The sequence below is a fragment of the Equus asinus genome, chromosome 3 (assembly GCF_041296235.1).
Source record: "Equus asinus isolate D_3611 breed Donkey chromosome 3, EquAss-T2T_v2, whole genome shotgun sequence".
NCBI lineage: Eukaryota > Metazoa > Chordata > Mammalia > Perissodactyla > Equidae > Equus > Equus asinus.
The window spans coordinates 41,683,736-41,827,914 of NC_091792.1; the positions used below are offsets into that span (position 1 = coordinate 41,683,736).

Genomic DNA, 144,179 nt, shown 5'->3' on the forward strand with positions numbered 1-144,179 from the left:
CACCTCTTCAATATTACCAACACTTAATATAGAATAAGTATGTGTTTCCAATTTTCTATTGATTATATATGTGAAAGTGAGCACACAGGACATAAGCTGGTTGGCAAGTAAAATGGTCACTGAATCAGTTTTTTAAAGCTAACTAGGTAATTCCTATCAACCATTTTAAAGATCCTTGGGGAAGTAGCATCTAAGCCCAAGCACAATGTCCTGCATGTAGAAAGACCTCATTAGCATATATTGAACTATATCAATTCATTCAATGAGTGTTAATTATTTATTGAAAGTCTATCTGACCTACTCAGGGTTACTCAGCACTTACTAATTCATTTATTCCTCATTACAACCTTCTTTTGAAGGAATTTTTGCTTTTCAAGTGTCTGGTAAAATATTTTTATAGTTTTTTAAACATTAAGATTAGTATCTGGTACAGTCACTATGGAAAACAGTATGGAGATTTCTCAAAAAATTAAAAATGGAAATACTGTATGACCCAACTATCCCACTGCTGGGTATTTATTCAAAGAATGTGAAATCAACAATACAAAGAGACTTATTTACCCCTATGTTCATTGCCGTATTATTCACAACAGCCAAGATGTGGAAGCAACCCAAGTGCTCATTGACTGATGATTGGATAAAGAAGATGGGGTGTATATATATATATATAATGGAATACTACTCAGCCATGAAAAAGACAAAATCGTTCTATTTACAACCACGTGGACGGAACTTGAGGGTATTATGTTAAGTGAAATAAGCCAGACAGAGACAGACAAACACCATATGATTTCACTTATTTGTGGAACATAAACAAACTTACAGACAAAGAGAACAGTTTAGTGGTTACCAGGGGGAATGGGGGTGGGAGGTGGGCACAAGGGGTGAAGAGGCACTTTGATATAGTGTCTGACAAATAAGAATGTACAACTGAAATTTCACAATGTAATAACCTATTATGACCACACACACAAAAAAGATTAGTATCTCAATTCTTCATTATCTGAGGTTTGGTGTTCTGTTTTTGTAAATAAATTTTTGATCCTACTCACAATCTCCCTCTGCAACTGGGTGTCCCTCTCTTGCGTTATTTCTTTTTGCAGAGTTGGACGCTGATGCCTCTAAGGTATAAGGGGATGTGTGGTGCACGTGGATTTTGGGCTTTGTCCTGATCTAGCACTGAAGTGCCTAAAGCAATTCAACTTTAAATAACACGAAGCAATCTTGGCCAACATCTCCTCCTTCTTTGAGCTCCTCAAGGACCTTATATTATTCTCTTGTCGCACATTGCCCTGGATTGTTATGGAAGATTGCTATATATCCTGCACAGCAGGGCAGAAATATTTTTCCAGTTATTCAAGAAATGAATGAAAGAAGACTGGGGAGAATTTTTCATCACCTGAAGTTCATGAGCAGACTTTTCTTTTTGAATATAATTGCAATAATTATAAAAGTGTGATTAATAACAGTTCTCATATAATTTTGGATCTCCTCATTAAGCCCACTTTCCACCTAGTTATATGTACAAGGAAAAAAATGAGTCAATTTTATAGTAATAGTCATCAACTTACAAAGGAAATAGTAACCTAGGGCAAGTTCTCTTATTTAAAGTAATCTTTGCTTGAAATAACACGTTTCGAAATTGCTCTTAAACATGACCTTTCTTCATTTGAATAATAATGAATATATTTAAGACTATGTAAAATTGGTAGCTGAAATTGCACAGTGGAAAAAAAATAAAAGGCCAGTTGTTTCCCTTCGTTGAAGGTAAAAAGAGGGAAAAAAAAATCCTTCTTAATAACAGTCTTATGATTAACACATTATATGCTGCAGGTAGACATCAACACAAAATGAAAAAAATTGTTTTAAAGACATTGATGATGAAGGTGTCTTCTGTCCATCTTAACGCTAAAGCAAATGTTGAATGTGTAAATTCTTATATTGGTGCCTGTGCATCAATCAGGATAGTTATTCTACTTCCATAATAATTTTATTGTTTTATACATCCCCGCATAGTTTCAAGCATTTGTTTCCATGTTCTTATTCAAAAATTAACAATAACAATGTTTAAAATAGCATAAGTAAAGGAAAATATTTTGTTACTAGATGGCAGTGTATCTACACTACATCCAAGCAATTCAACTACCTTTCCCTTTTCATTTAATTTTCCCATTTCTGTGTCTACCCCCTTTGCAGATACACATCATGGTCACAATGCCCTGTTTCACACTGCCTTGGACAGTGTTGATCTTCTCTGAACTATTTCCACGCATGTGCACATACACATAAACATAAATATACACATATATGAAAAAGTCTGTTAGTACATACTGTTAATATATATGTGTGTGTGTTTGTATACGTAAGTATTTTTCCTATGATCTAAGTGCAATGAACACTGGACAGAAGACACAATATAACTTTGCCTCGTGGTCATTAGTAAGTCTTCCCTGTGAATACTCTTCTGAAGTGTGTATTGAGATATTCTAACCTCAGCACATACTTCGTGGTATATGGTTTAGTCCGTGGTCAAAGGCTAATACTTGAACCTTGAAGGCAAGAAGTTTTAGAGGAAAAAAACATGTCCTGATACCAGTCTCATGATTAACACGATATATGTTATGTATAGACTTCTTGTTTTCTACCACCAATTTTGTGTCCTGGCAAACAGTTTTGAATTCTAAGGCTGACAGCAGTATGCTAGCACTAGTGCTGAAACTGTAGCAAAGAGACTGGAAAGATGTTCCTGTCTGTTCAAATGCAAGTTTTACCATGGTATAAGTCTTCTTCAAACTAATTTTCAGTGAAACAATGGGCAAAAATCAAGTTAGGATTGATGGAAGACTATTGCTGATCTGAAGGGCATCATTACCATGGCTGACACTTGGGAGGACTGACCAGTAATAGTAAGAATGGTGGCTGGAAGAAACTATGCCTAGACTCTAATCAGAGCTTTAGTTAGAGGGATTGCTGATATACAGCAATAGACATGCACGTCCATAAGGCCCACACTACACCTATCCTGCATAATGCTCTTCAGTTAAAGCTGCCGTTGTTGAGGACATGCTCTTTACCTTCCATCCGGGATGTGTGTGTGTGTGTGTGCGCGTGTGTGTGTACTTAAAATGCCTTCCAACTCTAGAAGGACCACTTTGGGGTTAGATTGGAGGAATCAGGATGAACTCATGGTTTTTAGTATATAAAGATGGACAGGAAAATAGATATAGATTACAACATGTATGTGCCCATATAAATGCATGCATGTGCATGTACAGCTATTTCCTCCTTTCTGCTGAGAGGGCCTAGAAGCAGTGACAGTCTAGTAGCAATGAACATACCAAGTGTCCAGATTTTTATCTCTAAATACCATTCAACACTAGAAGGAACAAGGGCTGTGTGGAGAAATGATTTATTGTAGGATTGGGGTGGAAGAGAAAAAGATGAGCGTGGAACATCTTGTGGTAGCAGAAAGTAGAGAAATGCTCAAAGAATGATAGAGACAAATCAAAAGAATACACAAGCCAGGCTGACGGAGCTCACACAAGACAAACTTGGAATAATTTGACCATGAAAATAAATAAAACATTAATGGATTGTAATCCATTGAATAAAATAACAATACAGTGAAGTCCAAAATAATAAGTAGGGGAGAATGGAAAGCATTTCCTTATGATAGAAATCTAACTCCTTTCTGTAGAAAGAATGATGAAAATAGGAAAATTACCATTTGGTAATATTTTGGGTTCCTGGGCTCACTTTCAACATGGTGGTGGTGGTGGGGTCCCACACCACCAAGAATTCTCTGGACACTAACTGGGTGTCCTAAAATTCAACTCCATTCTGACACTATCTACCTGGATATAGCATCAGATCCCACAGGTTAAGGGATCAGTGCTATAGGACTGTCCGCCTCATCACCACTTCAGACACCATTTGCAAGCCCAGGTTGTTACCTGTGCTTTTGACCTACCAACTACAAATTGGAGGTTCCCACCACCCTCTCATTGTACTTCAGACTCCAGTCACAAGTCCAGATTGTTACCTGTACTTCTGACAACAGGCTATAAATCATAGGTTCCCATAACCCTCTCTTTGAGTTTGATTAATTTGCTAAAGTAGCTCATAGAACTCAGGAAACCTATTTACTCACTAGATTACTGATTTATTATAAAAGAATATAACTCAGGAACAGCCAGGTGGAAGAGATACATGCATAAGTCAAGGTATGTGGGAAGGGGCACAGAGCTTCCATGACCTCTCCAGGCACGCCATCTCCCCACATCTCCACGTGTTCACCAACCCAGAAGCTCTCCAAACCCTGTCCATTTGGGTTTTTAAGGAGACTTCATTACATAGGCATGATTGATTAAATCATGGGCCATTGGCGATTGATTCAACTTCCAGCTCCTCACCTCTCTGGTACTGAAAGTTCCAACCCTCTAATCATATGCTTGGTTCCTCTGGTGACCAGCCCCCATCCTTAGGTGAGGTAGGGGCAAGCCAAAAGTTGCCTCATTAAGGTAACAAAAGACATTTATTGCTGTCATCACTTAGGAAATTTCAAGGGTTTTAAGAGTTTTGTGCTAGAAACAGGACAAAGACCAAATACATGTATTTCTTATTATAAATTGCAATATCACAGGCAACTATCTTAGTAATAACTGATTCAGGCAAGAATCATCAATGGATGCTCAAACTATGGTAGAAAGTTGGAGATTACCAGGATATATACGTAATCTCAAAGTGTCACCCCATAAGATATATATTAATTACAAAAGGAAAATAGCAACTTTACAATGGGTAAATCTGGCATACGTAGTTGACCAACTGATCAAAGTTATCCTCACAAGTATCAGTGCCTTGCAGGCTAAGACCACCAGGAATATGCCTGTACCTGAACAAGCTGAGTTTATTAATTGTTGCAATGAGGGAGAATGCACACCATGGGAAATCATGCGGTATCTCAGTAAAAGGGTGTTAGAAAGGAATTGCAGGATTTGGGTTTGTGTTAGGTAATTTTGGGGAGGGGTTAAGGCAGTGGTTCTGGATCGGAAGCTGCCAGGAAGTAGGGGCAATTTTATCATTGGGTATCTTATTAAATCTTACATGGAAGGAAGACTTGACTGACGGTAGAGCTGTAACTGGTGAAGAAGCCATAGGCATACATATGAGGATGTTTGGCCATTTGTGTGACGATGACAATATTCATTGTTTTGTCTGTGTTCACACATGATAATGGCAGGGTCTTGTCACAAGGTTACAGAGTGGCTTTGACTGATATTGGTGTTCTGGGAAATAGTTTATGTTCAACAGAAGAACACTAAGGCCTAGCTCTGAGTGCCAGCTCATCTCTTAGCAACACCAAGACCTAGCTAGTGGCATTCTCAGATCCCAGATGTCAGGGGCTGCTTTGCTCTTTCTCACTTGTAGTGGGACAAATCAACATCATGTGCCTTCTAATATGAAAATAACATCACTCTTGTGGCATTCCTGCCAAAAATGCATAACTTGAATCTAATCATGAAACATCAAACACAAACTGATGGATATGCTACAAAATAGCAGGCCTGAGTTCCTCAAAAATGTCAGTGTCATGAAGGAAGGAGACTGAGGAATTGTTCTAGATTAACGGAGACGAGCCAAACATAACAGATACCGCAGTGCATGATTTGGAATTTTCTTTTGCTATAACAGACATAACTGAGACAATTGGCAGATTCTAAATAAATCTGAAGATTAGATAATCGAAGCAATGTTAATTTCCTGATTTTGATAATTATACTGTGCTGTGTAAGCAAATATCTTTACTTTTAGGAAACACATTGAAGAATTTAGGGGTCATGGGTCATCATATCTGCAACTAATTCTCAGACACTTAAGAAAAAAGGTATATATATGTATATACATGTGTGTGCATGTGTGTGTGTACAGAGAAATAGAAAGAAAGGATAAAGGAAGATTTGGAAAATCTGGGTGAAAAATATATGGGAATTTTTTATGCAGTTTTTGCATCTTTTCTACAGTTGGTAATTATGTTAAAATTAAAAGAAAAAATGCCTTCCTCTTCCCATTTACCAAGTGCTTTTCTTTTTGGAGTAAAGATATCCTGGGTGGATTCAGCGTTGGTGTTTCACTCACAGCATTCTTGAGTAAAATATCACTTTAGGTTCATATTTACATCTAATCTCCTACCTTAATTTGTTATGGCTATCATAAGGCTTACTTGAGGGGTTTTCTTGGGAGGTAGATATTTCCTTTAGCAGTCTTGATATTTGGTAAAATTTGTTATCATTCATCTTTTCTTTTCTTAACTCCGTAGATATGAATTGCCAGGAACATATGCATTAAACTTTGTTTTGAAAAATTCCCTTGGTGGTGGAGGCATTGCCTCGCTGAGAAGTGATCCACAGCTGGGCATCTAAACATTGAATGCTTTCTCTTTTGTGTCTTTTTTCCATGTGTTGTTGAGATCAGCTTGTATCAACAACATTCTGTAAAACATAACATACACAGGAATACTACAGAGCTCTCACGTTCAGAATGAGAAGAAAATAGGAGTGAAGTCTTTTTGGATAACTTCTTAGTGAAACATGGTTATCTTCATTTTAATGAATGTTGCTTTAGAGGATTTGAAGATCATATAGCAAGAGAGAAAACTTAGTATCTTGACGCTTAAGAAAATAGTTCTTAATCTTGAATTTTGAATCTTGAAGCTAAAGAATATTTAGGGGCTGACCTGGTGGCATAGTGGTTAAGTTTACGTGCTGCGTCCCTGAGTTCACCAGTTCCAATCCTGGGCGCAGACCTACACACTGCTCAGCAAGCCGTGCTGTGGCAGCATCCCACATAGAAGAACTAGGACGACCTACAGCTAGGATATACAACTGTGTACTGGGGCTTTGGGGAGAAAATAAAAAGAGGAAGATTGGCAACAGATGTTAGCTCAGGGCCAATCTTCCTCACCAAAAAGCATTTAAAAAAAAGAAAAGAATATTTGATATTATCTATATTATGGACAGCCATTATTTGAGATAAAGTTATCTTATTATCATCGTCTCAAACTAGCTGAAGCCAGATGCTGTGGAATTGGCTTGAAATATGCCTGGGTCATCCTAGGAAGGAACTAAAATCAGAAACTGTAGCCCAGTCCAGTGTATCACTTAGCCTTAAAATTTGCCTATTATTTTGAAACTTTTCTATGTTTAGATCTTCTTAATGATAATTGACAACTGGTGGTGCTATGTAATTTTTAATGAATGTGTTGTTACAGTATCTTGTTTAGTGGGAGTTTCTCTTAGGTTCCCACGTTTAAGTGTGTGGGTTGCCTCACCATGAGGACTCCACTATCAACCTCACTCAGCCCCGTTACCTTTTGGCAGTGACCTGAGGTTTGGGAGAATTGTAAGGAAGAAGAACAAGCTCCAGTAACAGCGGTTCTGAAGGTGTGAGGGCCATCTGCCTCAGAATCACCTGGGCTGCTCGTTAGAATGAAGATCCCTGCCTCCGCCTCAGACCTACTGAGTTGGAGGCTCTTGATATGAGGCGCAGGAATCTGTCTATAAATAGGCTCCAGAAGGGGATTCTTAGGCATCTAATGTAGGAAAAACATTCTCCGTAAAACTTGACTGAAAGCAAATTCTTAAGAGTGAATGTACTTTGCACTCTTCCATATCTCTTTCAAATTTCTTTCCACATCACACACTTAATCAGTTTCTCAAGTTAAATACATAAAAAGCCATAGAAATAACGTTATTCAATCCAAATCTTCAAAGGCTGGAACTACATAAATTATCCTTGGCTCAGCTTCTCTATTTCTGCTGTCTTTCAACCCATCGTTCGAATTATCTGAAGCTCGTGAAGTCATTCTAAGCTGTCGTTATTGGATAAAGGAAAGGAATGTAAAGTTGATCAAAACCACTCACATCTTCAGCTATGCTTCTTGTCTAAGCCAATAACTTGCAGGCACCATTGACGAAATTAAAATACTTGTAGTCATATGGTGAATGACTAGCAGAAAGAACATATTATTTCAGCTTCTTTATATGTTCAGTATCCTAAGATATTTATCTGTTTGTTGTGCTCTGTATATGATTCTTATTTTCCTCTTAAAATTTTTCTTCTCTTCTATTTTCCAGCAACGAGTACATTCCCATGTAAACGCTGAGAGTTTCTAATTCAGGAACTGTCTCTCCTTTGCACACACTAAACTCTATTTTTTTCTTCACATAGAATTAACCTATCAAATAATAAATTTTACTTTTAACTGTGTTCCCTTAGTATGTGTTTTTGAAATGTCTTAATTGTTATTATATCAAATGAAATCTTATTTACCCAAATCATTTAAATAGAAGCCACTTTTTCAAAATGTGTGACGTGAGAATTAATAACTGTAATAGAATCCTCTAAACAGTCAGTGATTTTCTCTTTGTCTTGTTCAACAGGGCAAAGAACTTGGACAAATGGTACTGGACTTACAGATAAAAAATGTTCCTCATTTAAAGTCATTAGTAGGTGAATAAAAGAGCTTCAGCTTCGGGAAACTTCATATTTCTTAATGCAAAATTGAATCCGAGGTAAAAGAAAATAGAAAATATGCACTATAAGTCAACACTAGCTTGGCTTGAATATCAGCATTAACAATGTGGTCACTGAGGGTGGAAGAGAGTTGGTGATTTTTAGCTAACATAGAACTGTAAATGCCAAAGATAAAACATAAGAGACAAGAAGGCTGGTAGATATCATGTAGGCATTTGATGAAGATGTTCTTTTTTTCTGAAAGCTTATACTTTAAAACCTTGGTAAACTATGACTTGTTTAAGAATATATTCACTTTTAGGCTGTCTCTCTCTCTCTAAAACCCAAGTCCAAGCTTGGTGAATCTTGTTGTCGTTTGTTTGAAGAGTATCTTACTTTAAACATCATATTACCTATTCTAAACAATCTTCGTGCCTAAGCGTACAGATTAAGTTCAGGTTCAAAGAAGCAGTCTATCAATTACTTATACAATTTTAACACATTTATAGTATTCTCATACTGAATTTGGAAAAATAGAAAATATCTGAATATTTTATCCTTCTCAATAGGAAAGAGTTTGAGAAATTAATGGTACAGTGGCCTAATACTTTGAGCTCAAATTAAGTTCAAGGTTTGCTATAAAACTATCTTTGCATTTTAGTCCAGGGGACAACATACAACCACCTTTAATTCACTGTAAATATTTTCTGTTCTATAGTAAATAGTATAGTAATGATATCGCAGTGATTTGATATAATAAAAATATGATTAAGAATTTTAATGAATTCCCCTGATAAGCCTGATTTTCCCTAGTGTCTATCCTTAGTATGATTCCCTCATCAGCACCCCACTACACCCCTAATTTAATACTAGAGATGGACATCACTAAGGGAGAGCCTATTTTTACTTGACAAGTGAGGAGAAAAAAGATCAAGCTCCTGGGAACGTGCATGTGAAATACTATGAATAAATGCTCTGAATAGGAATGGAATTCAAAACTCTCTCATTTTTCGTTAAGATTTATAACAAAAGCAAATGACCTACTGTCACTTTGTCAATTTGGCAAGCATCAATAAACTTGCATGAATTTCGTGGTTGCATCAAATCTTGAGGCATCTATGTGAACTTTGTCAACTGGGTAGGTTTGGGAGTTTTCTTCTTTGGAGTCTATGGTACAAACTAAAGTGAGTGGGTAAAGGCAGTACAGTCCTTTTGACGTCCACTTCCAGACATTTCTAGAGCTACATTTCATATCTCCTTCCTCCTTTCTTGTCTCAGAGGAACGAAAGTCCTTACTCATCACCAGCTCTAACTCCCCCACCTGTGGTTTTGATCCCATCTCTTCCCACCTCCTCTGGGCCTGACTTCCGTCAGTTACCCTATTTTTCTTTGCTATCTGTTTTTCCTCTACCCTGGTTTCCCTCCTATTTATGTACAAATAGCCTCATGTGTTCCCTGTTTAAAACGAACTCACAAAAAGCAAATAAACAACAAACAGCTTTCTATTTGATCCTCTATTTATCCTTTCCTTTCCTGAAACACTGTTTGAAAGAATCGTCTCCATTTTTTGCCTGACCCTTCCCTTTGCCTAACTCTTACTCTCTCAACTCTCAGCAGCCTGGCTCTCTGAATTAATGTCTTCCTTGTTGCCTAATCTGGTGGTCTCTTGACCCCCTTGCTAGCTCTTCTGCATTTGACACTACTGATCATTCCCTGACTGTCTTCAGCCTTTCATTCCTTCTCAAGCACCTTGGCGACTTCTTAGTGCTTCTAAGTCCTTCTGTCCTGGCTGCCTTCTCATCCCATTCTGTGTGCTGTCCCTGGGCAGTTTCATCTACTTCGTAGGTTTGAACCACCACCCAGACACTTCTGACTCCCAAATCTCTATCCCTTGGCTAGACTGCTCTCCAGAGAATCTTGCTTTATCTATTTATCTGCCTATTTAACATCCCCACTTGAAAAGCCATAGACTTCTGAAACTCAACATATCCAAAATGGAACTCATTTTCTTCCTCCCAAAAACCCATTCCTACTCCTACCTCCCTCCTCTCAGTGAAGGGTTTCACTGTTTGTCTAGTCGCTCCGGCAAGAAACGTCAGAGTCATCTGCGGTCCCACTTTATTCCTCTTACAACTCCTACCACCACAACTACATCCAGGTCACCAAATCTTGTCAGTTTGTCTCAAGAAATATCTTTCAACTTTTCCATGCCCCTCCATCTCATTTTCCACCACCTTAGGCTAGCTCCTTCCCCTTAGTTTAGTCTTTTCCATGGACCACTAAGTGGCCTTCTAACTGGTCTCTGCTTCTAGCTTCTCTCCCTTCTCCCTCCAATCCATTCTCTACCCTGCCTCCAGAGTTACCGTGGACCAGATCATTCCCTTCTTGAAAACCCCTCATGGCTCTCTGTTGCCTATGAAATGAAGCCTGAGCTCCCAGCATGGCCCAGGAGCCTTCATAACCTGGCCCCTGCAAACCTCCCAGCTGGGGCTCTGACCTCAACTCTTAGGGAAGCATACACCTTATATTCTGGCTGAGCTGCACCACTGTTCTTTGCAAAATACACCGAACACTTTTTTAAAAATCTTGCCTTTATTCATGCTGCTCCTTTGTCCGGCCTCTCACCACCAACCTGCCTCCACATGTGTACCTAGCAAACTACAACCGCTCATGGTACAGCTTAGATGCTCCCCTCCTCTCACTTTCCTTGCCCCAGTTAGAGTTGATGCTCCTTCAGCAGTGTCCCAGCACCTTTAATGTGTGCCATCATTTCAGCACATCACACTGAATTGTAGAAGTTTTATTTAGGTCTATCTTCTCCCCACCAAGGTCTTTGTTCCATTAGGAAGGGGGCTGCATCCCATTCATCGCTGTATTTCTGAGTGCCCACACAGAGCCTAAGACTAAGTATTCAATAAATGCTTGTGGAAGTGGATTAGAGATTAGAATTCTCCCATCCCCATTTATAAACTTTCCTACTAGCATCTGGATCTTTGCTTTTTGTGCAAATTTACATGAGAGCTATGGACGATCAATAGATTGCTAAATGTGTTCCAGAATAAAAACTATTATGTAGCCATCATTTCTTGAGTTCTTACTAGATACTGCTCTTAAACAATATATGCATATTAAGTTTTTAATCCTTAGAAAAACCTTATGAGGTAGGCATCATCTTTATTATCATCCTCATTTTAAAGAGGAGGTAACTGAGATCAGAGGAGTTAAGTAACTTGCTCAAGGTCACAAAGCTAGGAGGTAGAAGAGCCAGGATTTGAACCTAGGCAGTTTGGTTGCAGAGCAGACACGTAGTGTGCTGACCCAGCCTACCCATTGGTCTTCACTTATTTGGGAGAAACAGACATGTGATTTCTCAGAAATGGGCAAGAACTAGGTACACTTCATCTAATTGGTTTGGCTATACAAGGAGGGGAATGTTTTATTGATATAAACAATTTTTGGATATATAATCTGTAATTTTAAAATAGTTAAATAAAATGTAAATTTTGCTAGTATTTTATTATTTTATGACTTCTTTTACAATTTTATGAATTTGACGTTTGGCTAATGAGTAAAATGTATTACTCTGCCTTTCTCAAAGAAGAATGGAATTTTAGAGACAAAGGGATTTTGAAAGTCACTCAGAAAGATCTTAACATACAATCTTAAACATAGGAAGAATTTTGAAATATTAGCCAATAGTTTGAAGATTCTTAACTAATTCAAATAAGTGTAACTTAAAATTGTAAATATAGTTGTTAGATAAAATTGTAAGTATAAGTTTTGTTGAATACCCACTGTAAAGTCAGAACAATTATTAATACGTTGTTTTAATCAAGGATGATGTATTTTTAGATAACATTGCTAAAATGAGTTTTAAAAAATCACATTTTTGGTCAAGTACATTGTTAAAATAGCTTATTGGCCATAAATCTTTCTTTGCAATATCAATAATTACTCTTTCTTTAGTTACTTATTCTTTCTGAATTTGGTATTCTGAAAAAAGAACAAACCTCTGCTAGATATTCTACATTGGAGGATTAAATAAGTAGAGAAAAATCTTCAAGATTTCTTCCATTTAATCTATAAAGCAAAATACTTGGTTAAATTATAATTAAGCCTCATTTTATTATTATTTTTTAAAGACAAAACAGAAATTGTTATTTGAAAACCAAATGGCACAGCCATAAAAGACATGTAAGAAAATCTGGTCCCTTTCAACAAAAGTGAAAACAAATGCAGGAGGGGCCATAGTTTAATGAAACAGAGAGAGAGTTTAGACTTTGTCTTCCTGTATTTGACTTAGCAGTGAGGCGTGCAGGATGATTGTCTATAGTTTTCACTAGATTGAATTCCAGAAAGTTCAGGAGGTGAAGAGATAATGAGAGTCATCAGCAGGGAAGGTCATGGACACTAGCACCCCTTCTGTAGATGAGTGGACAAGAGCATGACAAGTTTAACCAATTTGCTTAGAATCACAAAGGAGTTTGTGACAATATTCTGGGTGATGTTGGACTGAATGTAGGAAATCTAATAAGGATGTTGAGGATGTCTAAGTCTGGCTAAAACTTTGGGCCTGGCACCAGGGTTGCCCTCCAGTGGCTCCTTTTGGTAGGGCCTGCGACTCTGGCCTGGTTCACAGAGCGGCTGGTTTGGTTACTTACTTTTCTGTGGGAGGCACCTCCCTAGTGGATGAGATTAGTGATCTAAGAGCATGCAGGCCACCCTCATGCTGACCTTCAAGGCTGCGTTCCCAGGTTCCAGAATGTATTTAGGACTCTGATTTTCTGGATGCCATCTGGTCCGGAAGGACTAGAGCCAGTGGGAATGATACCCTTAGAGGAAAAATATCAGCTTCTTCCCTTCCAGACCCCCACCCCCCAGAATTAAATAAGAGAGATAAAAGAATGACAAAGGGGAAAAGAGAAAGTGTAATACATATGTGTTAGAACATGAAATAATTATGGCCAAAGGGCAAATAGCCTGGTTTATTCTTTTTAAAAGTTAAACTAATTGAACATTAAAATTATAGTGATTTCTGATTTAAAATCCTATATAGAGGAAAACAATTTCACAGATTTTTAATTCGTCTTTAAGGAAAAACTTACTGGATTTATTTTCTTTATTAATTCTGTGTGATCCAAATTCAGTTCCACTCACATTCCTTACATGTAAAGTCTAGGTGTAAATAAAATGAAAGTAACTTCATGTAATCCGACTTAAAAGCAAGTCACTGTAGAGGGCAACCAGGATAAAACTAAGCAGACTTAATTCAAGCACCAAGTTTTGTGTCTACAGAGAGGACCACAGACAGCCCAGCTCCCAAAGAGAGAGCTGCCCACTTGGAGTTCTCCCAGTGAAGAAGTCAGAGACCATTTTAAATCTAATTTCCCTGTTTTATAGCTACTTGAGCTGTTTAGGTATGAATCAGCTTTAGCGGAACTACACTGAATTTTGTTTTAGCGTGAGGTGGGATGAGAGTAAAGGTAGTTACAAAAATATCAGAATGATACACTTACTTCCCTTCAAATTAACTTTAGAAATTAAAGAAATGTTATTCTTTTCAAAAGACATATCAGTCATATATGTTGCTACAAAATATTGAGGAAGCAGGGTGATTATATCATTTGAAATTTCTGTAAGACTGAACATATGTTATCAAAAGAGCTATTAATTTCCAGCACCAACTGCTGCCAACCCCCTGCTCAGTCTTTTCTCTCTTTCTTATGTAATTACTGCTCACTGGAGTATGAGTGATTTCTTTCTTTTTTTTTTTTAAATTCAATGAAGCATTGCATTTTTCAAAGCAGTTATTGCGAATCCTATTAAGATTTTCTAAATACTGGGTGGTGATTTATTTTCTTTTTTCTGGTAATTAATCCCAGTGAAAACTCACCAGGAACAACAGTGAAGACTCTGAAGGGCCTAAGTAATTTGATTTTCATAGGCCCGTGGACCATTCACATCTGGAGGGGTTTCGAGAGCATCTCATTCCAATCCGGCTCGGGACACTTTACAGATGAGGCGTGTGAGGCCTCAAGAGTCTCAGTGATCTCCCACACCATCAGAAGTGAGTATCCTGGTATTAAGAAAGTTCTGCATTCAGTCACCTATCATTATATCCTTAGGATGTCTATGTATTTAGGAAGGATTTTTGAAATATAATTGATAACATGGCATTTATCATGTTGCTGGTACTTTGCATTACTGGTGATTGCCCGTGCTGTCCTGTTTGGGGGGGTAGCAAAACCTAGTTTCTCTGTACATTCCCTATATAAATGCAGTGGGGTTGTAATTGTCTTTTGAATGTGTAGCGAAAGGCTGTTGTCACATTCGCATTTTTTTTGTTTGTTTTTGAGGAAGATTAGCCCTGAGCTAACATCTGCCTCCAATCTGCCTCTTTTTGCTGAGGAAGACTGACCCTGAGCTAACATCTGTGCCCATCTTCCCCTACTTTATATGTTGGATGCCTGCCACAGCATGGCTTGATAAGCAGTGTGTAGGTCTGCACCAGGGATCCGAACCAGTGAACCCCCCTGGGTGGCTGAAGCAGAACGTGAGCACCTAACCACTGCAACCCCCAGGCTGGCCACTCACATTCACTTTTGTTAACAAGCTTGGGGCACGCAATATCCTTTATTATTGCCTCATAATGATAAATTAGAATTAAAAGGAAACAAGATAAATTTATAAGGTAGTTGCTATATCTGCTCCAATTATTAAGAAGTAACATGGCTTGCCGTTTATTATTTGTATTTTAAAGTGAAATGTGCTTTATATGTTGGGGACATCTCAAAAGTTTTAGTCATTCCTTGCTATTATGTCATGTTATCAGTTCTAGAAAGCACATTTGGGGTTTTTTTCTATCTTGTGAGAGGCAATTTCAAACAAAGGACAGATTTTTACCTTCGTTTTTGTGAATTATGAACGACTTCATTGGCAGTGAGCTGTCAAGGGAGGAGAACTCTGAGATTTCCGGAGTGTGCATCCGCTTGTGCGGGCTGCCCACTGTCTCTCTCCCGGTTGCACTCAACTCCGAAACACTTCTGTGCCTACTTTCTGCTCACCTTGCGGCTCTGTGCTGAGTCATGAGAAGGGGTCTGTGAGTAAAAGCATGCTCTTTGTCTACACTGCATTCTTGGATGTCTGGGCTGTCAAAGCAGAAAGGGAAAAGCACCTGGGCCTTACTTTGTTTCCCTGATGAATAATACAAATGATATTGCAGAAGACGTACCACATTCTGGATCTTCACACAATGTGCCATATATTTGATTCTGCTTAGCCCTCAAAACAACCCTCTAAAATATTACTCCCATTTTACAGAGAGGAAATTGAGGCTCATAGGTGGCAAATGACTCATCTGAGTTCATTTAGCTGTAAATGGCACCACAAGGCCAACTCAAGATTTCTGCCTCCTTCCTCTATGTCTTGGCTGCCTCAACCTGTTATTAATTTATATTAAGCTGTATTCAGTTGGGTCATGATTCTTCATAAAATTAAATGTAAATCCCTTGTTTTGTTCAATGTTCTTATTTTATGGTTGGCTAAAAAAAAAAAAAAACCCAACTGAATCCTGTCTGGCTGGAGCTGCTGCTGCCTTTAGTCTTTCTAAGGACAATAGGCAGGATTGAGGCCCTCCTCCTAAGGTGCCAGACAACCAGGAAGCAAGCTGGGGAAATCGTCCTCCCAGGAGGTAATTGATTCCTATTAGTCTAACACTCCAGGTAGCTCTGAGTTAAGAGGCTCCAAGAAAAGGTGTCTGCTCTTTTTTTCTGCCTCCAGAGGGAAGTTCACAAAAGCCTTTATTCTCCCCACCTCCTTAGAGTTAGGGAGTTGGGGCCTCTGTTTGTATCCATGGGGCCAGACCTGAGCATATATAAAGAAACTAAAGGTAGATGGGTAGCTCCGAAGAAAAACAAAGGTTAAGATTATCATTGTTTATGTGCCCAATGATTTAATAGTCTAAAGCAAACTAAGAAAAATAACAAAATAATCCTAAAGAAGGGCAATAATTTAAAAACATGAAGTTTAGAAAAGCAAATTTATCAGATGTAGGGCCCAGGGCAAAAAGGGTCTAAGATGTAAGAAGTCTGGGACATGGCTTAAGTTCTGTTTCTGACTCTGGCCCTTGGGCAAGATGCCTAACACCGACTCCCTGCCCCAACCCCCATTCCTGTGTCTAAGGAGGTTATAGGACTACCTGACCGCTCAAGGGCTGGGGCCTTCCTGGTGAGGACATACTATTAACCAGAACCTTAACCAGGTTAGCCAAACCTTTCTCACTATTGCAGTAAAATAACTGATGTTAAAAATTGGACCCTGTGGCACTAGAAAGTAGAAAAATGAAGTCTAAATTAGACAGAAAAGCTGTGGAATCTAAGTTTTGGGTTGGATATTTCATTGAACTTCCGGGGCTGGACACAATGCCTGGCATACTCAATAAATGAATGGATGGCAGGTGGATGAACTAATGGAAGGTCAGGCCTTCCCCAGTGGTGGTGGACCTGGGGGCAGAGAAACCTGATCTACACAGGTGACAGAGACAGCATTATAAGCATCAATTTCTCCTTTGCAAAATGGAGATGATACCTCAGGGGGTTCTGAGGATTAAATGAAAAATGTTTAGACCAGTGCCTAGCACATGGGAAGCACACAATATTGTGATCATATCCTCCACTCTGCAGACTTCTCTGAGGAACAAGGAAGCGCCAGAGGTAAGAAGTCTACAGGTAGGAAGTCCTTTAGCCTTCCAGGCTTCTGCTGTGTTCCTGAGAGTGGGACCTCTTTCTCCTGGGACCAGCGATAAGGTGGAGGGCCAGAGGATGAAGCCTGGAAGTTAGGTGGGCTCTGTGAGCCCCAATTTTAGCCTCCTTTTCACAGAGACCCAGTGGAGTCTTGGCCTGTGCAGCTGGGAGAAATGGACCCAGGCTTGAGACTGTAGCTGGGAGGGTGCAGGGCCCGGGCCAAACCGCAGGTGAGGTGAGGATGCTGTTGCTGTCATTGGTCTTTCCGCAGGAGAGTAGGGAAGCAGTGGCCGAGGGGAGAGTTGACTGTTCAGTGATGTCTATGTGTTGACCAGGAAAGCCTCAGCTCTTCCAGAATCCGCTGGCCTGACCTGGCGACCCATTCACATGCATTTAAGGCATTTGCACATTGCAACTTGTTGAATGTAACCACTTTTCATACCATCTGGGAAACAAGAGATCTTTCTAGGAACCTGGGGGGATTCTCTTCTCTCCAAATGACCTGTTCTGGTTTAGGAAGGAGATCTTTCTAACGTTAGGTTTCTCTTGGGCCTTTCCTTCTAACAGCAGTTGTCTTCCCATAGTTTGGGTAAAATTGATGCAGGCATGAAAGTATTAGTGGGAGTGTGAGCTTATTAGGGTATTTTTATGAAGTGTGCCTCTAGGGAGCGATCAAAAACTGGCCGCTCAGTCATAGAAATATATGCAACTCTGAGAATGCGGAGAAGTTGCGTTTTGCAAGGTAAGGTGACAAGGATTTGTTGCAGAATAGGGAAGGGGAGGGCTCATTGGACTCTGTATTTTCTCAGTTGAAAAGCAGTCTAATCCTCACTAACCCCTCCCTGCTTAAGAGGGCTGAGGAGACCTCAGAAACAGGGCAAACGAAGGTGTTCCACTGCCTCCATCCCCAGCACGAATGGCAGGGGCAGAGGTCTGCTTTCGGGCAATTTGATTGAGAAAAATAAATTTATTTAATGGCATAACATTCTAGCTTAAAAATAGGGAGTTATCGGAGGCAAAAAGAATAACCTTCAAGAAACATGGACCCTTCTCATTCCTTTCATTTCCAAACACAGCAGAACTCCATCATCTTGAGCAAACTACACCGATTCATGCTTTATAATGATCTTAGCTCCTTTTTAAAGTGACCCCTTTCCAGAGGCCGCAGCCAAAACATTCACCCCACTGGGAAAGAGAAAAAAGTCAAACTCAAATCAGCTTGGCACTGCCTGCCTCTCACAAAACGCCATGGAGATGCCGTTCTTGAGGGTCTATAGGTCATTTCTCCTTAATATTTTTTGCTCTACAAGAATCTTCTGCGGAGCAGGCAGGCAGTTCTCCGTGCTTTTTTCTCTCGCAAATTTCCCAGGTGGAGACAGTCGTAGGCATTAGGAGCAGGGTTAGTGACCGCAAAAGAGGGAAACCGCTAATTACCAAAGTCCCTTTTGATCTCTCCGGGCCATTTGGCCCTTGACGCTAGAGGCCCTGATATCGGCTCTTTCCCAGAACTGGACCCAACTAGCGCGTCCAGAGCCTTGAGAATCCAACGTTGGGTCTAAGTTAACGTGGACGCCGAGGTCTGGATCGTCAGACTTAAAAAATCTCCAAGGACTCCCCAGATTTTAACACCAGCAGCTGAGCTGGTGCTACTGGAAGCGAACGAACCGCCCGTATGCGGGGTGTTCGATTAGTTTCAGCAACTCGCTAGTACGGCGCTTTTCTCTAAATTTGGGAGGGAGACTGGGGAAATCGTGATTTTAAATTTCCACGTCCACTGCCTCTGTTTCTCCACCTTTTTCCTTGGATTCGTTTGTGGGGAATGGACTTTTCTTCTCTTTGCTGGGACCCTAATGTGATTCGGGATTGTTTGTGAAATGAACAAAAGTCGCCGACGCGTGGGACGACTGGGACAGAGCGCCGATGGCAGACCGGGGATGCCGGCAACGGCTGGGCCGCCGAGAATAATTGGGAGCCGGTCTCCTCCCCGCCTGGTCTCCATGGCCCCCTTCATCTTCCAGGTAAGATGAATGGCCCTTCATCCATCATCCGCAGCGAGCCCCCTCCCCCAGGCCAGCGGAGAATCTGCTCGCGGATGAAACCTATTAACCCCTAACTGCGCGGCTTTGTGGAGCCAACTGAGCCTCTCCATTGTGGCCTTTGTCCGCGGAATATAAGCCTTTACATAATGCAGTAGCGCGGGACTCTGCGCAGGGTCGGGGCACCGCGTGCCCAGCCTGGCGCTGACAGCGCGTCGGCAGCTCCCTCACCGCTGCGCCCGGGGACCACCCTCGCCGAGGCACCGCGCTCACCGCGGGCGCTCGGGCAAGGGGCGCAGCGCCTCGTCCTTCCCTGGCCACCTCCGGGTGGCTGCGCTTTAATAGAAAACGATGAAGTTTTGGAGAGTGAACTGAAGCTGTGTCCAGGTGACCCTGAAGCCGGACAAACAAACTTGACACTAATCCGGCTTTCCAGGCGGAGATTGGGGACCTCGCCGTTTTCCACGCTGACCGTTGGGAGCCGCGCGCTCAACGGTCACTGGGGCCTCGGAGCGCGGGGGCCTCGAGGGTTCCAATTGCTGCGCGCGGGGCCTGGATGCGCGGGTCGTTGCTCCACTCGCGCACCCGAAAGCAAGAGGGATTCGGGGGCATTTAAAGGGCAGGAGGATGCGCGAGGCGTACGGGATTGCGGCTCCAGGAAATTTGGGAAGGAATCCGCTGGCATTCGAGGCGCACGCACTTCGCACAGTAAATGCAAACACTTTAGTAAGCCGAGGTTTCTGGGCGTCCCATCCTTTAGAGGGAAGTGGTTCTGCTCAGAAACCCTAGCTGTAGGGGACTCTCCACCGATAACGCTCCCAAAGTTCCAGGAACGCGCCCCAATCCAGACAGGTGTAAGACCTTTCATGCGGCCACACCTCTACTCTCCAAAAACAGCCGCTTAAAGGCCAGAGAAGCTTAGGTCTCCAGCGCAAGAAGGAGCCACATCTGCAAGAGGTCGCCGAGCGGAATCCGGGAGCCCGGAGGCCCGCCTCCTTCCAAAGAGCGGCTGGTCCTGCAAGTACCCCGCTACAAGCGGGCTCGCCGCCGGCGCCCAATCAGCGCTCTCGTCGGGTCTGTGACGCCGTCGGCCCCGCCCCCTCGACGGCCTTAAAAGGCCTCGGCGAAGGCGGAGAGCAGGAGCACTGCGCGGTTCTGCGTCCCGCCACGGCCTCCAGGTGCGTTCCTTCGCCTGCTCCTCGCAGCGCCGGTCCAGCTGTCCCCGCGGTCCGCCGCCGCCAGTTCCTCATCCTCCTCAATCCCCAGGGCGGTGCGGCCAAGCCAATCTCCAGGCTTCTCCGCTTTTCTTTTTTCTCTCCCTCCCGCCTCGGCCACCCCGGTTCCCGCCGCCCTGGGCCGCTGGCCTGCAGGTGAGCAGCAGCGCCGCGCCCCGGTCCGGCGAGCTCACCTTGCCCTGCCTGGCCCGGCCCGGCCCGGCCCATGCCAGAGCGGCGGCGGTCCCCTCAAGACTCCCTTTTCCCTGCAGGATGAAGAACCCGATGCTGGAAGCGGTGTCTCTACTGCTGGAGAAGCTGCTCCTCATCTCCAACTTCAAGCTCTTCAGTTGGGCGGTCCAGGGAGAAGACGAGAAGAGGAACCGCATCTGTGAGATCAACTCTTTACTCCGCGGCGACGTGCTGGAAGTGCGCCGAACCCACGTGACCCACTTTGGTATCTACCTGGGCGACAACCGCGTCGCCCACATGATGCCCGACATCCTGTTGGCTCTGACCAACGACAAGGGTCTCACGCAGAAGGTGGTCTCCAACAAGCGTCTCCTCCTGGGCGTCATTTGCAGGGTGGCCAGCATCCGCGTGGACACAGTGGAGGACTTCGCCTACGGAGCCGACATCCTGGTCAATCACCTGGACAAGGCCCTCAAGAAAAAAGCGCTGCTCAACGAAGAGGTGGCTCAGAGGGCGGAGAAGCTGTTGGGCTTTACTCCCTACAGCCTCCTGTGGAACAACTGCGAACACTTCGTGACCTACTGCAGATTCGGCACCTCGATCAGCCCCCAGGCCGACAGGGTAAGACGTGTGACTCGCTGGTGGCTCGGTGGGGAAGCCTCCTCCCATCCCTAACCTTTTCTCTCTCCTAGGAGCAAAGATTGAGTTCTAGATTGAGTAACGAACGTTCCGATGTTCCTGAGGGAGGCCGAGTGAATAAATCAATGGCTATGTGCTTTGCAGGATATCTCGAAATGCGCTGTGAAAGAGTGTGGCAGTGCTGCTCCAGCGATTCCAGAGAGCTGCCCGTTAATGCTGCAGAAGTCGTAGGGTGTCCACACAGCGTAGCTGAAATGCCAAAGGGCGGGGTCACAGAAAATTTGTGGCCGTGTGCTTGCAACGTTTCCCAAGAATTGCAGTTGAAAGGGAGGTGTCCAGAGTGCATATATAATCCATGATACTATATACAAATTTTTGTGCCGTTAAAATAGGAAAGCATGCAGTTTTCTCCCTCTGTAAGCTGCGGAGAGTGAATTCCCTTTGCTTAATATAAATATCAAGATTCCTATTAAGAAGACCCCCCTAGTAGGTCACTTAAACCTGTGTCTGGGCTTCAGAGCAGTCTTTGGTAATCTGAATCCTTTCTGTGTTGGCTTTAATCCCCATCTACACTCCCTCAGTAGTTAAGCATCCTTTACTCATTAGCCCCAAAGGTGGCTTGGATTGTTTATGGGTTCTCCCGAGATTAAAACAATTGGTTTTGAAGAAGAGCCATTAAATGCTGGAAGGTAATTTTTATGAATACTTTAAAAAGCACAGTATTAGAATCGAACGTTAGCCACAAATCCAAAGGAAAAAAATGAATTTTTGCTTCCTTTTGAAACCTCTTGATTTTTAAAGATAGTTACCATTTTACGCCTGCAACTTCATTTGCAACTGGATGCTTTCTCAGCCTTCACTGCTACTGTTAAAAGAGGTATTGTTAATATTCACCATTCACAATGGAAACCTGGGTAATCACATAATGAGCTTCATGTTTTACTCTTCATGTTTAGGTATTTTTTGGACCAAATAAATCTGAGTCCATGTAATCAATTTTTTATTGCTCCACATCTTGATTAACTTTTTGACCCATATGGGAAAATCTTTCTCTCCTCTGTGGCAGAGCATGAAGGTATTATGCTTTTTCTACCTTGGTATATGCAACTTCTTGTAGATTACAGAGCCATAAGAGCACAATCTAGGAATTCTTTTCTAAATAAAATAAAAATACAGTTAGAGCACTGTGCAGTGATTCACGAACCACAGCTCCCGTCCAGGCCTGTTTAGAAATGAGCTTCACCACATTTACAAACACTGGCTCCAAAAGTGTACAAAAGGAAACACGTCAGATTTACTTAGGAACTAAGCAAATCATTTCTCTAAGGAAAAACAGTATTTCTGTTAATTAGGAGTTACTCTTTCATGGAACACACATAGCACTGTATTATATATTTCTGCGAGACAACAGTGCAAGTGCTTTTTCAAGGTAATAAAATATTTAATCTGCATAAGTAACTAGTTGGAGTAGTTTTTCATTTCTGGAAACTCTGTAAGGTTTTATAGAAGTACAGAAGTGTTTTAATTGCTGTTGCTGCATAGCACCTCTTGTGAAACTGAGTTTTTGTCTTCGCTTTGAATAGTCTAACAAACAATTTGGCCACCAAGTAGATTTCCTGGGAAAAAACTCGCCATCTCAAATTTTCTAATTCTAAGAACTGTTTTTTGAACATGCCCTGAGAGAAGTAGGTCATTGATCCTGAAGGAGGACTGGTTTCTACTTTTCAGAAACATAAGGAATTACTGGATTCTGGGTTGATTGTTGAGTTCTCCATCTATACAACTATTATCAGCTTAACATGAGAGTTGCAAAGTTGTCTCTTACTTAAATCTGAGTTTATAAAAACTCTCAAGAGCACTTTCCCTCATGAAAACACTGCAACTAATTTGAAAATGAACTGAACGAGAATCTTTTACTTCTCTGCATTGATGGTCTCTTTTTACAAGTTTAGAAATCGTAAAATTAAGACATTTTTATATTTCTGTCAAAAATTTCAGTGTTTTCGTAAACTATAAGTCCCTTTAATTAGTAACTACTTCTCTTCCTTTGCTTTTTCTACTATGTTTTTGTTTTTTATTTTGCTGATACTGCTTTTCATTGCCAAATATGAATGCAATAACCCCTTTTAATTTCTGGGGATTCAGTGCTCAAAAAGTACTTCTTAACATCTAGAAATTCAGGATATTTCCTACTGTTGAACACCCCTAGAGATGCCTCCTGGGCTCATGGCCAGGTGAACAGAAACAGGACACTAGAAATGAGATGCTCCTTGAGAAAATCTGCTTTGGGGGAAAGAGAGTCCACAGTGATTTCTCTGTTTGCTTTAATTAAAAATTATTGAGAAAAAGATACAAGAAGCCTAACTATCAAGACAACTTACTCATTTACCTAAATGTATGTCTTCCCATTATTGGCAAGCAACTTTTCTCATTGTCCTGAAAACTTCATTTAGTTTGGTTCTCACCACTTAAAGATTGTGTTTACTCAATGTCTTGTTAATTTAGTAAAAAGAGACAGATTGTATGTATGACATAAAGAGACTAACATCTGAATAATTAAGAGGAAGTTTTGAGTTTGTTTGGATATTGTATAAAAGTATGGATAGAGACAACCTTATAGTCAAGAGAGTATGTTAAAATACATTGAATTTGTGCCTTCTCTCCATTAAGAATTTGGATACTTAGCTGTCCAGCACTATATAAGCCACTGGAGGAGACCCTAAAAGCATATATGTACAATGTCATGTCTAGAAAATGAAGTTAAAACTAGTATGAGTAGCAAAACTCATACAGAATGGAACAGTGAATTGCTACATTCTGGCCCTGACAGTGATGAGGTAGAGATAATTGTCAGCAGATGCAGCAGTAATAATCTTTGTAATAGTTTACATTTAAAAAGTGTGTACAAGAGTGCAGAGTACTTTGGCATAAAAGATTTCATTTGATCCTCACAACAGCCTCAGTATTCCATGGAGGAGAAGAGGGTAGTCTGGACAGGTTCGGTGATGTGCTTGAGGTCACACAGCTATTAAGAGGTGGATCCATGATGCAAACACAGGCCGTCACTTCTGAGTAAAATTAGTTTTCTAAGAGAAAAATTAAGCATATGGGAAGAATACACTCTTCAGGGTTAGGGATCATATTTAATTTATTTCAGCAGCCAATTTTGTATTAAATAATTGTGAATTTGTTTATTTAGGCAGAGAATATGATATGACAAGAAAATTAGATTTTCAATGCCTTTAGATTTTGAGACATAAGTTATTGTTGGTATCACCAGTTTTAGAATGATGTATTGCAGGAATTGATTCACCAATAATAATAGGCTAAATTCTATTCACTTGAGATTAGAGATCTCTTTGCTCATCTAATTTTAGAATATGTTATTGTTATAGATAAGCAGTTTAGTCTTGATTTTAACTTTTAATCCTCAGTAAGTTTTGTGTAGTTACATTCTCTGTCGTTTTCCGTAACAGTTCTGTTTACAAAGGCAACTGCCATTATTAAGTTGCCTTAAATGTCATTTCAGGTCCTGGGAGATGTGGAATCAAGAAACTGAACTATTAACATCTTAAATTCTTTCCTAAGTCGTGAGAGAAACTCTAGTTCCTCTGGTAGACAGAAACTAGCTGGGAAAATTGTACTTTACTCTTTGGTATGTGTGATACTTCTTAGGTTTAGCCGCCTTTTCTAATATTCTTAAATTTTATTTTCCAGTTTTGTGAGACTGTGAAGATAATTATTCGTGATCAGAGGAGTGTTCTTGCCTCAGCAGTCTTGGGATTGGCGTCTGTAGTTTATCTGGGCTTGGCGTCATATACTGCCCTTCCTGCAATTTTTATTCCATTCTGCTTATGGATGGTTGGCTAACTGCATATCCCCGTGTTGATGTGTGTATTCTGTGTGTAAATATGTTTATAGAGCACAAATCAGTATAAGCATCGTCGAGAAAAATGTGACCTGTAACGCTGTGTTCTGGATAAAAATGTGATTAAGAATCACGCAAAGTGCTTACTGTGTAAGCCCAAGAACAAAGGCTTTCTGGATCTTCTCGGGCAGTTCCATTTGAAAACACTGCGCAAATCTTGGAAACATGACAAGCTGTGATAGAACTCATCATTACAAGAAAACCAGCCCTTAAGATGATGGCCATGGGAGATTATTTGTTTTACGTTTTTCTCCTGTAATCATTGGTCTTCTCTGTTAGGCCTGAATTTGAAGATTGGAAGTCTCGTTGAGTGAGGTCACTAACTTTACTATAAATTTATCCTGTTTCATTGAAAAACTTTTATTAAACTGAAAGAATTTCCTTTATATAGATGAAAACATGTTTGATGATTGGCCCCCCAAAATTCACAATCTGTTTTTCCTCATGTTTTATATATAATTTGCAGTAAGTCAACAATATTTTCATTACTTGAAATCATATTGGCAAAGTTAAAGTTTAATGATAAAGTAGCTGACCAGAACTACAGAAATTTGTGTTTTCCTGTAGAAATAGCTACGATAGCATCAGTTGAACAATTTGCTTTGGCTTTACTTAATAGGAAGCCTGGCATTCTTTTTTTTTTTTTTTTCCTTTTATGTGTCAAGTGGTTACTTTAAACCATTCTGAGAGGTAAATGGATATAGGATTGAAGTAATTTGGGTACTTGGAGTGTGTATGTGCCAATTAAATATGCAGGTATCCACATACACTCAAACTGAGAGAAAATTTATTTGTTCTTGGTTGCTTTATCATAACAGTGAGGTCATTATAGATCATCTGTAGAGGTGAATATAACAGCAAGTTTAATCCATTTTCTTATGCCCTAGCATTTGTGGTGTAACTTGCATATATGTCAGTGGATGGTTTATCTTTCAAAACACTTACTAAGGTACTGTATAATTAGTAAAAGCCCTCAGATTTGTTTTCTAGTCAGGTTTCTCCATTTCATTACTAAGTGTAGCTTACATCCTTAAGAAGTGTGCCACAGCAGTATATAAAACCCAATGAAGTAGGACCAAAGGAAATGACTGTTAGAAATAATTTTCAAGCATCTTAGTACTGCCAGGCAATAAATTGATATTACACTGAGGCTGTTTTAATATGAGTTGAGATGTAACAGTGTTAAAGCAAGCATTCGAGTCGTGTTCCAAAATTACTAAATTCTAAAAATTAAGCCACAAGCTAGACTTGCATTTCAAGTATTAAAATTGCTTTATAAACTATAAAGAATCACAAAATAATGTGTCACATAAAGAATGGTATGGGGAGGGTGGGGTCAGTCACTTAGTGATCCAATCAGAACAAATTTAAGAGTGGATTTTACTTATAACTGATGTTTCATCACCACTAATTTACCAAACAAATTCTGTTGGCGTTTAATAATAATGAAACTTTGTGTTTAATCATTTAAATGTTTTAAATAGTTAAAACATGAAATGGCAACACCACAGAATAAAGGTGTTCTACGGTCCTATTCCAACCACTTAGAATTATTTTAAGTACGTATACATAAAAGTAACCAATATGAGAAATCCATTGTATTAGTGGTTTTTTACTTACTGTATATCACCCTTGTAGCAATTGTTTAAATAAATTCATTTTTAAAAAATATGGTATCCTCATAAATAATTAACACCTTTTTTGCAGACTTTATTATTGCAGGTAGCAGAAAACTGTCTGATGTTAAATCTGTGTTCAAAGATAATGATCCCTATTAAATGCCAAGGGAAATATTTAAGGTTGGAATTAACATAATTGGTCTTGACTCACTTCATATCCTTAAAGCAGGATTCAATTCATCATTTGTTTGAGTGCTCATTACATGCCAGGCACTGACCTGTTGTAATTTCATGGTCTAGAATTAATCCTGTTTTTCAACTACGTATATTAGAGTGTATACAGTGCTATGAGAACACAAGAGAAGAAGAAATTATCTTCCTGAAGGGTGAGAAATCTATCTGAAGTAGGCAATGCTATCATTAAACTTAGAAATATTAAGAGGTGATCTTATCACACTGATGTGTTCCACAAATGGGAAGAGGGAACTGGAAGGAAGGTTTTTTAAATTAAATGTTCCACAGCACTAGAATTTGTTGAACTTTTTAGGAGAAAGGGAGAGTTTTTGTTTTGTTGTGCTCAGTTTGATTAGTTGCTTAACAAGGAGCATATATTCCTGATTGTGGTTATGGAAAAAATCCTGAGCTATTATTGTGTCTCTGATGAGTTTCTCTGGGCTTCATTAGTTAAGATTCACCCTTGTAATCCTGAAAGTCCCTTATATTTCTAAATTTCTATCCTAACTTGTGAAATGACAAGTAGTGTCTGATGCAGCTTTTGGTTGCTTATTTCGTTCTTTGCCATACCTAGATGAAGGCTAAATGGGACTAGCTGGGCTAAGATGAAATAATGCAGGTGTCAGATACTATGCACGTGTTAGCGCTGAAAAGATGAATGAGACATGGACCTTTTCCTCCAAGCTTATGATCTCATGGACATAGAATTATTAAGACTTTCTGCAATAGAGCTGATCGAAGGCACAGAAAATAAGTGGTTGGTTTTAACTGATAGGGCAAAAATTATAGGGACTGTGTATCAAGAGTTGGAAAAATAGGATGTTTTCCAGGAGGACAGATTTGGGCAGGGCATTCTACACATTGGGAAGAGCATGAGCGAACGCATGAAAACTGTCCACAACACGCCTGACACATAAATGTGAGGTACTCTACTATTCGTTGACTGAAAGCATGAAAGTGCATGGAGCATTCAGGCAAATGTAAGTAGTTCAGAGGCTAGAGCAGAGCAACGGTGATGAGAGATGTCAGAAAACAGTGATCAGGTGGTGCAAGTGTAGACCAAGAGGTTTGGGCTTCATGAACAAGCAATGGAGATTTGGGCTTCAGAAAGGTAACTCCCAAAAGTATGCAGGAAGGATGGGAGAATGGGCAAGACAGGACGAGGGAATCTATTAAGAGACTAGCTGTGGTTCTCAATCTCTCAAATCAACGCCTGTGATTGTGTAGGTGAGAGCAAACATGTCAAGGAAGTGTCAACAGACTTTAGCCAAATCCTCTGTTTGACTCCTGAGTAACTCTTGGTGGGGTGTCAGGGAGAATTCATGCATCCTTCTTTTCATCCAGAAAGTTGGGTCCTGAAAAATAAGTTAATGTGGTGGCTGTGTGTATATTGGATACTACACATCTTTGTTCTGCTAGGTATATTTCTTCCCAAGGACAAGCAAATAAACTTGGATTTGTTGTCTAAAAAATTATTTTTTTCAGAGTATAGACATATTTCTTATTTTTCCATTTTCTATTTCATACTGTCAAATATCAAAAATGTTTTCCAGCAATATCAAAGTTATGCCAACGGCAAAACTCTTTTGTTATAGATGGGAAGCATATAAAAAATGATGGTTGCCAATCTTCTGTTTTATATGATCTCTTTTGAGAGTTTTACCTAACCTAGATCTGTCAGCTCAGCTAATTTTATATTTGGTATACATGCATGTTAAATAAAATCAATTTTACGTACTGTCCTCTCTTGTCTTTGAATCTGAAATACATAAAAGTAGATCACACACATTTTTTTGAGCACGGTAGCCTGAAGAATTATGCCTCTAAAATCTTCCTTTAGTGAACATAGTTTATATATTTGAAATTACAACTTTATGTGGATCTGCTTTCAGACTGATATGATCTCTGTTATCTCCATCTTGAAGCCTACCTTGATTTTGTAGAAAAGGGTTCTGTGTAATACTAAGTAACAGATCCCTTCTGCATTCCACAAAATCAAGCAACAACAATAAATAATTAGAGCCATGGGCATGAACTCTATAACCAGATGTGTAATGCTACCAAGGCAGCCTTCAGCTTTACTGTGGCTGTGGGTGGGGTGGGAGTGAGGTGTGAGTAGGAGCAAGGCCGAGGGCCAGTCTTGAACTGCATTCACAGCATTGCAAAGGACCACAGAGGTTACTGGGCAGAAGCCTTAAACATCTAACCACATGTCAGATGTGGAAAATCAGACACAGAAGTTGAGATACTTTGTGATTATGCAAATAATCAGAGCCAGATCCAGAACTTGACTCCAGCTTTCTTTCCACCATACCACATTGGCTCCCTGAGGTCTCCCATGAATTGCACAAGCTTTCCTCCAATGAATGTATTAATTTCTTGCAGACCTTCCACATACTCCAAGCAAGCCCACATAAGAATGAACTAGTTAGAATGTTAGTCCTATAATTCCTCAATCTAGTGAGAAAGAAAGGCAAGTAAGTACATTTCAAGCAATGATAAGCTCGTACAGGTGTCAGAATAGCAGAGAGAAGAGACCTATACCTGTCTGCGTGGGGCAAGGTGAGAGATGTCAACAAAGTTTTCATTGATATCTTAATTGAGTTGTAAAGAATACAAATATTTAAAGTGAAAGTGGCTTCTCTTTTCCAGGCCATTGCAAGCACCTGGAGCAATAAATACAAGGTACAGAGTCACGAGAACCCATATCACAGTTGGTTTACTGCCAGTCATTAAGAACAATTACCTGTGTCTATGTTGTTGCTTTGAGAGAAAGGTGTCTGGTACTGTTACGCAGAACTCACCATTCTTTTGAAGAAGGCAGTGCTGGAGACAAGAGGCAAGATCACGGAGGACGTCACACTATAAAGGTCTGAAGTGGAAAGAAAGCATTTCCTAGACTTTCCAAGTGTCTCAGGTGAGTCTTATGAGCTGGCAGTTTGTGAAACACATGACAAATAGCGTTGGAATTAGGTTGTGAGGAAGAGAAACCTCAGTTTTGTGGATGGAAGTTTATTTAAGAATAGATGGAGAAGTGGGAAGCACAGGAATCACCTCAACAGGTGAACGGTCATTTCTCCCTGTTCAGCTCACAACGCTCCCATGTCCCAGCGGCAACCTAGTGCTCTCAGGGTCTGGACTCTAGATTCTGTCCCAGATATTTCTTTCCACTGAGCTTATAACTGCTACTCCTATGGCTGCCTACCTACTGCTGCTAACCCTCAGTGTATCATTGCTTCTGTCGCCTAATGCCCTTCCTTACACTTTTACTTTGTGTTTCTTTTACTTCTTCTGCTTCGCTCTACTGGGTCTCTGTCTCTCATTTAAAATTGCCACAGGATCTAATTAGGCTGACCAGTTACTATGGAATAGTGGTGGTCATGGGCCACCTCGTGGGCCATTGGTCCTCTTATATACTTTAGGTCAGGTACCTTCAGATCAGTGACATCCTTGGGCCAATCAGTTGTTGCCAAGTTGCACAACCATCAACTCCAAGGCATGGTGATCTGCTCTAAGGCAACTACTTGTAACTGCTTTGCCTTTGGAGATGGATATCAGTTTTAGTTTAAATGGGAGAGTTATATTTGATTATCACCTTAGAAAGCTCATTTTGCAACAATGTAGAGAGTGAATTGGATGAGGAGATGTACTTGAAAGGACATAAATTCTGTTACCAAAATGTAGGAGAGAAATGATGAAGACTAGACATGAGTCAATGGCAGTGGAGATGAAGAAGGAGAGAACAGATTGATTTGAGGGGTGAGAAAGAGGGAGGGTATTTCATACAAGTTCCAACCAGGAAAACAGAAACTGTTCTAAGTATTGTGTGGCAGGATGTGGATGTGTTATGTGTAGTACACTGGTTTCTCCTTTCTTCTCACCCTCCAATCTCCTGTTAGGGCCTCCTATTAGCCAACTTGGCCAGAAACCAGCTGATAGGAGAGCTGGGAAATGGCCTGCTGGGAAAGGCAAGAAATGTATCTGAGGAATAACAGGCCAAGATTGGGCACCAGGATAAGTGTAGCTGGTAGTATTGTGCCATACTGGCTAATTCAGGGGAGTGGACATTGGGAGAAGTAGGATGAACCTGGTTTTGGATAAATGAAGTTTGAATAGCCTAGGGTCCCAGAGGTGGAAATATAGAGAAACAACTGGGAGTTGGACCTCATGCTCAAGACAGAGCTATGGAGAGGGATATATTTGGGAGTTCTAACAGTGGTGGCTGAAGCCAAGCATATGAATTAGACCATCTTGGGAGAGTCTACGAAGAATTAAAAAAAAAATTTGAGGATGGAAAACTAAAGTCACAAACATTAATAAGAGGGAGGAAGAAAGATCAAGAACAGTTCCAGAAGGAGACTGAGGAATAATGGTACAAAAGGTTAGAGCAGACCAGGAGAGCCTGTGTGAGGAAGCCAAAGAGCAGTGAGTTTTATAAGGTAAGAGTATGAATAGCATCAAGATATAGAAGAGAGATAAGGACTGAATAGTGCTCACGTTGGACTTGACAAACAGGAGACTGAGTGACCTTGATAAGCACCCCATTAATGCTAGAAATAGGGGTGGTATGGATGTTGGGGGAAAAGGAAATGAGTGTGGGCTGCTTTTTGTAGGAGTTTGGTGGGTAAAGGAAGGAAGCACATAAAGCCCAAAGACTCAGAAAACAGAGTGTAATATCTGACATCTCTGCTTTCACTTTAGCATTCTTTGGAATGGGACATACTGTGAACTGCTTTCTGTCTCACTTAAGAAGCATAAATCGTAAGTTAATTTTCATAATTCTTTTCTGAGGGACAAACTTTTTGTGATGTTATCAGAACTGCACTTTTCTTTCAGAGCAATGATTTCTATCAGAGGATCAGTGAAATCAATGAACGTTCCATTTCTACTGGCTTCTTTGAAAAGAATACAGGTTCAGATGGAGATTCTAATAGGGTCAAGGGAATCGGGAAGTGGTAGAAATAAAAAAAATAATACTGCATACGACTCTAGACTCTTGGCCTCTCATTCAAACAATCAGTTGAGGGAAGTCTATTACCATTTCTTCCCTTTCACAGAATGCCAGAGCAGAGAGATCAAGACACAGCGCGAGACTCAGATTCAAACACTTTTGGAATCTTTTTTGAGCAGTGTGACTTCGTAAGTACTTCAGATTTTCTACTATTAAAATATTCTTGAAAAAAATAATGGAAGATTAAACAAATCCAAGTGGCTAACATGTCCAGTGAAAGTTGCATATAATTCAATAATGATTTCTTTTATCCCTTTGTCCTATATTGAACCCAAGCACGTAGAATTTTGAAACCATTTTATCTGGTACTTGACTGAATCACCTATCCTTTGAAGAAGAATGTGTCAGTATACCTGAGAAAATCTCATTGTTTATCTTGAGTCAAACGATGAGCCGAAATTCCAAAATTTATCAGATAAACAGCTCTTGTCTGCTAAGCCTGGCTCAGGTTGCAGCTGGCCTCAAGGATTTGCTCAAGCAGAAGAACCAGAGCTTTAAGCACCATATTGGTCCAGATAGCTGATCTGATCAGGTGTCTCACTGCTGGGTGGAAACCAAAGAGGTAGCAATTGCTACATGCTTGAGCAACATCAAGATTTATTTCCTCTCCAAGATTCCCTTAACATTTCCTCCGCATTATACCTCTCCACACACATCTTTCTCCACTTTACCCCTGGCAAAGCACAGACAAATAACTTGCCAGGGAATTTAACAATGGTAAATTCTTTTCGTTTCACACTATACCTAATTTTTCCTGGATGCAGACTTAAAGTGACAATAATATTTGTGACAATGATTTAAAGAACTATAAAGGAATTTAAGGCATAAGACAAGATGGGAGAAAATCTGAACATGCCTGTTTGAGGGACTAGCTTCTCTGTAGGTGAACAGCTATCCCATCCGTGCTTCTTGTTGCTGCTGCTCAGGGACTGGTCTGCCTCCTTCTGTAGCGCAGTCCGATTTCTGCACTTTGCTAGCACTCATTCTCCTGACCACTCTGGAACCAAGTGCTATGGAGATCTTTTCTCAAAAAAGATTTTGATAAATTCACGTTTTGCATTTGCTCTCTCCACACCTCAGCGACAGGTGGAGAAACCAAGACTTTCTTTTAAGCAGTGATTTTCAAAATGTGGCCCTTTGCTTGGTTTTCCCAGCAGGCCTAAAATGGATCCCCCCAAACGTAAGTCCATTCTTTGGTTTGTACTAGAAAGTGGGAATGGATGGAGTAGATGAGTTGCAGTCTTTTGTCTTCTTTTAATGAGCCAGTAATACAAGTTTAAGTCACTGTTTTGGAGGCCTATGTGGTTTGAACTGAAAAAGTTGTAATCATGGCTTCCCATGAGAGTTTGAAAGTTTGCCCATGTTACAGCATAATTAAGTACAATTAAATACTATGATTTATAAACTTGCTGGTTTCCTTTTTATATTTTATTATTTTATTTTTATTTTTATCATTTTCTTGCCTAGAAAAGATGTCAACTTTCATTCTCAGAGCTTCATCTTTATTTTTTCCTGTGTGAAAGAAAACTTTGTGTGTTCCTCTTTCTACCATGTCTAGTCTCAAGAGTCTCGGTTCTCAAGGGCTTACCTGCTCATTCGAACTTTTCAATGCTAGGTGAACGGACACAGCATGCAGAATAAACACTGAGCAAGAGACCTGAACATGAAAGTTTTAAGATTTATTTAATTAGTATACTGAATCTATGGAATGTTACCACAGCTGTGCCAAGCTGACTTATAGTTAAACTGCAGTGGAGTGGCAATGCTGACTTGTAGTTACGGTGACTAATACTGAATGTCATTCACAACAGTGGAGGACGGGAGTACGAGTTTCTTAGGGAGCCACAGATGCCTGAGGGAAGGGGAGAATCTTCCGGTCATGAACACTTCTAGACTCTGGTAAAGCATCATCAATCAGAAGTGGGTGGCCATGACAACTTTTGGTGGGATGTTGTACTGAATCAGAGATGACAACACATTCAGATCTCCCGGATGGCTGGGCTAAAAGAGGCTTTGACAGGAGTCAATCCAATCTCCTCACACTGTATTCAAGTTAGAGGTTGAGAATAACATAGATCCCAAAGAGATTTTGTGATAGAACCAGAATGAAAACTGGATTCTCCTGACACTTAGTCCCTGTTCTGTGCTGGGGACTCTATATTGATGAGTTATTGGCAAGCTTGCCAGCTGGTCACTGTAATCTATGTTGCTACCATTGGTAGCTTATTTGGAATAAAGCAATGTTTTGAAATGCTATGGATGACTCAAAGCCTTTTATCCCCAAGTTATTTTCCCGCCTATGTAGTAGGGAAGATTCTTAGAAAAGTAGAAAAGGTCAACTTTTCTCTGCTCCCCTCTCCCCTCCACCTTGCTTGGTTCTTTCCCTAACTGGGCTCAAAGAACTTTTACTGACTTGTTCCTAAGTCGGCATGTTGGGATGTGCTTCTGTGCACAAATTTTGCCTTGTATAGGGAGACATGGTTTGGCCAGGGAGCTGTCCTAGGAACCTAGAATCTGTGGGGCTCACTTACCAACCATTCCACATTTGTACTTGCAGAGTTAGGATGCTAACTCTTCCTGGCAGGGCAAGGCAGTGAGCTCCTTCCCAAGGCGGAGGATTCAGATTCGGCTTCATTCCTTTCATTCAGCTCATGTGTACTGAGTGTCCACTGTATCCTAGGCATTGAAGTTGGCAGTGGGGCTACAGAGGTGAAAGATGAAAGTTTCTACTCTCAAGGAGAACGTATGTTGTGACCATAGTATTATACCTGTCTGAGTTGAAAGTGGCTTAAGGAAATAGCTAACATTTTCACATTTATCATTGTATAAAGTGCTTCTACATACATTTGCTCATTTGGTAATTATTACCCTGTAAAGAAGAAAGAAGAAACTGAACCTATAAATATTAGGTGACTTAGTTTTTAACCAATAAGGTGTTATTCTCATTTATAGTCAAGGAAACTGAGGCTAAGCAGGTTGAATGCTTAAGATCCTTCAGTCAGCAATGTAGTATCAGGACTCAAATATTGGTATTTTTACTTTAAATTTTGTATTGTATCACACTGCCCTATTTGTGGGCAATTCAGTAAATGAGGTCATCAATTTCTTTCCAAGATCATACTGCTACATCCAGCCAGTGGTCACTTGACATGAGAAGGGGACGTGTTTACTTCCATAGTCCTTACATGAGTTTTTGACTGTAAAGTTCAATATGATATAAGTTTTTAAGATCTTAAAGCCTCACCTGAGGAAGTGACATGGAAAGAGAAGGTGGTCCCTTCTCCTGGAATCAGAAAGTTTAGCTCACAGTGTTGATGTCTGGTTTTAGTTTTGTTATCCATGCAAATTGCAAACCAGGTACGCCGGATACTGTTTATGCTCAGCAATCCTCTGATGAGGCCAATACGGAGTTTATGAGCTGATACTATGATGACCACTCTATGTTCTATAGTGAACTGTTTACAAAGCAGCTTCCTTTTGTGAAGCAATGCCAAGACAGATGTTAAGATCAAACAAAAGCCTTGAGATACCACCTCACACCTGTCAGAACGGCTATTATTAAAAAGACAAGAATTAACAAGTGTTGGAGAGGATGTGGAGAAAAGAGAACCCTCATACACTGCTGGTGGGAATGTAAACTCATGCAACCACTATGGAAAACAGTATGGAGATCCCTCAAAAAATTAAAAATAGAACTACCATATGGTCCAACTATTCTACTTCTGGGCTTATCCAAAGAACAAGAAAACACTAATTCAAAAAGATATATGCACCCCTATGTTCATTGCAGCATTATTCACAGTAGCCAAAATTTGGGAACAACCTAAGTGCCCATCAATGGAAGAATGGATAAAGAAGATGTGGCATACCACTCAGCCATAAAAAATACAAAATTGTGCCATTTGCGACAACATGGATGAAGCTTGAAGGTATTATGCTAAGTGAAATAAATCAGGTAGAGAAAGCCAGATACCATATGATTTCACTCAAATCTGAAAGATAAAAACAACAGTAACAAACAAATACATAGATATGGAGAACAGATTGGTAGTTACCAGAGGGGAGGGGGGATAAGGCATGAGGGAAGGGAAAAAAGTGTAAAGGGGCACATGTTCACGGTGACAGATGGAAACCAGACTTTTGGTGGTGAACATGATACAGTCTACACAGAAGTCAAAATGCAATGCACACCTGAAATGTATATAATGTTATAAACCAATGTTACCTCAATTAAAAAAAGACAAAACAAAAGGCTGTAATAAGAATAGGTGTGTCCCTCTACCATCTGTTTGTTGGTGTACATACAGATTCACACACGGTTCCCTAGCTGGGTGTCTTGGTATTTCGGGCTTGCTCTCTAGGTACATAGCAGTCATTTCAGGGCAATGAAATTCACATTCCAAATTATAGCCATGGAACTCAACTGGGTGAATACTGAAAAGCTGAGACACAGGGTTGGCAAATGGACCATCCTGCCTTTTCACCAGTGGGGAATGGTGCAAATCCTTCTCAGACAAAACTCTCAGGCATCTTGTGAGTGGTGGACTCATAGACAATGACAAGCCTGGGTCACAGGTCAAAGGACATTATTTACATGTGTGCCATATGTCATATTGTTGATTCAGAAGAAATCTATCTCGGTCATTTTCTGTAAATAGACAGGATTGAATATACTCCTATAGTTCTAAACTTTTTTCCTCCAGTCTTTACCACTTGTGAACCAAGCCCTGGAATCACTGCTGACAGTGGCCATTGAAAAGCTAAGACAGAAGGGATGGTTAGGTCTGAAGGGTGAAATCTCCTGGGAAATTAGCCTAGGAGATGGGACGTGTCAGAAGGCAAAGTGGGAGACAGGCGGGGCAAGTAGTTTAGGATGGTGTCTCTTGGAAGGCCACAGGGTTGGCCTAGTCTCATAAGAACAGGCCTCCTAGCTTCGAGTGGCCCCACTGGGCACTTAACATTTGCAGCAGGATGAGGAAGCAAAAACAAAGTCCACACCCACCCCGCCCTGAGTAGGTGTGAACTGGTGGATGCAGGCCCAGCAGCTTCCTTTATCTAGGATTCTAAAATGGGGGCTGGGGCTGGGGCCAAGTTCAGGATGCTAAGACGACCCTGAAACACCCCTTGCTGCAGTTTTGAAATCAACATGTTTACCTTGTTGACAGCTGGCTTGTCCTGCTCCCCAATTAAACTACAAGCTCTTTTAGAGTATTTCTAAGTGTCTAGTACAGTCTCAATAAATTCTAAAGAACGAGTACAATTTCACTGTCTCCCAGAGTCTTTTTTTCTGCAGACAAGCAGCCAAAGTAAGAAAGATCTCTCGTTTCTAGTTCCTCAGCAGATTGACATTCAAACACCTGACGAGCCATTCATTTTTTCTTTTTACCCTCCTCCCTTCAACAAGTATACATTGAGCACTTGAGTGCAAGGACACACTGTGCCTTTATTTGCTATGGATGTGGAAGAGGGGGCACAGACCTTCCTCACCACCAGAAGGCAGAGAGTGGCTCTGCGTTGTCTCTCATAATCTTCTGCCTGACAGTATTAATGGTGATATTATTCAGGCTGTGGTTTATGTGTATAAACATAGGATTTATCACTATGCATTGTAAATTTCCTGTTTAATCCTTTGCTTATCTCTACAGACCATCTCATCCTCAAAATCCTCATTCTTAGGACTTGCTCTGGGTTTAAGGAGCAAACAGTCTCTCTTTTCTGTCTTCCTAAATTTCTTCTGTTGCCCAGATAACTAAGATATTAAAAAAAAAGCTTTGGGGGCTGGCCTGGTGGCGTAGTGCTTAAGTTCACACACTCTGCTTCAGTGACCCAGGATTCATGGGTTCGGATCCTGGGCGCAGACCTACACATTGCTCATCAAGCCATGCTGTGGCAGTGTCCTACATACAGAATAGAGGAAGATGGGCACAGATGTTAGCTCAGGGACAATCTTCCTCACCAACACCAACAACAGCTTTGGCATGTACCAATTTGAAGTGTTATGACTGGCTCTGAGAGTACAACCACTTTCCAGGTGTGGGCCCCCTGCCCACCTGGCTGCCACGGCAGGCACACCTGTCAGTACTGTGTGTGGGCTTCCAGGTTGACTATATGATGCATTTCTGTAAGTGTTCTCATTATTTGATGAGAGTATTATCACTCTCATCAAAACAACCTGCTCTGCCTTGCAAGTTTTACTGTTTGTCTACCATCTAATTTAATGAGAGATTGTCAAGATAATTTTATTTCTAGATTTAATAGGAATAAAGTCTATTTAGATTGAAAACGTTGGTTTTGTTTAATTCTCTCATTTTTACCTCGTTTCATAAACATTATCACATTTATCTGCAGTTTCCCACCATAATTTCATTTTCCCCCCACGATTCTTCTCAGTCTTCATGGGGGAGCCTCTGTGATAAAATGGAAGAATCTACTTTGTGTCTTGCTCCTGACCAGCTGGAGTCTCTGGCAAACTGTGTCATTCTTAATTTTCTCAAGTATAAAGGGGAGGCCATATTACTTACCTCTCAAGATTATTGTGAAGGTTAAAGTAAAATATGTTGAGCCCTCCGATGGGCTTAGCATGTAGATATGCTTAATAAATGTTAACCAAGAGGCAAGAGTTAGTATTGCCTCTTCCATGCTCTGAGCAGTATTTCTAGGCTTACGGTTCCTTTTGGTACTGACACATCAATTCTTTCTGTTAATGTGTATTAAAGAGATTCTTCTGTCCTCCAGCCTCTGCACCACAATTTAGCTCTCAGAAACAAAGCAGATGCTTGGCTCTCCTGCTGCCTTCCCTTTGTGGAGCACGGCCAAGACAGCGAGGTCCTGGGGCAGCTGCATGAGGCTTCAACGTTGGTAGGCCCCCAAGGCCCTGATGGCTGTTTAGTCAGTCTGCCCATTCAAATGATGTGACCCCACTGCTGACCTTTTGGACATCCCAGTAGTGCTGGGACCGGCCTGGCTTACAGCAACTGGGTGTACTGGCTCTTTTAAAGCAAGGACTTTATGAAGAGAAGCGGTGAAGAGCTTTTTATGCAGAAGCTGGGTAACAAGAAAGCTTGGAAGCAGCCAGGGAGAGGAGGAGAAGGGAAGGAAAATGGAAGTATGGCCTTAACCTAGAGGCTATGAATACAGACAAGAGCTTGTATTAGAAATGAACACCTCTTTTTCTAAAATTGAAACCGAGGAAAGCTAAAATAACTCTTCAGTTGTAATTATCAATCATATTGGTAATTCTGGATTTTACGGCATTCAAGATTCCACCTGAAGGGAAGATTCAATAGTGATCAATTTGTGTGTGTGTGTGTGTGTGTTCAGTGTTTATTCTAAATATTTGGAAGTAATAATCCATCCATAATAATATGGCAATACTTGTCACCTAAAATATTTTATTAGCATCCACACCTCATTTTCTAGCATTCTAAGTAAATGAGAGTTTTCTTTTCAAGGTGTACATTTCATTAGGCTTGACTGCCTCCATGAAATGGACTGCTTTTTTTTTTTTACGTTAACATCAGCCAATTCTAATTTTTCCCTTATTCTGATTTCCTATAGTACTATTCCTTAATGTGCACTCCGTGGGCCACATACATCAGAGTCATCCCCAGGAAACTTGTTATAATTGCAGGTTCCTAAGCAACATTCCACAGGTGGTGGAGCAGAGATGACTAGTTATCACGAAGTCATTTTCCCTCTCCCCTTTGGTAACATGATCCTTATTTAGTTGGGGTTAGCAATGCACCTATCAAAATACTACATTTGCTGGCCTTCTTTTCCATGTGACAATGTTCTGACCACTCTAATGAAGGCAGTGTTGGGTAGGAATTCCAGAAAGTCAACTTGGGAGGGAGGGAGTGCATTTTGTCTTTTCCCATTTCTCTTGCTGACAACCTGGAAATGGACACAATGGCTACGGCGCCAACAGCCATTCTGAATCATGAGGTGACTTTGTGGATGGAAGCCAGGCACATAGGATGGTGAAGCAGGAAGAAAGAACCTTGGGTTCCTGTGGTGATACCATGTCAGGTTTGGACTGTCTTCTTCCAGAGGAAAGAAGCTGGTGATTTATTTAGGCAATTGGAGTTATTTTAGAATGTTCTTTTCTAGACAGCTGACCTAATCCACCTGCTAAATCTGCCGATTCAAAATCTCTGGGGGGCGGGTCTTGAAAATCTGCATCTTTACCAACCCCGTGAGATAACTCTGGAACACGATCGAATTTAGAAATCACTGCCATGGTATGTAAGGTCTATAAACAGTTTTACAATTATTTCCTGGACCAACCAGAGACAGGGACTGTATACATTACATACCTTTGCTTTTACTGTCCTGAGTTTAGTGCCCTGTCAAACAGTAGGAGATGGTTCATCAAACAAACAGAATGTATAAATGGGTAAGAAAAGTCTTCTATTTCACCCCCAGTTGTCTTCATTTAGCTACCAGAGAAAGTGTTTCATAAGTATGTACAGTCTTGAGAAACAGTTGGAGGATAAATCTTTTTCTACTGCTTTGAAAGTCCTAAGTATACTACCCTACCTCAACACAACGAGCAGCAGCTTTGCAGTGACACTACAGTTTCTCAAATGTGGTGGCTGTTCTGCCTCTGGAGTCCCTTCCAGAGTTTGCTACCAGGATAGTGTGAGTCCAAAGGCCCTACTCAGTCCTTCAATCCTGCTAGCCTAATGGGGAATAAATCCAGTTCTAAACACAAAGCGATTAAATGCTTACTGTGTTGCTTTAATGATCTATATCTATCATCTATATCTATTTGTGTGTGTGCATGCATGTGTGTGTGGACAATATGGACACACTCATATCATTTTATAAACAAAGTAAACTTGCAAATTCCTGGGCATTATGTGTCCTTACGGCAATTAATGACTGATAATTATGCTGATGAAAATGCTAATTACTTCAATGAAAATTTATGTTTTTCATTTAGAACTGTGGTGCTCAGAAGTCAAGGATGATGTATGTTAATGATCTATGGGGTTCTCACTAAGAATTTTAGAAATAATCCATCTGCCTGCTTCAAGACGTGAATTGTCAACATTTCTAAAAGGATGTAAAATAATCCAGCTCTTTGCCTATATTTCTAGATTCCTTATAATATGGAGTCTATCAGCTTACCCAAGTTATTGTCTTTTTTTTTGCTCTGTGAGTATGGGTATATGTTACTGAGAACCAGTGCTGGAGATTCTATAATTAGTATCACAGGGCAATGTTCCAAGATCAAGTGATTGCTAAATTCTTATCTGTAAACATCAGTAACGTTGAAGTTATAAAAACAAAACAAAACACCCTAAACACAGGGGCCAGCCCCAGGGCCTAGTGGTTAAGTTTGGCTCATTCCCCTTCAGAGGCCCAGGTTCACTTCCTGGGCATGCGGCCATATACCACTTGTTGGTGGCCATGTTGTGGTGGCTACCCAAATATAAAACAGAGGAAGACATGCATAGATGTTAGCTCAGGGTGAATTTTCCTCAGAAAAACAAAAAACTAAACAAAAACCTAAACTCTCTCAGCTTTAGTTTCCTTCCCTGTAAAATGGAGATAAAAATAGTACTTTTTCATCAAATTGCTGTGAAGAGTAAATAAGATAAGGCATTAAAGTTTTGAACACAGTGCCTAAACAAAGTGATAAATTTTAGCTGTGATTGATAATTTTTCCTTCTATGAATTGTTTCAGCTTTATTGTGTGTTTCCAACTAGATGATAAAAGGTCTGTGAAACTTTATTAAATACTACGTTCTTTTAAACCCATTCTCTAAGGTTTTTAATAAAATGGAAAAACAGAATCACTTTCCTCAAATTTAGCCATTTGCCAGATCCTACTTCTAACATCTCCAAGACCAATTACAGAATGGCAACTTAATATTGCCTATGTTTGTCCTATGTTCATCAGGTCAGTTTTTTGGGGGCAAGAATCACAAGCCCAAATTCATAATCAGCCAACTATAGCTACTTTGGCCATCGCAATGAATGTGGAGTTGCAAAGACTTTCTTAACATAGAGGTAACCATAGACAGTTGCACACTCTATATTACAAGCTAGACTTTATCCCCAATCTCCTATGTGGTATTTAAACTAAGTGGGCCAATAAATCTTACTCTCCTGTCATTCTAGCTAAAAGCCTGGAGTAGTGGGCAGGCTGGGACTGGCAGCTCCATGCCTTCTGCCACTTGGAACACCACCATGCCCTGCTGCCTTTCTTCCAGGACACTCCAGTAACATGACTGGGAAAAGAGAAATCAAAGAAAGAATAATGGAAGATGATTACAGAAGTTAAACTCCATTTATAAACCATTGACTTTATCCACTAAACTTCCTCCAAACGGATGGAGCCATAAGGAGGGAAGCCTTGAGATCTCCCGATAGGCTGGTGTGTACCAGGAACAATAAATGACAAAATAAACTTACTTGATTGAATAAATTTGAGAGGTAATTTTCATTTACATAACAGAATCTAAGTATTTCTATTATATCGAGAAAAGTTGTTTTCCCTATTCTGTATTTGATTAATGACTTAGTTCAGGGCTTCTGGTTTCTCAGAAGATACTAACTTGCATTGGCTGCAGGCACTTTCCCGGGACCAAACCCTGGAGATGTCATAATAACAAGAGAGACATAAAACTATCAATAAAAAGGTGAGAAACGCTGGGAAGACAAACTGGGGAAAAAGCAGCCCAGATGCAGCAGAATGAGAGAAGTTTTGGAAGAGTTAAATATCATTTCCTTCCCTCAAATTCTACTGAGTGGAATAGTACCTCGTACTTTGACACTGTGAGGCAGAAAAAGGGCAGCGCCAGCCAGGGCACCTAGTGGGAGGGTTACACCAGGGTGGTGCTGGTTGTGGTGAAGAGCAGATAACAGAGGCAGGTCCTGGGGTTATCCCTTCCTCCTCCTCCAATCCGTGAGCACTGGGGGCATGTAACCAAAACACAGGAAGACTCTCTGGCCTATGCCCAGTTGCCAGCTCCTTAAGCTCACCAGGAAGGGTACAACAGAAGGACTGGGCTTTGTTCTCCACACCCTGGCTCAAGATTGTGGATGTGATCATGAGCTCACAAGGAACATTAGGTAACTGAGGAGTGTAACAGCTACAAAAGAACTAAACAAGCGATAGCAGATGAAGTTAATGAACTAGATTATAATAAGCATAATAAAATAAGCATAATTCATATTTTCTGAGAAAGAAGGGAGGCTAATGGTAACATGAAGCAAGAACTAGTAGTTATAAAGAAAAATCAGGAAGAAATAGATGAGTATGAAAAACATGATTTAAAATAAAAACTATAGGAGAGAGAAACAGCAGAATAGGTACAACCAACAAATTAACTAGGAGCTGAAAGAATAGGTCAAAGATGTCTACCAGCAGCATCAGGAATAAATAAAGGGAAGCCACATAGCATAGTGATTAAAAGTGTGAACTCTGGATCCAGATGCCTGGGTTCAAGTCTCAGCTCTGCCATTTACTAGCTGAATGACCCTGAGCCAGTCACTTAACTCTCTGTTATGATTTTATCACTGAAAAATGGATATAGTAACAGTACCTACCCTATAGGTTTATAGTGAGCATTAAATGAGTTAATATATGCAAAGTGCACAGAAGAGTCTTTGCACATAGCAAATACTACATAAAGTAAGCTATTATCATTATTAAGAGATGGGATATACAAAAGAACAACTTGTAGGAGATGTGGAAGAGAAGTATACACATCCTCATTCAACTAATAGGAGTCCTTGAGGAGAAAAACAATCAAATAGAAAGAAAAACTGTTTGAAGAAAAGACTGAGAATATTCCAGAATGAAAGAAAGATGAAATATCTCTGATTAAAGGAGCTTATAAAGAACTAAACAAAATAGAGGAGAAAAAAATCTATACCTAGACACAGTATAAAACTTAAGATCAAAGACAAATAATGTTTTTAGAAAGAAAGAATAGAAAACTTTCAAAAGAACAAGATTAGATTGACGTCAGACTTCTCTCCATAATAACACTGGATTCAAGAAGACAATGAAGTACTATTTCAAGTTGTTGCAGTAAAAGAACTGGGAAAGTAGAATTTTACATCCAGAAAACTATTATTTACAAACGATGGAGCAAGAACAATGGTGTCAGGCATTCAAGGCTCAGAAAGTTTGTATTCAAAGGCCAACTTTGAAAAGAATATGGGAGAAAATATTCTAAGAAAAACAGAAATAAATCTAGGGAGTCACAATGAGATATGTGGGGAAAAGGGGCAAGTAAATAACTTATTAAATAATTTATAAGAGGGCCCGACCCTGGAGCCGAGTGGTTAAATTTCCACTGGTCTGCTTTGGTGGCCTGGGTTTGGATCCTGGGCTTGGACCTATTCCACTCACTAGCCATGCTGTGGAGACAGCCCACATACAAAGTAGAGGAAGATTGGCATAGATGTTAGCTTAGGGCAAATCTTCCTCAGCAATAATAATAATAATAATAATAATAATAATAATTTATAAGGAAACAAGTGTGTGTGTGTGTATGATAATCTAAAACTCAAATTCCATGTAATAGCAACAAAGCACGTGTGTGCAGTTTGGCTAGGGGAGCAGGTGAAGAGAAAAGGGACCTGAGAGAATTCTAAAGTCCTTGTCTTAGACAGAAAACATAAATGTTGATAAGTATAGGTCTTAGTAAGTTGGCATATAGAACATACAGTTTTCATATCAGCAGAAAAATAATCAATGTATCACAGAAGGTGGAAAAGGGAAAAAATAAGAGCTCCAATCTTTAGCTTCTCCCATCGTGTTAAATCCCTACTTCCTTCATTCGTAGCTTCATTATGCACAAATTGAGTTAACAATTGGACACACTCAATTTGTTTATTCCCTTGTCACTATTAGAGGCAGATAATATAGTGACTTTAAATTATAGACCAATATGCCTACAACCTCATTAATTTAGCAATTAGTTTGCTGAACAATTGGCCCAATAAATTGTATTCTGAGACACCGCTGACAGGGATGGGTTGAGGCTTAATTCTGCGAGAATTTAAGAAAATTAGTAGTGTACCCAAGATTACAAGAGAAAATATTTAAATTACTTGAGACAGTTATTTTAAGAATCTCAACCACTTCTACAGCAGCTGTTTACTCACATCCATTTAATTGCAAATATGCTGAGGTGAAACACGCATGTATTCACTAAATCTGTTCTCAAAAGAATTCTTTCAGTAATTATTTTATTGCTCAAGTTTCCATTTAAAATAATAAATATTCATTGTCAGTCTGGACATATAAAACATATGAATTTTTCTTAAATGAAGATAAAAGTTCCTTTCCCTCCTTTGATCTGAATTAGTGAGGTAAGAGTCTACTGTAAAGAGGAATCTAGTATTAAATCTTGACTAAGGGCAACACAATACTCTAGCTGACCTCATGTTAACCTAAGGTGACAAGGTACACCTGGTAGGTAAGCAGCTGACCCATCCATGGTGATTCTAGTCATCAGAGTGAGTAGTATCTAAATTTCTTTTTTTTAAACTTATACTTACATATACTAGGACAGTGCATTCAGTCAGGATAAACGGTGTATAACTGAGTAACACGTTCCTTATTAAAATTAAATACAACACATATTTCTTTGGTTTAGTACTAGTGTTACCAAACCCAAAGTGGGTTAGCCTCCTGGCAAGTTACAATCAGACTCTCGACCAGAAGTAGTTGTCACACAAAGTAGAAGTTATTTGCAGGAAATAGGAGGCCATATGGAATCATTTCCAAAGTCATGGTTGTCCTCCAACATGGCAAAGCAGGGGCATTTTATTTCGGTTGGGGAATGAATCTTCAAAAGGGAGAGGTGGGTATTGGCTTGCGCAGGTTCAGTTGGAAAACATGCTTCCAAATACACGGCAGGTTACGGTGGTAATAAGGCCTAAGCTCCTCCCAGAGAGGACATCTTAGCATTAAAAATGAGGCAAAGGTCATAGACCCCCACTCTTGTGGTGAGGCTTGGTCTGGTTCAGGGTGGTTGGTGATTGCATCTCTTAAACAGTTAAATGCTTCGGAACCTCTATTTGAGTTCCTCTGGGCAATTAGTTGGTGACATTAGTATCTCATTTTTTATGGCAGATGAAGGGTTGTTTTACTGAGTGATTTATTTATATAACTGTCTAGGCCACTATGTACAGACGAAAGAAGGGAAGCTTTATTTCTTGGTCTCTTCTCCTTGGATAGCCTAGGCCTGGAGTGGCTCCTCAGGGCACTTGTGGGCTTCCTTGGGCTCTGCCCTGGGAGTCTCAGCCTGGTCAGCCAGGAGATTCTTGCAGTCTCTGTCTGCCTTCAGCTTGTGATGTGTTCCTTGAGAATCCGTGTACTCTTGGACAGGCTCCCCATCCCATCACTGGCGGGTACAGGCTGTGATGCAGGTGGTGTCCATCTTAGATTGGCGGTGTCTTCTGGGCAGTGGGCACAGAATTCTCATCCAGGTTACCTTCTTGGACATTCGAGTAGCCTTTTGCTTACCTATGACCATTTACCTGCCCTTTTCCCTGCATCAAGCCTGGGAATGGACAGTCATAGGCTCATGGATGACCAGCCCATCTTTGATGGGCTTCTGATCTGCACATGGGAGCTGGCATTGGCTATTTCACTAGTTTTTCTGGGGTCCAACCTTATTCTTCTTGCCACAGTGGAGGATGCTGGAGATGAGCTTCTTCTGAAGCCTGGGCCTACTCACGGCTACAGCCACAAGTGCTGAAAGAAAGAAAAGTTATCTGATTTTTTTTTTTTCTTAAAAAATACACTATCTTTTTTCTTTTCACAAAAGAATTATATTACCTGCTCATCGTAGCAAAACAAAATATTTCCTATAATCCTTCTGTTAATATTATATAAGAATATTTTACTTTTAACAAAAATGGGACTCTTCTTTTGCCATCAACATCATAGTAAAGAGTGTTTTCCATATCAAGGATATGCTTCCATAACAGAAATTTTAATGACTACAAAGCACTCCACCGTATGGATGTTTTACAGTTTATATAATCAATCCTTGAGTTTTAGACATTTTACTAGCTGTGCAACCTCTCTTTTTCTCATCTGTAAAATGAAGCCAATAAAATTGCCAACTTTAAGGGTTGTTATGAGAAGTAAAGAAATTAACCCATGCAAAGTCTTTAAAACACTGCTGATTGATATTCTGCTTTTAGACCATGGCCACCATCAAGGCAAAGATCTTGTCTTGCTTGTTCAGTATGTATTTCTAGGGTCTAACATCAACTTGGCACACAGGAAGTGTTCAATAAATGCAAATAGGAGTACATATTAGTTTTAGTAGTACTGCTGGTAGAACTAAATTCTCAATAAATATTTGTTGAATAAAGTAATTAACATTCTTTTACTTCTGTATTGATAGAGAACTACTTTTAAACAACTAAATATTCTAGCAAATCTTTAATAATATCAGAGTAAGACATTTTTGTTTTTAAATGCTAAAAGCTTTTTCATTGTCATCTAGAAATTCAGTGAGGCTAGTCTTATATTCATTGGAGCAGCATTTTTCCAACAATTGTTCAATGAGTGTTTGTCAGGTTATTAATAGACATTATATGAACCTGTTGGGTGATTAAATAAGTTTGTTAAACCTTGGGTATCTTTAACACAGGGCATCTCTGAACTTTTAATTAGCTACTGTGCGCAGAGAATTTCTAAGAAAGGATATAGTAAATGATGTTTCTTGAATTAGTTTGATCACATAACTATTTTTTCATGGAGCATTTTCTGGTTCAATCATTGTACGGGATACAGTTTGGGAATTTAAAGATAATGCTTTTGAAATATAGGTATCTCCACTTTATAAATAAGGAGGCATACAGGGAGAAGCCTGGAGAGAGAAAAGGGATGAATATGAGGTGGATGCTATACTAGACACTTTACATTTAATATCTATGGTAGTCATTGATAGTGCTCAGCAAAAATGCAGGTGCCCACATTCTGGGTACCTAGGATTATACTGCCTAGACCCCTTTGTTGGCGGCACCTTGTGATCAGTTCCAGCTAATGACATGTCCTTGGAAAGGACATGTCAGTTTAGAATCTGGCATGTAATTGGTTGTGTGAGATCGTCCAGAGCTCTCCTTTCCCTCCGCCATGGCAATGTGCAACATAACAGCTTACTGTGCTCCATCAATCTGGGGTCCTGAGTAAAGAGCTGAGGAATGACTGCATAGGAGCAGAGCCACAGCTACTGTAGCTCAAGAAAGAATAAACCTTTGTTATTTTAAGGTGAGATTTGTGGAATTGTTTAATTATTGCAGGATGACCTAGGCTTTTGTAACTGATACAGTATCTTATTTAATCTAGACAACCGACGTACAAGGCAGGCAATACTGTTATAAATGTAATTGACTTAAAAATGGAGACTTCGGGAGGCTAAATAATTTGTGTCCAAATTTACATTGCCAGCATTTGAACTGTTTCATTCCAAAGCCCTTTATATTCCCACCTTATCACTCTGACTAAAAAAGGTTTTGAAATACAACTCATTAGATTTCCTACTGTGCTTAGAAATCAGTAGGTGTTAGACAAAGTTTCATTGAACTATGTGGCTCATGCCCTTGAACTACTTGTTCGGTGATGCCTGGGGTTAGCGAAAGGATGGAATCCTCTACTGTGCCAGCTAAGTAAACTTCTAGAGGCTGAAGAGAAGGCTGGCTGGAAAATTTCCTTTGGGTTCTGCAGGAATTTAAGCTTCACTATAATTTCAAATCAAGGGATAAATAAACAGAGCAGCATAAATTGTACAAAAGCTAATTTTGGAGTCATATTTCCATCAGTTTCAAAATACCTTAGCTAGAAGTTCTCTAAATGCTGACATTATGAAAGTCATTCCACTCACATTTCAAAAATAAGCACGTACTCTAATTTTTCTCTTAGAAGCTGGGAGATGGAGATAATGTCTTTTCATATATTCGTAATTTGGGAAATCCTATAGGAATTATACTTTCCTTTCATTAGGTCACTTCAAGCATTCAAATTTGAGAGGAAAACAAACTGCCTTTAATTTTTAATCTTTTATTCATTCCTTAGTCCATTTGACAAATAATTATTAAGGGCACTGTGCTAGGCACTAGAGACAGAACAAGGAGTAAAACAGACAAAAATCTCCGCTTTCTTGGATCCTATATTTTAGTAGGGGAGACAGAAAATAGCAAGATCAATAAAATACAGAGAGTTAAATGGTGAGAAGCACTGTGGAGAGAGATACAACGAGATAGATACTGCAGAGATAGATACAGCTCGTGCGTGCGATGTGGAAGAAGGATGCAATTTACATAATATGGCCTTGGAAGGTCTTACTGAGAAAGTGAAATTTGAATAAAGCCCTAAAGAAGATGTAATAGCCAGCCACTTGGCTATGTGTAGGAAGCACACTCCAGGATCATGGAATCGCAAGCGTAATGGCCCTGAGGCAGAAGTGTGCCTGACACAGTCAGAACAGTCAAGAAGTCAGTATAGCCAGAGTAAAGCGAAGGCAAGCATTTTTGTCTGTCTTGTTCACCGTGAATCCTCATCCCAGCAATTAGCATTGTGCCTAGCACATAGTAGGCACTCCATAAATGTATGTTGAATAAATGAACCAATCAACAGGCAGAGGGAATAAAGGGGATTCTAATTTTATCATGTGTGTATGTGTATGTGGTTTTTTTTAAATAAAAAAAATTAAGGCATATATGACCTGATGTAAACAGAAGTCAATTCTGAGTTGTGAGAAAGTATGTTGTACTTAATGATTTAAATGTCTAAAATTATAATAAGCAAACAAATAACGGACAAATCAAGAGATGACACCAAAGATCTCACATCCCGCATATGAAATGGCTACTGTAGGGCTTAGTATCTTTGCTGCTATCTCATGTCATACTACTCACCTGTGAGAGAGTTGGTATTACATCCCTTTTACAACTGTGGAAACTAGAGCTCAGAGAGGCTACATGAGTCAATCCAGGCTATGTACAACTGGGAAAGAGAAGAGCTGAAATGTGCCCATAGCTTCTCTGACTCTAGTTCCAGTGCTTTTTTTTTCCTTTATACCATCCTGCATATAAGATATACATTAAAAAAAAGGCTTTTAATAAATATAAACTAGAAAATATATTTAACTATTTGTCACATCTAGTAAATAAGTAGTAAGAAAGAACAAACCTGTGTAAAATTTTAATATGATTTCACGCTATTAATATTTGTTCTTAAAGCAGTCATTTTGAATGTACATCTTATAGTCATTCTGCTGACCTCTTTCCTCCTATACCTCCAACTAACTACTCACCCGACCCTCTAAACCATACTACAGACTGACTCGATCTCCTATTTCCGCACAGAATTAAAACTCTCTATCTGTGTTACACAGCGCTCCTGGATGAACCGGAGAAGCAGTTCTCATCCAGTCTGGTTAGCCTGCCCCACATACACAGGGCAGTACTGAGGAAAACCTGAATGACTGGCTGTGGTTGTTTGGACAGTCTACATTTAACAACGTTATTCTAGCAGAATCAGATTCCTTTCTTTTCAGTCACAAGGGCTTAGTAATTCAGTGCTACTAAGACACAGGGTTGAGATGGAACTGTATCTTACTTATTAGGAATGAGAACTGTAAAGGAACAAGTAAAAGCTGGCCAAACATAAAAGGCTGGTGATTTCAGGGATGCCCTAGAGATTGTACACAGAAATAGATCAATGCAAATTAAAACAGACACAATGATTTATTAGAAAGATTGGAGGCCTTAATTTAAAACACAGACTGCATTCTGGATTACAGCGGTATTCTACATCCCCGTTAGAGTTCCATGGACTCTTTATTCCCTGCATTTTGAGAAAATGCAAGATGTTCTCCTAACCACAGAGAGGGAGTCTCCCTCTGCTTCTTCTGCCATGACAAATGACAGTTGGATAGTCAGAGTTGGAGTCCTTGAAGGAGGGAACTACTCATGGAGTGCAAAGAAAGCAATGTCATACCTAGGAAACTGCTTTGCCCCACACATCCTTTATTGCCAGGTGTACAAATGTCCCTGAACCAAAGTTGACCCTGTTGTCCTCAGCCAAAATAATTTTATTCATTGAATATATTTATGATGGCTTTTTTTAAAACCACTGTGGAAGTTAAAAGCACAATTTAAAAGCTTCTGTGAGAGCCAGTATATAAGACAGAAGAGTCAGAAGAGAGGAGTTGGAGATCCAGATTGGCACTAACTGGTTCTGTGATTTGGGGCAAGTCATTTCAGCTCTCCCAGCCTGAGTGCTGAGGTATCTGTCAGCTCTAATCCCACTGTAACTTGTTACTGGAGGAAGCACAATACTGAACTTCTTCATGAGATAAAACAGGAAAGAATTCATCACAGTCTTTCTCCAACCAAGTGCTTAAAATGCTAATCTTCACTATTAGAAAGTTATTTTTTACATATGTTAGTTTTCTCATGTGAGTTAAGTCTATATCTCTCAGAGGGGCAAAAAAGATTATTTTCCTGGCATTGCCTAACACTATTTCTAATATTGTAGTTGATTTAAGAAAAACAACCTAGATGACTGGATCTTGATATTAACTAACAACTAACACCCATCAGCAAAGGTTGTCTTTATGACTATTTCCTTTAGTTAGCACCTGTGTTAACTGAGGCTTATATAGGTTTGGTCCCTGTATAGACCATTGAATTATGTACAGAGATCTCTATATTTGATTTGCTGCCTTGGAAGGACAGGTTGTTAATCAGGGGAGGTACATTGACTGGAGGTAAAGATGGGTGTGGGGTAACAGCACAAGTGGAAAAAGCAACCATCCTACCTTATAATCACCTTGGTGCTGACACTCACATCCCAGAGTGATGAAAAGTTCCAATTAATCTGTCAGGCAGAAAGCATCAAACCAGGAGTGGAGACCTCTAGGGAGGGAACCACCCATGGAGTGCAAAGAAAGCAATGTCATACCTAAGAAACTGCTTTGTCTCACACATCGTTTATGGCCAGGTGTACGAATTTCCCTGAACCAAAGCTGACCCTGTTGTCCTCAGCCAAAATAATTTTCTACATTGAATATATTTTTGATGGCTTTTTAAAAACCACTGTGGAAGTTAATTGTGAATTGTAATAAACATATTTACCACAAGCATGAAAAATTCCCCATACTTGTGAAAGAGTTTTGAGATATCATTTAGATTGGAGAGTCACCAGATTAAAGGAGATGTGCCTAGCTTAGCTCCCAGGCTGTGTCCTGTAGATCTTTAATTCTATAAACATGCAAGTAGTTGTCATGTTTTCAGTGGATCTGTGTCATCACTGCCAGGTATGGAGAGAGGAAGCTCCAACACGTGGAAAACTAACCAGAACACTGCATGATGCTCTTGTATATGAAACCATTCACCTTTCATTTCTTTTATCAGTACTAAGTTGGATTTTAAACATTTATATGGACTTCTCATTACTGTTCTTTCCTTTTAGGGGTTTGTATTTTATAGAAGGCACATGAAGATAACTTTATTCCAAAAAGCCTGCATTTCATATGGGGAAAAACACAGTTACATGGTGTCTAGACTACAGTAACCAACTATATTTTGCATATCCGTTCCAATTTTTACTGACAGTGTTTTTGTCCCATGTCCCACAGTCAGTATTATTTATCTTCCTGGCGTTTGCAGAGTCCCTTTCTGTTTTCTCTCTCACCAACAGGTATCTTCCAACTTTGGCTTCTTTTCAGTCAAAAACACCTCTGTGTCACTTAACTTTGTTCTTCCTATTCATTTGGATCACCTTTTCCCAAAAACTTGCAACAGGCTCTAATTTGGGATATATTCCTGAAAAAGAATTCTAGTTGGTGAAGGTGTTTTAGATTTTCTTTTCTAAGAGCCTTGAGAAATAAACTTAAAGGCTATTCCTTTAATTTTACATGCAGAGAATATAGTTTTCATAGCATGTGAAAAATACACCTATTAATAGACTTTGGATAAAAACGATTTAGAAGGAATCTGACCAAAAGGACATACAATATAAATACTGGAAGGATCTTTAAATAGCACTGTTTTCATTCTAAAGGAAGGTTCTATGGCCTGACTCTAAGGCCTGTTGAGAAGCCTTTGTTTATTTGGTTTTCTTTATACTTGGGGTAGAAAAAAAACTAGAAATGTTAAACAACCCTTCAGACTACGTGCATGAACTATCTTTTGCACCTCACAAAATAACATCTCCACCTAGTGATGTTTTAAGGATACTACAGCAACTCCTAGAAATTGTTTAGTTGTTTAAACTTTTCAGACTAACATGTTTAACACAATTTCAGCTCGTTTAACCTTAAACACATGTATTTAGAATTAACTACTGAGAACTGAGACAGCACCAACATGAAAGTAAAGAATGTGGGAAACCTTTTTCTGGAGAAATAAAAGAGCAGCCACAAATAGTAATCAATATGACAGAACAATGATCATCCTTGCAGTTTTTGAAGTAGAGAATTGACATGTAAAAAAAATAACAAGTATGTACAGTCATCTCCCCTTATCTGTGGTTTCACTTTCCAAAGTTTCAGTTATCCATGGTGGTCAACCTGGGTAGGAAGCAGATGATCCTCCTCCTGACAAATCCTCAAACGGTCAATAGTAGCCTAATGCTACCTCACAGTGCCTATGTCATTCACTTGACTCATCTCATCACGTAGGCATTGTATCATCTCATGTCATCACAAGAAGGGTGAGTGCAGTATAATAAGGTATTGTGAGAGAGACCACATTTGCATACCTTTCATTACAGTATACTGTTATAAATTGTTCTATTATTAATTGTTGTTAATCTCTTACTGTGCCTAATTTATAAATTAAACAGTATCATACGTATGTAGGTATAGAAAAATAGTATACAGGGCTTGGTACTATCTATGCTTTCAGGCATCTACTGGGGGGCTTGGAAAGTATCCTCCAAGGATAAGGGGGAACCCCTGTAGGTACATTCTATCAGTCTAGATTTTCTACTTGCTTTATTTTGAACACATGCATTTATATAAAGAGGTGGTGTTCACTGACTGAAGGGCAGAGAGTCTAGGAAAGAAGGTTTGTTGAGCTTCCATTATGCACTGGGTATTATGCCATCTATTTCTGGACATATTTCGAGACAGTATAGCATGATGGTTATGTGGGTAGGGTTCAGAGCCAAACCGGGCTATGTACTTGCTGTATGACCTTGAGCAAACTGCTTAAGCTTTCTGTGTCTGTTTCCCAATCTATAACATGGGGGCTACATGGGGCTAGTTTTGCCAAAGTTATTGTCAGAATTAAATGAACTAACACCTTAGAGTTGTTTCTGGCACATGCAAGTGTTCAGTATTTGTTAACATTACTATTTGTCATTTAATCCTCACAATCCCCATTTTAAACTGGGGCTCAGAGAAGTTAAGTAATTTACCCGAAGTGTCATAACCACAAAATGGTAACATGGTGATTTGAGCCCAGATCATCTGACCCTAAAGTCCTTGCTAATTCCTCACTGTTGAAGTACATTAAAGAAAATAAATATATATATATATACACACACACACACACACGATTTGTTAATAAAGAAAGTCTAAGACATTCACTAGTGCCTTGAACATATGGAGACAACAAACTGAAATCATGAGTTAGTGTGGACGAAAGCACTGAGGTTGGCAAGTTGGGGACCTGTGTTACTGTGTAACTAGTAGATTGTTCTGGGCGTCAAGTTTCTCATTTTTTAAAGGAGAAAATACAGGATCTAGGTTCTTTCCAGTTCTAATATTCTGAGTCTGTGAATCCAGAGAATTAGTTCCTAAAGCCCTTTTTCCCCCCTTTGTCTTCCATTTAAACCCAAGCTCTACTTCCTTTTTTTTAAAGTTTAAAAAAAAATTTTTCCTTTTTCTCCCCCAACCCCTCCCCTGCTTCATAGTTGTGTATTTTTAGTTGTGGGTCCTACTAGTTGTGGCATGTGGGATGCCACCTCAGCGTGGCTTGATGAGTGCCATGTCCGCACCTAGGATCCAAACCATGAAACTCTGGGCCACCAAAGCGGAGTGCACAAACCCAACCACTCAGCCCGGCTGGCACCAACCAAGCTCTATTTTCATAGGAAGCAAAACTCAGGGTATGTACGCAGAATGCCTCACAACCGTATGGTGAAAATTGGTTTTACACAAGCGTAGAACCTGGCTCTTCAGCTCCAATCCCGCCGCCAAATCTCTCCCCAAACTGACTAGTGGTGGAGTCAGGCCTCTTACTAGGTCCCCTGATTCAGGGCATTCTCCTAGGCATTTAAAACACTTAACCTTAATTTGTCGACTCCTATTTGCAAACCCACGTTTAGCTGTATACCTCCCCACCCCCATCCCCTCAAGCCCGCATTAAAAAAAGGTCCATAGTTAGGATATATGGTTGTTTTGGGGCAAACTAGCAGTTTAAGACTCGAAAACTCCGTTAAATGAGAAAAGAAACCTTTACAACGCATCCATACTTTCCCCAAGTAAGAGAAATACGGAAGTTCAAATCATAGCCCTTGCTTTTAAGAGCCTTAACAAAACTGGCAGGACTTTGTTTTGGTATCACTCCCTACCCACCCACCCCCTAAAACTCTCTCTCCTCGCCCCAATTGGCTCAACTGCTTGTCATTCCAAGTACTTTTACTTTAGCCTCCTTCGGATTTAAACCTTGGTCCCGCCCAGCTCCTTCCCAGGGCTGGTCACTGATTGGTCCAGGCGCCGCTCCGCGTGGGGCGGCCCAGGCTGCTACGCGCGGCGCCGGCTGGGAGCCGAGGCCAGGCGCGAGGACGGCGCGAGCTGTTCCCGGTGGGACCCCCCTCCCCCCTGCGGCGACCCCGCTCCGACGGACTGGTCCCCGAAACGGTGGCGGCGGTTTGTGGTCGTTGGTCCCAGGGATTAGGACCAACATTTGAAGACCCGACGGGGTGAGGAGGGGATGGGGGCAGCGGGGTCACTGCCAAACCGCTGGTAACGGCTGGAGACCCTGCCTCCTGGCCGCAGGAAGCCTGGGCCGGCTCACTCTCACGCCACAGAGGCAGCGGGGACCCACGCCCGCGGGAGGCGGTGTCCGGGTCACCCGCCGCCTTCCTCGGCCCCGTCGAGCAGCGGGCGGGCAGGTGTCGCAGACGCGGCTGCCCAGCCCCACGGGGCATCTTGCGACCGGACAGCTCCGGCCGTCCGTGTCGCGCGGCGTGGGCCCGGCCGTCTGCCCCACCTCCCCGTCTCGGCGGCCCTCGGCGGCTCCCTCCGCCCCGCGGCGCTGTGCCCTCTCTCCGCCTTGTTTTCGCTCTCCCCCGCCGCCTTCCGGACGCTTCCCACCTGCTGCCCTCCATGTTCTCCCCCTGACCCTCTTCCTCGCGCGACTGCCACAGGTGAAGGCCGCCCGCCGTGCCTCCCGGGCCGTTGTCCCGCCCGCGCGTCCCCTCCCGAGGCTTTGGGGCGCGTCCGGGAGTCCCGACTGCCGGGTGAGATTGGGCGATCACGTCGTGGTTTTCATCGAGTTGTGATGGATGAGCCTCGACGTTTCCTCTGCTTTTGCCTCTCTTGTTTCTTCCCCAAGTGCTGTCTTGTGAGTTGGGTTTTGAACTGTGGAAAGCTGCCGGGGTACGCGAAAGACGACCGAGCCCCTCGCCGCCCGCGACACGCGCGACACGCGGCAGGCAGCCATGGACGGGGATGCTCGCCATAGGACCATTTTTGTCTCCTAACGTCAGATAGTTTTAATTACTAATTTGTAAAATATTTTCTTTGGAGCAGTGGAAAGACCACTGAAGCTGGAATCACGAGACCTCGGATTTAATCCTGGCATCGAAATAGATTCTGAGATCCTTGTTAAGCCCCTTGATTTGTCTGGGTACCGGTTTCATCATATGTATATTTAGTTTAGCTAATGTTGAAGTTCCTTTAAGCTCTCTCTTTACGTTCTTGATAAATAACGCTGTAACCTTTATAATATATGGTGATTCGAATATAGGCCGATATCATAGAGAGAGTATCAGCAGCTTTTTAAGACTCGGCTTCCCTTACAGATCTGTCCCATTTTGTGTTTGAGGGTGGCGTTAGAACCAGGAAGCAGGATATGTTGCGTGTATAAGTAGAGTAACACATAAATAACACATTCACTTGTCGGTCGACTTTTGCTTTTTTAAGTAACGGGAAGGTATTTTCATTTCAAGAATCACTGCAGTGTATAGTTGAGTTGGCCAAACTTCCACTGGGAGCCTTTCAGAAGTAAAGCTCCTTATGGGCTCTAATGCTAGACTCTTTTCCAGGGTACACATTTAAAACATTCTATTTTAAAATTAGTTTGTTTGCAACCGTGTGCCGTTATAGGCGTAAAGATGACTATTAGTGCTGCAATTAGTAAATATTAGCAATGCCTTAGTTTCTGCTTAAGGCACTACTTTGCTAATTTTCACTTAGCATGGTGGAGCATTGGACTTGAACATTATTGCTACAGATAATACGTATGAACCCTTGAAATGTAAACATGCATATTACTGGATATATTATGAAGAATTATTAATAACAATAAGACCAATTTATGGACTGAAATTAAGCCTCATATTTTTATTGGTGGTATTTTTGTTGTTAGGAAGTTTAGACCTGTTGGTTTAAGGAGGGTTTGTGAATAGAAATCAAATAATTGGTCTAAAATCTGTCCAGATTTTCATATTAATGCTGAATGTTGTTTCCCGTTTTATTTTACTACCTGTTGGTTGGTGAAGCAAGAAAATGAGGGAAGAAAATATGATCTTTATGTTCAAATTGTAACAGACTTCAGGTGACAGATGATAGAAGATCTTATGTAAGGAATAGTAGTGTACTATTTTGTAGTAGTGTACAAGAATTTTGGTTCTGTTGTAGACATCTTTATCTTAAGTTCAAAGAGCATGTTACGCTTTTGGGTTCAAAGCAATATTTAAAAAAATTATTATTAGTTACAATTATTTTTTAAATAGTTCAGTTTTTTAAGTCTCTAAATAAATCTTCCCTCCATAGTATTACTAGAGGTTGTGAAATGCCTGATACTAAAATCAAACTTTTTATGCATTATATATTTAACTTCTAGGAATAAAAATGTGCTCTCATTCTTTAATAAAAATAATTTAAAATGGAGTTAAACTGATCCAACTATACCCTTTTATTTTGAAATAATGTTAGACTTACATATTCGTACACTTTTGATTAATCCTTCTCATTTTCCACCCATTTTACTGTAGTGCTGTCTGTCATTAAAATGAGTTGCCACTAAAATCCTCCATTGACCTGGCAACTATGGTCTCAGTGTACCATACTCAATAACTGAACTAACACATCAGAAATTTAATACCATGTCCTTTAAGGAATGCTGCAAAGATCTAATGTGCTTTCTATAAATGTATTTTGATACCTTAAAATTTTTTTTTCACTATTCCATTGTTTTTAAAAATTATAGTAACACTTATAAAATGTTCATTTTCAGAACTTCATACATTTTTCCAGTAATTCAGAAGATAAAGTTTCAATTTAAGTAGTACACAGCTGACACAGACTCCTTTAGATAAATGCTTAATTTTCATTTGTATTTTGCTAAAATTGTGCTTGTCGTTTTTTTCATTAATGTTATTTTGAAAGACAGTACAAATTTGAAAATTTGTATTTTTGTTAAGTTATTAAGATGCTTACAATTAATGAAGATATGGTTAGCATTTAAAGGTGAAGGCTTGATTCTCATTGCTACTTGAGTATCCTACAATTGGCTATGCTATCTTGGCCTACTTTATACCTTAGTTAGCTTTTTTCTTTTTTTTCTGTTTTTTTTACTTTTGAAACAGCTGGAGAGGAACCTTTGAAAGTTTAGAGTTTAGGAAAAAATATTTTCCTGTGAAAGCTAGAGTTTATTTCTGGTACTTTTTAAAAACAACTTCTAATCTACTCTTCCCACTTTTTTTTTTTCATAAACTATTTATGTCGTTCTCTTACTCATGGCCCTGCGTCTCTTAGCTTCCTTGGGTCAGCAGGGTAAGGAATAGTTTGTAGAACACTTTGGAGTGTGAATCCACAGCCAAAAGTGGCAGAGGACTAATTGAGCCTGGAAGCTTCAGTTGGTATGTCAGCTTTGTCTTAGTGTATAGGACTGCTATGCTTCCTTGGAATTTTAGTAATTCTCTGATTCTGGAATATTTTAGAATGAATGTAAAGATATTGTATGCTTGTTTTAGATTTGATCTATAATTCTCTAGTTCAGGGTCTTGAATTCTGACTCTTCTAGAAATATGTTTTGTTTAAATTAAGTCTGGTGTTAAAGTTAGATATTTTTACACTTGCTTAATTGTGAATTAGATATGTGTATATGTTACTTTTGTTTTGGAGGTTTTAGGATATGAACACATTGCTTTCTAGAGAGGATGAGATTGGTGACTCTCCAGTGTCTTTTATACTTCTGTCATTTCAAGTTTTATATTATTTTCACTAAGGTTTCTTGAAATGTATTAAGTCTAGCATGTGTTTCTAGTCATTCTTTAGTAAAAAAAGTCTTTAATGTGAAAATTAGCCCTTTATGTCAGTGTGAGACCCTAGATAATATCTTTAAAAATACAACTTTAGAGACGTGAATTAATTGAAAATATGTGTCTCTAAGGTACTTGCAAGGATGAGTTGGGTTGCAGAAATTCACCATTTAGAGCAAGCTATGAATTGCGTTTAAATAAAAAAAAAGTACTGTTTATTAATTGATTTAAATTCTACATTTTGGATAAAATGAAAGCAGAAGTCATATTTATCTGTTGCTTTTATAGGCAGTAAATAGCTTATGTAAGGTAGCATACTAGAGTCTTAGTTTTTCCCTCATCCTTTTTCCTGAAACATGTTTAAAAACTATAAATCTCACACTTACCTATTCTCCAAATGATATCAACATATTAGTGTAATGGGCCAGTATGATGTCCTGTGGGATGTTAAGGTTTCTCTGGACTAAATTATGGAAGAGAGTGAGTTTATAAATTGCTTTGGGTTTGAGTCTCAGGTCTTTTCGATTGCTAGTTTTATGACCTTAAGCAAGTCTCACTATTTTATTTGCTCTTGATTTTCCTAGTATGAAATTTGAAGTGATTTAAAGTACACTTGCAAGTCTAATATTTTCTTACTGAAAAGTCTTGAATGATGGTGTAATGGCAAAACCTAGAGTTAAAACAATCTTAAGTGGAGAAAGGTAGTTATAGCATTTAAAATGCTTTTAATTTTAAAGGAATGATAGTAGAAAACATTGCATTTTTTTAAAGACAAAAGGCTGAAAGTTGGTTTGGTTAATTAATCTTTATCTCATTAATCGTTCTGATTGTCAAAGAGTAACATCTCTTTTGCCAGAATCTATCAATAATACATTGATTTATGTATTGGATTTAATATCACATAACAAAATATGTTCCTGAAGTATAGTGGAGGGTTACACAGCTGATAATACAGACTTAAGACTTCTCCCTTGATAGAACTTCTTTCCTGTTTCTTAATTCTTCCATTTAATAAGTGTGTGAGGCCAGTAAATTAGAATAATGTAAAAGTGACTAGGTAAAGAGAGTTGAGACAATACCTGCCATGATGAAATGAACATGGAAGTAGGAATTGAGAAAAAGCTGCACAGCTTTTTCCCTTCTCTGGAGATGGGCCTTTGCAATGTAGCTTTATTATTTAAAAAAAAAAATTCTTTAGAATATCACATATACCTGTTATTCAAATGTAAATACATTTTGAAAATGAATTATCAGGGCCCAAATAATATTAATAGGTAGATATTCTGTCTCATTACAAGGAAGACAGAATGTTGACTATTTAAGATGAAGTAGAATCCTATATACTATTCACAGGTCAGACGAGGGCAGTTTTAAGATTTTTTTGATTATATTTGGAAAGATAGCTCTTAATTAAGCTTGCAAATATGAAAGTTGTATCTTGGAAAAGGTGGATAAGTTAGGCCATTTCATGGATGGGGCATAAGTGGGTGAAAGATCAGAGGGGAGGGGAGGAAGAACTAGTGGATTGAATCTAGAAAGGTGAAATTTATTTATTATGACTCTAAAATCTGGTTACCTGAGAAAGGCTAGGGCAGATTGTTTGTTTTGTTGACAGTATGCTTAATTTGAACCATGTATCACTAACCTGTGTAGACCACTAATGCAGTCTTTCTCTGCACTGGTGGACTTTGCAGTTTTGGCTACCATGCTTTCAGAGGAAAAAGAGACCAGGTAGTGAAGGGACATGAAACTGTATCATATAAGAAGCAGCTAATGCTGCATTTTCCAAATGTTTCTATAGAAAGTTAATAGACGTATGAAGGAAAATTAGGGTATCATACTGAAGTGTTTGGGAAACGTTGAGTTAAACAAAGCTGAATGGTTTGTTTTAGCTGAACTTTTCATAGTGTTAAATATGCTGATGTTCATTGTGATTCTCTTAAGAGGTACGAGGTATAATGATTCTCAGATGTATTAGGCATTGAATACATTTTTGAGGCCTGCTAATAGCTCCTGGAATAATATTCTAAGGGACATCATTTTAGGAAAGGTTGAGTTAAAGTAACTGATAATGTTTAGCCTGGCAAAGAGGAGAATTGCTTTTCAAATGCAGTTACATGAAAGAGGCATATTCAATTTGGCCAGAAGGATAAAATCAGAATCTATATGTAGAAGTTACAAGGGAAGAGATTATGATCCATTATAAGGAAGAACTTTCTTAAAGAGTTAACCAAAATTAGGTTCCTCTAGAGAATACTGAGTTTCTTGTAAGAATTTGAGACTAAGATGGGTGATTGTTTTGTAGCAATTTTTATGAAGAAGATGCAAACATTAGGTGGGTAGTTGAGTTAGATGATGTTTAAGGTCTCTTATAAATCTGAAATTATTTTTCCAAAAAGGTTTTCCAAAAAGTGTTTGTTGACCTTTTTGTTTGTCAACAAACAAAACAACAAGCAAAAAAAGTGTTTGTAGATCTTTTTCCCTCTAAGTTAATAAAATATTTTGTTATTTTTTAAAATCATGCCATAGTTTTTCAAAGAAGGCATGAATAATTGATTAGTTGTTATAATCTTGTAAAAAAAAAACTACTGTGAAAAAAATCTGGATTCAGGTACTGGTATTGCAATTTATGTTGTATGACTCCAGGCAAATCACATCACTTTTTGGAGATGTCAGATTATTAAATATCTAAAATGAAGATAATATAAAGTTGGGGTTTAGGAGTCCAATATTTAGGCAGACGGGTCTCTGATTTGAATCTATCCTACTAATTTACTAGCACTATGACCTTATCTCTCTTAGTCTCAGTTTATTTTTTTTTAAAATGGAAAGAATAATACTTATCTTTATTATAAGTGCTAAATAAGATAATGTATATAAAATACCTGTCATCCTGCAGGGTATATAGTATGTTAAATAAATGAATGCAGAAATAAACATAAAATGGAATTTCACAGAGTAGGAAAGTAATGGTAAATGTTGTGAAGTGATTTGTCAAAGATCTCTTGATTAGGAACCAGAACTCAGGTCTTCTCTCACCCAGGTCTCTTTAGTTAAAGCATGGTGTCCCTCCATCCTTGTCTCATTATTGAACATTTATAATATGCCAGGGAGTATATATGGTGGTAGAAATTTGAAAATAAAAGACTAGACCCTACTTGATAGCTGATGGGTGTTGGGGAAGAGGAGGTGGAGGGGATTGACTGTTCATTGCTCTGAGATGGGTTCTGTGATAGTAGTACAAACAAAGGGCAGCCTAATATAGCATTGAGAAGGGAGGGTTTTCCTGGAGAATATTAGGAGTGGGAAAGCCAAGGAAAGTGAGGAAGGACTGTGAGAACGACCTAAGCAAAGGCTGGTACATGAGAATATGGCACATTTGAGAAACTGCAAATAGGTAAGTATTGTTGTTGACATATAGTAAGAAATGAAGTTGAAGAGTTAGGCTGGGCCAGATTATGAAAGGACCTTTATGACTTTTTAAAGAGCTTGGATTTTATCTTTAAAGAACAGTGGGAAACCCCTGAAAGGGCTTTTTGCTCTTAATACAAGTAGCACATGGTCTTATTCACAGAAAAGTGAAAAGTTAAGGTCCCTTGACTCATCTTTCCTGCTTACCAGTGATAATGACTGTTAAAGTTCCTTGTGAATTTTTCCAGTTTTTGTGTGCCTATACGTACAAGCCTCTGTGAATGTATGCATATATATCTTTAACCGAAACAGAGTTGGTAATATAGTAAATGTATTGTTCTCTGACTCACTTTTTCTCAAATATTTCTTGAATATTTTTCCATATCAGCACACACAGATCTATGCCATTCTTTAATAACTGCATAACAAAAAGCATACCATACTTTTTCAATCAGTCCTCTATTGGGAGACAACTAGATATTTTCTAGATTTTTGCTTTTGTATACAGTGTGTCAGCAAACATGCTTGTGCATGTATCTTTGTATACTTGTGCAACTATATCTGTAGGTGAATTTCTTAGCAATTGAATTACTATGTATATGTACCTCCTAGATTTTGATAAATATTGCTAAATTTCCCTCTAAAAAGATAATTCCAATTTAATGCATACCTGCCAACATTGTATGAAGTCCTGTGAAGGATTTTTCTGAATTTTCTCTTAGACTCTTCATCCAACAAATAATTATTGAGTACCTGCTGTGCACCAGGCGCTATGATAGATAATAGGGAAAGTGTTCAAGGTAGATGGAATTTCTGCCCTCGTGCAGCCTAGAGTTTAAACCATAGAAAGTCTGTAGATGTTTTATTTGATCTGTACAGTTTTTCTTCTTGTTTTTATAATTGAATTAATTTCCGGGTTTTTTTTTTGTTTGACCTTGCAATACTGTTTTAAAGGAACCATGAACCTCTTGTAGAGCTATTACTCTCTAAAATGTGGGCTTAAAACATAGAAGTCACCCAACTGGATGATGAGGGTATTACTGTTTTCTGGATCATAAGTACTTTTAAGACAGGATCTATGCTACAGCTATCTTTGTACTAAATTTTGGAAGGAATATTAAAAGCCACATGGTCCAGCAGTGCACCGTTTGCTTGAATCTCTACTGCAAGTCCAGCCCATGTTTGAACACTTCCATTTGTCAGGAAGCTACCTTCTGTAGCTTTCCAGCTTTGTGCAGTTCTCTTTGCTTAGTAGAAAGCTGTATTGAGGCATACTCTATCCCTGGCACTCTCCACCCATGGTTGCTGTTCTATTCCTTAGGGTCATCAATATGACTGGAAACCCAGTAAAGTGACTTGGACATAAAAAACATTAAATAAATGTGTAGAGAATTGAACTGAAATATGAGAATTTGACTCATTAAGTTTTTGAATTGGGATTTGGAACCAAAATATACCCTAGACTAAGTTTGAACATGATTTTCCACCAGATTACTTTTTAGTTATGCCATTTTTATGCCTGTGAGTATCTGCACACGTAAATGGAAATGACATTTATGTAGCTTTGCAGATTTAGTATGTAAATGTAGCCCTTTGGCTCTCAAATTTTAAATATTGAGAGATTTCATATAAAAATTGGCAGATTTCTGGTGTTTCTTGAAAAATTGGGGAATTTTGCATAACTGGGAAAACTGGATTTCCTCATGGCAACAGTTTGCTAAAATTGAGTAGCCACTGCCCTTTTCAAATGCATGGGCAGTCTAGTTAAGCACAGTCCATAGCACTTCTTAGAGTCTTGTGCTTGGCCTTGCCACTTATTACAATTTTCTTGCCAGGGCCTTGTAGACATCTGAGTTGGTCATTTAGTGGATACTTAAACTTAAAATGTCCAAAACCCACTTCTGATCTTACCCCTAAAAACTGTTCTATCTCAGCTTTCCTCACCTCTCTGCTTCTCAGAGGGAAGCAGAAAGTTTTGTTCAGGCCAGAACTTTGGTGTTGTCCTTGAGTTCTCTATTTATCTCCTAATCCATATCTGATCTGTCAGAAAATTCTATTGGATATACCTTCAAAATATATCTCATATCAAGGACTACTTCTTTTTCCCTCCACCTTAACCTCTCTGGTCCATGCCACCATCTTCTCTCACCTGAATTTTAGTCTTGATCTTCTAATTGGTCTCTGTGCTTCCACCTTGATTTCTCAATACAATACCATATTACTTCTGTGCTCAAAATCTACAGTGGCTCCTCATTTAAAAGCTAAAGTCCTTTGTTACCTGACTTACAAGGTCTGGGTGATGTGACAGCTTGTTGCCTTGCTGACTTTGTCTTCTACTCTTCTCCCCCTGGCTTTACCATACTGGTTGCCTTGCTGTACCTTGTATGTGCCCCATACGCTTCTACTTTTGGAACTTTGTTTTTGTTTTTCCATTTGTGTGGAATGTTCTTCCATGATAACTGCGTGCCTGTGTTCCTTAATTCTTTGCTCAAATGTTACCTTCTCAGCGAGGCCTATACTGGTTATCCTGTTTAAAATTGCACCCTGTCTTCTTCCTGCCAACCTTCCCCCTACCGTGGGCCCAATCCCTGTTCTTTTCCCCCCTACTATTACCTTTTAACATATATTATTTATTATTACTTTATTATCATTTTTTTTCCCCACTGAAGTAAGCTATGCAAAGGAGGAATTTTGGTCTTTTATTTACTGATATATCCCCAATGTAAAGAATAGTGCCTGGCACACACTTGGTACTTAATAAGCATTTGTTGAACAAATGAATGAATTTGAGGTTATAGTGCCTGGTCTGCAGTTTGTTTTTCTTTTTATTTTATTAATCAATTTTTTACAGAATAGTATTATTTTATTATAAATTAAGATTAATTATATATTGTTTTATTATATATTAATTAGATAGTAAATACATTTATAGTGCTGATATGCAAAATACTATTTTAAGCCCTTTTTACTTAATCCTGACAGCAATCCTGTGAGGTAGAAACTATTACTGTCCACGTTTTAGATGCAAGTAACCTGAGACCAAACTTGCCCAGAGTCACAGCTGGTAAGCGGGGAGAACCAGAGTTCACATTTAAGTAGTCATTTAGGTACCTGAATTTGCTCTTAACTATGACGCCATGCTGCTCTGGTTATTTTAAGGAAATTAGCCTTTTACTATGTTGCAGATCATTTTCCCCGTCTGTGATTTTCTGTCTTAGTTTTGTGGTATTTTTTGCCTTCTAAAATAGTAAATATTTATATAGTATTAACTATATAATCTAATAATGTTTTACTTTGAGGCTTTTTTATTTATTTTTTGGAAACACCTTCTTGATTCCAAGATTAAAAAATAAATTTACTCATTTTTCCACTTAGTTTTGATTGTAGCAGAAACTTAATCAGATATGTATTTTATGTCACTTTGACAACATTATGGAGATTTGTTTGAAGGGGACAAGACTAAAAGCTGGAACAACAGTTAGGAACCTAGTACTAATTCAGGTAAGAAATAAGTGTCTGAGAACAGGCTGTGGGGATGGAAAGGAAAAGACTGATTTCAAGAGATATTAGAAGGTAAACTAGTCAGGTCTTTGTGACTGATTAGCTGTGAGTCAAGGGAAGGACTCTGGGTTACCTCCCAAATTTCTGGCTGTGACAGTTTGGAGGAGAGGGAGTATGGTTGTGATGCCATTTATGGTTTGAATGGATGAATTGATGGAGATAAGGTAAAACAGGAAGAAAAAGGTTTGGAAGATAAAATGACATTTAGTTTTGGATCTGTTGAATTCAAGATGCCTATTGAATATCTCACTCTCAATACGTACGTTCTTTAGGCAGTTTGATAAATGAATCTTAGCTTAATAAAGAAAACTTGGCTACTAAGTTTAAGGAAATGAGGTAGATGGCAGGTAGAAACTATATGGGTGCATGAACTACTTTCCTGCCTTGTTTTCTTCCGAATTACTTGATTGGATGTACTGTAACATCTTGGAAGGAGGTTTAGATTGTAAAACGATTGTGTGTGGTATGTATGATATGGATTTGTTTTTAGCTGTATTCATCATCACTCAGAAAAATTCAGATATTTTAAAACTAGGAAGGAGTTCAGAGTTCACCTAATTTTAATATGCCAATTTATAATTTCTGAATATTTTATTTGCATAAAAGTCAATTTGGGGGCTTCTTTGTTCCTTGCGGGACTTTTTAAGATGATGTTGTGGCAAAAGATATGTCCTAATCATTTTCTTGGCAGGAGGGGATGTTTGAGATCAAGCAGACCTGGGTTTAGGTTCTTGTCTGTGCCACTTTCTGGCCCTGTGACCTTGGATAATTTATCTTTCTTAGCCTATGTTTTAGCATCTGTGGAAATAATAATTTTCTTTTAGCAAGGTTGAGATTCCCCTTCTAGTAGTTATAGTGACTAGAGATAGATAATATGTAGAAATTCCCTGGCATTTATAATAGGCATACAAACTAAATGGAACCTCTTATGATTCTCATTCTCAGCCTCTTTCATTCTGCTGTCACTGGTTGGTTCTGAATCCAGTTCAGATCTGTTACCTAAAGATAAAATGAATATCTGGATTCTAAGCTATAATTATTTGCAGATGTTTAATGATTTGCAAGGTTCCAATATCTGCATAAAAATTAGTATTTGTGTTCAAGGCCAACAAATGAGTCCTGGAGGTATTTTTTTTTTTAACCACAGTTAACTGCTTTAATATTTATAAAAACTGTGATATAGGCAATGTTATTATCTACACTTTACAGATGAGGAAATTGAGGTACAGAGGGCTAAATAACTTACTCAAAATCATGTAGCTAAAAAGTGAAAAGAAAGGATTTGAATTGAGGCAGTCTGGCTACGGAGCCGCTGTGCTATATCAAGCACTAGTGAGGATAACTGTGGGACAGTTGCACTTAGTCTGGAGCAGTCATTCTTTGGTGATGACCTCTCCACTCCTACCCTCTATCCGTTCTTCCCTAGATATGTCTGTGCCACATCACACTCACTCCTCCACCTTTGAGAAAATGAAAGATATTTCTGGAACAACAGAAAACAACCACCAAAAAAACAAAAAAACCTGAAAAATGTGCTGCCTTTGTTAACAATAAGGTGCATGCACTTTGTTAACAAGGTGCATGAACAATTAAGTTGGACTATTCTCTAGTATTTATCAAAACTAACCTTGATTTGGCCTTACGTAATTTCAAGAAGCCTTTTGCATTCGTTGCCTCATTTAATCCCAACAGCAACCTTCTGATAACTTGTATTGGTATTCCTGTTTTATAAATGAAACGACTAAGTGTAAAGAAACTGAATAAGTTGTCCAAGGTTGTAGTGCTAGGAAGTGGCAGAGCTAAGTCTGAAATTGAGATGCTGTGGCTGAAATTTTCATACTTTTGAAAATGCTGTGCTACAATGACTTGGTTTCCATTTTTAATTAGTAAAGTTCTATTGAAACCCAGAATATCTTTCCCAGTGCATTTCCCACACTATGGATTTTAATTTTTCTATTTGTTCGCGGTAACAGCAGATGAGAAATAAAATTAAGAAACAGAATCAGCACCATATTGATCTTTAGGATCAGTGTGATTCTTCTGAAAACCTAAGGATATAGTAAATAAGTTCATTTAAAAATTAAAAACATTTTTATATACAGTAGTCAACATAGATCTCAGCTCCTCTTCCCTAACTCCTGCTCTCTCATCGGTGTAAGTTTTCTAAGCTGCTCCTACTTGGAAATCACAGTAGCTCCTGTTTCTGCCCAGAGAACAAGTGGTTTTGATTCCTGCTCTATCTAGTAGCTCCTTTAGTAGATAGGAAGAGGGGCTAATTGGAAACTCTGTTTACTTATTCCAAGCATCTATTTAATTTCTGATAACTGGTGGAGCTCTTGAGGGTTGCTGACAACATTAGCGTTATTGGCATTAGGCTACGTTTATCTGACAGGTGTAAGTCACAGAAAAATCCGGTTGGCCTGTATGATAAAATAATTTAAACCTTGGGCTCTATAGATTGGCGGTGATCATATATTCATTGATGGAAGTATATTTATTTTGTTACTCCTTCTGCTTGCTTTTTTCTTCTCCAACTCCTTTTCACTTAGTTCTGTTTTCCTACTCTTGTTTGTGGTGTTCCTTTCTCTTTTTCGTTTTTGCTACCCTTTCTTGTAGCTTAGGGCTTCTAAAAATACTGCTTAATTCATCAGTGATGTTAAAAGAAGTTTCTACCTTCCACTGTTGAGAATAACTTTGGGGGCAGGACCAGAGTGATTACCAAATGTAGCAGCCGCAACTCCTTGGTTTCTTGCAACCCAAAAGAATGCTTCATAGATTCCTGTTACTCCATTTCATAAACACTGTTTTTAACCTTTGTTTTAGGAAGTGCAACCATGAATGAAGAAAGCATAGACGGAACAAATGGATGCAATAAAGTCCGAACTGGCACTCAGAATGAAGCAGCGTTACTTGCTTTGATGGAAAAGACTGGTTACAACATGGTTCAAGAAAATGGGCAAAGGAAGTTTGGTGGTCCCCCTCCAGGTGTGGATTTGTTTATGTTCAAAAAAATTAAATCCTTAATGTAGTCATTTCCGTTAGGTGTACATCTCCACAAGAGTCCCAGACAATAGCTATTTCCTTGTTACTGCTTTAAGAGCTTAGCGGTCATTTTTATTATTGTGAGGGAAAAGAGCTAGATCATATATGTTACGCAAGTCTGACCCTCACATTCTTTTCACTCCTGCTCTTGGTTTAAGAAGCAGTTGAGAAAGAAGTTGGATTGGGTTTAGAAAGAAGTCAGAATTGGATCAGTGGAGAAAAGGTACTCTGGCTCTTAAAGGGGAGGTGGTTTTGGGAGGAATTTGAAAGAGCAATGAGTAGAGGAATGGCATTTATACTAGATGCAAACCAGGTGCACACAGGTAAATAAAGAAGAGTTTTGTCTTTCTACCAATACCCAGTGCAATCTCTTTGCTCAAACTCTCCAATTAACTTTCTCTCAGGCTTAAATAAAATCTTGACCTCTAGCTGCATCGATGGCTGCCTTGCCTGCTACTCTCCTCCTCCCTCAATCACACGTTAGCTGTATGGTTCTGTGTGCTCTCTGTTGTTTTCACATATAAACCACGTGCTTCTTCCTGATACGTCCTCAAGGCTCATTCCTTCATTTCATTCAGGTGTCTGCTTAAACCTCGTGTGCTCAGAGAAGAGTTACCTGACTACTCTACCAAAAATAGTAACCCTTCTGTGGCTTTGTTTTCCCTTCATAGCACTTATCACCCATTGTCCCCATTTTCTATTGATTAAAAGCTTCACGAGGGAAGGGGCTTCTATTTTGTTCACTGATGTATGCCCAACGCTTAGAATAGTGCATGGCACATAGGAGGCTCACAGTAAATTTGTGGAATGAATGAATGATTGAATAGTGAATATGAATATCTGACTAGAATTTATGTGTGTATTTCTGTTTTTCAGGTTGGGAAGGTCCACCTCCACCTAGAGGCTGTGAAGTTTTTGTAGGAAAAATACCTCGTGATATGTATGAAGATGAGTTAGTTCCTGTATTTGAAAGAGCCGGGAAGATATATGAATTTCGACTTATGATGGAATTTAGTGGTGAAAATCGAGGTTATGCTTTTGTGATGTACACTACAAAAGAAGAAGCCCAGTTAGCCATCAGAATTCTTAATAATTATGAGATTCGACCAGGGAGGTTTATTGGTGTGTGTGTAAGCTTGGATAATTGCAGGTTATTTATTGGAGCTATTCCCAAGGAAAAGAAGAAAGAAGAAATTTTGGATGAAATGAAGAAAGTTACAGAAGGAGTTGTAGATGTCATTGTTTATCCAAGTGCAACTGATAAGACCAAAAATCGAGGTTTTGCGTTTGTTGAATACGAATCTCACAGAGCTGCTGCTATGGCTAGGAGGAAGCTAATTCCAGGTAAACTTATCCTTTTAAAGATTATTTTTTCATATTAACTTTATTATAAATATGGAAAAATGAGAGTACCTCATAGATCAATATCATGGAAATATGTAATGCCCTTAAAGAGGAATAAAGATTGTTTCCATAAGGAAGTAAAATAAATCAAATGATTCTAAAAGACAAGAAGGTGTTCCTGTAAAATTAGTCATTATTTATATTAATTTGCTCATTCACTGAATGTATATAGTTTTTTTGAGCTGTTAATTGTTGTTTGAAAAATCCAAAGGATAGTACCTAATTCTTCTAATAAAAGTCTATCATTGAAGTATATTTGTTCTCTTGACTCTTAAAATTAATTCCACCTTAAGTTCTGGCTAGGTTTGCCTTAGTAAAAACTTTCGTTTGAGTAGGAAATTAATGCTTAACCAAATATCTTGATATGTATTTGAGTTTTTGCTACTTTGGAAAAACAGTTTTCCTAACAATTTTTGAATTTTATTTGGTTTAATTGTCTTCAGATTAATTCATTCTTTTTTACAGGAACATTCCAACTGTGGGGCCATACCATTCAGGTAGATTGGGCTGACCCAGAGAAAGAGGTTGATGAGGAAACCATGCAGAGAGTTAAAGTTCTCTATGTAAGAAATTTAATGATCTCAACTACAGAGGAAACAATTAAAGCAGAATTCAATAAATTCAAACCTGGTGCAGTTGAACGAGTAAAGAAACTTAGAGATTATGCTTTTGTTCACTTTTTCAACCGAGAAGATGCGGTGGCTGCTATGTCTGTTATGAATGGAAAATGCATTGATGGAGCAAGTATCGAGGTAACACTGGCAAAACCAGTAAATAAAGAAAACACATGGAGACAGCATCTTAATGGTCAGATTAGCCCCAATTCTGAAAACCTGATTGTGTTTGCTAACAAAGAAGAGAACCATCTAAAAACTGTAGGCAAGCCACCCACTCTTCCAGCTCGTCTCAATGGTCAGCATAGCCCAAGCCCCCCTGAAATCGAAAGATGCACTTACCCATTTTTTCCTGGAACAAAGCTTACTCCAATTAGTATGTATTCTTTAAAATCCAATCATTTCAGTTCTGCAGTAATGCATTTGGATTATTACTGCAACAAAAATAATTGGCCACCACCAGAATATTATTTATATTCAACAAGTCAAGATGGGAAAGTACTCTTGGTATATAAAATTGTTATTCCTGCTATCGCAAATGGATCCCAGAGTTACTTCATGCCAGACAAACTATGTACGACGTTAGAAGATGCAAAGGAACTGGCAGCCCAGTTTACATTACTTCATTTGGGTAAGTTTAAAAATACTTTAAATAATATTGTAGAATATGAAATTAGGAGATATTACAGATTATTTATAAATTTACTTATTTTGAACTCAACATTAGTGGTATTTAACATAAATTTTACCTCAATTATATGAATTCATGGTAAATTTTGTTGAGATTTTTCTCTTGTATAATCTTCCTATATTTAACTTTTTAAATGTTACTTAGGGGAAAATTTGGTTTTGATTTACTTCAGAGTTCATGATCCTGTTTTTTTATGTTATTGTTTTTGTAGTGACTAATTCTCATTTGAAATAGTAATTTCTATATGTGTTACAAGATTTGCTATTTGAACCAATTTATGAAAATGTCCTTGCATCTTTGGTGAAGTCTACACAATAATCTTTTTGTGGGGCAGGAGTAGGGAGTTGGTAAAATCAGAGGCATTTCAAATGGGTCATGTGTAGACACAGCTTTATGCTCACCAATCTGGAAATTTGTCATTATTACTCGTGAAAGACAAAAAGCATCATTAAGAGATGTTTGTGACCATTCTCTTCTTTAATTTCATGCTTTGGAAAGAAAGTAAATTTCTTTAAAGCATTTGAGGGATAATTAAGAAAGGCTTTGGGCCATATGCTAACTAGATATTTGGTGTTGTGAAGGGAGAGATGTCATATTACTCTGGTTCTTTCCTACATCCTGTTTTTTACTGTTAGTTAGCCTCCCCCACTCCTTGTCTCATTTTTTAATGCACTTATAGGTTTCAGTTGGTGATTACTTTGTTCCCAGAATAATATTTATTAGAAGAATAGTGGTTTCTTGAAAATCAACAATAAAAAGGAAAGGTCTCATGATAAGAATTATAATTGTTTCTTGATTATACTTGTCAAACTCTTAGCTTGAAATTGATTTGTTATGTGGTTGCAGAACCATACTACTGAAGCTTATATCTATTTAAAATTGATATTCTTAAATTTGTTGAGAGAAGGCAGTCAAAAAGGAAAAACAGTGACAAAAGAGAGAGTCATTTTTATACATTGTGTAGTCTTGCTTATTCATCATGGTATCATGAATATTTTTAGGAGATTCTGATTTAGAGAGATCGTCAGTATTGGGGCTAGAGATAGGGTTCCCCTCAAAGAAACTTTTCGGTAGTGTCCTCAATTATTAGTTTGGAAATATTTTGGAATTTTATAATCATCTAAGTTAATAAATTCTTACATATGATTTCCATTAATGTGCAAAATAAAAGCCTTTTATTTTTGTTTTAATAAAGATAATCTAAGTTAAAGATAAAATTAGCTGGATAGCAAGTAATTTAAATTAGCATTCTCAGAGAAAAATGGATCAAATTATTCTTTTGGAGTGACGTATAGGTAATTAGTTGCTGAGCAAGATTTTCCCAGGATGCTTGTGTCTGATCGAATATAGTAATGCTGGAACATATTTTATTTCTATCCTCACTTAATTCTTTTACAAATTTAATTTAGATTTCCAAGATTCTTAAAACATTGTCTAGTTTATTTTATGTCAGATTTTCTATTTAGACATGGTTTGCCCATCTGGTATCCCATAAAGAAGATCAGATGTTATATGGAGCCAGAGGTTTTTCATCAGCTTTTAATTCCATTATTAAGATGTTTTTTACTTGAGTCCTGGGGCCGTAGTTAACTCATACTGACCTGTAGTTCCTGAAGAAAACCCCTGTTCAGGTTCAGTATTCCCTACTTGATTATATTAATTAGGAATAAAATTAGCTTCAGTAAATGAAATCCTTAGAGGGCACAGGCAGTTTGCTTTAGTCATCTGTTCCAGATTTTATCAGCCTTATCAGCCTGTCAAAGCTGCTTATAATAAAAATTTGAACAATTCATGTTTTAAATGTTTTCTCACTCTCATTTCACTGTCGGAGAGAGGAGTTAAGAGCCAAAAATAAGCGAAAAATTTCGATTAGACCTTAGGAACTGTTTGGATGCGGTACACAAAGCCTGAGGCCTTATTACAGACAGTAACACAAAAATCCTTATTTTGATTGATTGACTAGAAATATGAGTGAAGGTTGAGTTAGAGGCAACTGAGGAGAAGGAGAAAGAGAATTCAGGAAGTGGAAGGACTAGTCAGACATCAGGGTCTAGGAATCTTTGATCAGAAAACAGATGTCAGATGTTCAGAGGTCATTAAGTAGTGGCAGGAGCCATAGAGAGCCAAGAGGTTCCATGCTGCCATGTGGCAGGTAAAGAATAGATTGAATATTGTGGCAATGTTCTAGCTTGCTATTTCCTTCTGTTGATGTTGGAGCCGCTGGTCTTTATAGAGTTGTTGCTGTTTTAGGTACAGTTTCCTTTAGATGAAGGTTGCAGGGTTTTGTTGGATGGTCAGGGTCGGGATCTTGGTGGTAGTGGTGTATTCTTAGAGGGGAAGGAGTGGTGTGTAATTGATATCCTGCTAAATGTTTACTTCTTTCAAGCACTGGATTTTTCTGAGATCTTGAGAGGTTGGTTCCTGGAGTCCCTCAAGTGAAGTTCATTAAGTATTAAATCTTTTGGCTCTATTTTCTTAAAGAATTTTAGTCTAATTCTCTGCATATTAAATTTAATTACTATTTTAAGATGTTTTCTTTGAGTGTAGTAATTTTTTAAAAAAATTTCCTTGGATACCTTTCTATCAACCCTTTCAGTTTGATGCTATTTCGAGCATTATTATCCAGTCTTACCTTGATGATCTTTGATTGTTACATGTGATATAAACAGTTATTTACCTTTTCATTTCAGAGCTCTTTAAGAATGTACTTGTAATATCCACGTTGTTTTGACATTACCATGCCCATTTTCAAGTAGTAAAATAGGAAAAAAATTAGACCTTATTTAGTTAAATGTCATTGGTATTATTAGGAAAATTGAAGCATTTTAAGGGATAACAGGCACCTAAATGAGTACTGGAAATCAGAGAATTTACTTCTGGTGACCATTTAGTGCTCTTACTAGAATCCTAAAAGTTCTTGGTGTATAGTACCTTAAAATCAATTTTTAAGTATTGTGGGTTTTTTTAGTCCCCAAGCAAAATACCCCTATTAGAAGAAAAGCTGAAAGTTGAGGTTAGTGCCAAAATTGAACCCTCGTGTTTTTTTATTTCAAAGTTAGAGACTATCTTTACTTTCACAGTGTCAGAGAATAGCTTCCCTAACCTCACTGGAAACTGTCACCCAACCAATAGGATAAGGAATTTTGTATCACCTGGTTATATTTAGAAACCTGTAATAAGTGGGATTCTCAGTGGGTTTAATGAGTAGAAGACAGACTTGGAGGCCTGGAGATAGATTCTATACTAAATATTTGATATATGGAGACATCTTGGGTCATTCAGTATCACATCTTTTTAAATAAGCCTTTTCTATTTCATCATTTTGTATCTGTTTAACAATGGATCACACTATCAGTGTGAATAATCCTACTTTTTCTAAAACTTTGTCTCTGATTTGAATCTTTGCCTTCCAATATTGCCACTGTTTTCCCTGGAGGATTCTTCGCCATCTAGGAGTGAAATAAGCAAAATCAAGGAGATAGAGGAAAGTCCTGGAGAGTTATAGTTTTGAAGAAGAAAGTCCTGGAGAATATTGGAAGGAGGGAGGGAGCCTCAGTGTGTTGATAATTCACCTTGTTAAATAATTTATTAACAAGTAATTGTAGGCAAGGCATTTCTTTTCTTGTTTTCATGTTTGTGTAATGCTGACGCAAGTGGTAGTTTTTCACTTGTATATGACCTAAAGCTTTAAAACTGGTGAAGAACCCCTGTCACAAACAGCGTGTGCCATTGATTTAACTCCGTCTGACTTGTGTACCATCATTTTGGTCATGACAGATAAAGTTTAGTTAACACATCTTTTTTGAATGCCTTTCACGTGCTAAGTGTAATTTCCTAAGCAATTGGGAGCTAAAGATAAACAGAACATTGTTTTTGTTCTTAAGGAGTTACAGTCTGCTGAAAACGGCAGAGACACAAACTCTATGCATAGGTTATTTTGGGAGTACAAAGGAAGGCACACCTCTACCTGAGCTGAGTTGTAGAACTTGAGGAGAGTGTATGGGCAGAGAGAAGCACAGCATGAGCAAACACCTAGTAGAGAAATAGCATGGTGGGTTAATGGCAAGCAGTTCTGTATAATATTTGCTTTGGTGGTTCGGTCAGATTTTAAGAATTAGAAATTGAAAAGATGGGGACTTTAGTTAGTTAAAATTTCATCAGTCCTGCTTTTTAAAACTTTGCAAGTATTTTTTTAGTACAACTATGTTGACTGTACTTGCTTTTCCTCTGAGCAAGTAATTTTTTTCTAGATGAATCCATCCTGATTGTGTGGACCATTTTATGTGTGAATATTCATCTTTTTAATATCTTCTGTACTTTCTTTTTTCCTTAATCATTTTATGACTGATCTGCATATTTCTTGTCATATTTGACTTTGTAATGACATACATCATTACACTTTAATTTTTTCTGGTCTTTGAGTGGTAAAATATTTAGCACATATATATTCTAAGCATGATAGCTATTTTGTTTGCTATCCCTTCACTATCATTTAAATTAGGTTTTGATTTCTGTCACTGTAACTTGGTTGAAAGTTATGAAATAGAAGACACAGCAGGATGAAGGTATGCTATTCTGAGACATTTTAATGTGAAAAATAATTGGTGCTCTTTTCTTATGAGCTATCATTTCCAGATTGATGGGCAGAAATGCAAAAATAAAATTTTGATTTTAAAAATTTACCAATAAGTTGCTTTGAAACAAAGAGAAAGCTTCTTCAGTTTTTTTTTTTTTAATTTAAGAAATAATTTTAGGAGACACTTAAGGTAACTATAATATAATGGTTATATTATAATGAAATTTATTGTTATGAATAATTAGAAGAAAAATAATATTTTTAGAAAATTATTCTTTCCTTTCCAGTTTTAATTGCAGATCTAACTTTGGTGATACTATTTCAAACTGATATTTTAAAGAAAAAAAATAATTTGCTAAATTTGCTTTAAAATTCACCTAGTTAAATAAGAAGTAGGATCAGCATCAACACTTTATACATTAATTTGTTTTCATATGACCAAGTGGTGAGATGAAAATTCCATTAACTCAACTATGTGTCTTTGACCCTCTGAGAGGGACCATTGCTCATGAAAATATATTTCTATTCCTTTTGAAACTTACTATTTTTTTCTGAAAGACCGTAATCTGGTATTACTCATAATTATTTTACTGAACACTTGTATTAATGAACTATAATTATTATGGAGTTAGTACTGTGAAAGAAGCAGCTTAATAGAGCAATGAGTAATCAAGTAAAAGTACAAGAACCTGTAGTCTCAGCCACAAACGAACTGTGACCTTGGAACTGCAAGTGAATCGTTTACTATTTGTGGACCTCCATGCCTTCAACTCTAAAGTGTCAGGGTTTCACTTTGAGCTCTAAGGACTCTTTTATTCCCCAAATTATGGTTTTGTTTAAAATATGATCAGAAATCTTAGGAATGACCAAAAATAATACTTGACTTTTTTTGTGTCCACGAAGATACATATTTGAGTTCAAATAGTTTAAAACCAAGAGTTGCTTTTGCAAGAGTTAATTATCAGTTTAATATCCCTTCTTTTATACAATTCAAAGCTTATATCTGTCTACTTCACAGCAGAACAACTGGATAAAAAAATGAAGGATTCATTCAGTCACCTGTTTTATTTGTATGATGACAATTAATTGCTTTTTGGTTATTTCCTTCCCTGAATTTGTCAATTATAATCAAAACCAAGATTTTATAAAACAAATTAAATACTTAAAAGTTTGGAAATTAGTTTTCTTTTTGTAACAGAGATTCTAGGAAAATAACGCTTTGTAAATTTGTAAATTTAACATTTGATTTTGTCATTTAATATTATAAAAGATATAGTTTGTAAATTTTCCCCTCTTGTATAGAATGCCATAATAAATTTTGCATATAACTTCCATTCTTAGATGGCAGCAGTAATTCATAATTTTGCCACATGGTGTCGCCTAAATATATTTTTTAATGCAGCTTTAAAAGAAGTTTCATTGTTATATTGATTTTTCTCTCCTCTGTGGCTTACTTATTTTGGGGGGTTTAGAATTGGTAAATCTGTGTGAGAAGCTGCACTTAGTCTTCTGCCTATCATACCTTTATTTCTGCTTCCTGTTTAATATCTAGTAGAAAATAATTGCTTATGCTATAGCAATATAATTTAGTGAATGGACTAGTAAATGGAGATAGATGTTTGGAAAAACGGTTTTACTTTAATGAATTTATTCAAGTGCTCATCTGTGCTTGTAACCACTTTAAAATTATTTAGTGTCAATTATATCCAGGCCTTTTGGTTAAGATTGAATATAGTATCTACTCTTATTAGTTAATTTCAGTTGTATCATCTATCCTAGAGCAATTCATCCTCTGTCCTAGAGTAATATCCTTTATCCAAGACCTGGTAGTACCTTAGCTCCAAGAATGTGCACTTCCGTCTGGGGATTCAAAACAAAAGAAAACAAAATAAAAACTTTAGCCTCTTAAACTAATTAGAAGCTTTAAGTCTCTAGAATGTTAATAACTAGTTGGATTTTCTTGCTCCTTAAATTTGTAGTATTTGGTTAAAGATATATTAGTTACACGTGGGCCATTATTTATCTCATAGTAAGTGACCTTTGAGCTATAAAAATGGCCTGTATGCAGATTTTCATATATACAACAGTTTATATTTTAAGAAAATGATTTATTTGGCTAACTATATACCTTTCTGCATTGTTTTGACTCAGTAAATATAATCTATTTACCACAGTGATAATGATTTCTACTGTAATTATCTCTATAACTTTAGGTTAGAAAGTACATATATAGGAATGTAATCATCAGAAAACATCAATTTGTTGTAATTGTATTGCCTGATAATTTGGTAAGTGTATCTAAAACCCCTCTTTTGTTGTATTTTAAAACAATGTAGCTTGATTTTTATGCACAAATTAATTCAAGGGATTGACATGAATAACTAAAAAAGTGTGAACTAGGATAGATAACTTCAGCTTCTTTTATACAGTAGTTATTTATGTTTACCTTTACTTCACTTTTTTTTTCTTTTGCACATTTTGATTTTCTTTCATTGTGTTTTCTAAGGTGGTTATTACTAGAGATACTTTGCTTTTCTCTACACTTTTTTTGTAATCCTGTTTTGTGTGTGAATGTAAGACTGCAAGCCCTTTAACTTAATTTTTCTTCTTGTTACATTTGCTTCTGCAGTATATGTTCCAGTCTGCCTGTTTACTGGCCAGATTATGGGGTAAACAAATAAATTTGCAGCATATGTGCCATACGTGTCTCTGGCTTTTCTTTTCTTCCACTGCTATGTTAATTTTTGGTCCAAGGGTTACCAGATCTTTAGTTGTGGGTTTGTGAAAGTAATGGATTATTTTGGGCACAGAATTTGTAAGCTTCCAAGTAAGCTATTATGGATCTTTGGAAAACAGTTTTAAAATTTTATCCTGCACTGTAAAGTTATAATTTTTACCAAAAGCAAAAAAATAAATAATTCAATCGGGGATATGTTTACTAATTTAAATGAGTCTCACCTGTAGATTTTATGTTTACATATGTTTCCTTGAGAGACCACAAATCAAGTTTCCTTGAGTGATCAAGAATCCCTTGAAAGATTCCTTGGTATGAAATTTAGGTGTATCAAGTAATATAGAAACAGTGATGATGCCAGAGCATTGGTATCTTAAGAATACCTTAAGAACTAGAGGGAAAGAACCAGAGGAAAAGAGGAGGTACTTAGGAAAATAGGATTACTTATACCCTATGAAAGCACTCTTATAGCTTCTGAGGGAGATTTTTAAATGTGAGATAGTGATAGTTGTTTTCCTTCTTCTTTATTTCTTAAATTTTTTCCTTATGATTTACTTTGTTGTAGACTTAAGATTTTTAAGTGCTTGTATTGAAATGCATCTAGGATATCTGAGACTCTTCTGCTCTTTTTGCAATCATCTGCTGATTAATGCATCAGCACTTTTTTGAAACCTCACTTCTCTTGATTTTAAAAAATCTTTACACTTATTTATTTCCTTGCTTATTTATTTTTATTTATTGTAGTTTGTGCTACAAGCAAGGAGTTGCTACCTTAGTAAACAGAGCTTGGGGAGGGTACTGACAGGATTTTTCATCAATCCTCTGAGGCCTTGGAAAGTAGATGGGTGATGTCAGGTACTCTTTCATTTGAATTGATAAATAAGGGAATTATTTCATTGTATTTAGATTTGGTCTGAATTTTCAGTTAATAATGATTTATATTTTCAGTTCTTTCAAACTGACGTTCTATATTGAGAGTTTTTCTATTACAAAAATTTCTCTAGTCAACTCCCAAATATTTATATTTAGATATGAGGTATGAATAAATTGAAACTAATCCAAATATAATTGGCTTACTTTATTTAATTATATTTATTTATTTATATTGGGATGATCTTTAAATATGTAGTTCATCAATTCAGGGAATTTACATACATTCGAAAGCCATATTATAAAACCCAACTGAGGAAAAGATGGAAAGATGTTCAACTTTCCCTCAGCTCGGTTTCTTATTGGGGAGAGATGGCATTGTCTCATATTGATGGACGTGCTGACCTAAGTAGAATATTAATCTTCCTTCTATCTTTCTCTATTACTGGTAATGGATGGCTTATTCACTTTCATCCCTGCCTCATTCCATGAAAGATAATGAGGTGACTTATTAAAAATATGTAAAATACAAACTGATTCAAATTTTAAATTGAAGGAATTGAGGCAATGGGAAATTATGAGTGGGAAAATAAAGCCAAGCGAAACTAAACAATATACTGTTGAGGGATGTATGAATATGTGGCAAAACCATGAAGAAAAGCAAGGGAATGATTAACACTTAAAAGTTAGGATCATGATTACTTTAAGGGTAAGAAGGATAAATTGGAAAGGTTGCAAGAAAGACTTCTAAGGTATTGATAATTTTCTGTTTCTAAACCTGGGTGATGAGTACATGTTTTTATTTTTTAAATTGTATAAGCTATACATCTATATTTTCTATGTTCCTCTGTTTGTATAACATAATTTTGTAATTAAATAAATAAACTGGCAAAGAATGAAAGTCAGCCAGCCAGGGGTAAGAACTTGAATTATTTTGTCAAAACCAGAATTATGACTCATTCTACTCTGGAGATTTCTCAAATTATTATAATTCAGGGCAAAAGAGGAAAGTTATGTAATATCCAGACCAAATAATTTTATTCTGCTTACACTATAGCTGGAATGTTTTGTTTGCTTTTGGGCACCAGAGTTTATCGAAACTTTGACAACTAGGGAGGACTTGGAAACTCTGTAGTAGGAAGGACAGCGAGCAACTGAAGTATTTGGGACTGCAGTCTGTAAATGCTAGTATTGACAGGGGAGCATGATTGCTGTCTTCACGTGTTTGAAGAGTTGGCATATGGAAGAAAGAGTTTAATATGAAGCTCCAGGGGTTGGAATTAAGTCTAATAGAAGGAAGTTTCAGGCAGATAGATTATGATGTAATATAAACCAGAACCATGTAAGCTTTTGAACTACTAAAAGCTCTGAATTCCTCAGTTAAAAAAGAAAAAACCTGTAATTTTTTTATATTTATTATTAATCTGTTTATGTTAAATAAATGTATGGGGGAAGGAAAGATTGTTTACTAGACTATTGTAACTCAGAATTATCTGCCTTAGCAACACTTGGAATATATTAACCTTGCTAATTTAAGCCCTCTAAAAAATTTCCTTTTGCAAACTTTAAGAAAGTTTGTTTTTGGCGTCCTTACTCTGCTCATATGAATAACCCTTTCGTTTATCATTATTCACTCCTCTCGGCTTTTCCTTCTCATTTTCAGTTGTTAACTGGCAGCTGGCTGATTGTTCATATGTGTGTTCATTCAACAAAAGCTTATCGAACACTGTGCTTTGTTTAAAGTCCTGAGGATCACTGTAGTGAGTCAGACACAGTTGCTGCCTTCATGGAGTTTACATTCTATTGAGGGAGACTGCTATTCAGTTACAGTTCTGATAGATGCTCTGAGGAAGTTCAGGTGTTAGGAGGAGGTTTAATTGGATGACCTCACTAATCTGAGATGACGGTCAGGAAATAGTATATTGCTTTTTAGAAAGAATTCCAGCAAAAGGAAATTCAGTACTTTAAGTTTAGTATAGGAGGTAAACAGAATAAAAGAGCATGACTTTGCGAGCCAGATTTCCTGGTTCACATCTCAGCTTTGTTACACATGTGGAAAAGCTACCTTAACCTCTCTACTTCAGTTTCCTCATCTGTAAATTGGGAATGTTAACAGTATTTATCTCATAGGGTAATTGTATATATTAAATGAATTAAAATTGTAAAGGGCCTGCGACAGTGCCTCTTGTATATTAAAATGTCATGTAAGTATTGAAAAATAATATCTATTCAGAAAACAAATCCAAGACGACAGTTTCCAATCATTTGTAATAATAATTATTATTAGTAATAATAACAGTTAAGATTCTTTGAGCACTTACTGTATGGTAGGTACTATGCTAAATGACTTTACAGCATATATTTTTCTGACAGTTCTTTGAGGTAGATATTGTTTTAATGTCTGCACTTTTTTTTAACAAATGAAGAAACTGTGGGGCTTTGGTAGATTAAATAATTTGCCCAGGAACCCCAGTTAGCTAAGAGGCTGTGCCCTTAACTGCTATTCTTTGTAACTTCTCATGATTCCAGTAAAAACTTACCTTTGTCTAATGTTAAACATTGATAACAGACTGTGAACTTGTGGAATATTATTGGCAAGTTATTCTTCTAAAAATTAAAATATAGTGAGACAGGCTTTTGTTCCCTGCTTTACCTCCTTTTCAGAGACAGTTTTATCTTCACCAGTCCTACAAGCTTGTATACCAGACTACGCCAGTGTAGTGTGGACCCAGTACATCTGATGGAATCCTAAATGAATCATTCTAAGTTACAAAGATCTTCTGAACATATTTTGTTTACAAGGTAGCTTTGGGATTTTTAAGTTTGCCCTAGGATAAGCATTGCCAACTGTTGGCAGATGTGTTAACGTGGGTGGCAGATAATACGTGTTTTTTCCTCCTTCAGATGCTAGGCAGAAGTTCAAAAAGGCAAAGTTTGTATATATCTATTTCATGGTCACTTTTTTCTTGGTACACTCATTTTGCTTTCTGATTATACTTAAAACATGTCAACACATAATTCAACCATTTAATTTATCATTCCAGTTATGGCTAATTGTGCTTTTTCATTGTTATTTCCTCTCTCAGGAACCTACACTGCCTTGCTATGGTAGAATAATCAAGTCCTCTGAGCTCCACATTCTCCTGTTGAGAGTGCTCCATTGTTTGGCCCCATCTTATCTAATCATAGATACCTCTTGCTTTGATCATATGAACTTGCCGTGCTCATTGGTATTTCCAGGCTTTTCCTAGTGCTGCTCACTCTGCTTGGAATATTCTCTACCTACTCTCATCTACTTAATCTCTTAAATTAAGCTTTTCTTGGACATAGTAATTGAGAATGACTTGTTCTTTATAATATTACTCAACAATTTAGTAAGTTTTGTATTACTGTTTATTTACTATTATGAAATTTTTGATCTACCAGGATTATAAAGCCAAGCGACTTTGTACACATATGGTTTCTTTTATTGTTGTTGTTATGTCCTGCATTATATAAATCAGTGCTGTCTCCCCTTTGGTACTTAGAACGTAGTGCATTTCAAATAAGTGAAAGTAATCTACATGCTGTAAGGTTAAAAGATAAAGATTCTGAGGAAAGATAAATTTTGGCTGTGCTTTGAGCAGAAAGAAGAAAGGATTGGACAAGAAATATCTAAGATATGGAGTTGGTAGGTACAGACACAGAACAATTAAATTATGAATGGTGGTTAACAGGGTGATATATATCTATATTTTACTGAAGTAGAAATGATCAGTATATATTTCTTAATATGCTGATGAAACAAGTGTTTATTCAAAATAATGAAACCCTTGAAATACAGACTGAATCATATGGATTATTTTATTTTGAATATGTATGTCTTATATGTGTGTGTATATATATATACATGAAATTTGGATAGTAGAAAAATAAGAGATTATGGTTGTAGTAGTATAGAATATAATGGATCATATTATATACAATTTTATAATTTTTTGACCATTATGATAGCTGTTTAAGTTCATCACATAAGCCACAGTTATATTTAGTGCCGTCTATAACATTTGTTAAGACTTCACAAATGGAAAATAATTGGCAGTAGATTATTGTATGTTATTTCTAAATTTACTTTTCACTAGTATTGCATTTCTTCTTCATTCTTCTACACAGGTATAGACTGAGAAGATGACTTTCTTCCTTTCAGTTTATTTTCTAAAGGCAGGAAAAGCCCTGGAAATTCAGGATGCTAAGATGGTAGTCTTTGGAATATACTGGAATCGTATGCATTCATTTTCTGTTTTCAAAAAAAGAAATAGTATGAAATACTTGAAAGTGTGAAAAAGTTTTTTATCTTTCATACTAATTACTTTAAAATTTTTATGGAATTCTGTTTTGAACTGCAAATCAGTAAAATCTTCTTGAAAGATACGCAATATGCTTATACAATTAATTTTAAGTGACTTTTAAAACTTTTCATCACATCTTTGTGGAAAAGTCATATATCTACTACTGTTATGTCTTAATTAATACAATGAAAATTAGTATCCTAATTAGTGAAATTTTACCCAGTTTATCTTTCTTGTGGCTCTTATTCCTACATAACTGAAAAGTAAAAATAACACGTATAATGATTCCAATCATTCAATGTTTCCAAGAAAACGAGATCCTGTCTCTGATCTTTGAAGTTTAATGTATCCTATTCTTATTCTTGATGTTTCGAGGTGCCTTTTCTTTTCCCTATTCTCTTTCTTGTGTCTTGATTACTGAATAATCCTCTTTGAAATAATTTCTCAGAATATATTTATTAACAATCAGGGCTTTTGTAAAGGAATGACAGTAATAAATGGCAAATTAAACTGGACTAAAGCGCCAGTAGTAACCTTGTATTTGACATTAAATTGAGGTTTTACTGATATTTTTAAATTTTGCTTTGAGGATCATCACCATCTCTTCTATATAATAATCTAAATGTGATTGTTCTAGATCAATAATTTCAATCCCAGAGTTTTTTCTGTTAAATTTGATTTCTTTCAAATTAAAGATGAACAAAAAGCTAATTCTAAAAACTCCAGGTGGTAGTAAATGAAGGCATTGTAGACGGAAAACTGGTTCCATGTTTAATAGTAGTTCTATTTAGCATCTCTACTAAAAAATGGCCATTATAGTTTTTAAATTACTCTGAATCATTTTTGTATGTTATCCTGTTTGGATAGTAACTTTATTATAATCAGTGGTTTTATTTTTTATCATAAATGATCAACTTCTCATTTATGTATATCACTATGGTAGCTGTTATTGTTCCCCCTTTTTTTAACTTCTTATTACATTACATACAAATGGAAAAGTGCATAAATCATGACTGTGGGCTTTGTACATTACCACAGAGGGACTGCATCTGTGTAACCACCAGGTGAATACATAAAATATCAATACCTCTGAGGGCTTTTTTGTACCTTCCACCCGATACTAACCTTTCTCTTCCAAAAAGAAGCCACCCTTCTGACTTCTTCTGTTTTTTGAAATTTATACAACATTGTCTGGCTTCTTTGAACATTGTGTTTATGGGATTGATCCATTGTTGCATGTAGAGGTACTTTTCATTCACTCTCGTTGATGTAAGTATTCTGTTGAAATGATATAATATATTTGCTGTTTCTATTGTGGATAGAAATTGGAGGTGCTTTCAGTTTGGGCTCTTTGAATAATGATACTGTGAAGATTCTTGTACATGTTTTTCTGGGTGTTCATTTGCATGCATTTCTGTTGAATACGTAGGAGTAAAAGTGGTGGTTCATACTTTTAAAACTTGAGTAGATAATGCCAAATAGTTTTCCAAAGTAATTATACAAATTTACACTTTACTAGCAGTATCCGGGCTTCAGTTCCATATTCCTGCCAACACTTCGGTATTATCAGCCTTTTAAAATTTTGAACATTCTAGTAGGTAGAATGTTGCAATCCCATTGAGATTATAACTTGTATAGCACTGTTTATAATGATAGGGAGCATATTTAATAGGTTTATAGGGCATTAAGTTATCCTCTTGATGAAGTCTTGTTTTAAGTCTCTTGTCCTTTTATTGTATTGAGTTCTGTTTTTTTCTTTATTACTTAAGATACAAACCCTTTGTTGGCTATATATTTTGCAAATACCTTTTCCTCTGTGTTGCTTACTTTTCTACTATCTTCATGATACACTTTGAAAAAAACAGAAGTTCTTAATTTTAGTCTAGTTAAACTTAGTTTTTTAAAGTTAGTACTGTTTGTGTCCTGCTTAAGAAATTTTTGCATACCTTGAGGTCATGAAACATTCCCGTGTTTTCTTTTAAATTTAGTGAAGGTGTGAAATATATGTCAAAGCTTTTTTTTCCTACCCCAAATATAGATAATCATTTACCCAGCACCATTTATTGAAAAGACTACCCTTTTCCCGTGGCTCTACAGTGCCACTTTTAGCATAAATCAAGTATATATATATGTGTGTGTGTGTGTGTACATACAGGCACACCTATCTACATATGTACATACCTTATTCTGGGTTCTCTTTCTATTCCATTGATCTATTTTATTACATTGTCTTCATTATATAGCTTTATGAAAAGTCTTAATATTTGGTAGAAAATATCTCCACTTTTTTTCTTTTTCACAGTTATCTTGGCTCTTCTCAACCCTTATATTTCCATATGAATTTTAGGGTCAGATTGTACATTTATACCAAAAAATATCCTACTGAGAATTTGATTGGAATTGAATTGAACCTGTAGATCAGTTTGCTAAGAAGTGGCATATTTATAGTATTGGGCCTTCTGATCCATGAACATTATAGATCTCTCTGTTTATTTAGGCTTTCTTTAATTTCCCTAAACATTCAGTAGTTTACTGTGTAAATATCTCTTCCAACTTTCATTAGATTTATTTGTAGGTATTTAGTGTTTTTCAATGCCATTGTAAAAGGTACCTTTTAATTCTAATTTCTAATTGTTCCTGTTTATATAAATATGATTTTTTAGTATATTGAATAAAACTACTTACTTGATTCTAATGGTTTGACTCTATTTTAAATTTTTTACATACACAGTCGTGTCAACTACAAATGATGAACTTTTTTCTTCCTTTCTATCCTTATACTTTTCGTTTTTTTCTTGCCTTATCGCACTGGCTAGAACCGCTTGTCCAGCATTGAATACAAATGATGATAGAAGGCATCCTTGTAAACTTTCAATATTTCTCCATTAAGGTATGATGTTTGTTGTAGCTTTTATTATAGAGCCCCATTATCACATTAAGGATATTCCCTCCTATTCTTAGTTTGCTAAGAGCTTTTATCATGAGTATGTGATGAGTTTTATCAAATGCTTTTGTGCATCTATTTAGATAATTATATCATTTTTATTTTTTTTTAATAGGGTAGATTGCACTGATTGATGTTTGAATGTGACATCAACCTTGTTTTTCTGAAATAAACCCAATTTGGTCATGGTGCATTATTCTTTTTATGTATTGCTAAATTTGTTTTTGCTATTTTCTTTAGGATTTTTACATCTGAAATTGGTCCATACTTTTCCTCATAAGAACAATTGGGAAGTTTTTTGTTTTACTGTACTATGGAAGTCTTTGTATAGGATTGGTGTTATATATTTTTTGAGTATGTGGACTATCATTTAAGAAGCCATCTTAGTTTAAAGTTTTTACCCTTTCTTTTAGTACAGTATGTGCATTTTCAGGCTACCAATTTTCCTTTTAAGTATAGTTATAGCTAACACATACGTTTTGATGTATCTTATTTTTTATTTTTTTATTTTTGAGGAAGATTAGCCCTGTGCTAACATCCTTTGCAGTCCTCTTTTTGCTGAGAAAGATTGGCCCTGAGCTAACATCCATGCCCACCTTCCCCTATTTTATATGTGGGATGCCTGCCACAGCATGGCTTGATAAGCGGTGTGTAGGTCTGCACCCGGGATCTGAACCAGTGAACCCCGGCTGAGCATGTGAACTTAACTGCTATGCCACCAGGCAGGCCCCTGATGTATTTTATCATTTATTTCAAAATATGTTCTGTTTTGATTTCTTCTTGACTATGAGTATAAATTTCTAAACATATGGAGATTTTTGTAGTTATATTTTTGTTTTTTATTTTACTATGATCAGAAAGGATATTATGTATCATTCCAGTCATTTATTTTTTGTTTTTGTTTTAACAGGCAAATTTTCTTCTGCTTCTCCTTTTTTTTTGGGGGGGGGGTGAGGAAGATTGGCCCTGAGCTAACATCTGTTGTCAATCATCTTTTATTTTTTTTCTCTCCAAAGCCCCAGTACAGGCTTGTGTATCCTAGTTGCAAGTCATTCTAGTTCCTCTATGTGGGATGCTGCCACAGCATGGCTTGATGAGCAGCATGTAGGTCCGTGCCGTGCCCAGGATCCAACCCAGTGAACCCTGGGCCAATGAAGCCGAGTGTGCAAACTTAACCACTTGGCCTCAGGGCCGGCCACATGTCTTTTGTTTTTTTAATGACCGCTTAAAGTAAATATTTCATGCCTGCTTAAAAAGAATGTGTTTGCAGTTGTTAATTGTAGTTTATTAGTTTGCTAGGGTTGCTGTGGCCAAGTACTGCAATCTGGGTGTTTTAAGCAACAGAAATTTCTTCTTCCACAGTTCTGGACACTAGAAGTCAGAAATCAAGGTATTGACAGGGCCCTGTTCCCTCTGAGGCTGGTAGGGGAGAATTTCCTTGCCTCCTTTAGCTTTTAGTGTTTGCCAAGCAATCCTTGAGTTCATTGGCTTGTAGATACATTATTCCTATCTCTGCCTGTCTTGTAATATGGTCATCTTCTCCCTGTGTGTATCTGTGTTTTAACATGGTATTCTCTCTGTATTCTGTATTCTACTCTTTTAAGGAAACCAATCAGATTAGATTAAGGGTCCTCCCTACTCCAGTATGAGCTCATCTTAACTAATTTCATTTACAATGATGCTCTTTCCAAATAAGGTCACATTCTGAGGTACTAGGGGTTAGGATTTCAACATATCTTTTTGGGGCACACAATTCAACTCATATATCTCAATTAGGTCAAGTTTGTTAATCATATTTAAATTTCTTTACCTTTCATGATTTTTGGTCTGCGTATTCTGTTACTTACTGAGAGGGTTATGAAAATCACCCACCATGATTTTAGATTTATCTTTTCCTCCTTTTGGTTCTATCACTTTTTGCTTTTACATATATTTTGAGGTTCTGTATTAGGTGCATAGAAATCTAGAATTGTTATACTTTTCTGATGAAGTGTGCCTTTTATCATTATCCTTCTCTATCATGCTTTCTTGCCTTAACGTGGACTTCCTCTGATATTAACATAGACTTATATACTTTCTTGTGGCTAAAGTTTGCCTGTTATATATTTTTTCCATTTTTTTTACCTTTTATTTTTCCTGTATCTTAGCCTTAAGATGAGCTCAATATATAGCTAAATTTTGTTGTTGTTTTTGCTGTTTGTTTTTGTTGAAAGTCTATCCTTTGATTGTTTGATCAGCTTGCATTTAAAAATGTACTTACTGATATGCTTGGAATTAAGTCTTTCATCCTGCCGTTAGCTTTCTATTCCTTGTTTTATTTCCCTTTTCTCACCTTCTTTAGATAATTTTGTTGTTGTTGTTTGTTTTCTGAGGAAGGTTTGCCCTGAGCTAACATCTGTGCCAAGCTTCCTCTATTTTGTATGTGGGTCACTGCCTCAGCATGCCTGCCAATGAGTGGTGTAGGTCCACACCCAGGAACTGAACCTGGGCTACTCAAGCGGAGCATGCTGAACTTAACTACTAGGCCACAGGGCTGGCCCTCGATAATGTTTTTTGCCCTTTTTTTCTCTTCTCCTTTTAACTGTATTAGTCATAGAGTCTTTACTGTTCTTTCACTGATTACCCTGAGGACTCCAACGTGCATTCTTAACTTACTGAAGTCTAATATTTCTTAGTGCTTTTGTCACGTTCCAGACAACGAAGGACCTCGGTACACTTTAACGTCTTTCTTTCTTCTTGTAATTTGTATAGTGTCTTGGTATTTCCGTATGTTTTAAACCTATGTGTTTTAACCCCTACATACCTAATTATGATAGTTTTTGGTTAATATACATTTGTATTCATTTAGCATTTACATATTTATCATTTCCTTTGCTTTTCATTTCCTCGTACATCTCCAAGCTTCTACTATAATTGTTTCTTTATTCTACCCAAAGAACATTCATTTATGTTTCCTTTGGTGTGGATATGCTTGTGACAAATTCCCTCAGTTTTGTTTGACTGAATATGTTTTTAATTCACTTGCCTTTTGAAAGGGTGTTTTTACTGGATCAGCAGTTATTTTCCTTTAGCCCTTTGGAGTTATAATTCTACTCGCTGTCTTTTGGATTCCATTGTTTCTGGTGAGAAGTCAACTGTAATTTACTCATTACTCCTTTGAACCTAAACCTTTTTTTTCCCTTCTGGCTACTTTTAATATTTTTTTATTTGCGATTTTCAGAAGTGTTACTATAATGGACTTATGTGTAGTTTTCTTAGTTTTTATCTTAATTGAGACTTCCCCCACTTCCTTTTTTTTTTTTGAGGAAGATTAGCCCTGAGCTAACATCTGCTGCCAATCCTCCTCTTTTTGTTGAGGAAGACTGGCTCTGAGGTAACATCCGTGCCCATCTTCCTCTAGTTTATATGTGGGATGCCTACCACAGCATGACTTGCCAAGCAGTGCCATGTCCGCACCCGGGTCCAAACTGGCGAACCCTGGGCCGTCAAAGTGGAATGTGCGAACTTAACTGCTGTGCCACTGGCCTGGCCCCTCATCACTTCTAAAATCTATGGATCAATGCTTTTCACTTGTTTTAGAAAGTTCTAAGTTATGCTGTTCTCAAGTATTGCTTTTGTTATTTTCTCTCTCCTTTTTGTATGGTACTTCAATTACACATGTGTTAGACCTCTGTAGTGTGTCCCATATATCTATTCTTTCTGTATTTTCCATTCTTTTGTGTGGTCAGTCTGCATATTTTCTTCAGACCTATCTTTTGGTTCATGAATTCTTTTTCTATCTGTCTAACATGCTGATAAAACCATTAATTTGGATTTACTTCTCAGTTCTAGAATTATATTTCCTTTTTATGATTTTCATTTTTCCTCCAGAAGTTTCAATCTTTTATTTGCTTGAGTAGATTAAGCATAGTTATGTTAATATACAGTTCTGAAAGTTTTATCTAAATTTCACGTAGATCTGTTACTGTTGACTGTTGCTTCTCTTGGCTTTAGGTCACATTGTTTTATCTCTTTGTATGACTTGGTTATTTTTTATTGAATGCCTGATATTGTGTATGGAAAATTGTAGAGATAATTTGAAAGCTAGCATGCTGTTATCTTTATTCAGAGAGGATTTATTTTTGCTTCAGAAAGGTGGTCAAGGGACTGGCAATCCCAGAGTGCCTTAATCCAGGCAGGGATTGAGAAGGTTTAAGTTGTTTAGTCTCCATTAAAGTTGGTCTACTTCTAGTTCAGTTTTACTCAAGGTTTCATTCAGGCATGCCTCATCAGTATCTCCTTAGCTCCAGTTTTTGTCCTATCCTCTGAAATTGGTCTGTCTCTTGTTATCTTCCTTGCCTCTCAGATCTGTCTTCAGAATTGGCCAGTCTTTCTAGGGGAAATGCACCTCCAAAAGATATGCACACCTCTTTGGATTTCCTTCTTGTCGAAGATCATGGTCCAATAATTCTTCACTATCTTGGTCATTCTCAGTGCTTTCAGATATATATTTTTGCTTTGAATAATTATCTACCTTTTCTAGTTCTCACCAGGAGGGTTGATTAAAGTTAGCTATTTCATCATGCAAAAATTAGAAAATGTTGTCACTGTTTTTTTCTTTTTTTATTGAGTTATATAATCTTTAAGACGCCTATTTAAAAATCTCTACTTTCATGTAGATCAAACATTTTTCATTTTGGTCATACTTTTATGCACAGTTTCTTAGCATAGAGTTGAGTATACATCCCTACCAGCAAGCTTTAACGTATATAAAGAGATATCCACTAAAAACGGGTGGATATCCAAAGTTGTACTACATATGGTTAAATTAGGCTTCAAGTAGATGAAGTTTAGGTGTTAATAATCAAAATGTTTTTTAAGCTTAGTATTATTTTGGCCATCTATCTCTTTTTAAGACAGAAGGAAAAGATATTGATATTTTTCAAATTCACTTAGATTCTTTGGCTATCCACTTATCAAAAATTGGGCAATCTCGTTTGTTTTAAAAATTCTTTATTAGTAGAGTAGTACTTCTAAGAAAAAACCCAACTAATAAGAAATTAATTTGTATAGAAGGTATGGTTTTTTTCCTGATAATGTATTAACTCGTTATTTTCAATAAAATATCAAAATACTTTTCTCTTTGTTCATCCTTGCAGAAATTCAGAAATGATAACTATTTGTCACTTGTTTCTTTCTCTCTAAATTTGTTTTCCTATTTATTGATCAAAAGGTTTTTCACTAAAGTTATCAAGGATTCCATGCACTTCCAAGATAGGGATAACATTAATCTAAAGACTCAATTCTTTTCTGTCTTCACTGCTTACAGACAGGGAACACAATCTCTTCAGCCTGGACCTATGTAGAAGAATTTGGAGAAAATAAGCAGGTAAGAAAAAGTCTCTTAGGAATATTAAGTAATACGTTTAGTTTTCAAGAAGCTAGTTATAGATTACTATTCTTAGAGTTATAAAAAGCAGTATCTAAAATTGTCCAATGAAACCTTGCAAAGTATTTTGATTATTACAACTTTATTAATTATAGACTCATTAAGCAGTTTTAAAAAGTTAAACTGATTTCCTTATTTCAGGTCTTCTCAAAACTTTTCATATGCTAGTGTACATTGTGAACTACCAAGATGGTAAACAGTGTTTTAAAGTAGATGTAGTTGGAGTATGTTATATGTAGATCATCCATCATTTCTCAGATTTATCTGAAAATAGAACACGGATTTTTTTTCAATCTTATAAACCAAAATTATTATTGATACAATTTAGAATAAAAGTTACGTGTGTTAGGATTTACTGTTTTTCCAACATAGTAGTGAGAAGGATAAGTTTTAGTAGGAAGTTAAAGGTAGTTTATATTTTGAGTGAAGATTATTACTCTCTAAACTCCTTTTTACACGTAGAGGCAAATGGAGTGTTGTAGTTCCCTGGATAATGATCCGTGTACTAGTTCTGTGTTCTTGAATCAGTCTCTTCACCTTTCTGTGCCTCAATTTCCTCATTGTTAAAAAGGAAAATAATAGTACTTATCTTGTAGGGCTGTTATAAGGATTAAATAGTTCTGATCTTGTATAGTTATTTTTGGCACTTAGTGCTCGATAAATATTAGCTGTCATTAATATAACTCATACTTCAGACACAAACACATTTATTATGCTTGAGACATAACTTTATTTTTATAGATCTTAATCTTAGCATAAATATTCAAATACATGATGCTATTCTTAGAACTACCTTTTCCTACAAGTTTTTAAAGTTCAGATTTTGAATTATAAGGACTAATTTTACTGATAGAAATGAAACTTGAAAAGAGTTGATATCTTTTCTAAGCCTTTTATTTTCTATTCACTTTTACCCGGATAGTTTTTCTAGTGAGCTACAATTTTTGAGCTATCCTGAAGCCTAGATTGTTACAGCTTAGATAATAATATTCCCCTTTATAGGCTGCTGTTCTATTACTCTCTTTCCGAATGGTTTAGAAACTAGCATTTAAAGGAATTTGGCATAATTAATCTCAATACAAAGGTAGCAAACTGGAAGCTCTAGATATGGTTCGTTTGGACTCCTCAGTTTTTTCAAAGGAAAGCAACTAGGCTGACTTTCAGTCCAAATAGCTAGACGCCTATTGTTTTACGTTTGGTCCTCTTGGAGTTCTTTTTTCCTTTGTTTCATCTTGGCTTCTGAAGGGCTTTGAATTTGTAATCGTTGTGTTTAACATACTTCAAAACTTGTTCTGTTTTGTTTTTAATGTTTTCTTATTTTACGTATTATCCCCATTGAAAGTTCTTCCCAAACTGATTTTCAGGATTGTTCAGGGAAGTAACTGCTGCTAAGGTCAAACCAGTTTGGGGAAAAGTGTACTATATACTCCCTTTGGAAAATCCTAATGCCTTTGACATATTGAATAATTGTAGTAGCTTACCTGTTTAACTGTTAAACCCATCTTTCCTAAATTTTTCCTAAGATTTTTGTAGCTGAGGGATTCTTATTTTGAGGTACTTGAATTGTATGAGACGTAGTTTGGGAAACACTGAAACTAACCCGAAGAAACACTTGGGTGTTGTTTATGACTTGATTGAAGTACAATTGAAGTACAATAAATGCACATATTTAAAGTATACACTTTGGTCCGTTTTGGTTTATGTATACATCTGTGAAATGACACCACAGTCAAGAAAACAAACATTTCCATCACTCCTAATGTAATTCATTCCTCCTACCCTCTTTTCCAGGCAACCACTGATCTCATTGCAGTCACTATAGGTTAGTTTGCATTTTCTAGAATTTCAAACTCTTGTTTTTGAAGGTTTAAATTATAATCTTTAGATAATTTAGAATAAATAGCTGGAGTTTCTTAAAAATGAAAGTACAGATATCTGACAGATTATGTGTTTATGATAATTGTTATACACTATCAAAATTTCATAGTAAGACTTTAAACCCAAATCACTCCTTAAAAATTATATGTGAAAACATATTGTAAATTAAATAATTTAATTAAAAACAAAAGAAAAATTAGTGGTTGCTGGGGCTGGGGGGAGAAGAAATGGAGAGTGACTGCTATTAGGTACAGGGTTTCTGTTTAGAGTGATAAAAATATTCTGGATAGGAGTGTTGGTTGCACAGGCTTTGTGAATATACTAAAACCCACTGAATTGTACACTTAAAAAGGTGCACTAAAAAGAGGGTGGAGGGACCAGCCCTGTGGCCTAGTGGTTAACTTCGGCAAGCTGCACTTTGGCTGTCCAGGTTCCGGTCCCGGGTTGAGACCTGCACTGCTTGTCGGTGACCATGCTCTGGTGGTGACCCACGTACAAAATAGAGGAAGTTTGAAGGCACAGATATTAGCTCAGGGTGAATCCTTCTCAAGCAAAAAGAGGAAGATTGACAACAGATGTTAGCTCAGGGAGAATTTTCCTCAGCAAAAAAAACAAAACAAAAAACAACTGGAGGATGAATGTGAAGATAGAACTCACATAGCTAAAGAAGAAAAAACCAATTATCAGTAATGTACTTTTGGAAAGTTCATTTAAAGAGTGTCTGGTCAGAAACAGACAACAAAAAAGATAGCCAAAGTTAATATGAGAAAACACTTTCACTGAACTCACTTCAAAGTCTCTATTAAGTGCTTCCTTCCTCTTTATATGAAGCAGAAAAGCTGCTAGAGAATCTGTGTTGTTTGGCCAAGATGTGTAAGAGAATTAGAAACAAAAAGAACGAGACACAAATAGAGTAAATCAATATATACCCATTGCTTAGATTTTCACAGAGAAACATATTGGTGGCATTCATCTCTTGTGTTGGACAGAGAAAGGTAGTAACCAAATTATAATCACTCCAGAAGCAGGACTGACAAGCAGGTGGTGAAGATGCTACCAGTTTCTGCACTTGCTCCCGGTCAGATGTGGTGCAACAGTGATTAACTCACTCACTTTTCTGCTTAGTCATGAGTAAGACACAGCTTCAGAACCCTTTAGAATCCAGGGTCCTTGTAGCCATTACTGCTTGATTAGAATTGGCACTTAAGGTTAAGCCTGTTTGCTAGTCTTTATATAGATCAAAGTTATTCAATGAAATGTTTGTATTCATTCAGGATATGAATGTGAAATTGTAGAGGATTTGATCAAAATGCTGTCTCTAATAATTTATTAGAGCAAGTTATTTTCACAGTTTTTGTTTTTTTGAAAAAGGGCCTTTTCTTCAAATGAAATATTACATAAAAGTTTAACATATAAAACAAGGGCATGCAGAGCCGTGTGGTTGAAAAGGGAAGTGTGGGGGTGGTAGGTGCAGGCAGAAGCCGGGGGGCTTAGAGCACCATCTGTTTGATTTCTGTCACCCTGCTCACAGCAGCCTCTTCAGGCACTTTCTCTCAACCCACTGTTGAGAAGAAGATAGCAAGAGTGAAAAAGCTGGATCAAGCAGAAGTAATACTTCCCTAGGAATTAGGAAGCCTAATTTTTAACTTGTTCTTTCTCTCTTTAACTGTGGGAATATGAAACAGTCACTAATCAACCATCTTTTGTCTGTGTAATTCTTCAATGAGAGGTGGTTTGAATTAGAGACTTCTGAGGACTCAACTTGTTCCTGGTTTATGATTTTTGAATTTGATTACTCAAAACTTTATTAATATCAGTGTTAAAAAGGTGAAACCGATAAAAATGAAGCAAAAGGCTTGAATGGATACTTTACTAAAGATGTTCAAATGGGCACTAAACACATTATTAGTCATAAGGGAAGTCCAAATTAAAACGCAAATGGGATACCATTTCAGATCGCTGAAATAGCTATGATTAAAAACACTAGCAATACCAAATGTTGGTGAGGATGTGGAGCAACTGGAGCTCTCGTATTTTACTGGAGTGAGTGTAAAATGGTCATATTGGAGCATTGTCCAGCAGTATCTGTCTGCCTACGACCCAGCAATGCCACTCCTAGTTATTTACCCAAAAGAAATGAAAACCTGTATCCACAAAAAGACTTTGAATAAGAATTTTCCTAATGGCTTTTTCATAATAGTCAAAATTTAGAAACAACCCAAATATCTATCAACAGGTGAATGGATAAAGAAATTGTGTATATTCATATAATGGCTTACTAAGCAATAAAAAGGAACAAACAACTGATATACACAACATGAATGAATCTTAGAAATTATATTGACAGAAAGAAGGTAGACGTAAATACTTTAAAAAATACATTTTATAAGAAGTCCAAAAGTAGGCAAAACTAAGCTGTAGTGATAGAAATCAGAGAGTAGTTGCCTCCAACAAAAGGGCTGTTGCCTGGAAAGGAACACAGTGAACTTCTGGATTGATGGCTATGTTTTATATCTTGTTTTGGGTGTTGGTTACATGGATTTGTACAATTATCAAAACTCATTGAAATGAACACAAAGGACGTATGCATTTTATTGTGTGTAAATTGTACCTCAATTTAAAAGATGTTAATACAGTTGAATAATTCTCAGTGTAAAACTTAAACTCTGAAATTGGCTCTGTATCATTGCCTTGAGAAGGGGAAAGGGGAGTCCATATCCCAGTCTGAGGCAGAAACATTAGGATTGAAGAGCTAAGGGTGTTCATTGAGAAGAAAAACCAGGGTGGGCAAGTAAGTATAGGCTAGGAATTTTAACTAATTTATTGATTTGTTAACTTCATAAAAATCAGTGATGTTTTCTGATTGTTTTCTATGATATATAAATTGTATGTTAGATCTAAGGAAAACAGATTGATCTAGGTTTATCCAACTAGTTATTATATTGAATTTTCTAATCACCCAGATGCTTTTCTGAATATATTTAGATTCTTGGAGTGTAACAAAATTTAATTTTGAAATGCTTTGTAAAATCTTATAAACATCTGAAGCTTCTCATTTCTAATCTTTGTAGTATTTGAGGGAAATTTTTTTCTCTTGATTTATCTTGTATGAAAAAGTCATCAAAGTCAGCTTTTAATTTTGTATTTTAATTTAGTCTCTTTAAAAATGTGAGACTACATCAGTTTATTATATTTCTAAATTAAGCGTTTGCAGTAGGGAACTATCGGAAATGCAAATTTTTAGACCTAAGCACTATGCCAGTAGCCAATTGTCTGGCTATCTTCTTTGTGAAATCTTCCCCTGAAGAAATCTACTCTGTCCACATTTCATGAGTAGGCTGCATTAGCCTTTGAATGGATATAAACCCAAAGTGAGAGTGATTTCTCTGAAAACTACAGTTCCCCACCTATAGGAGTTAACTGTTTAAACGTCTGCTCTTCTAAATCGTGTTGTTTCTGACCACATTGGTAAAATCTGAAAGAGCTAGTTGTATCATAGATACATGGCTACTAAGGAATTGACTGTATTTGTGTAATAATTTTTAGGAGGAGAAAATCAAAACTTTTAAGCAATTATTTGAATTATAGGAGCACTAAAGTTTCTATTTATATTCACTATCATAACCCTTCAGGCAAAGTGGATCCTTTAAGAGAAAAAAAAAATGTTCTATGATACTTGGAGTTATTCTACCCTGGATATTAGAAAAGCAAATGGTATCAAAGTAATTCCTTATCCAATTTCAAAATACTGAAAATATTTTGAACTAGATGCTTTAAAATGTATTTATGTCTTTTTGGAATCGACTGCTTTTATTGATCTTATGGTACCATTAATAAAAATAAAAAGGTTATAAAATTATTCTCATTAGAGTTTTACAATGCTAGAAATTAAACCTATGTTTAACTGATTTTTATGTTTTCCATTTTTTTTCCTTAACTAGGTCCTTTCTGATGCTTGAGCTTATTCTGCAGTTGATCTCATTCCCGTTGGCTAAATATTAAGTCCCATGACAACATTAAGTTAATGTTCATGTTTAGGCTTCATTTATAGTACCAGAAAAATGAAAAAACCTTACCTGTACATTAGATGACCTAATTCCTTTTCTTCCATTCCTAGAAACACCTGAACTTTTATAAATAATCATTTTATAGTCATTGTTACACGCTTGGCTTATTCTACCCTAAAGAGCATAGTTGAGTTTTTGGAAAGTACAGGATTTACAAATTTGGTCTTTAATATTCACACACATCTATAAACATAATTAACAAGGCAAGAAATTATTGGTGCATAAGATGAATGTTTATTGTGGAACAGTAATAGTTCAGATATAAGTGGTTTAAAAAATAATTTGGTTTAATTTGGGATTTTTCTAAACTCTAAGTTGATAATGGTTTCTTGAAGTTTATTTTATAAAGATGATTCATTTTACTGTTTTATGGTACCACTAGGACTCTAATGTTAAGTTGGTGTGTTGAGTTGTATAAATGTTTGTATTCGTATTTAAATAATGAAATATTGGACCGTTAGTTTTGCAGTCCAAACAGTTAGGTTTGCATCAAACCTGGACTGGTTTGATAACATCTGCTGGTTTGATGACTAATAGTTTCAAAAAAAGAAGCAAATATGAATTCGCTGTTTTTTATTTTTTCTTCATGGATTACCCCTTAACATCAGAAACAAATTTAGAAGAAGCTTCATTGTGAAGCAAGAGAAATCAGAGGTTCTCTTTCCTTGTGATCAAAAGAAGACACAAAACAATTAATAGGTACCCAAGAAGTAGATATCCAAGAATGCATTCTAATAAAATCTCTGAAGCATTGTGTCATTGAAAGAAACATATTACTGACTGATAAAACTATCAGGATTTCCAATGCAGTGAATGCTGAAACAATCTTTTTACCAGCAATATGGTATTATCAGGATTTTGAATGTTAGAACATTATGTTAAACTGTGATTATAGTTTTAATGCTTTGTCTTTTTGAATTAAATTTGTATCCATAAAGATGTGCAGCATAATTGTTCATGTATTTATTTACAGACTACAATTTCCGTCGCAGCTCAATAAATAGTCTTTCCCCTGTTAGTGCTACCCTCTCTTCTGGGACTCCCAGCGTGCTTCCTTATACTTCAAGGCCTTATTCTTATCCAAGCTATTCCTTGTCACCAGCAATATCACTTGCTAATGGCAGCCATGTTGGACAGCGATTATATATCTCCAATCAGGCCTCATTCTTCTGAAGAAAATATTGTAAACAGGAGTATGAAAGTTTCTTTGTAAGCATGCAGACTAAAATACTGTTTTATTTTGGAATCGGGTTTGCACATTTGGTTTTAAAATGATAGATATGTATTTATTTCAACATAGTAAGCAGCCACAATTCAGAATAACCTACAGTTATGGAACTTGTAAAAATGCTAAGTTTAAAAAATTACTCAGTGGTTTCTCTTGATAAAGGTATAACAAACTACTATTCTTTTTAAACTTTTGGAATTTTAAATACTTCTAATTCCTGAGTGAGCAATAGAACCCAGTAGTTTATGTTAAATTTTTGCATAATAACTTTGCTAAATAGCATTTCACAAATATTAAAGTACTTGCAGACAATGGTTACACTAGATTTGTTTACCAAGGATCACTATCTGTATTAGAGATTAGAGCAATTATATAACTAGAAGCATCTAACTATTATGTAGAAAGAAATGAAGGGCAAAAAGATTAAGATGCAGATCTTATGCATTACTAAAGAAAAAGCAATCTACCATTGTGGTCCTTGAAAATAACTATAAATATATTAGTTAATTATTTGTTATAGAAATTATAATTTTTCTGTTGATGTATTTAAAGTTTATACAGTTATGCTGAATTTGTGTTTTTGATATTCACTGTATAGTTGAGTAATGTGTTATGGTTTTTTAATGTTGAAATCATGTGTTGTTTAATTTTTGTACTTGAATTGAAATTCTTTGACATTAAATATGTGATGCTTCTAATATGCATATGTTTTATTTTTACTTATTAGCGTGTACAAAAAATTAGCTCTCACAATCACCTTGACCTTTTCTTGAGGACAATTTCCCTTACTCAGTATATAGTCATAGGCTCAGTGTCTTCATGGGACCAAAACAGAGGATATTGCAGACAGAAATTGTTGTTTTGTGAAAGAGTAACAAAAATCCTTTCCAGGGGCCAATAGAAATATTTTGTTAATGAACCCAGTGGAGTTTCCCCCTTTTACTTAGGAACAATTAATGAATCCAGGTCATTTTGACTGTTAGTTTAGTAGTGTACGTTGCAGTGAATTTCTAATGATGGTTTACATAGTTGATGGAGACAAAAGTCTTGCTGCTCTTAGGTAGCAGATGTTAACTTTGTTGATCAACTCATTGTATTGCTAAATGGGACATAGGGTTTGCATGCATAGAATATGAAATTGTTACAAATATTTCTCCTACTCACTTAAGTTTCTAGCAGAAGTTGTATGGAGAGTAAATTAGATTTTTTTCATCCTCTATTGAAGGTTCATTCCATATAACCATATGCAATACTTAACTTTCTGCTTTACTGCCTTAGGATTTTCTAATTTAAATGAGCATAGTATGCTTTACTTGACCAGCATTATTTTTTTCCCCCTGACATAACTATGTAAACTATATAGATTTTGCAGTTTAGTTACCATGACTCACAAATTCAAATCATTCCTTCAGCAAACATATACAGTAGTCCCCACTTATCCGTGGGGGATACATTCTAAGACCCCAGGGGATGCCTGAAATCGCAGATAGTATGGAACTCTATATATCTCAGATTTTTTTTGTATACATACACACCTGTGGCAAAGTTTAATTTATAAATTAGGCAGAGTAAGATATTAACAGTAACTAATAATAGAACAATTACAACATAGTATAATAGAAGTTACTTGAATGTGACCTCAAAACATCTTACTGTACCGTACTCACTCTTCTTGTGATGATGTGAGATGATAAAATGCCTACATGATAGGATGAAGTGAATTGAATGACGTAGGCATTGTGATGTAGCGTTAACCTACTATTGACCTCCTGATAATATGTCAGAAGAAGGATCTTCTGCTTCTGGCCTCAGTTGTCCATGGTAACTGAAACTTCGGAAAACACAACTGAGGATAAGGAGGCTACTAATTATTTGCTGCTTTAATTCTTACAGGATAGGCTATATAAGGCCTTTGAATCATATGAGGGCTTTCCTAGTCAGTTCATCACAAGCTAGTACTGAAAAGTCTCTTAGCTCTTTGATATTGCTCATTGGGCTGGGAAACAATTTTAAACAGAGCCCTTTATCAAATTCTTTGTGCAAGTTTGTGCAAGGGGCTATGGCTGAGATGTAAAGTATGTCCTATTATGTAGTCATGATCCATCTTGTATAAAATTCCTCATAAGCAGAAAGATCAGAAAGGTTAGGCAGAAAGTTTAACCTTATCTCTCGTCTATAGTTTTTCTTTTACACTGTTAGAGTTGGAAAGATTTCTCTGACTATGACTCAAAATCTAGAAGCCATAATGGAAAAGGTTGATAAGTTCAATTTGAAAAGAAAAGCCTGTGGGGTTATGTCAAAAGACAAATGATAAACTTGAACAATAATTGCACATCATTTTGCAAAGGACTAATCTCTCTACTATTTCTAGATAATAATAAGAAAAAGACCATCCACTTAAGAGAAAATGGATAAAATATGAATAGGCAGATGACAGATAACCCTTAAATGTATAAAAGGATGCTTTATCTCATAATAAGAGGAATGAAAATTAAAGGTTCAGTTTTGCAGAAATACAAAGTTTAATAAACTCTTGTTAAGCCTTTAAGGAAATGAGCATTCTTATACGTTGCCAGGATTATAAATCGGTATAAGTCATGTAGAGAGCAATTTGTTAGCTATTGTCCAAAATTACAAATACTTAAATCTTTTGACCCAGGAGTCCTTTTCCTGGGATATACTTGCATGTGTGTGTGAAATGCTATATGTAAAAGGCATTCCTTGAAACGTGGTTTGTAACCCTAATACCCATCATTGGGGGACTGATTAAAATAATACATTTGTTGCTGCATACTAAGAAGTACAAAAGAGAATTAAGAGCACTCTTTATTCCTAATATAGAAAGAGATAAGTGAAAAAGAGCAAGAGTCAGAAGTATGTGTGTAATACACTATGCTGTATTTTGAGTAGGGAGGGAGAAATATTTGTATGTTTTTATGTTTGCAAACAAAGCTAAAACACTAAGTGATTACATTGAAAACAGATCACACTTTAAAAATTCCCTTTACTTCAGACACAGTGCAATGATAAGTTTATCTAAATTTTTTTCAAGTAAAAAGACATAATTGTTCTCAGAAACAAAATGAACATCCCCAGTGAACTGTAATCTGATCTGAAACACATTAGAAAAACTTAAAGCTGATCGATGTACTCAGTGACCAGAAGTTCATGGCTTTTAAGAGGGATCCAGGACAAAATAAGCCAAAGTTGTAAATGCAACTATGCAGCAGCTGTGCACTTCACCAGTTTTGACTCAGTGGGTCCAATGTATTTGAAATGTGTCACTAGTGATGTGTGCAAAGCATGTATAATCTCTGATAGGAAAAACACGGTGAAGACCTCTAAGATTTGGAACAAAGCCATCTTCTCTTAGGAAAATAATTTGCCTTCTTTTGAGAAACAGCTCCTAGCTAGTGGTTAGGCTTAATAGAGACTGACCCTCATGAATTGGGTGTTACTTGATTGCCAAATAAAGTTGAACATGTCCAGCATGTCTATCAGGTGGAAATGGTGTATGACAGTCTAGAGGACTCTTCGTGCCATGATGCCATTCCTTACTCAATCTCTCACATCAAACAGGGTTCCTAAAATCAGTTGGCTAAGGTTAATGGAAGTCACCAAAAACTAAATCTCTTTACACATGCTCTAGAAACTAAACAATAACAAAAGCAAATAAAGCCACACATGATGCACACCTTCACCATAACTGGAGAATACTACAATTTGCAAACTACCGTAAGTAATAATAAATATGGACATCAAATTCCAGAAGAGTTTTTTTTTGAGGTAAATTTTACATATAACACACTAGCTTCAGGCATACAACATGATTTGATATTTGTATATATTGTGAAATGATCACTACAATGGATCTAGTTAATATCCATCACCACATGTAGTTACAGTTTTTTTTCTTGTGATGAGAACTTTTAAGATTTATTTTCATAGTAACTTTCAAATATACAATACAATGTTATTAACTATAGTCACCATGCTGTCCATTATATCCCTTGACTTATTTTATAGCTGAAAGTTTGTATTTTTTTGATCCCTTTTTGCCCACCCTCCACCTCCCACCTCTGGCAACCGCCAATCTGTTTTCTGTATCTATAACTTCAGGGTTTTTTGGTTTTTTTGGTTGTGTTTAGATTCCACATATAAGTGAGTTCATATGGTATTTGTCTTTCTCTGTTTGACTTATTTCACTTAGCATAATGCCTTCAAGGGCCATCTATGTTGTCCCAAATGGCAAGATTTCCTTCTTTTATTATGGCTGAATAATATGTCCACTGTGTGTATATATATACACCACATTTTCTTTATCCATTTCAGCCAATTATGGACACTTAATCTACTTCTATGTCTTGGGTTCTGTGAATAATGCTACAGTGCACATGTAGGTCCGTGTATCTTTTCGAGTTAGTATTTTGATTTCCTTCACATAAATACCTAGAAGTAGAATTGCTAGATCATATGGTAGTTCTATTTTTAATTTTTTGGGTAACCTCCATATTGTTTTCCATAGTGGCTGCACCAATTTACATTCCCACCAGCAGTGCACAAGGATTCCCTTTTCTTCACAGCTTCACCAACACTTGTTGTTCCTTGTCTTTTTCATAATAGCTGTTCTAACAGGTGTGAGGTGATATCTCATTGTGGTGTTGATTTGCACTTCCATAATGATTAATGATATTGAGCATCTTTTCACATATGTGTTGGCCATCTGTATGTCTTCTTTGGAAAACTGTCTATTCAAGTCCTCTGCCCATTTTTTAATCGGGTTTCTTGTTTTTATGCTATTGAGTTACAGGAGTCCTTTATATCTTATGTGTATTAGCTCCATACATTTGACTTGAAAGTAATTTCTCCCATTTGGTAGGTTGCTTTTCATTTTGTTGATTGTCTTTCTTTGCTGTGCAGAAGCTTTTTAGTTTGATATCATCCCACTTATTTATTTTTGCTTTTGTTCCCTTTGCTTTTGTTGTCAAATCTAAAAAATCATTGCCAAAACCAATGTCAAGGAGCTTACTGCCTATGTTTTCTTCTAGGAGTTCTATGTTTTCAAGTTTTACATTGATGTCTTTAATCTGTTTTGAGTCAGTCTTTGTGTATGGTACAAGATAGTGGTCTAGTTTCATTCTTTTGTATGTGGCTGCTGAGTTTTCTCAACACCATTTATTGAAAAGACTATCTTTTCCCCATTGTATATTCTTGGCTCCTTTGTTGTAAATTAATTGATTAGATATGTGTGGGTTTATTTCTGGGCTATCTATTCTGTTTCATTGATCTATGTGTCTGTTTTTATGCCAATACCATACTGATTTGGTACTATAGCTTTATAATATAGTTTGAAATCAGGAAATCTGATGCCTCCAGCTTTGTTCTTCCAGAAGAGTTATTATTTGAACTCTTGATACAAACCTTTGTTCTTCCATAAGAGTTATTATTTGAGCTTTTGATACAAACCTTTGGGGAGAGCAAGGGATGAGCTGAGGGGTCTGGAAAAATGTGTAGAAAGGAAAATGGGTATAGAGGGCTTAAGGGTGAGCTAACGGTCCACCCCAACTTTGAAAATACTGAAAAAATTTCCTAGTGTATATAAGCAGTCTCTTCTGGGAGATGAGGGTCAAAAGGAACCAGGACACTCCCTTTTGGTTCTGGGTTATGAAGGGAAAAAAACGCAAAAGGGGAAATGCAGGATCCTGTAAGACAAATGAGAACCACAAAAGAAAAGTGGGCATACAACCCCTATCACTCACAAGAAAATCCATTAAAGAAGTTGTACTTTACTACTCTGAGAACAGAGGGCATTCTTGAACTTGTAATCTTATGAACCACTCATAACTGCCAACCCTATCTGTGAAATGAATAGATAAAAGTAGTCCACATTTTTTATTGAAGTATAATTAACATACAATATCCTATTAGTTTTAGGTGTACATCATAGTGATTTGATATTTATATGCATTACAAATGGTCACCATGATAAGTCTAGCTGTCATCTGTCACCATACAAAGTTATTACAATATTATTGACTATATTCCCTATGCTGTACGTTACATCCCTATGACAACCTAACTTTCATACATGGGAAATTGGTTGAATAAACTGGTACATCCATACAATGGAGTATTACGCAACTTTGAAGAATGAGAAAAACTCTATGAACTGACACGGTGTGATTTCTGGGATATATTGTAAGTGAAAAACCAAATTATAAGAGAATATAATGTATGCTGCCTTTTGTGGATGAAGAAAGAAATAGCCCCTATGTGAACTGGTGATTCATATCCATACTTGAATTCATTTTCTAATGAATCTCAGTCCTATCTCCAGCTTAGTCAAGACATCCTGTTACATAAGGTTGGAGAGAATTATACCAAGAGCCAAGCTTACAAAGTAATCTCCTGGCTGTGCCAAGCTCTTAGGCCGAACAGGGTTCTGACAGATAAAACACGATGAAAGTCTCAGTTGCTTCATTATTTCAGTAATGTAGAGAACTCATGACTAGCTGGAAAGAGGATCACCAGGTATAATAACCAAAAGCGAGAATTAATTATATTCAATTAACAGGCATTTATTGAACACATCCTATGTGTTGAGTTCTAGAAAGATGCATATGAATATGATCCCAGACCTGAGAGAAATCACAATACTGGAGAGGAGATAAACATATAAAGAAATAAAATATAGTGTGGCCAGAAAATTTTAAGAAGCATATGGACAGACGTTACTGGAACTGGAAGTTCAGGGTCATGTGTGCAAACACAGAGGTTAGTCTGGTATCCAGAATCTTAGGAAACTTTGTGGTGTTCTGCTGCCCAATATGTTATAGGTGTAGGTGATAAGGTATTTCAGACCAACATAAAGTTTTAAAAAATGTTTATAGAAGCTAAGTCTCTCTCCACATTTAAACATTTTTCACAACCACCTTTCATACCATGTTACTGACGTTCCAAAGTAAACAATAGAAGCCATTTGCAGGGAAGATAGGAGTGGTAGGCTACAGGTCACCTGTCACCCCTAATTTGAAGATCTCATGTATTCAATATATAGACCCTTTATATTGATTCATTCAGCAGATATTTATTTTATACCTACCTATTCTTTTGTAATTAGCATTGGGTTTACAGTGAGGAGTGTACGTTGTCCCTCTTCTCTTGGAGCTGATATCACTAGGCAGTACTGACCCACCAGTATAGGTCAAAGCTTCTAGATTGCCTGATGAAAGAGATATTACCAAAAACCATAAGTGTTCATGCCAATATCCAGTCCTCAGTAAATAAGATGGACATCAGGATTGTGTGAAATCCTATATAGCACAAATGTTAAGGTAAAGCACTTCAGCTCTTGAGTATAAACTGTGTACTCATTACAAAAAGGCTCTTTAGAATGTTCTTCAACAATAGGTAGTGCGTAAAAGGCAACATTCAGAGAACATTGGAGAGAGGAATGCAAACCAAACTGTCAATCCCTGAAAGATCTTTGACTCTTGAACTGGGTGCTTAGTTATCTTATGCCAATGCCACTTGAGTGGCCTTTTAAATTCCCCAGTACCGTCACTGAAGTACTACACAGTGATCGATGATGTTGGGTGTCACATAAATAATTCTGGATAATATGCTGTGTGAATTAGAAAAAATTGTTCTCTAAACAGAGGAGGGGGGCATGGTATTCCAGGTAGAAAAATAATAATATGCAAAGCTGGCATTGTGAGACAGCATAACATGTATACAGAATTTCCTGTAGTAAGTCCCTTTCTGCTTGAAGTATCTACAATGGTTTCTGGTTCCCGCGCTGACAGGGTGGGGGAGTATATCCCTTGCTCTCTTTGGTACAGGGCAGCCGTCTGTAGTAAGTTGCTGGTTACATTCATCACTCACTGAGTATCTGAAATTTTAAACTTTGTGGAGACGTGAGCTGTAAGATTGATAACTGTGTAGGTCAATGTGGATGAACTGTTGAATATATCTGGGAAAAATGCTTAAAAATTTGGAAAGGAAATATTATTAGATCCCTTCCTCACATGATCCATCAAAAAAAAAAAAAAAAAAACCCCAGTGGATGAGCAAAGAAAATGTTAAAAGTTGAATACATAAACGTGTGCACTCCAAGATGGGAGAATAATCTCAGGCATAAAATGAATCTCAAATTGTCACAGCATTATAGGTCACAGTCACAAGCTGCCTGACCTTCTCAGCCATCTCCTTAGATATTCCTGCTCTGTAACAATCAGAGAACCTATGGCTATTCTAAGGGCAGACTAGAAGGAGGGCATTTCATGCTTTGTGTTTCTTTTTTGTTTGAGGTGTATCGGAGGGAGAAAACAATGAACATGGCCTCTTCACCTAGGTTTGTCAAAATTTATGCCAAAGAATGCCCTTCAGTGGCCATTTCCTCCAAGCTGCCTTTTCTCAGAAGCACTTTTCAGGTAGGGCCAATGTTTTCTTCCCAGTGAAGATGATTGCTCCAGAAGTATCTTTCTATAAGTTTGTGAAATTACCTGAGTTTTCCTGCGGGGAGAAACATCTTCTAGTTTATCAGGAAAACAAAAAATTAAAACCTGCAATATCATCAATCTGGCTTAGTGAAAGTTGAAAGTGCTTTTTAAAAATAAAAGTTGCAAATGTGTCTGCTTGATTCCTATTTTATTTTTCTTGGGTGAAGGATAATTCTATCACATTTTTAAAATAAAATAGAAGGACTTTAAAAGAATATGTGTTGTCTTAAGTAAATGTTAGTTGACCACTGTATAATATTTATTGCATATACAGTTCTTGGATGGCCCACATAATTTAAAAGCATAACTGGCCACCTACTATAATTAGTTTGTATGTCTGCAGAGCTAGAAAGAGCTAACAGGACAGTGGTAAAGGATAACGGACTAAGTGAAATATTCAGGAAGGAATAGAATGGGGGTTGCCATTCCTTCATGCATTCCATCAGTCAAAATTTACTGACTCTCTCTCATGTGTGAGACATTGTGCTGGGTGCTAGGGATACAAAAGTGAAAAATGTGGTGTTTTTGAGTTTGAGTTTAGAGAGGAAAAAAATTAGTGTTTTGCAATAAAGCATTTAAAATATTTCTTTCAATCTGATTTTTTAAATGTTTGTCTTTCAGAGAGATAAATGGGGTATATTGTCATCTCACTTTATCTATGGGCCTAGAGAGGAGAGGTTACTTTTATTTTCTTCTTGATAGTTCACCGGGTTCTCAGCCACCTAATGGCAGCACCCAGAGGCCTTTGCCAGATCCTCACTTTCTTTGATTTTTTTGCACCATTTGATGCCATTTCTTATAAAGCTTTACTTTTATGTGATTTGCTTAGTATTTTCACACATATTATTTTATTCAATCCACCTGCAAGCCTTGTAATGTTAGCAGTGCAATGAAGCTGAGCTACAGCAAAATTAAGTGAATTGATAAGGATCTTTTCTTCCTCCCCAAACCCGTGTGTTATCAAACGTTTTATTATTATTATTTGGATCTTCTTTTTCTTTATAATCTCCCTCTGGATATCCTGTGTATATCTAAAATTCAACATAGCTATAATCCAACTAACCATATCTCTTATTTCCTAAGCCAATTATTACTTTTCCAGACTTCTTTATTATCATGCAATTACCTTCATTCTTTAGGTCGTTGAGGTTCAACATACTGATCTGCTTACTCCCATCAGTTACAAACTCTTCCCTTTGTACTTCCAAATGCATCTTGCTTTATTTCTATCCTGTTCACTTGCCACTGACACTCCCAAAAGCCTGAACTTTGGTTATCTGGACCATTGCAGTAGCCTTCAAATTGAGCTCTGTGTTGAAGACTTTCTCCCATCAACAAAGTATGTCATTACATATTAGCATGTGTATTTATTTATTGCCTATTTCTTTGAGGGCAAGGACCCAAGTATATACACTTAGAATAATATATTGAAGTTTCTCAATAACTATTAATTGGATAAATTTTAGATTGATGAATTCTGCTATAATAATCTTCCCAAAGCCTTCTGATTATGTCATCCTTGCCCCAAAGCTTCCATGGCCCACCTAGGTCTAAACTCCATTGTCACCATCTGGCCTACTCCTATTTTTCCAGTTGTCTTTGACAGGGTTCCTTTGGTTGTAATACATTTAAATCTGTGAAAACCTGCTTAAATAAAAAAAATATTTATTCTGGAGTGATACGGACATATGCATCTCACAGAATGCAAGGGCATATAATATGGTCTGGCCTCATGAGGGATTATAACTAGCAGTAAAAACATCCATTCAAAGTCAAGGTACTATCTCTCTTTCTTGTGATCCTTCATCTATGCTTTTCTTTCATGTCTAATTCATTCTTTACTTTCTCTGTGAACTGGCTTTGGTTAATTAATGAACTCAATAAATTCTTATAGAGTGATGCTATGTGCTAGGTACTATTCTACACCGTGCTAGATATAGCGACAGGGCAAATGTCCCTCTTCTCATGGAGCTTATGTTCTAGTTGGGGAGAGAGATCATTAACAACAATACAAATATACTGTCAGGTGAGTGCTGTGAACAAAAAGGGATAAGGGAAAGCAACTGAAGGGCTGTTTTATATAGGGGGGAGGGTGACATTTGAGAAGATAATTGAATAAGGCAGTACTGACATCCAGTGACTGATCAAGGCAGGACTATAAAGGCCCAACCATTTCAGCCCAGTTAAGGATAATACCGAGTGTCCATTTTAGTGTCAGCTTGCCAGGGAATTGGCAGAGGATAGGAGGTCTGCATCACAGATCAACGTCTCCCTTCTACCTTTCCCTCCCTTCCATTGGTATTGATCCCAAGGGCACTCCTTACTAAATATTCTGAATGCAAAACCCCACCTCACAGTCTGCTTTCCAGAGAATCCTACCTGTGACAGTTGGTGCCAAGACTTTGCAGAGAAAGCCAGTGATAAGATGGAGTCTTGGAGCTAGATCACTCACTGTTGGGCCAGCATCAAAGACCCCATCTCTGGGAGGTGAAGTGCAGATAGCTCCCACTGGTTCTCTGATTGTTAAAACTTACACTAGTGGTGAATTGGGATGCTATGCTGGTGAAAAGGGATACACCAGCTGGTGCAACATGTTAGGTATTTGAAAAGTAGGGAGGAAATAGTAACTTTAAAAACAATGAAATTTGATGGTTCCAGATAAGTTTGATGTTCTTAAAAAGGCTGATGAAAAGCTGAGAGCATTTAATAGGCAGTGAAAACCAAGTGTAAAAGTCAGAGGGCCTAGATATCTTACATAGAGGCTCGCATCTTCTGAAGAGGGAGATCAGAGAAAGCTGTGGAGACTCAAGACCTGCCTAGGACTTAGTTGTCAGAGTAGCTCAGCTCCAGAGAGAGTTAAACTCCCAACCAAGGCAAGTAGGCCCTGGTTAGTGCCCTGACTGGGAAAGAATGGGACCTTGACACATAGACTGAGTGATTCCCTTGATCCTCAAATCTTGAGTTCCCAGATTCCCCTGAACTCTGAGCCTGAACTAGCCCTCTCCTCCCTATTAATAGCTAGCACTTACCCTTCATTGAAGACAATGCAGAGGCACCCTTTTCAGGATCTTCCCTTGTCTCTCCTCCTGGTCATGAGGCCTTAACCAGGATTAAGTCTCAGCATAACTCAGCTGGATGTGCTGGCCTGATAAGAGAGGAAAGGGAATATACCTCAAATGTGCTGCAAGACTTAGCACATACTCGCCGGAGTCAGGAGAGTATGAATTGAATTCTGAGGGCGCTTGCTCGAGGAGTGTAGCGTATAAGATTGATTAATGGAGAATATGTAGGTTTGGGGGCACTCGTTGGTGATACAATATTTAACACCCTGGCAAAGATACCAGAAGATGGTGTGAACTCACTGCTAGGATGGCCTCTAGGTGCTAGGGCAGTGGTGCTCAAGTGGCAATGTGAAGAAGGGATGGCAGGTAGCAAAGCCAAGGGAGATGTGGGGTGGACGGAATTGAGACAGGGCTATTAGGAGGCTCCTGGGCTGCTGGGCCAGGCCTCTCTGCTGCTCCTGCTGCTGCTGCTAAGGCCCTGCTGAACCATCACTGCAGACCCTACTGCACCCCTCAGACTCTGATCCTCAAACTCCTCCTCACAGGGCACAGCCTTTAAGTTTCTAAGAGCTTTATTGAGTGGGCAGAAGTCGGTATAAACTTGCTCTGGGCTTGCTTCTCAGTGTTTCTTTAAGACTGATTTCCCTGTGGGTCCTTCTAAGCGATGTCCGGGGAGGAATTCAGACCTGAGCTTCAAAAGATTGTTATAAAAATCACGTTCTATTACCTCCTCTTCCTACATCAGCTTGTTCTCGAATGATTACCCTAAAACATAACCTCTTATCACCTCTCTTTATAGATATTTTCAATGAGAGAATGGAAGAAGGTTTTAGGCTAAAAGATCATCTGGTAGGAGATTTCAGACAATGGGAACAGTCTCCTAAAGTATAAGAAAAAGCCTAGAAATGAAAGATACAGTTTGAGGAACCCTATCGCTGGAGTGTGGAGTGTGATGACAGGAACGATGAGCTACAAAGCGGGAGAGCTACAAAGAGACAGATCATGCAGGGCTGTGTAAACCAGGCTAAGACGTTTAGGTGGTAACGTACAGGCAATGGGACACAAAGGAGGCCTTTTTTAAGGCTGCAACATCATCAAATTATACTTATGTAGTCTGGAGAATGATTTGAAAGGGGGGATTTTATTAGATAACTTGTATTTATTGTTTTCTTTAATGTTAATTTGATTAAATTAATATTCATTAAGGTAAACAAATATTTATATAAGTAAATAAAAATATTTATAAATTATAAATCTATATGTTATGTTTAATATATAATAAATTACATTTTTATAAATGAAAAATAACGTGTAATTAACTTTTTAATAGAAAGCATGTGTTAAGGCATTACGGCTGAGGATGTTGAACTAGAAGAACTGGGCCCCTGCCCTCCATGTGAGGAAGGCTTTGTGGCCCCAGTGAGGCCGATGTTAGAGCCGGGCGTCAACAGCTAGTTTTTGCTAACAAAACAAACATGGTAATAGGCATAATGAAGCACAGGTTGTGTAGATCAAAAGATGAGCTAGAGGAGTTGAAGGATTCATAGTGAGGTGGGAACCACACAGGGTAAGAGCCTTGGAGCTGGGAATGAACACGGGGAGCAACAAGGATGATCAGCACACGTTTGTAGTTTGTCCTGGAGCAGTTGTGATGTTATACAGCACTGTGATACCACAACAAGAGGCTCAGCCTATTTCCTCAGCCTGGAGTGCCATTTTCCTTCTTCCCCTCCTGTCAAAATTCTATCTTTTAAAGCTCAGCTCAGATATCACCTTCTCCAAAAGCCTTTCCTGATTCCAAGTTGGAATTGGTTTCTCTCCTTACTTCATTGTTTGTGTATCTATTTTACTGCCTAACTCCTTCTGCTTAGTATGGAGTCACCCGTGAACATGCGTATCTTCTCTACTAGATTGTAAGCAGGAATCCTAAGTCTTGCATCCTCCATTGCTGAGCACAGCCCCTAACACCTAGAAAGTGCTCAAGAAGGATTTATTACCTTAATTCGCAAGTGACTCAAATCCCAGGCTGAAGAATTGGTGTAATTAGTGGTAGAGTTGAGAACAGACTCGTGGTCTCTAGTCTTTCCTAGTGCTACGTAGAGTCCTTGCTCACATGTCATTCTACATATCTTGCAAGGTTGGCTATTGGTGTCTGCATGATCACCTTTTCCTCCTGACCTTCATTTTCTGTTTTTCTTTTTATATTGTCTGATTATAATAAACTGATTTTTCCTAAATTTTCTCAACGTTCATGGAATGAGGCAGAATACCAATACATTTTGAAAAAAATAACTACCTACAATAAATAATAAATATGCACAACTTTTCTGTATTGCATTTTGAAAAGGGGCCATTATAAAGGAAAATGATCCGTACTAGATTCTCCAAGTTGTAGGAATAGGTTCTTAGTGTTCAGAATGTGTCTTGAGAAATCTTGTAGAAGAAAAAGGAGGCCTGCTACACATGTTTTGACATTTGCTATTCTGTAAGGATTGTGTTACAACGTTTTACAGAACTCTTCCTTCGTGTTTATGCTGGTTAAGTTTCTGAACATGTCATCCTGACCTGTTCTTCCTAGAGCTGTGGATGGGACAAAAGCCTGTGAATCCAAAGCAGATGAGCAATGATGGAATGAAATTCAACTGATTTCCATAATACATAAAACTGAAGTCAACCTAAGCAAGAGGAATAGATTTCCAAGGAGGTTCAATTTACATATAAATTTAAATTCAGTGATATTATTAGGCTCCGGTAGGAAGGTAAATAAGTAATTTCATTGATTTCACATTTGATTAACCTGTGTTTCTTTTATACATCTTGGTAACTTAAATTTTTTCCTCAAGAAAGCAGAAGAAATCCTGCCAGTTGGACTGAAATTGCAAATTAAAAGCCACTTTTCATAGGCGTGAGTGAAACTTTAATTATCTAACGGTAATTAATAATTATGTCAATAAGTGAATGCTTGGCTTCAGAGAAAGTAGTGCTCTTATCAGCCCACATTTGTGCATACACAATTCCAAAAATTAATTTTGTGGTTTTTTAAGTAACCTCTGTTTTGGTGAACTTCTCACTCTTTAAAAAGATTAGGGGCTGGCCCCGTGGCCGAGTGGTTAAGTTCACGTGCTCCGCTTCGCTGTCCCAGGGTTTCGCCGGTTTGGATCCTGGGCGTGGACATGGCACTGCTTGTCAGGCAGTGCTGAGGCGGCGTCCCACATGCCACAACTAGAAGGACCCACAACTAGAATACACAACTATGTACAGCAGGGCTTTGGGGAGAGGAAGAAGGAGAAGAAATATTGGTAACAAATTTTAGCTCAGGTGCCAATATTTAAAAAAAAAAGATTAGTAAACGTATAGCTGCCTTGGCTTTCTCTTTACTGAAGGTGTGTGTATAAACAGGTCTCCAAATTGCAGTGTGTACAAAATGTGACAATAAAATCATGAATGGCTATTGTAAACAAATATTTGGAAAGTTGTTTTCAGATCTATGGTATGGACCATACAAGAAAAATTAATCTCATTATTTCAGTCACTTCTTATTTACAGCCTCAAATATGATTGTTCAAGTTTGTTTAATTCATCTATTCCATTACTTCCAAATGACTTTTGGATTTTTCAAAAATCACGTCCATTGTCAATAGATTAATGCATCACTGAGACTACCTAGAAGGCAGGATCTGTTTCTGACTCATTTTATTGCATAACATATTGTCTGGCTAATGGTAGATGCTTAACAAGTGGATAACCGTGCATCTGAAGAAATTACTCAGGAATTTCCAAAGCTCTTCAGGGCAGAGAACTTATCTCCAATTTCTGAGATGTCACATAACTCAGTAGTTATGCCCGACAATTGAATAGCTGGAAATGAAAGCTCATTTATGGAAGTCTCTCTACCATGTGTGGAAGATGTAGGTGGAAATGAGTCATAGTCAAAGCAATATGATACTAACACTTTTCAGTTTTATAGTACTTTTTACTTTTTCGAGTTCTTTAAGATACATTATTTTACTTTATCTTCATAGCAATCATGTGATATGAGCAAAAGTACAGGCAGAGGAGGATCTAGGTTTTATGATGGAGACTAAAGCTTATGTAATTTTAGGGGTACTCAGTAGGAAAAAGAACGTAAAATTATGTAAGAAAGCGTATTTACTTGGAATGAGGAAAGATTACAAATTACAAATTTAAAAAGATGATAAATACCATAATCATCACATAATCTAGAGAAAAAACTATGAACTAGCTAACATATCTGTAGGACATTTTCCCTACATTTTTAGCACTATAATCTTTGCCTATTCATATGACAACATTTTAATATAATTTTTATAGAGCTATCAGAAACATAATGCAATCTTTCTTTTAGCTAGTTTATTATTTTTATGATTGAAAGTTGAGATTCATGAAATATGTGACTTTGTATGCAAATACATTTGTGGTTGGCAGACTGCTACAGATTGTGCCCTAAAACCCCAAGAATTCTGACAGGGTCTATTTTGCATGATTCTTAATGTAAAGAAAATATGGCTCATTGGTAACTGTGTACATTGGATTATAAAATATATTTCTAATAGAAAACTTCTGTTTTGACTGTCAATATCCTCCAACAATTAAGAATTATTACCATATTTTTATAGTAATTAAAGCCATTTAAATAAATTTATTCTGGAAATTATACATAAATTAAACATTAAAGACTTTACATCACGTAAGGAGCTGTAGAATTTGAGTGATTATTTAGTTTTTCTACATCTTGCTTAGTTCTAAAGAAGTTTAAGACAGCCCTTATTGATACATACAATGCACCGCTATGAAATACATTTTAAATAGATCATGAGGCAAATGGAAGATAAGGCCATGGGGAAGACAATGAGATCAAGACAGTGATGACAAATAAGCACAACATACTAATAATCTAAGCCTAGTACACTTGAATACTGTGTTAGTTGAGCAAGTTACTTAACCGCTTTGAACCTTTATTTTCTTATCTGTGCAATGAGGACATAAGTAATGTCTACCTCATAGACTTTTTGTGTGAGGAGTGAACCACTTAGTAAATGTAAGGTACTTAGCACATGATTAGGACTGCATACTGTTAGGTAATATGATTACTTCGACGGTAAGCTACAACTATGACTAAGGTTTATTATTATTTGCTCCTGAAAATAGTGATCAGCAGACAACTGGCTTTTTATGGTATAGATTATTCTGCTATAATATTCAAGTTTCTTCAGAACTGTTGACCCGGGGCAGCCTCCCACAGTGATAATTTGTCTTTGTTGTGTGGCAGTAACTATGGGATGTCTGTTTGAAATCAGCTTGGGGATTTGATTTAGTTTGAAGCTGAGTTCTGTCCTACATTCACCAAATATTTTTAAATATACTTTTTAGTGGTTACCTGCATTTATAAGCCAAATTTCAGAGACAAGGGAGAAAGGAGAGCTAGAGAGTCAGTGTCTGTTTTGTTCGTTATTGACATGGAGTCAGTGTCTATCTTAATGGTTATTGTTTCCCAGTACCTCTTACAACGTCTAGTACAAAGCACAGGCACTCAATAAGTGTTTGTTAGGCTTTAATTTAGTGGTTGAGAATGTAAAATGAGAAAATACTTGAACAATTAGTTTGATTTTAAAAAATCTATTTCCAGACATCTTTTTCTAGACAATTGAACATTTTATTAGGTTCTAATGGAGATACTGAAATAGGAAATTTTGCAATTAATTTTTAAATTCTTATTTTATTGACTGATAATACAATGTCTTTTCCAAAAGGTGTTTATGCTAATGGAGTAGATGAAGCAAATTAGGCGTAGGTAAAGTTTCTCCGAGTTGCTCTGCCTGTCTCTCAGTCGTTATCTTCATTTGGTTGTTCAGAACTGGATTGCTCACCTATCTGCTTTTCAGTTTGCAGGAAAGAGAAAAGAACCAAAGTCTTGGAAAGGCAGCTTGTCTATAAAACATGAAATGACCTGGAAGTTGTACACTTCCCTTTCCCTCGCTTCACATTGGCCCAAGCTAAGTCACATGGCCATACCTGGCTGCAAGGGAGATTTACAATTGTAATCCTTAGCTGGGCAGCCTTGTGCATGGGAAGAGGGAAGAACAGATTTTGTAGGAACAATTAATTGTCTGTCACATTTAGTATGACCATTTTAAGCACCATCAATGATTTTTGTATTGAAATTCCTCAAAACAGTACTACACATTTTCATTTCTTTAGGTAGTAAAACTTTAATGTATTCAAAAGAATCTCAAGTGGATGACAACGTTGAACAGAGTACCCCTGTGAGAATAGATGGTCACACAGCTATGTAAGAAAGAAAGGAACCATTTCACTTAAACTGCTGTGTTTGGGGGTATCTTTGTTAGAATAGTTTAGCATTTGCCTTAACAAATTCAGAAATAGGTACTTGGGTATACTGTACTGTCATAACAAAAAATGATGATGTGTTGCATATTAGCAGTCAAGTGGCAGATGACAAGAAAATAGATATTGTAGTCTGGAATGCCATTGACCATTTCTTATCTCATAATACAATATTTGGTAAAACTGTCTATTTTTTTGATAAAATGTCTTAGCAAACTAGGAATAGAAAGTAGCATTCTTATTCTCCAAAATAACTATAGCCAGCATCACACTTAATGATGAAATACTGAATTATTTCCTTTTGTGATCAAGAGGAAGACAAGCATGTCTGCTATCACTACTTCCATTCATCACTTTACCTGAGGTTCCAGCGAGTTCAATAAGGCTAGAAAAAGAAATAAAAGGTACAAGGATTAGAAGGAAGAAGCAAAACTGTCATTATTCACAGAGAGTTTTGCGAGAGTTTGCAAAAACAACAAACATAAATTGAATTGTACAAAGATACCATTCACCAAAACAACAAAAATATGGATCACTTCAGAATAAATTCAACAAAATATGACAGACTTCTATAAGTGATCTTAAAAGACTCTATAGAAAGAATACTGTAAAAATGGAGAGATATGTACTATGTTCACAAATTCGAAGACTAAGTACTGTACGTGACAAATCATTGAGAAAGTCAATGCTGTCTGAATCAAAATTCCCAGAGTGCTTTGTGTGTAACTTGGCAAGCTGAGTCTAAAATTTACGTAGAATACAAAAGGCCAAGATTGCCCCGAAGAAGAACAAATTGGGCAGATTTGCTTACTAGCTATCAAAACTTTTTATTAACAGTATAGTAACTGAGGCAGAATGGTATTTGTATGGAGATAGACAAACCAGTGGAATGGGCTAGAGAGCACAGAATCATATCCACACACCTATGGGTACTTGATATTTGACAGAGGCAGCACTACAGGTCAGTGGAGGAGGGACACAGTTTATAATAAATTGTGCTAAGATAATTCAGTATCCATGAAGAAAAAATATTAAACTTGATCCTACTTTATCCCATAAATACAAAGCAATTCCAAGTGGATTAAATTCTTCCCATGTTTTATTGATTCTAAGAGGCACATTTTAAACATTCAAATATCTATAAAATCAGGATGTTTTCACAATGAATTACATGTCATAGCTTACTTAGCAATAGTCTTTCTTTTTTGTGTTGAATAAATTAATGATGGGTCTTATATTTGATGATGACTTAGTTTTGATGAAATATGGTGTAACAGTTTGAGTTTGGTCAGGAAAATAAAACTCATCCTATATATTCTAAGGATAGAGTGTTTTAATATGGGAATTAGAGGCTTCCACAGCCAATGGAAGGACAAAGGGAGGGAAGAGCAGGGAAATTGTCATTGCTGATCTTACCCAGCTGTGCTTGAGAACTCACCTGGAGGCAGCTCTAATTCTCAGGAACCTCCTAGAAGCTACTGACCACTGTCTTAGCCTACAGCATCTCAGGAAGCCATTACCAGTGATCTCAGATGCTTAGAGCACCAAAACTGGTTGATTTGAAGATAAGCGTTCCTATGACCCTCTGATGCTGTTAGCGAAGTGTTATAAGAAAGAGACATGCTTAGGCTAGAATTTGGTCCCCATTATGTATTGTGTGTACCGTTGGGAAGGATGTAGATAACATTTCTAACCTACTTTCTAGTTTATACATTTCTGGACCACGAGGAGCCATTCTGGGCCAGATGGAGAATCTGCTCACTAATCAGGGATCGTGCATTTTGACCTGGCTGCAGTAACTGGATGGGACTTTGAGTATTTTCCATTGGGAAAAGAGTGGTATGTTGCATGTGTGGGTAGAATGGTGTGTAGGATGTTTGGGTGGACAGAGGGGCAGACTGTGCAGTTTGCAAGTTTTCTCTTTCTTCCAGGATATATGGTAATATATACCGTTATTACTAGAGATTAAATTTTCCAGTCTTTCTTGCAGCTAGGTGTGACCATATGACCAAGGAAATATGAGGGGAAGCAATGTATTCAATTTGCATCTCTTCTCCAACTTAAGGACTTTTCACTTTTCCCAGACATCAGTTCTTTTCCCCAGACAGGAACTGGAACACAGACATGCCAGAGACCTGGCTATGATCCTGAAGACAAGGACAATACCTTTGGGCATGGCCAAGCACAAGGTGGCAGGCACGTGGCTCTCAGAATGTCCTTGTGGGGCAGAGAGGTGCTGCCAGCCTACAACAACTAGATTATAATGTGATAGGGAAATATTAATCTATCTTATTTAAGCCATTGTATATTGGAGTCTCTTTGATCTATCATATTGAAATTATAATCATTGACAACTACTTATAATGAATGTGATATAAAGTAATATTTGTAGTTATTTTACCACACAATAACTTTAGCTGTAATGATTTAACTCCTAAGATCATTTTAAAATTAGCAAATCCAAAGGCTTATACTTGAAGTTTTTCTGTGGTCCTAGGTTTTATATGAATTCCTCTAATCCTGTATTCCTTAATCTCCCAACAGAAGATTAACTCAGACCATGTGGATTGTTTTTCACAGTGTATCTCTACAAACAAGGCCAGGGATATTGTAGAAGCTCAGTAAACCTTCTGATTGATTAAAAATGATACAAATGAACCATATACTGTGGTGTTTCAAAAGAACCAAAAAATTTAATGAAAATAGGGTTAACCCTTTCCTTCAATTTTGGATAAAGTTGTTAATTTTGGCCTGATGTTTGAAGTTCCTGACTGAAGCCATTCTTTTAGTCATTAAGAAAGTGGCTCATTTTTCACACTCATTCAATGTTGGATTCTATTCTTTCCAGCCCTACAGCAGTCTTTGGCCATCATTATAATCCTCTTATAATAATAGATAATCCTGAAGTTTGTTTGCAGATGAGGATTCTATATATTATTACATCTTCCAATGTTTATTTTAGTTTTCCTGCGATGTTTCGTCTTATTTTTAAATGTTTCTAGTGGCTTTCATCACTTTCTTCACCTCCCTCCTCAAGTCATCTTCTCAATGAACCCTAACCTGATCATTCCATTTAAAACTGCACACACCTCCCCACCTCCACACACCTGCTCCCCTTTACCGCTATTTTCCATTGCACTCTCCATCTTCTAATATGCTATATGATTTACTTACTACAGTTATTTATTGTTTGTCTCTTTGCACTAGAATAAAGGGTCCATTTAGGTAGGAATCTTTATCTGTTTTATTCACGGACGTATCTTTAGTACCTAGAGTAGGTGCTCAATAGATATTGGTTAAATAAATGAATGAATAATCACCAGTTTATTAAAGAATAATTTTATTGAACTCTATTTAGACAAACAATTGAACAATTTGTTTAATACAAGGAACCCTAAGATTATGTTCTATTTTAAAACATGAATATATATTTTCAGGAGAGATGTTCAAGCAGCAAAATGAACGAAGCTGGATTTCTTTTCTAAGTCCCTGTATGAGTTGTTATTCATGTTGGCTAAGAAAAAAATTGTTGTTTCCAAGATTGATGACTATACATACTATTTCAGCCCATAATTTTACTTCACACTATGTTCACAGTCTGAACATGTGATCCCAAATCTCTGTTAAGTTCATAAGAAGAGATTTTTGCACGCTATACAAAGTACTCTCTGCTTTGTTTAAGGACCAGTGTCATCTTTAAATGATGACGGTTCCATTTTGCATATTATTGTAGTGCCAACAGGCACAGGGGCTAGTTTACTCCTGCAAAAAACATTCCACATTTATTCAGGCCTGATGGGAGAGAAAAGGGGAGGGGGCAAATAAGTAACCATTATTGCCTGGATGGCAGGGAGTCATGCCCATGCACGTTAGCACTTGGGTGCAATTTGGTGCTGTCTTATTTTACATTCCTGCATCCACACCCTCATTTATACCATTCTCTCCTTATATGATCAGCTAACATTTATTCACCATTTGCTAGTGCCAGATACTATTATAAGCACTTTACGTTATATTATTTTTATAATTAACTCTTCTCAACAGTATGATGAATTAGGTATTCTAATTATCCTTATTTTATAGGGGAGGAAATTGAGTCATAGAGACAATTTGGCCAAGTTCACTTGCCTAGTAAATGGCAGGTAGCATTCACACCAGTCGTCCTCCTCTAGAGCCCATGCTCTCAAACACTACCCTATTATGAGATTACTAGTTGAATCTCCTGTTCAAAAGTTCCCTGATGCCTACTGAATTTACTTCCCTTGGCACTCAGCACTTTCCATAATCGGGCATCATCTTGCCCTCATTGCATCTGCCAGCATTCGCTCTGCTTCAAACACTCTGTTTCACTAAAGGATTTATTCCTGTTTCCCGCCTGCTGTGTCCATGGTGATTTACTTTTTGAAATGCTTCATCAGAGACCGTGTGATATGTAGGAGTGTGTTAATTAGTTTTAATCCACACGGGCAGCAGTTAGTTGCCTGAAGAGGGAATACACACTTCAGGGGAGGTGATGTGGTATTTAATCAAAAGGGCTCTCTCAGAGGAGAGAGCTACTATGAACTCTTTAACTATCATTAGCTCTAATCAACACTAGATGCTTTGTCCATTAGCAAAATGAATGTTAGAAATTAGTTTTTGCTAGTGAAATGAATTGTGTGCAAGATATGTGGATTGGCCAGGAATATATGGCATATAAGAATCCAGCAGGCCCAATAGTCTGCACCCTTTCGTGTGGTACCCATGGCTTGATTCCAAAATGTTGCCTGTGGGCAGCCTTGGATTCAGCAAAGTCTAGTTGCTTAATGCTGAACATAAGGCTGGTTGATCCTGCCTTTGGAATATTTCTGGTTTGGTCTTAAGTGAACCATTCATGTCAGTTATGTTCAGAGTACCTAAAAAGATGGAGAAATAAGACTTGATCTCATAAAATAAGTTTCTACTTATTTGTCTACTTGCTGATAAATGTTTGTAGGTGTAGACACATTCAGTCTGAGAATTATTTTTATTGGAAACTTGAGTGGGTTTGTGGAGAGGATCCCCAGAGCCTCAGATACATCTAATAACCATTACCTATTGGTGGTCACTGATAAGTACTATAAAATTCTGATAATTATAAGCGGCCACACTGGCTGAATCAATTTGCTCCCACACCTATTCCGGGTTCATTTCTCCTGTTTAAACTCTTCTCATAAGTATTGTTTCCCACTGAGATATTATTCATCTCATCTATACATGTCACAGAACATTTCATTTTTTCGTTTCATGGCCCAGCTCAAAATTCCACATTCTCATGAAGCCTTTGCTGACTCTTTCAACCCTTTCTGATCATTGTGATGGACTGTTCAGGCACTTATGTATGGCACACGTAAAAACTTTTGATTATACATGCATTTCCCTGACACTGTTCATTATGTGATTTAGATATAACTTGATTAAGGAACAAGATCTGCATTAAGTGGGTCCCAGTTGATCATAAGTGCCCGTCACGATTGGGAGCCATTCCTTTGCACATAGGAAGCTGTGTTGCTGCTTTGCTCTCTGGCATCTCTGTTCTTTCATCCTGTCATGCCTTGTTTATCATTGTTATTTTGTTCTCTTGTTTACTTTTGGAGATTTTGAACTTTGATAGAAGCAAAATTACAAAGTAAAGGCTAAAGGTGAGAGAGAAGAAACAGTAGAATGTGTAGAATGTGCGGATTAAAGATCAAAGGAGGAATTACGTCTGCATTTGCCAGTTTTAACATACCAATTTATTATTTTTAATTTGCAATAACAGCATGAACTTACAGAGTATTCTGCTATAAAAACCATGTTTGCTACTGAAATTCTTGCAGGGAAAACAATTTTGTATAGTGAGTCTGAAGTCGTATGGCTCCACCCCTTTATCTTTTTTTCTTTTTTTAACACAATAGCGACTTTATTGAGATATTTGACATTCAATAAACTGAACATATTTAGAGTAACAATTTGATAAGTTTTGATATATGTATATATACTAATGAAAACATCAGCACACTTTAGATAGTGAACATATCCATAACCCCCAAAAGTTTTCTGGTTCTCCTTTGTAATCCTTCCCTCCTCATCCTTGCCACATGCCTCCTCCTCCAGCAACCACTGACCTGTTCTCTGTCACATAGGTAAGTTTACATTGTCCAGAGTTTTATGTAAATTAAATAATATAGTGTATATTCTTATTTATGTGGCTTCTTTCACTTAGCATAATTATTTTAAGAATCATTTATGTTGTGTGTATATACTGTTTGTTCTTTTTATTGATGAGTAGTGCTCCATTGTATGAATATACCACAATTTGTTTTTCTTTCTTTTTGTTAATTGAGGTAACATTGGTCTATAACATTATATAAATTTCAGGTGTACATCATTATATTTCAGTTTCTGTTTAGACTACCATGTTCACCACCCAAAGTCTAATTATCATCCATCACTGTACACATGTGCCCTTTTACCGCTTTCATCCTCCTCCCTCTCCCCTTACCCTCTGGTAACCACCAATCTAATCTCTGTATCTATATGTTTGTTTGTTGTTGCTTTTGTTGTCCACTTATGAGTGAAATCATACCGTATTTGACTTTCTCCTTTCTCTTTAAATTAATAGTTTTTACACTTTTTTTTTTTTTGAGGAAGATTAGCCCTGAGCTAACTGCTGCCAATCCTCCTCTTTTTTCTGAGGAAGATTGGCCCTGAGCTAACATCTGTGCCCATCTTCCTCTACTTTATATGCGGGACGCCTACCATAGCATGGCTTGCCAAGTGGTGCCATGTCCTCATCTGGGATCCCAACCGGCGAACCCCGGGCCACCGAGAAGTGGAACATGTGCACTTAACTGCTGCGCCACTGGGCCAGTCCCTACACGGTTTTTTGATAACTTAAATTTTCTTAGGAACCTTACTTTATATATAGTTATATATATAACTATAACTATATATAGCTATATATAAACTATATATGACTATATATATAACTATATATAAAATTGCATTAGAACAGACCACATACTGTAGTGCTGAAGTATTTATTTAATGGTTGAAATATTGTCTATTCAATGGGATTTAAAAGTCCTTAAAGGATAGGAAGCTGTTGAACACTTCTTTGGGTTTTCCTTATGCCTAACACAACCCTAGGCAGGTGATAGTAGGAGGCAGGAAGGAACAAGAAGGGAAGGGATCCAGTATCAAGTGTTGATTGATTTAAAGCCCATCTAGCATTTTAAGTAATTCATTGACAGAGGAAATCAATTTTATGTATGGAATTGTTCTTCTAAGCATTTATAAACTCAAGAATTCATAGTAAGTTATCTCACAGCAACTTACATGAACATTGAGAACTTGAGAACACAAAGAAAGAAACTTTCTGTAAGATAGAGCCAGGACAAACAACAGTTTCAAGTAATAGAATTTCTAAAAAATACAAACGCAGGGCAGTTTTTCCGCGATGTTGTGTTACTTTGGGCTCAACTGCTTTATCAGAAAGAGCTTATTTAATTTGTTTTACCTGATTTCATAAATGATTGTGTTGTTTCCACTTGTAACTTGACCTAATGAAAAAAAGAGAAAAAAACAAAGTCCAAGTACTTACCAGCTGGGTGATGTAGGCTGAAGTATTCAACATCTGTTGGTTTCCCTTTCTGCATTTATAAAATGGGAACACCAGTATTGCATGAGCTAATACATGAGAAAGGACGCAGCACTGTGCCTGGCACTTAACTAGCAATCAACAACACTACTTTGCTGGGAAACAGGCTGAAATAATTTATTCAGAGAGTTTTCCTTAAGTTGTATCAGACAATTATTGAATGCTAATTAAAGGCAACATTAGATGATGGTGAATAGTGCGAACTTGACCACATGCACACAGTAGTACCTGTGATCTTGAGCAGAGTACTTAAATTTTCTCTGCCTCAGCTTCAACACTTGTGAAATGGAGGTAACAAGACCTCCCTTGTGTTGAGGATGTATGGAAAGCATTTAGAACAGCACTTGACAAAGGCAAGCACTCAATACATTTCAGTGAAAACTAAGTTACATACAAAGGACTGCATTAGGGGTCATAGAGGATAATAACTCAAAAATTAATGTGATTCAGTTGTCTTTTTCAAGGACTTTATAATGTCTTGCATATAGTGGGAGGGAGGGAAGCTGGCCTGGTTAATCAAATATTAAGTAATGTGTAAAGTGAGATGCAAATTAAGAAGATGGACTACCATGAGAATGTCAAATAAGGAGTCAGTGATTCAGATGAGGCAGACCAATGAGAGCTTCAATGAGGCAGTGGCATTTGAATGGGCTGTAAAGAATCAAAAGAATTTTAATAAAGAATGAGAATAGTACGACAGAATCACAAGACCAAATGGATGGGGTCTTGAGAATGCTTGGAACGTTTGGGAAATAGATATGGCTGGAATGTATGAGGCCTTGGAAAAATGTAGGGCTAGAAGAGGATGGGAAGGTATTTTGGAATCGGGGAATCTTGCATGCAATGCTAAGAATTCATTCATGTAGAATAAAGGCTAGTTCCTTTCCCTCCCATCATATGCAATATGTTATAAAATCCTTGAAAATAAGAAGTGAATCACATTTATCTTTGAGAGTTATTATCCTCTACAACTCCTAGTACAGTACTTTGCAATGAGAAGCCTTTTATTTTACTTAATAAGCTTTTTTAAAAAAATTGAGATCATTATAGATTCCCCTGCAGTTGTAAAAATAATACAGACATCCCTTGTACACTGTGCCAAGTTCCCCCAATTGTTAACATTTTGCGAAATTATAGTAAAATATCATAACTAGGATATTGACATTGATACAATCCACTTATCCAGATTTCTCCAGTTTTACTCATTTGTGTGTATGTGTGTATTAAGTTGTGTACAATCTTTTCACCTGTCTATGTTTGTGTATCCACCACCAGAGTCAAGATACTGAACAGTACAATGCTAGAAGGACCCTTCTGTTACTGTTTTATAACTACACCCATTCTCTTTCAACTTTCTTCACCAATCACTGGCAAATACTAATCTATCTTCCATTTCTACAGTTTTGTCATTTAGAATGTGAACATACAGTAAACAATCTATTAAGAGTGACCTTTTTCACTTAAAGTAATTTCCTGGAGATTCATCCAAGCTGTTGCATGTATCAATAGTTACTTTTCATTGCTAAGTAGTATTCCATAGTATGGATATACTACAGTTTGTTTAATCCTTCACCTGTTGAAGGAAATCTAGGCTGAGTACAAATTTTGGCTATTATAAATAAAGCCACTATGAATGTCCACATGCAAGTTTTTCTGTGAACATATATTTTCATTTCTTTGGATAAATATCCTGAAGTGCAATTCCTGGGTCAGATGATAGTTGCATGTTTAGTTTTTAAAGAAAATGCCCAACTGTTTTCCAGAGAGGCTGTACCATTTCACATGTCCATCAACAACGGATGCGTGATCTGGATTCTCTGCATCCTTGCTAGCTTTTGGAGTTGTCGGTATTTTTTATCTTAGCCCTTCTGATAGGTATGTAGAGACATCTCCTTTGAGTTTTAACTTGCATTTCCTTAATAGCTAATGATGTTGGACATTTTTTCATGCCCCTATTTGCTATCTTTGTATCCTCTTTGGTGAAATGTCTGTTCATGTCTTTTGCCCAATTTTTAATTGTGTTTGATTTTTTTTATTGTTGAGGAATGTGAGAACTTTATACATTTTAGGTATGTGGTTGGCAAAACTTTTCTCCCAAACTATAGCTTGTCTTTTCATCCTTTTGCATGAGCTTTCATAGAATAAGAGTTTTAGTATTGAAGAGGTTCAAAATATTAATTTTTTTCTTTGATAGATTACACATTTGCTGTCAAGTCTAGGAATTCTTTGCTAACCCTGTATCCTATAGACTTTCTCCTATTTTTATTTCTAAATATTTTATAGTTTTTAATTTTACATTGTCTATAATCCATTTTGAGTTTATTTTTGTATAAGTTTTGAGGTTTAGTTTCTTTTTTTTTGCCTTCAGAGGTCCAATTTCTCCAGGCTATCCTTTTTCCATTGAATTGGTTTTACACTTTGGTCAAATATAAATTGGGTATATTTGTGCAAACCTATTACTGGCTTTTCTATTCTGTTTCATTAAACTGTGTGTCTATTCCTCTACCAATTTCACACGTCTCGATACTGCCAAGATCACAGTGTCCTGATTACTATAGCTATATTGGACAGTAATTCTTCATACTTTATTATTTTTTTGTGAGATTGTTTTATCTATTCTAGGGCCTGTGACTTTCCATATAAATTTTAGGATAAGCTTGTCTATATCTAGAAAAAATATTGCTTGGATTTTGTTAGAAATTACATTAAATATATAGATGTTTGTGCAGAATTGAAGTCTTTGTTATGTTGTCTTTCAATCCATGTATAGAGTATTTCTCTGCATTTATTTGGGTCTTCTTTGATTTCTTAATCAGCATTTTGTAATTTTTAGCATGTCTGTTTCAATAAGTATATATTTAATTTTCTTTAGGGCAATTGTAAATCCTATTGTATTATTAATTTTGCTTTCTGCACGTCATGGTCATTGTTGGTATATGGAAATGTGATTGATTTTTGTGGTTGATCTATACCCTGCAAACTTCCTAAACTTACTTATTAGTTCTTGAAGTTTTTTGTAGATGCCTTGGGATTTTCTCCATAGACAATCATGTCATCTGCAAACAGACATTTTTATTATTTCTTTTCCAATCTGCATGTCTTTTATTTCCTTTTCTTGCTTTATAGTACTGGCTAGAAATAACTTCCTGCACTGTGTTGAATAAGAGTAGTGAGAGTGAACACCTTCCTTTTTCCCAATTTTAGGGGGAAAGCATTCAATCTATTACCACTAAGTATAATGCTAGTTATAGGGGCTTTTCTAGGTGTTCTTTATCAATTGAGATAGTTCCCCTCTATTCTTAAAATTCTGAGAGTTTTTATCAAGCATGGGTGTTGGCTTCAAGGAGAAGCTTTTGAAAGTTTATTTTGAGTACGAGACTAACATGGTTCATTCTGTGTTGAAGGACAAAACTGTGGTTGCAAAATGTGAATAGAAGATGTGAAAGGTTGAAAGAAGGAAGAGCAGTTAGAACCTATCCTTATTATCTCATGGGGCAGACATTGTTGGTTGCCTAACCACTACTTTATTTTTGCTAATAGAACTCTGATTTTGTTCAGGTATTTTGGTAGCCTGAGGCACATCTGGGGATGCTGAGTTCTACCTGACTCCAGTTGGTGAATCTCGATTGGTTTAGAGAGTAGCTATAAGACCCAGTTATGGCCAAGGAGCCATAGGAGAGGTTTGCTATGTGGGACTCTTGGGAAATATTTCCTAATCTTGAAAAAGAAGTTTATCACATGGATAAGAAGAACAGATTAGTGGTTACCAGAGGGGAAGGGGGTGGGGGGGAGGGCGAAAGGGTTAAAGCGGCACATATGTGTTGCGACGGATAAAAACTAGACTATTAGTGATGAACACGATGCGGTCTATACAGAAACTGATAATAATATGCACCTGAAATTTACACAATGTTATAAGCCACTATGACCTCAATAAAATAAATTTTTTGAAAAAATTGTTTATTTGAGGAGGTACCTCTTTTGAACCTTGATGTTACTATCTGTATGTGGTACCTGGAACATCAGAAACCATCCTGTGATCATACGGGGAGCCAGCCTAGGAAACAGAGACTTTGGTTTGTGTATCTGTGTCACTGTTACTGCCAGAATGAGACAGAGCTCATCAAAAATTAAATTCATATTATTCACTCTTATAGATTTAAGTGCTGAGAAACTTGTTTACTTGAATGAGTAGAGGGGAATGGAAGGTGTTTTGTTTTAACAGTATTGCATTTCTTTGAACTTCTTCTGAATTATTGCTCTAATAACAAAAATTTATGTATTTATTTATTATTATATTGAGGTCATAACAGTTTATAACGTTGTGAAATTTCAGTTGTACATTACTACTTGTCAGTCACCGTATATATGTACCCGTTTATCCCTTATGCCTACCCCCAACCCCCTTCCCCTTTGATAACCACTAATCTGTTCTCTTTGTACATGGGTTTGTTTATCATCCACATATGAGTGAAATCATGTGGTGTTTGTCTTTCTCTTTCAGGCTTATTTTGCTTAACATCATACCCTCAAGGTCCATCCTTGTTGTTGCAAATGGGACGATTTTGTCTTTTTTTTTTTTTTTTTTTTTTTTTAGCTGAGTAGTATTCTATTGTGTATATATCACATCTTCTTTATCCATTCATCAGTGGGCACTTGGGTTGCTTCCACGTTTTGGCTATTGTGAATAATGCTGCAATGAACATAGCAGGGCGTAAGTCTCTTTGAATTATTGATTTCAAATCTTTGGATAAATATACTCAGTAGTGGGATAGCTGGGTCTTACGGTATTTCTAGTTTTAATTTTATGAGAAATCTCCATACTCAGCAGTGTGAGTGCTAGTGGCTGCACCAGTTTCCATTCCCACCCGCAGTGAATGAGGGTTCCCTTTTCTCCACATCCTCTCTAACATTTGTTTTTTTTCTGTCTTGATAATTATAGCCATTCTAATGACTGTAAGGTGACATTCCATTGTAGTTTTGATTTGCATTTCCCTAATGATTAGTGATGTTGAACATCTTTTCATATGCCTACTGGCCATCTGGATATCTTATTTGGAAAATTATCTTTTCATATCATCTGCCCTCTTTTTGATCAGATTGTTTGCTTTTTTGTTGTTGAGTTGTGTGAGTTGTTTATATATTTTGGAGAATAACCGCTTGTCAGATATATGATTTGCAAATATTTTCTCCCAGTTGGTGGGTTGTCTTTTTTGTTTTATTCCTGGCTTCCTTTGCCTTGCAGAGGTTCTTTAGTCTGATGAAGTCCTACTTGTTTGTTTCTTTTGTTTCCCTTGCCCAAGAAGACATGGTATTCAAAAAGATGCTTCCAAGATCAATGTCAGAAAGTATATGGCCTATATATTCTTCTAGGAGTTTTATGGTTTCAGGTCTTACCTTCAAGTCTTTGATCCATTTTGAAGTGATTTTTTGTATGGTGAAAGATAATGGTCTACTTTCATTCTTTTGCATGTGGCTGTCCAATTTTCCCAACACCATTTATTGAAGAGACTTTCGTTTCTCCACTGTATGTTGTTGGCTCCCTTGTTGAAAATTAGCTGTCTGTAGATGTGTGATTTTATTTCTGGGCTTTCAATTCTATTCCATTGATCCATGTGTCTGTTTCTGTACCAGTACTATGCTGTTTTGATTAGTATAGCTTTGTAGTATATTTTGAAGTCAGGGATTGTGATACCTCCAGCTTTGTTCTTTCTTCTCAGGAATGGTTTAGCTATTCTGGGTCTTTTGTTGCCCCATGTGAATTTTAGGATTCTTTGTTCTATTTCCATGAAGAATGTCATTGGAATTCTGAATGGGATTACATTGAATCTTTAGATTGCTTTAAGTAATATGGACATTTTAACTAAGTTTATTCTTCTGATCTATGTGCATGGAATATCTTTCTTTATGTCATCATGGATTTCTTTCAATAATGTCTTATAGTTTTAATTGTATGTCTTTCATCTCCTTGGTTAAATTTATTCCTAGATATTTTGTTCTTATTGTTGTGATTATAAATGGCATTGTATTCTTGAGTTCTCTTTTGGTTAGTTTGTTATTAGAGTGTAGAAATGCAACTGATTTTTGTAAGTTGACTTTGTACCCTGCAGCTTTGCTGTAGTTGTTGATTATATCTATTAGTTTTCCAATGGATTCTTTAGGGTTTTCTACGTATAGAATCAAGTCATCTACAAACAGTGAGATTTTCACTTCTTCTTGCCAATTTGGATAACTTTTATTTCTTTTTCTTGCTTAATTGCTCTGGCCAAAACCTCAAGCACTATGTTAAATAAGAGTGGCAAGAGTGGGCACTCTTGTCTTGTTCCTGTTCTCAGAGGGATGGCTTTCAGTTTTTTCCCTGTTGAATATGATGTTGCTGTGAGTTTGTCATATATGGCCTTTATTATGTTGAGGTGCTTTCCTTCTATATCCATTTTATTGAGAGTTTTTACCATAAGTGGATGCTGGATCTTGTCAAATGCTTTCTCGGCATCCATTGAGATATCATGTGGTTTTTATACCTCAGTTTCTTAATGTGGTGTATCATATCAATTGATTTGCAGATATTGAACCATCCCTGCATCCCTGGTATAAATCCCAATTGATCATGGTATATGATCCTTTTAATGTATTGCTGTATTTGGTTTGCCAATATTTTTTTGAGTACTTTTGCATCTACATTCATCAGTGATATTGGCCTGTAATTTTCCTATTTTGTGTTGTCCTTGTCTGGCTTTGGATCAAGGTGACGTTGTCCTTTTAGAATGAGTTAGGAAATATTCCATCTTCTTCGCTTTCTTGGAATAGTTTGAGAAGGATAGGTATTAAATCTTCTTTGAATGTTTGATAGAATTTTCCTGAGAAGCTATCTAGTCCTGGAATTTTATTTTTTGGGAGATTTTGATTATTGTTTCCACTTCTTTACTCGTGATTGGTCTATTCAGATTCTCCATTTCTTCTTGATTCATTTTTGGGAGGGTGTATGAGTGTAAGAATTTATGCATTTCTTCTAGATTCTCCAATTTTTTGGCATATAGTTTTGCATAGTACTCTCTTATAACCCTTTGTATTTCTGTGGTATCTGTTGTAATTTCTCCTCTTTCATTTCTAATTTTATTTGAGATTCTCTCTTTTGTTCTTACTGAGTCTGGCTAAGGGTTGTCAATTTTGTTTTATCTTCTCAAAGAAACAGCTCTTAGTTTCATTGATCCTTTCTACTGTTTTTTTTTTTTGTTTGTTTGTTTCTATTTCATTTTTTTCCTGCTCTACTTATTATTATTTCCCTCCTTCTGCTGACTTTGGTATCAGAGTAATGTTGGCCTTGTAGAATGTATTAGGAAGCATTCCATCTTCCCTAAATCTTTGGAATAGCTTGAGAAGGATTGGTATTAAATCCTCTCTGAACATTTGGTAGAATTCCCCATAGAAGGCATGTGGTCCTGGGCTTTTATTCTTTGGGATGCTTTTGATTACTGTTTCAATCTCTTTACTTATGATTGGTATATTCAGATTCTCTATTTCTTCTTGATTCAGCTTTGGGAGGTTGTAAGAGTCTAAGAATTTATCCATTTCCTCTAGATTGTCCATTTTGTTGGCATATAGTTTTTCATAGTATTCTCTTCTAATCCATTGTATTTCTGTCATATCCATTGTTATTTCTCCTCTTTTGTTTCTAATTTTATTTATATGAGCTTTCTCTATTTTTTCTTTGTAAATCTGGCTAAGGATTTGTGTATTTTATTTATCTTCTCAGAGAACCAGCTCTTTGTTTCACTGAACCTTTCTACCGCCTTTTTTGTTTCAATTAGTATTTATTTATGCTTTGATTTTTATTATTTCTCTCCTTCTGATAACTTTGGGCTTTGTTTGTTCTTCTTTTTCTAATTCAATTAGATGTAGTTTGAGATAGCTTATTTGGGATTTTTCTTGTTTGTTATGGTGAGCCTGTATTGTGATGAATTTCCCTCTTAATATGGCTTTTGATGCATACTGTATGAGTTGGTATGGTATGTTTTCATTTTCATTTGTCTCCAGATATTTTTTGATTTCTCCTTTACTTTCTTCAATGATCCATTGCTTGTTCAATAGCATGTTGTTTAGTCTCCACCTTTGTCTCTTTCTCAGTTTTTTTCTTGTAATTAATTTCTAGCTTTATAGCATTGTGATCAGCTCTTGCTGTCTGCTCTCCTGGGGTGTTGGCTTGATAAGGTCACCCTCCACAAAAGCTTTTGCCCTGGTAGAGGGCTTCCCTCTAGGTTGCAAGGGCCCTCAGGGATCCTTGATGTTCCCATGAACGAATGGCCCCTCCCCTGTTCTTTCCCTCTGGGAGGCCTCTCACGGTCCTGGCTCACAGTCTTTAGGGGAGGGAGCGAAGTTTTCTCTTACCTCATTCCACCTCCTCTGAGGGGACTCCAACCTCTCTGCCCTCCACTGTATGGCTGCATGGGTCTCTCTGACATTTTTTGTGTTGTGTTTGAATGTCCTCTGTTGGAGTATGAATGACCTTTTCGTTGCATGTTGGAGGGGAGAGATTACTGGGAAAGCTTACTCTGCCATCATGCTGATGTCACACAATACTGCCATTTTATCACTTGTTTTCCTGGTTGTTCTTATTTCTATCATTTCTCTTCCCATGTATTTCCAACTGCCAATTCAGTTTGGTGTGTCTCTGTGATGGTTTTCTCTTTACTTCTCATTGTATCTCTGTCCTGATTTTTTGTTTAGCTGTGACTGTGAAGTTTGTATGTAAGATTTCATAGTTGAGATAGTCCATTTTCTGACAGCTTCTTGTTTCCTTAGGCTAATTAAGCATGTTACATCCCTTTCCTCTTCCTTGTCTAAGTTATTTTTGTCACAACCTATTCTGTTTTGTGTTGTGACTAAAATGAATTGTTTATAGTTATTTTTGATGATTTCCTTCCTTTTGTCTTTAATGTTATTATTAAGTGTTTGCTAACCTGTTTTGATAGAGAGCTGCAATTTTCTCATTTTGTCTGTCTATTTATCTCCTTGCTCAATGCTTTCTAACCCTTTCTTTGTTTTTTTCCAGATATGAAGGGCTTCTTGATACTTCTTGTGGTGAGTGGGGTCTTGTGGCAATGAACTCCCTCAGCTTTTATCTGGAAAAGTTTTTATTTCTCCATCATATCTGAAGGATAGTTTCACTGAATACAGTATTCTTGGCTGAATGTTTTTGTCTTTCAGAATTTTGAATATATCATTCCGCTCTCCTAGCCTGTAAGGTTTCTGCTGAGAAACCCACTGAAAGCCTGATAGGGGTTCCTTTTTAGGTTATTTTCTTGTGCCTTGCCACCCTTACTATTTTTTCTTTGTCATTGACTTTTGCTAGCTTTACTAATACATGCTTTGGAGAAGGTCTTTTTACATTGATGTAAAAATGTTCTTTTAGCTTAATTTACGCTAAATGTTCTTTTAGCTTAATTTACTTGTAATTCCAGCTCCTTCTCTAGATTTGTGAAGTTCTCAGCTATTATTGGTTTGGACAAGCTGTCTTCTCCCTCCCTTCTCCCTCTGGAATACCTATAATCCTTACGTCGAATTTCCTAATAAAGTCTGACATTTCTCAGAGAATTTCTTCATTTCTTTTTAGTCTTAGTTCTCTTTCCTCCTCCATCTGCAGTATTTCTATGTTTCTGTACTCTAAATTACTGGTTCTGTCCTCTATAATATCAGCTCTGTTTTTTAAGGACTCCAGATTTTTCTTTATCTCAGTCATTTTGTTTTTCATCTCTGACATTTCTGATTACTTTTATAATTTCAATCTTTTTTGTGAAGAATTACCTCTGTTCAGTAATTTTTATTCCTGAGGTCGTTAAGCTGTCTTTCTGAGTTTTCCTGTAACTCGCAGAGTTTCTTTATGAGAACTATTTTGAATTCTCTGTCATTTAGATTGTAAATGTTTGTGACCTCCAGATTGATTTCTGGGTACTTGTTATTTTCCTTCTGGTCTAGAGTGTTAATATACTTCTTCATGCTATTTGATATGGTGAACTCCTGCTGTTGCATAGTGGTTGTATCTGGTCATAGATTCCACCTGCCACCATAGGTGGCAGGAACTGTGTTTTCTGAGCCTTCTGTGACTCCTGGCAGGTGTGCCTATCCATTGGAAGCTGTGCTGACAGGGCCCATCTGTGTTTGCCCACTGGCTGCTGCTGCTTTACACACATATGCACAGGTGCTCTGGCAGGGATTCCCTGCTCTGGCTGACAGGCTGAGCTGATGTGCTAGGTGGGAGGTGTAGAGGGGTGCTTTCATTCACTTGCATGATCCCATGCGCCCCTGCTCTGTACTCACTGTATGCCTTCCTGTGCTGCTCGACTTGGTGTGGATACCCCTGCGATTGCTTAGCCGCATTGGTGTGTAGCTTTCCCATAGGCTGAGAGGGAACCCCAAGAGTGCAAGTGTTCTCACAGAGGGCTGCCTTCTCCCCCTTCTCCTCTCAGGGTTGTGCACCAGCTGCTGTGTGAGGTCCCATGCCCTAGATCGCTGCTTCTTAGGAAGGTGAAGAGATCCCCTTACCTCCTTCCACTACCTCCTGGGGTAGTTAGCAGCACCTCCACGTTCAGACGTATGGCTGCATGGATCTCTCAGATGTCTATTGTGTTTTGTGAGTGTCCTCTGTTGGTTTATGAGTGTCCTTTTTATTGTATCTTAGTGGGGAGAGACTAAGGGAAGAGCTCACTCTGCCATGATGCTGACATCACCAACAAAAATTCATTTTGAGTGATCTATAAGCTGACATTAGGTCTTCCTTTAATTTTATTTAAAGCAAAGAATTGAAAGCTATCTAAATAAAAAAACAAAGTTGTAATGCAGTCATTAGAGTTATTCACTTTCTCAACTTGGAACTGACACTTCCAACTGTCCTTTTGTTTTGTTTGCAGAGATTTTTAACACTCTAGGGCTATGCATAATTAAAAATTCCAATGGATGAGAGGAATGTCTTTCTTTTTTGAGGTGGGAGAGAGATTATGTAGAAAGGAATGGTGGTGGGAGAGGAGAATCAGAATTATGCCTAAAATTATGGTGTGTCCTAAGGCAGATATGTTTTAGGAAAAATACATAAGGAAATTAAGGACCTGGTCACTGATCCTATAGTATAAAGTATGTTCTAGTACTCCTTGGAAAGTCTTTGTGTACTCTCAGGATTATGAAATACCAGTTTGAAGACTTCTAATTTAAAATACTTTTTGATTTATATTTTCTGTTATTTGAAGCCAACACAATTAATAAGTACATTTTTGTAACATATGATGAAGTCATGATTGCATTTGAAATTCTTTTGCCTTTGTTTGGAATGCCTTCCCTCTTTCTTATATTCCCAGTATTCATCTTTCAAAATTTGGCTCAAGGATCCCCCTTTCTGAGAAGCTTTCCTTGACTCTCCCAAGTGTACTGGCCCTGGAGTTGCCAGCTCTTCTGGGACTACAAATGTTTATTTACTTGTATGCCTTCCCATCCACCCCCAATTAGGCTGTAAGATTTTTATGGACAGGGATCATATCTTATTTCATTTTATATTCTTGTTAACTAGTAAAACATGCAGCCTATAGCAAGGGTTCAAAAACATTTGTTAAATAAACAAATGGATGAATGGATGCATCATGAATGACTAATTGAGGAATGTTGGAAAGGGAATGGGAAGGAGGAAATAGAGAAGACACTGTGAAAACTGAACTAACAAAAGACTTGGTTGATTGTAGGACTTATGAGGAAACAATGAAAATTGGAAGGGCTAGCCATTCACTAAATACATTACAATGCTTCTTCTTGGACCATAGATAGACTTTATTTCCCAATTTCCCTTGTGGTTATATGACCTTGTGATTGAGTTTTAGTCAATAGAAAGTGAGCAGAACCGATGTGTACCACTTTCAAAACTGGCCCGGAAAAATTCTCATATGCAACCTTCCAGGCAATTTTCTTTTCTGCCAGGTTGATACAGAGAGCATGGCAGCCATGGAAGTCGTATGTTGAAGGTGGCAGAGCCACAACATGGGAGGAGAATTGGAACCATGCTATGGTCTGAATATCTGTGGCTCCAAAATTCACATGTTGAAATCCTAATGTCCAATGTGCTGGTATTAGGTGGCCTTTGGGAGGGACTTAGGACATGAGGGCAGAGCTGTCATGAATGGGATGAATGCCTTTATAAAAGAGGCTCCAGAGAGGTCCCTTGGCCCTTCTGCCATGTGAGGATGCAAGAGAAGTCTGCAACCTGGGAGAGGACCCTCACCTGGCCATGCTGGCACCCTGATCTCAGACTTCTAGCATCCAAAATTGTGAGAAATAAATTTCTTCTGTTTATAAGCCACTCAGTCTGTGGTATTTTGTTACGGCAGCCTGAATGGATTAAGACAAACCTGTATCACTACTTGGAGGATAAAGACCACGTTTAGAATTTATGTAAATAAGAAACAAATTCTATCATACTGAGCCCCTCAGTTTTGCTATTCTAACACCTAATAGTATCCTACCTAGTAGAGAAATTTGTACCTGGACTCAAGTCCTGGAGTAACAAAACCTAAGATATGTCATCTTAACAGTCAGGTGACAAAGATATGATGCCAGGGACTGGAGGGATTGAGACCCCTGCGTGGTGGTGGTAAAACATTGGGTAAAACTCTTGCCTGCAATGACTTGGCAATCAGACCAGGTACTACTGGGCCTGCACTCTAGGGAAGAAATTGGCAAGAGCCAAGGGATTGTGAGTGTTGGCTTTTATTTTTCTTTCTTTAGCAAAGTATTACAAGAGAAAAATGAATTTAGGAAATAATTAATTGATTTACAAGCAAAATGAAAGGGAGAAAAGGAAGTCTAGAAATTTGGGGGCTCAAGAAGTTAGGGAGATCAACAGCTTTTAGATCTTAGATAGTAAAAGATAAGATTGAAAAAGGTCTGTTGAGACTCAGCCCTGCAGCAAAGATGAGATTAGGAGCAATGAGCTCGTGTTAGCTAGCGTCAGTTAAATTGAAAGAAGAGGCATGCTGGTGAGAGGCAGAGCAAGAAAATGCAATATGCCTTTAGAATTCTGTCTAGGAAAGATCATTGAGTGTGGTTATTGATACATGGAAATGTCTGGAAACAAATAGCCCAGAAGCCTAGTTAGTGTTGGAGAAAATTACATTGCAAATGGGATGAGCCTTTTAACAACCCTACCAAACTTTCCTGAGTAGGGGACAGTCTACAAAAGCCCCTGTGGCCCCAAAGAAGACGTACATCTCAACACCCACTTCAGATATGGACATTGAGAACAATGCACAAAGAAGCCTCTTCCAAAGGGTGAAGCCAGATGTAGAGAACTATGGATAAGGGAACTCCCCCAAGAGAGCAGAATCAGGACACGATCAAGGAAATTCCCTCACTCACAGGACAGAGTTTCCTCAGAATTCCTATCTGGAAGAATTTTATCATTGCTATGGATCAATGACTATTTCTCCAATTCTTTCCCTTTTCAAAAAGAGAACATTTGCTGTGGCTTTCTTGTTCCGGCTACACCTTATATATTAGATGTGAGTGAGTTTGTGTGTGTGTGTGTGTGTGGTGATGGGGACAGATAACTTGTATTTTCAGGTTATAAGTCACGGGACAGTGAGAAGACATTTCCGTACTTGGAGAGGAACATGCATCACCCAGAGACTCTCAACTTTGAGCTGGATGCAGTAACTGGATGGGACTTTGGCTTCTTTCCCTTGAGGTGGGGGTAGGTGTTCTTTGTGTAGAAAGAAAAGTGGAAAGGATATTTGATGAACAGAAGGGTGGGCTGTGGTAGAATCTGACTAGCCATCAACCAAACCTATTTCCTCCTCTTCCTGGGAATACAGCTAGGTCGCATTTCCTGGCATCCTGCTATGTATTGAATTGTGACCCCCTTGAATTCTTATGTTGAAGCCCCAACCCCCGATGCGACTGTATCTGAAGATAGGGCCTTTATGAGTAATTTAGGTTAAGTGAGGTCCTAAGGGTTGGGCTCTGATCCCATTGGACTCTGACCTTATAAGAAGAGGAAAAGATTTCTCTCTCTCTTTCCACCATGTGAGGACACAGTGAGGAGGCAGCCATTTTTAAGCCAGGAAGAGAGTTCTCACCAGGCACTCAATTGACTAGCACTCAGATCTTGGACTTCCAGCCTCCAGAACTGTGAGAAATAAATTTCTGTTGGTTAAGCAGTCTATGGTATTTTGTTAAGGCAGCCCAAGTAGATTAATATATCTCTTTTCCATGTGGACATATGAATGAGTTCTAGTTAATGGAATGTGAATAGAAGTAATGTGCATCATTTTCAGAAATGGCCACAAAATCACTTTTGCCTTATTTTCCATGCTCGTTTTCCTTCTAATGGCTCAATGAAGACTTGCTCAACAACCTTGAGAATGTGGTATTAAAGATGGCTAAGTCATAAAATCGAAAGTGCCTTGATCTCTGAATCATTTCTGAGAGAGTGCCCAACTGATCAGGAACACTTATTTTGGAAACATAACTTTTTTTCAGGAAATAACTTTTATTGTGCCAAACCCATATTTTGACAGGTTATGTATTACAGCAGCTAGCATAATCCTATCTAATATAATAGGAATGTCAGTAGATAACGTGGGAAAGAAGAGACAGATTTTTTGGTGAAATATACTGGTTTAATGTTTTTGATGTCCAATATGCAGTTGGAAATTCAGATCAATTAGAGAGAACAAAATGAGAAGGTGTCTATCTCAGTCAGTTTAGGCTGCTATAATAAAACATCCTAGACTGGATAGCTTACAAACAACATAAATCGATTGCTCACAGTTCTGGGGCTGGATGTCTGAGATCAGGGTGCCAGCGTGGTCAGATGAGGGCTCTCTTCTGGGTCACAGACTTCTCGTTTTATCCTCACATGGAAGAACCGGCTAGGGAGTTCTCTGAGGTTTCTTTTATAAGGCCACTAATCCCATTGATGAGGGCTCCGCCTTCATGACCTAAGCACCTCCCAAAGGCCCCACCTCCTAATACCACCACATTGGGCATTAGGATTTTCAACATAGGCATTTGGGGGAGGAGAGGCACAAATATTCAGACAAATAGCAGTGTCCAAGGACACAAACTTAAGGAAAGTCTACTTAAGGAGAGTGAGAAGGAACAGACAGAGAGATGAAAAACAAACAGACAGAGTAAAGCTTTTCAGGAGATAAGGAGGGAAAAAGATTCAGGGAGGATGTGGAAAATCTGTCAGTTCCTAGTAAGAGGAGAATTTCTTCTTGAAGAGAAGAAATGAATCTGTGGATGAGACTACTGTTATGAGAAGTTTGGCAGTAAAGAAAGTGATGCACAGAGAGAAGCATCTTGAGGATAAAAGACAGCTGAGGATTTGTCTGATTGGTTTTCTTTGTTAGGGGAGAGGGGACCTGGGCATATTGGTTAGTCAGGAATAAAGAATTATTTTTGGGAGGATGGGGTAGAAATTATGAGAGAGCAAAGGAGTAACAGAGAAAGCCGTATTCTTGAAGAGATACAGTTACCTGCACAATTTCTAACTAATACTTCCTTAATGAATTTGGAGCCTCTCAGCTTTCATGTTAGCAGAAAGGTAAATTTCATAATATTTACCATTCTTTGATTTCTTTCTAACTTCAAACATTCAAACAGAATTCAAACAGAAACAGATGAGTCTTTCCTTGCTTCTTTTTCTGACTGAACAATGAGTTGCTATGAGTCAGAAATACATTTTGTAGCTAGCTATATGTCTTACTAACTACCATTATTTCTTGTTTTATGTTCTTGTTTAAAGCTTATATATATATATTTTTGGCTAACTCTGGATTTAGGAGAATGTGTGTTTAGGTCTAGAACTTTACATCATTTGAAATATGGTTAGTAGAAGTTCCTCTCCTGTTTCCAGACCTTTGGAACTTAATCTGATTTTTATTCCTCAAATGTAGGAAAAAGAATGACTGTAATACCCTACTACCTATTGGGAAGAGAGGGGAGGGAGGGAGGGAGAGAGAAAAAGAGAGAAGAGAAAGAGATTTTTAGAGATTTCCACTCTATTATTCTAAAACTTGTACAACACCTATTGTTGAGGGGAAAGTGAATTAGCATGCAGTGGCTTTGGAGTCAGTTAAACCTGCCTTGAATTATCTGCCTCTGTAAAAATGGGAGAAAATGAGATGCCAGTTTCTGTAGGGATTAGGTGTGAAAATTTTTTGAGATAATGTAAGCATCATATATGAAACCTCTTAATACAGAGACTAGCACATCATAGGGAATCAATAGACATTACTTTCTCTTCCATTTCTTTCATAATTGTTTGTTTTTTCTAAGTCCATAATTTAAAAAATATTTTCTAGTGTTCTGCATGTCAACTATTGCTCTTTACTAATTGTGTCCAATGAAAATTAGTATTCATTTAAATATATGTGCTAATAGTTCTGACTTCTGTCCTGAAGATACACTTAAAATTAATTGCACATTGAAGGAGCGTCTTAATAATTCACTGAATCAGCACCTTTAGAAGTCATGGTAGGGGGAAAATAACTATCAATAGTTTAAGTCAGAGTGAGAAAGTCAAATACCATATGATCTCACTCTAAGTAGAAGATAAAACAACGATGAACAATCACATAAAGACAGAGATTGGATTGCTGCTTACCAGAGGGGAAGGATGGAGGGAGGAGGGTGAAAGGGGTGACTGGCACATGTGTGTGGTGATGGATTGTAATTAGTCTTTGGGTGGCGAACATGATGTAATCACACAGAAATCGAAATATAATGATGTACATCTGAAATTTATATAATGTTATAAACCAATGTAACTGCAATAAAAAAGAAATAAAATACATCTAAAAAAAGAAAAAAAATTTACGTAATGTTTAATTAAGTCCTATTTTTTAAACTAAAAATAGCCTAACTCTGATAGTTATTTATCATGATAATCAGATTCAAGCGATTCAGTCTCATAATGATAGAATTCAGTCTCACAGAATGAAGGAACGCCTATTGTCCAAGAACAATAGGTTTTCTCTTGATTGTTTGAGTCTTAATGTTGTGATTAGATATACACTTTCAAAATGCTTTTAGATCTTTGCAGTTAGAAACATACCTTTATCTTCATCTCTTTTTTTTTTTTTTTAAAGATTGGCACCTGGGCTAACAACTGTTGCCAATCTTCCTTTTTTTTTTTTTTTCTGCTTTATCTTCCCAAACCGCCCCCTGTACACAGTTGTATATCTTAGTTGCATGTCCTTCTAGTTGTGGGATGTGGGACGCCATCTCAACGTGGCCTGACGAGCGGTGCCATGTCCGCGCCCAGGATCCGAACCCTGGGCCGCCGCAGCGGAGCGCGCGAACTTAACCACTCGGCCACGGAGCCGGCCCCTTCATCTCTATCTTTATCTCCATCTCTGGCCATCTCTATCTCTGTCTCTATGTCTAGATCTTCCTATTTTCATGTCTCACATATATATGTGGCTTTGATAGTACACTGCCAATTAACATATAAGAACTATGACATAGTACGCTTCAGAAAATGGGAACGTTAGCAGAGAATTATATTAAGAACCAGTAGGAGCCAACATTAACCTTTTCAGGATGATATGTACTTTTTGGTGAGAAATGAAACAAAAGATAAATGACCACATTACTAAAATTTAATTTGATCAAAGACATACAGGCGAAGACTGAGGTCATGGTCAATTTGATGGTTCTTATGCATTAGGAGTATGTCCACTTGGAATAGGAGATTTAATGGGCTGCTTTAGTTTTATACAAAGGAAATATCTGGCACCAAATCTGTGTTTCAACATTTCCATGTAAAATTCTTCCATTAAGTTTCACTCTTGCATAAAGTAAGCAGTATTCAAAGGAATTAGAATTCGTTTAGCATTAGGAAATTCACTGACACTATTTTTTAATATCTTGCAGTATTTCTGTTTCAGTCTTGAAATCAACAGCTGTATGTTTTTTCTCCAGATACTCATCTGAATGACTCCCTGGACATTCACCCTAATAAATACACTAAGTCTCTCTAGCATTCTTGTTTCTTTGACTTCATTCTGATGTTTAATGACTCATAACACTTGGCTTGGTTATATGCCTAAATAGGCATATTATTAAGGGGTGATGCTTGAATGGCTTTTTAAAGGGCAATGAAATCAAGATACTTTTATAGTAAAGGCACCTCTGAGACCACCCTGTGTTTTAATCTTGT

The 144,179-nt window shown here is 37.3% G+C and overlaps 2 protein-coding genes and 1 pseudogene across 4 annotated transcripts; 2 read left to right on the forward strand and 1 right to left on the reverse strand.

The window, feature by feature from the left end:
- Positions 1 to 14,419: 14,419 nt before the first annotated feature.
- Positions 14,420 to 28,894, forward strand: LRAT (lecithin retinol acyltransferase). Of its 3 annotated transcripts, none has more exons than XM_070504945.1 (3): positions 14,420 to 14,581; positions 20,778 to 21,318; positions 25,054 to 28,894. In XM_070504945.1, exons 2-3 carry the CDS (start codon positions 20,779 to 20,781, stop codon positions 25,204 to 25,206), a joined length of 693 nt encoding a protein of 230 aa, XP_070361046.1. In that variant the 5' UTR covers positions 14,420 to 14,581; position 20,778; the 3' UTR covers positions 25,207 to 28,894. The 3 variants fall into 3 exon arrangements, with proteins under 3 accessions (XP_070361046.1, XP_014699396.1, XP_044623006.1); XM_014843910.3 differs by lacking the exon at positions 14,420 to 14,581 and adding an exon at positions 20,341 to 20,469; XM_044767071.2 differs by lacking the exon at positions 14,420 to 14,581 and adding an exon at positions 20,466 to 20,661.
- Positions 28,895 to 46,335: 17,441 nt separating this feature from the next.
- On the reverse strand, positions 46,336 to 49,687 carry LOC106832787 (large ribosomal subunit protein eL19-like; annotated as a pseudogene).
- Positions 49,688 to 55,892: 6,205 nt separating this feature from the next.
- Positions 55,893 to 101,022, forward strand: RBM46 (RNA binding motif protein 46). Its single transcript, XM_014843922.3, has 5 exons — positions 55,893 to 56,048; positions 69,411 to 69,572; positions 70,506 to 70,973; positions 71,499 to 72,278; positions 100,137 to 101,022. The coding sequence occupies exons 2-5, from the start codon at positions 69,422 to 69,424 to the stop codon at positions 100,334 to 100,336; spliced, it is 1,599 nt and encodes a 532-aa protein (XP_014699408.1). The 5' UTR covers positions 55,893 to 56,048; positions 69,411 to 69,421; the 3' UTR covers positions 100,337 to 101,022.
- The last annotated feature ends 43,157 nt before the right edge of the window (positions 101,023 to 144,179 follow it).

Bases quoted from the DNA above. Each gene is read 5' to 3' on its own strand.
- LRAT (XM_070504945.1), top strand. From the start codon at position 20,779: ATGAAGAACCCGATGCTGGAAGCGGTGTCTCTACTGCTGGAGAAGCTG. The intron at 21,319-25,053 runs GTAAGACGTGTG...TTTATTTTCCAG, and splicing joins TCAGCCCCCAGGCCGACAGG to TTTTGTGAGACTGTGAAGAT.
- RBM46 (XM_014843922.3), top strand. From the start codon at position 69,422: ATGAATGAAGAAAGCATAGACGGAACAAATGGATGCAATAAAGTCCGA. The intron at 69,573-70,505 runs GTGTGGATTTGT...TCTGTTTTTCAG, and splicing joins GTTTGGTGGTCCCCCTCCAG to GTTGGGAAGGTCCACCTCCA. The intron at 70,974-71,498 runs GTAAACTTATCC...TCTTTTTTACAG, and splicing joins TAGGAGGAAGCTAATTCCAG to GAACATTCCAACTGTGGGGC.